General features: G+C 45.0%; 1 protein-coding gene across 1 annotated transcript; it reads right to left on the bottom strand.

The window, feature by feature from the left end:
- Positions 1–23,922: 23,922 nt before the first annotated feature.
- TWIST2 (twist family bHLH transcription factor 2) lies at positions 23,923–107,390 on the bottom strand. The gene is made up of 2 exons (XM_024194083.2): positions 106,646–107,390; positions 23,923–24,647 (listed from the first exon to the last, which is right to left on the bottom strand). Exon 1 carries the CDS (start codon positions 107,164–107,166, stop codon positions 106,684–106,686), a length of 483 nt encoding a protein of 160 aa, XP_024049851.1. The 5' UTR covers positions 107,167–107,390; the 3' UTR covers positions 23,923–24,647; positions 106,646–106,683.
- Between the last annotated feature and the right edge of the window lie 16,288 nt (positions 107,391–123,678).

Here is a 123,678-nt window from a genome sequence, read left to right as displayed (position 1 = left end):
GGTGTTCTCACAGTGTTACCTATGCAGGCTTCTCAGCTGCCCTTGCTAGCAGTTGGGTTCTAGACCGTAGTGAAAAAACATGTGAGCAGTCATAGGCGCCGACTCCGTGGGTGCTCCGGGACTAGAGCACCCACGGAAAAAAAGTAGTGGGTGCTCAGCACTCACCGGCAGCCCTGCAGATCAGTGCTCCCCCTCTCCCCCAGTGCCTCCTGCCTGCTGATCAGCTCCTCCCTCTCCTTCCCAGCACCTCCTGCACACCGCGGATCAGTTGTTCAGTGGTGTAAAGGAGGCGCTGGGGCTGGGAGGGAGAGGAATGGGGACAGAAAGAGATGATGTGGAGGTGGGAGTTTGGGAAAAGGAGTGGAGTGGGGGTGGGGCCTGGGGAGGAGCGGGGATCGAGCCCCCCCCCCGGGATCTGAGTAAGTCGGCACCTATGTGAGCAGTGAGAGGTTTTAGTGTCAGGGAAATGGGGCTTTTTCAATGTGAGCCAAGAGAACCCGACAGAACTGCCCCGTCCAGGGCCGGCTCCAGGCACCAGCTTGCCAAGGGGCGGCACGTCCAGCAATTCGGCGGACGGTCCCTCACTCCGACTCGGAGCGAAGGACCTTCCACCGAATTGCCGCCGGCGATCGCGGCTTTTTTTGTTTTGTTTTGTTTTGTGCCGCTTGGGGCGGCAAAAACCCTGGAGCCGGCCCTGGCCCCGTCCAATGCTGCAGCCTCACCCAAAATAGCATGCTTTCAGTCTCGGGCATGAAAGAAAGCTTGGTCTGTAACCACACAGAACCCCCCCTCTCCCCCGTGGCCATCTCACTGCCCACCCACCTATTCCTGACACCTCCCTGGTTGCAACTGCCCTGTGTTTGGTTAAAAGGTCATGTTAGGGCATGTGAACAAGGAAAGGAAACTCGCTTTCGGGCAGGGGGGAGAGCTGGTTTACAAAATGGCGAAGACCTTTCACCCTCAAATTAGAGATGTTCACATCCATTGTAAGGTGGAAGTTTTTGAAAAACTGCGACCAGTCCTACTGCTGGGTGCTGCATATCTGCCACACTCCATCCAATCTGTCCCTGAAATCTAGGGCTTCACATCCGTACCGGATCTTCGTGTCTTTCTATACCTGTAGCTGCCACTGCTCTAGTCACTTCCAGACTGCTAGGAGATTTTCAGACACACAGGGAATGGTCTCTACATTCCCTGCTAAGTGAACTGGTATATTGCACTCCTCATCCGTCTATATATACTTCTGCTCACCTCTGAAGCATGTGGGGAGTGAAAAATAAACACTTTACAAAGAGATAAGAGCCATATGTTCATCCCATCCTTAAGGAGGCATCTGTTTCTCAAGGCACAACTTTGATTCAGCTGGGATGTGATCCAAAGCCCACTGAGGTCAATGAAAGACTTGTATGGATAATCACAATTAATAATACCTAGCTCTTTTTTTAAATCAGTAGATCTCAAAGTGCTTTACAAAGGAGGTCAGTATCATTATCCACATTTTACAGATGGGGAAACTGAGGCATGGGGAGGGGAAGTGACTTGCCCAAGAGGCCAGTGGCAGAGCCAGAAATAGAATCCATGACTTCTGAGTCCCAGTCCAGTGCTCTAGTCCACCTCCATAGCTCTTATCCAGTGACCAGACCCTTAGTTATTGCAGTACCTCATTCATGGCTGCAATCAGGTAGCTCAACTTCGTCATGAGAAATTTCACCTGCAAATAATAACAACAGCTGTTAGTGCAAAAACGGAGGGTGGCATTTGAAAATCTAGGAACTAATGAAGAGGGAAAGAAATCTTGGTCTCAGTTCAGGAAAACATCTCAATTCAGGTCAGCACATGAGCACGTGCTTAATTGTAAGCATCTGCTTAGAGATCAGCATGTGCTTAAATGTTAACCTGAACAGGGACAGAGTTAAGCGTGTGATGAAGTGCTTTCCTGAATCAGGGCCTTTATTTTCAAGCTTCTAAAGGGGTTTGGCAAACAATGAAGAAAGAGAAATGAAGCCATAGAGTAGTTGGCAATAACTTTTTAATTGTGAGGCCTGTTCGTTGTATAGGTCAAAGACATATGGGAAAAATGCAATACATTCATATTCAATGTGTAGCATTTGGAAATATTTACTTTGAAACAGAAAGACTGGTCATCAATGAGGCTAAGTAATTCTCTGGTGCAATGGGCTGTATATTGTGAAAAAACGGTTTATACACCATTCCAGCTCACTAATGGGCTACAACTTTCTGATTGTGGGAGGTAATGCAGGGTGCAATAATAACACATTAAGAAACTCATTCCCAAATCAACTAATCTCTTGAGGCCTGACTCACGGGGCGGCTCTATGTTTTTTGCCACCCCAAGCACGGCAGTCAGGCGACTTTCGGTGGCGCGCCTGCGGGCGGTCCGCTGGTCATGCCGATTCGGCGGCATGCCTGCGGGAGGTCCACCGGTGCCGCGCCTTCGGCATCCCCGCCGCCGAATTGCCGCTGAAACCGTGGGACTGGCGGACCTCCTGCAGGCATGCTGCCGAAGGCAGCCTGACTGCCGCCCTCACAGGGACCGGCAGGCCGCCCCCCGCAGCTTGCCGGCCCAGGCACACGCTTGCTGTGCTGGTGTCTGGAGCCGTCGCCGCTGACTCAACACCCCTTGTGTTGTCAGTCTTCCCTCATGTGAATACTCCCATCAGTTGCCACGGGACTAACCCCTGAGTGAGAGTTTGCATGATTGGGCCTTCAGACTCGAGGTCTCACTCTACTTCCTACTGGATGTTTGCCCATGTGGTGCCTACCTTCTGGCGGCCAGGCCACCTGAGCAGACACCTTGTTGGCAAACTCTCCCCTCAGCTCATGCACAGGCACAGGCAGTGGCTGTAGTACTGCCGTGTGTTCCCTCTGTACCTTCTCTCAGCTAATTCAAACCAGGGCCCATGTGACCTGCTCTCCTAGAGCTAAGAAGCTGCCTCCCCTGGCAGAGCCAGAGCTGTGTTAAGCTCCTCTCAGCTGGAAGTCACTCTCTTCATATCCTGCGGGCTCCGTTACAAAGCCAGAACAAAAAAGCCTTGGCAAAATAGCTTGGGAGAAGGAAAAAAAGGGGTGGGCAGGTGGTGTGCGTGGGAAGTGCCGGAGGTCAGAATTAAGGCATAGCTGTCTGAGCTGGATGCCGTGAGCTTGAACAGTGCCTGGCTTTAGTCATCCTTCCACTCTTCTGAGAACCAAAATAGTCACCCTCTTCAGAGAGAAATGATGAGTCAGGGTGGATTCCCCTTAAAGGCTGGTATATTCAAAGGAGTCGGTACCTAACTGCCACCATCAGTGTGCGGCACCTAATTCCTTCAGACCCCACTGAGTATGGCTTGGATTGGGATTTTGAATGCACAAAGGATATCCTAGCCTCAGTACTGACTATTCCCCTGTTCATCATTTGGCTCAGTTTCAGATTTGGACTGGAATAGGAGAGGAGGAAGCATGTGCTCTTTCATAGTAAATATCAGCAGGGGCTGACCCCACGTCCTCCACGCTAGCTGACCCTGGAGTGACTGGGCCCTGCAGAATATTTATTTTTAGAATGATGGGCTGTAAATCATTGGTGTTAGCTGCTTTTTGGTGTTTGCATGTGCTTCCAGCAGAGGAATAAGGCTCTGGCAGCTGAGAACTGGCCTGAACCACTGACCAAAACTTATAACTGAACATAGCCTAAGGTTAAAAAAAGATTGGTTAACTTTTCAAAGAATATTTCTCTGCTCAGAAACCAGGAAACACTGACAATCCTGGGAGAGCAGTACGTTCCTGTGAGGTTTCCAGCCCAAAAAACCTTGGATAGTTATACAAGGGTGAGCTTCTTAACCTTTTGAGCTTAGTTTAGCATGACACCAAGATCTGAGTTTGAGCCTGTGTCACTGCATAGGCCTTGTGTACCTGTAGGGGAGCAGTCCCACTAGTGATCTGATGGGAGGTGCCTTAGTGTAGACAAGGCTCTGGTGGCTCCTGGCATTTCTATCACTTTTATTAATGAAATTGGTTGGAGGAAGGAAGGAGTCTCAACCTCATAATGGATGAAACTGGGTACAGAGAATGACTCACACAACCCCTAACCACTGTCTGTCTCCATGTCACTTTCTAGCTTGCTTCCTCTTGTCTCTGCTGTTCCTGTTAGATATGTGCAGTTGAACTGGTGGTAGCATTGGCGGGGAATTTTCTGTGCAATTCCCTAGTGGAGACCAGAAGAGAAGGGAACAGAATATGATTGTATAGCGCATGCTACACAAAGCTCTTGTGTTTGTCCCTGGTATGCAGTCATTCAAACTGTGTAACAGAGAATAAAAGCAAAGTCCCAGCATTACTAATATGAGTGTGACATTGCCTCAGATAATTTTTAATACATTTATTCCTGTGTGGAGTTTATATTTAGATACAAGTTGACTTTGATGTGTTGGTTATTACACAGAGAGGATTTCGATTCACACTGGCAATACCTTACCTAAGAGTAAAAAAGTAAAGGCCAGTAAAAGAAGATGGGCAACATAAGGTACAATTTGTAGGCCACCATCAAAGGTAAGTCTTGTCCTAAACAATGCCACTTCCTAAGACTGGTTAATTGGTAATGTGATGTGCCAGGCATTCCCTGTCCCTGCCAGACCCTGTTACCTCAACACACTCTGTCTTCAGAAGCATCCCTTTAAGAAAAGAAGGGCAGTGAGTTTGGACTTCCAGAGGTTGCCTAGAAAGGCCTCCCAAGGTCAGGAAGACTTAGCCCTCCAGAGGCTAGAAGGGGTGGGAGCAGGTAGAGGCCAATCGGGGCTCAGTAGGCCAGATGATAAGGGCTGTCTGCTTCTATCGGGGGGCAGTTCTGGGTGAAGCCAAGGGTTGGATGGAAGGATCCTCCCTCTACCTTTGGCCAAGAAGCCAAGCCTGGTGAAAGCGTAATTCTGACTGCACTTTATCTTTACGTCAGTGAGAACCTTTGGATTTTTTGTGTGGAATCTGAGGCCCCGGCAGGCCATCCCAAGTTAGACATTAATTGGACTACTGAAATTAGGCAAGATCACTTGGCCAGTGACATGACGGGTATATTTCTATTTCCTGCCTCGTTAGAGTTATTATTATTAGAATTATTTGAATGTTGTAGATTTAGCCTGGGATTTTCAGAAGAGCCCAAAGGACTTTGTTAAAAAGTAATTTGGATTAGAAATGCTCTCTCTGGAGTACTTTTTAAAGGTAATGTTTGGGTTACTTGCTTTTGAAGATGGAGGGCTAATAAAAACAGCTAAAATTGGGCCTACAATGAGCAGGCATGGGGAAGTGGTATGCTCCCAACTTTATACCTGGGCCTCATTTTTCACCTGCATTACTATACTAGTGGTTTCAAAACTACAAATGTCAAGCAGAAGATGCATGCCCTGCTCCAGTGCTCTTAAGTGGAACTTGGTGGTGTGGTTAGATGTTGATAGATGTTTGGCTGCATGTGTTCCCTTTTTGTGCCGCCCCATCCCTGCACAGACAGCTGGCACGGCAGACCTTGAGTGAACTGCCCAATGACCACAGGATTTGTTAAGGGACGCAGGCACCCAGCCAGGCTAATTGTTGACAAAGCACAGTACTAGTATCCCACGGACTCTATCGGACCACTAATATACATGTATGCCCATAACAATGGACCAGCTCAGTGAACGGTGGGACTTTCCATTCCTCCCTAGGCCAGACAAAGAGACTCTCTCTGAGATACATCTTTATAGCCCGATACAAACAAGTGAGTACTGCCCCTCTGCCCTAGTTAGTTACTGCCCCGTGACATGGCTAGTTATTACCCCTCACCTTGTACATGTTGGTTCGATTAAAAATTTTTATTATGTACTGTCATCCTAACCTTATCTTTTAGGAGGGGTCAATGTGTTCCTGTTATTCTTGGGGAATGTTTTTGTATCATCCTTGATATTGGGATGTTCTGGGACTACTTGATATCGGGATGTGTTTGCATGAGTACTCTGTGACTAGCACTTCTTAGGAATGTGTATTTCTGCAATATCAGCCCTGTTCTTGCCAGATTCTGTGAGCAGGTCCTGCCTTATATCAGGCCTCTGGTATAAGGGTGTATGTCTCAGGCTCTCTTCCTACTACAGAGAGCTGTGCCATGGCACTTATGTTCACTAGGGACTAAGTTGGAACTACAAAATTCATTTCCATTTGTGACCTAAGGCAGGGTTTGAACTCAGACCTCCAGTGCACTAAGCACCTTGAAGAATCAGGTTTTTCAGGGGAGACCAAGGGAATTTGACTTTGAGTAGGATTTGAGCACCTAACTCCCTTAAACTGCTTTGGCAATCCCAACCTAAATTGCCTAACCCAACATCTGGGGAAGGCTAATTTCTTTTCCCAGGTCAAATGGCCTTTGAAATTTCCTTTTAAACAGCAGGGGGCGCTGCTACCAAAGTGCCCACTGTGAATTGCTTGCCTGGAACATTTGAAAAGGTGGAATGCGAGAGTCCAGAAAAAGGGCTAATGCTGTGGAAATGCAGAATTACAGCCACCGCGTGTCCTGCTTCCCAGAGCGAATGTTTAGCAGTAGGCTTCTTTTCTGTCCTGGAATCACTCTTTCCCAGGGAGAATCACAGAGGCATTCAGAAGCTGCACAAAATCTTAGTGGGTTTGGTTTTCAGGGATTTCTCGATAGCTCGAACTCTTGGGTTCAGATGAGTGAAACTAGTGAAAATGAAACGAATCTTTTGCATTTTACCTTGTTTCTCACAGAAACATACCAATTCTAATAGCACCAATTTTGCTACTCTCTGCAATTATGTTATAGGAACAGCTGAGGGAGAGAATAAAAGTGGACAGCCAGGAATCTCTGGGTTACTGAGTTCCAGCTGGTTCAGTTTAAAATCGTTGCAGCATTTGAGGGTGGGAGATCATATTGTATTTGTATTTAAAACCTTTGCCACCGTTATTTTTACAGAGTTCCTCATTGACACTTTGTAAATTAAGTGCAGGAGCCGGGCACTGACAAGAGCTACAAAAATACTCTAGGATTAATAAAGAAGGAATGACCTGATGGTTTTAGTGAATGAAATATCCCTTGTGTTAACGCAAAGGAAAAACTAGTGGTACAAAATGAAAATTTATGTGACAGCTTCTTTGAGGGGAAGGACAGGGGGAGGTGTTGGATTTGTTTAAAAGTGAAATCATCAAGCTGGGGCCTAACCTCTGATCTCTCCTGACCTTGGTACTAATGAAGGGAAAAGGCCTGGTCATATAAACATGTCACAGCATGAGGCTTGGTAAGGTGAGAGCTGATTACAGCACAGCAAAGGAATACCAGGGCGGAGTTGAGAACAGTAACAGCTCCCAGTGAGGGCTGAGTGACTGCTTGGGGATCAGATTCCCCAAATTGTTCCTGGGTTGCTTTATCCCTAGCAGAACCTGAGGAGCCCAGTGGAGGGAATGCAATCAATAGCCTGCTTTCTCCTGTCAGTCATGTCAGCCTTGGTTGATGGAGGTTTTGCTTTTAAAATTCGGAGTCTCTGCCCCTACTCCCCCTATCCACCCAGAGATGCAGTGGTGACAGGCAGGTGCAAAATGCCCCAAACTGTCACATAGCTGAAATGCAAGTGGCGTGGCCCATTCAGTCATTTCCCCTTGTTCCACAACAGATGGCAGCAGAGAGCTCCCCCCTCCCCCCCCAAACAAAGCCCCGGGCCATCTGGAGTTCTCAGGCAGCTCTGGGCCACTCTTCTCCCTATTCACCAACAGGTGTCAACAGTGAGTTCCCAACTCTCTCGGTGTTCAGGCCACAGGGCTTATGTAGTCATACAACCCCCGCCCCAAAGACAAACATATAGAACATATAGTATTCATAAATAACGATAGAGCAAGCCCATGTCCAAAACAGAGCCTCTATGCAAATACCTTCCTAGCTGTGCAAACCTGACTGGCATGTGCCACTTTGAAAATCTGGGCCACGTATGGACTAGAGTGAAATCCCTGTTCCATGGAAGTCAATGGCCAAACTCCATGTTGGGAACAGAGCACGTCTGAAAATCTGGCCCCACATTTGTGAAATCTATTGTCATTTTTTTACAGTATCAAAGACCCATCTGTTGGGGAACAGGGGGAAATGACTGAATGGGCCAGGCCTCATTTGCATTTCAGCTATGTGACAGTTTGGGGCATTTTGGTTAACATATAGATAAATTCTGAGTTTGGGAGCAATAAAATGCTATTGACCCTGTTGGGAAATGAAGGGGTGAGAGATTTATACCAAATATGTCTGAGGTGAGGGGTCTGAAGTCTGGTACAATTGGATTAAGGGTGACTGGGCATTCCTAAAAAAGGAGAGGGAATGAAGGAGGTTCCTGCTTTGTTAGCAGTGCCTCGCTGGTGGTAAGGGCTCTGTTAAGGGCTCTGGATATTATGGATTCTTCTCTAAAGAGCTGAGCTGAGATTACTCTGAAAATGTGGACTGGGTTGAGCTCATGTGGTTGTGAGACACAGGATGGCACAGAGCTAAGGTGGTTAGGGCTGAAGCTGCAGAGAGAGCAGTAGCTTACCTGAGGGACAGGCTAGCCCTACCCCGCAATCAAAGCTGACATCACTTCAGCTGGCTCAGGTGGGTAGAGCCCCTGGAGCAGCCCAGGCAGCCCTGACCTGCCAGAATCAGTGGGCTCCACCAATCCAGGGCAACAAACTGTGAGTGGGGAACTGGGGAGGAGGGAAGTTGCTAGAATGATTCAGCTGCTCACCACAGCCAGAGGAGGATTGAGGTTGAGGCTATTGCGAAGACACCCTGTGGGGATGGGAGTCGCACCTCGTATTGCTAATTTATTAATTGCTGACTTTCCCAAGTTTAGTCTGCTCTCCCCCACCCAGGAAAGTTCACTTTGTTGTAACCCCTGGTCTCAGTGCTTGTGAGTGGGGAAATATTGCCTATCAGTGGTGCCCACGGTCGTATATATAGTTTTCAGGGCAGGGAGACTCAAGTGAGTGTTGTTTAAGTTTTGAGACAGAATCCTTAGAAAATTCAGTCCGGCCCTTTTGCTGCCAACAACACCTGGTGGAAGGGTTACAGATACAGGGGGTTACTTCAAGGAGAGGCTGGCTGGCAGGAAAGAGTACAACAACTTCAAATAGTGGTAGGATGACCAGACAGCAAATGTGAAAAATAGGGACGGGGGTGGGGGGTAATATGAGCCTATATAAGAAAAAGACCCACAAATCGGGACTGTCCCTATAAAATCGGGACATCTGGTCACCCTAGATAGCAGCCCATCTACCAAATTGTGGAAAGGGTGCAACAAGAGAATGGGAGAGCAACTAGCCTCGATGAGGATGGCTCAACCCCCCCACAGTGCTCACCAAACTGGTGTTAGGCAACAGGTCCCAAACTCAGAGTCTGAGGGACTTCTGGCAGGTTAAAAGGACTCTCTCTGGCCAGGGGTCAGTGAGCTGTTGGGGGAAATAGGCTGAAACCCACCACGGTGTCAGAAGGAGCTAGGTTTTCATAGGCTCCCTTCACAGGCAGGGTAAGTCTCCTGTATGATAGACATGCATTTAGACTGTTTATTGGGTTAAAATTCTTTTTCTCTTATGTTTTGCCTTGTTCCTACTGTTAAGATTAAACAATCCTTGGGTTTAAGAAGGCTGTCTGGTCTCTGTATCCATCACTGGTCACAGGCTCCCAGTGGTAAGAACCGCGAATACCCAGGGGGACTTGCTGTTGATCCACAGGGTGCTGTAGCCCAGGGTCCAGTGTAAGGGTGGGAGAATCATGGGAGTCCACCTTGGCAGAGGGAAGGACATAAGGACATAAGGGAAGGACATGTGAGGGGGTCATTTAGAGAGAGCAGAGGGGGTCAGAGCAGCAGCCAGGCTGCAACTGTGACAGGGCCCCTGAAAGTGTGAGCCAATATTAATACATGTTCTCAAGACTCTTTTAAAAATGTATTACGCCCTCAGCTGAACCACTTCTTTGCGGCATTTGCAACAAAACCCAGAGTCTAAGCAATATTTTTGTTAGGATAATCTGAGGTTATTGTTATTACCCACAGGTAAGGGCTATTTAAAAAAATATGAGTGCCCATACTCCACTGGTGTAAATCAGTGTTGCTCTGTTGAAGTCAATGGAACAATGCTAATTTACCCCAGCAGAGAATTTGGCCTGTGATTTTTATAACCTGACAGTAACTTTTTAGTTAAATGGGTCTGACGATATTACTTGTCTGTTTAGTTTCGTTTACCCTCCCTTCTGGCTTGGATGTTTTTTTCTTGCTCTACACTCCTTATTTTGCTTTATGCGCAAAAGACACATGTTTCTGTTTCATGGCAAAACCAGTTAGCACTCAGCCACCACCTAATTAGTGGTACTTCATATTAAAGTAGGCAGTGGAAGAGTTATGCGAGAGAGGTGAATGCCATCTAGTTATATTACTAATGGGTAGGATCCTTGCTCAGTTTGCCAAGGGTCCCCTCCATGGCACCATTTCCTCTAGCCTGGGAGCCAATGCAGAATGTGTTGCCACGTTGCCAGAAGCCCTGGGAGGGGCAGAGACTGAGTAGGTCAATGACAAGAATGGCTGGGGGGGTAATGCAGTCCTGCCCAGGGGTCCTGGAGGTCAGAAAATCCAGTGGACCCACACTGCCAGGGATCTGGAGGGGGAACCTGCCAGGAACCAGAGCAGCTGTGAGGGCCTCCATGCAGCTAGCTCTGTGCCTCCTGTGGACCCCCCAGGCTCTGCAAGGATATTGAGGCATGGCCTATGGTCTATTCCTCCAAAGGGACAACCCTCCCATCCCCATAGGATGACGAGGGTGTAACTCTATTGGGAGAACCTTATGTAGGTTGCACCCCCCCTCTCACGGGAAGGGCAATATTTGAGGGTTCCATGTTCTGGGCCTACTTGTGCAATATTTATTGCCCAGATGCAGTAACAACAAAGAGCTCTGATGTGAAATCTATTGATTTTTTTTTGCTTTGCCGAGGTGCTTGTCTGTGTAGTTTCTGAACAGCTCACCACACACCAATCAGACAGGGAGTATTACCCCCATTGTGCAGATGGGCAAGTGAGGCCTACATTTCAGTGGGAATTAGGTACTTAAATACCTTTGAGGATCTGGGGCAGAGAAATGGGACTGAAAGTCAATGGGACTTGGACAGCTAAGTCTCTGAGGCTCCTATGAAAACATCAGCCTAGGTAACTGGCCAAAGGTCACACAAGAAGTAGAATCTGAGGTGGAATTTCTGAGTCTGGCTGAGCTGGGCCTAAGGGAGTTGGGCTTATGGTCAATATCAATGAGAGCTCCTCACAGAATGAGGTTATAACACGGGCCTTACAAAAGGCAGCTTCCTTGCTGTTCTTACAGTGGAGAACAGGAAGGTGAGGCCTGTCTGAGTGAGCCAAACCTGGATAGTCAGATGGGAGCACTAGCTGATAGTTCATGAAAAATGGTTCCCCAACCACTTCCCCCGACATAATTTATCATCCCCTATACAAAACAAACAGATTGGAATGAAATGAATATTCCTTTATGGCTGAGATGACCAAGACTCAGGCCAGGCACCCAAGGTTCTAGAAAAGCAGATCGACCCATTATTATAAAAAGCAGGGGAAAAGACCTTCCCAGAGAGTACATGAGAGAGAGGTCTTGCAGGAGAAATCCCTGAAATGTTCCTGGATCAGGAGGATGCAGAAATTCTTCAGTCTGAAATTCATTTGAAGCTTCGTGGTTATTTATTGTCTTTTGTGGCAGGAGGGGAGATGAAAGCCAATTTCTCTCCCCTCCCTTGTTGCCAAGACACAGCATTCCAGCTCTGGTTCCCAAATCCTTTAAGCATCTTTGCGGCATCCAACTCAGTGGTCTTGGATGACGCAGAAAACAGCCCACCAGGCAGACTTCCTGTTCGCCTGTGTATTGGGAACCCGTTGGAGCATGCCATCCATCTCCAGCAGATGCTAACAAGCCCGAAGGAGCCTCTCAGCACAAAATGCATCCATTCTCCACAGGAGCACTGTCACTGGGGCTGCACGACTTCATTACTGCAGTAGGATTTCAACAGTGCCCCTGTCTATGTGCAGGGCAAAAGCAGAAGCTGGGCTCATTCAGTGACTGAGTTGGAGGTGCTGCAGGCATGAGTGCGACTGGAGCTAGTATACAGAAACTGTGAGGAGTTTTGATCTAGGAGAGGGAATGAAGGAATGGGAAAGGGAAAAATTATGAACAGAAACAAATGGGGAGATTGGAAGCCTCACTTTCAGTACATGCAATTGCAAAAGGATGACTCTGGGCTAGCGCTGAGCAAGGGGTGGGGTCTAAGCCCCCTCATCCTAGGAACAGGCCAGGGAGAGGCTGTAACTAGACACACCACTGAATCCCAATTCTCTCCCTGATTCCTGCTGACCTATACCAACAGCACATCAGAGTATGTGCCCGTGCTAGCTTGCCTGCACTGGCCAGTGAGTATGGGAATGTGGAGCCAAGGCTCTGCCCATTTGCCAACCCTCTCCACACACTCCCTGCCCACCTCTTCCTTGTGTGGGAGTGTGGTTCAAGTCACAACCTAGCCCTATGTCCTGCCACTGCCTGGATCTGAAAGGATGCATGGCAAGAGAAGGCTGTTAGAGAGAATATGGGGCACCAGGAATTTCATTCTTATCTGGAGGCCACGTTTTAAACTGGACAGATTCTTCAAATAACTAAGCAAACAAATCGAAGATATCACAAACTGCAAGTTACCAATGAACCCCCCATTGCTTCTGTTGTTGGGAGAGCCAATGCAAGATCAGCAGCCTCTGAAACATAAAGATTTAGTACCTCACTTATTTAGTGAGCCTTTTGAGTATCAGGGCCTAAATATAGATTTAAAAGTCTAACATTTTTTAAAATGTTGGCCATGTTACTGTCTTAGAGAAATAAATCATTTTCCGGCAAATGCTTCATGCAGAAAGATATTTGTTTTGTTTTGAGTGTTGGCAAATTCACAGCCTTTGGCGTTAGCAGGCATTTCCCACTCATGATAACTGGCACTTGAGTAGGAAAAGACAAAAATGAAAGTATATAATATATTTAAGGATATACTCTACAACTGAGTCAGTCTATGAGGTCTCTACTGGAACAGGATTCACACTTTAAAGGTGAACAGCGAAGGAAACCCCAAAATTGAGCCAAGCAAGGATGTATGGACAGAATGCTCCTGCTAACTTGCCTCCGATGAGTATTCAACACAGGAATCATAGAATCATAGAATATCAGGGTTGGAAGGGACCTCAGGAGGTCATCTAGTCCAACCCCCTGCTCAAAGCAGGACCAATTCCCAACTAAATCATCCCAGCCAGGGCTTTGTCAAGCCTGACCTTAAAAATCTCTAAGGAAGGAGATTCCACCACCTCCCTAGGTAACCTATTCCAGTGTTTCACCACCCTCCTAGTGAAAAAGTTTTTCCTAATATCCAACCTAAACCTTGAGACCATTACTCCTTCTTCTGTCATCTGCTACCACTGAGAACAGTATAGATCCATTCTCTTTGGAACCCCCTTTCAGGTAGTTGAAAGCAGCTATCAAATCCCCCCTCATTCTTCTCTTCTGGAGACTAAACAATCCTAGTTCCCTCAGCCTCTCCTCATAAGTCATGTGTTCCAGCCTCCTAAACATTTTTGTTGCCCTCCACTGGACTCTTTCCAATTTTTCCACATCCTTCTTGTAGTATGGGGCCCAAAACTGGACACAGTACTCCAGATGAGGCCTCACCAATGTCGAATAGAGGGCAATGATCACATCCCTCGATCTGCTGGCAATGCCCCTACTTATACAGCCAAAATGCTGTTAGCCGTCTTGGCAACAAGGGCACACTGTCGACTCATATCCAGTTTCTCATCCACTGTAACCCCTAGGTGCTTTTCTGCAGAACTGCTGCCTAGCCATTCGGTCCCTAGTCTGTAGCAGTGCATCTGTATAATCTTTTAGACAATTTACAAATCCCATGAAGACTTCTGTCCAGTTCTTGGTTCATTTTTGTCACCCCTTACTACATAAATCTGGGACATCTCAGATACCACATGTTGTACTGTCTCGCTAGGGAATTGTGACTATCACCTCCACTAAATCTGAGCACCTCATGACCATGAATGGATTTTAGCCTCACAACTGAGGTATTCTCCCCATGTTCAGACAGAACAGTGTGGAACAAGATACATTAAGTGACTTTCCCACCATCACACGTGGAATCTGTGGCTGAGCCAGGAGCAGAACAGAGATCTTTTAAACCCTAGTTAATGCCCCAACCACAGGAGCATCTTTCCACTCTAATGACACCAGAGACCCCATGAAAGTCTCAGTGGCTGACATTTTCAATGGTACCTAAGACCTTTGAGTTTTCAGTGGGAGTTGGGCTCCTAGAGGGGTAACTAGTGATGTTCCCCAAGGGTCAGTCCTAGGACCAATCCTATTCAATTTATTCATAAATGATTTGGAGAAAGGGGTAAAAAGTGAGGTGGCAAAGTTTGCAGATGATACTAAACTGCTCAAGATAGTTAAGACCAAAGCAGACTGTGAAGAACTTCAAAAAGATCTCACAAAACTAAGTGATTGGGCAACAAAATGGCAAATGAAATTTAACGTGGATAAATGTAAAGTAATGCACATTGGGAAAAATAACCCCAACTATACATACAATATGATGGGGGCTAATTTAGCTACAACTAATCAGGAAAAAGATCTGGAGTCATCGTGGATAGTTCTCTGAAGACGTCCACGCAGTGTGCAGCGACAGTCAAAAAAGCAAACGATGTTAGAAATCATTAAAAAGGGGATAGAGAATAAGATGGAGAATATCTTATTGCCCTTGTATAAATCCATGGTACGCCCACATCTTGAATACTGCGTACAGATGTGGTCTCCTCATCTCAAAAAAGATATACTGGCATTAGAAAAGGTTCAGAGAAGGGCAACTAAAATGATTAGGGGTTTGAAATGGGTCCCATATGAGGAGAGATTAAAGAGGCTAGGATTTTTCAGCTTGGAAAAGAGGAGACTAAGGGGGGATATGATAAAGGTCTATAAAATCATGAGTGGAGTGGAGAAAGTGAATAAGGAAAAGTTTATTTACTTGTTCCCATAATATAAGAACTAGGGGCCACCAAATGAAATTAATGGGCAGCAGGTTTAAAACAAATAAAAGGAAGTTCTTCACACAGCGCACAGTCAACTTGTGGAACTCCTTGCCTGAGGAGTTGTGACGACTGGGACTATAACAGGGTTTAAAAGAGAACTGGATAAATTCATAGAGGTTAAATCCATTAGTGGCTATTAGCCAGGATGGGTAAGGAATGGTGTCCCTAGCCTCTGTTTGTCAGAGGGTGGTGATGGACGGCAGGAGAGAGATCACTTGATCATTACCTGTTAGGTTCACTCCCTCTGGGGCACTTGGCATTGGCCACTGTCGGTAGACAGGATACTGGGCTGGATGGACCTTTGGTCTGACCCAGTACGGCCATTCTTATGTTCCTAAATCCAGGTAGTCTCTAGAAATCACAGCTTTTATTCTTAAATGGCACAATTTTCAAAGACAAAACACCCCAACTCCCATTTACGCACTAAAATATTTAGCCAGGTTTTCAACAGAGCTCAGCACGTTGGGTACATAGCGGAAGCTCTTGGGTGCTGAGTTTTTTTGAGAGTCTGACTCCAAATGTGGGTGCTTATTAGTTGAAATCTGGTCTCACCCAGAGTAAGAACTTTAAAAAGCTCATCTCTGCTCTGGATCTTTTGCCACAGAAACCAAAGCTGAACGGATAGATCTGTATTTAAATATGAATCGAGCACCTATCTTACTCTTAACTGCATCATTTTCTTTCAAGGTTTACCTTGAAACTGGCAACATACTTGCACATATTTAAAGTGACAGGAGAGTCCTGGAAAAAGATTTAGAAGGCACTTTCACTTCAAGGCTCTGAAATACTACAGGAAATCATAAAAAGGCTTAGTGCACTTTACTATATTCAAAACAAATTCTGAGACTACGAGACTGAGGCTGAAAGGGCATTGAAATCACAGTGTAAAGACATGGCTGAAACCCTGCCTAAGCTGGAATGATTGCATTCGAATTCTGAACAAACAGTTCTCCTTTCACTCGACTTACAAAACAGTTGTCTCCTGTGCTATAACGTGGGAGAAATTATTACTGATGAGAGATTACATGGCAGCTCTTACCACCTTGTGGGGACTGCATATGTAAATAATGAAGTGTACTGGTCTGGAATAGAGTCTTCTGATAGTTTCACAGCTCACTGCCCTTAACCTTTCCTCTGGCTTATTATACCTCCTGGTAGAATTTCTCATTTCAGGCACTCGCTGAAAGAATCAGAACAGTTTTAAACTAGGTTTATCTGAACATTGTGCAGCAGGAGGTCAGTTAGCATTGTAGGGGTTGATTCTCCACTGAAAATCATGGGTATGCATCACTGCTTACGTTGGCCAATCCCGTGGAGCCCGATCTGGAGTCACTGAAGTCAATGGCAACACTTCCTTGGGGTGTGCCACTCTGTAAAATTCATGACCAAAAACGTAAATTGCTGCTCTTGTTTGACATTTTGAAGAGCAGTTGCCAAAGTTCAAGGAACCTAGGCCCAAATTTTCAAAACTGGACACTACGTTTGGGGGCCCTGATTTGGGAGATACCCATAGGAGAGAATGTAGGTAGGCCCGGGTGAGCAGAAAAACCTCTGGCACAGATTACTTGCTACTGTGTGGTGGCTCACCACTGTAGACCGGTGTATTGCAGGAAAAGGGCAGGGAGAGGGTGAACGTTGGCTCCCTCCACTCCCCAGGATGACCTGTTAAGCATCACACATCTCACTTGACACTCATGCAGTTGGCAGGTCTGTCATATTCGCCTGCTTCTCAGGGAAAATGTCTGATATTTTTAAGACATTGGGAGAGCTCCTCCGTAATACAATGCCCTATAGCCTAGGGGAGTATTCAAGCCAGAAGGCTAAGCACTCTAGTCCCAGCTTCTATGTTGATTGCTGTTAATGCATCTATCCACAATGCTTATTAAGTAAGGCCTTCTCTCTTATTTTAGAGTAGGCATTCACCTGCAGCTACAACAACTGAGAAGTTGCAGGTCATGTTAAGCAGCACTATGACTAGAACCCCAGCCTCTAACATGGCAGAGACAAGCCTTGGCCTTGCTTTGTCAGGTTGTTCTGAAGAAGGCATGTACCAAAGTATGTGCTTGGCTGAGTTATCTGTAACCACTCGACCACACTCTGCTTTCAGGGCCAGGAATTCTGAAACACAACATTCCAGTGTTGGCTCACCAGTTGCTGTGTAACCCACTGGCAAGTTGTATGTCATTGTAATCCCTCTGGGGGTTGTCTGAATCCCAGCTCCTGGAGCTCCCGTCTGAGAATGTAGGGAGCCTTACCAAAAGGACTCCAATTAAGATGGCTGCCAAAGTGTCTGACTTCATTCCCAGCATGCTTGGAATCAGGGTTGGTGACAGAAGGAATTAGAAAACCCTGCTGGGGCTGATAAGGAATCTTCTTCATGGTGTGAGCTGTCCACTGGACCAATAAGACAGGGCTGTGCAGAACCCCTTCCTACTAGGGGACAGCCTGACTACACAAAGGAGAGAGAGTTTTGCTTTGGTTTTGGTTTGGAAGCTGGGAGAGAGACAGCGTGGCATGTGGCATCCCAACTATGCGCCTACTGCCCCCAAAGGGAGTTCTCTGAGACTCTAACTCCAGCATTGTAGTGACCAGTAGCCAGAGAAGGAGAGAGCCCACCTAGCACTGGCTACCAAGAGCCAGCCAACACCCCAGGAAGATTCCAGACCAGGAAACCCAAGAGCCTGGCTGGAGTCAGAAGAGGACTCCGGCCTGAAGAGAAAATAAGGTAGCTTTTGGTTAAGCCAGTTGATGCCACACTGCTGCAACACTCTGTCTCAGGACATGCCACCTCAACAGTGCCATCCACCTCAGGAAGGCAGCTGGGGTAGGAGGAGTTTGAGCATGTTAAGAGGTGGGAATTAATTCATTTATAGATATTGGTTAAATATTAATTAACTGTAGCCCGTTATTTCCCCAGATCCTATGTTCTTGTTCCCAGTAAAGTCACTCCCTCTGTTGTCCTGTTATTTTATTCCTTTGCTGGGGTTCGTTTTGTTGTCCCCCGTGTACTGGGCTTTACACTCCTTGCCAGCTTGTAGTATTCTCATTGATTTCTCAAGGCCACAACCCCTGCGTATCTGGCACAGTGGGAAGATGCTTTGTGCGGAGGCACCAGGTGCCAAGTAAAAAGTACTCAGGACCTGCTGTATGCAAGGAGAGAGGAGAGGCACTCCAAAGACTGGTGATTGCAGGCATCTGGGAGAGAAAAGGGAAAAGGCTAAACCAACACCTTGGGGGAAGGGCTGCACTATTTCCCTCTATGGGCTGTCTCACAGAATAGATAACATCCCATTTATGCCGCTGGTTGCTACTGTATTATTCGTAGGACTGGGGTCGAGTGTGTGCCGGGTTGCTACTGTTGCTGAGGTGGAAGAGGTCTCTCGTGGACTCTGGAGGCAGTGGGTTCAGAGCCTGCTCATGAGTTCCATGGGGTGACTGAGCATATGCCTGTGATTCCCTCTTAAGTAAGCATGTGGTTACAATGACTACCTGAAAGAACAGGAATTCAAGCTTTCTATGTTTTTTTAATCAAAACTGCAATGTGATTTAAAGAATGAGCTGAGATTTCAAGTCAACTGCCAGGCTTCTTACCTGAGAGCTGGGTGCAATGTTTCTGCTCAGCAGTGAGTGATACCACACCTACGTTCCCCCGCTCTGCTTGCTGATTTAAGACTAGATTAAGCCTTTATGTCCAGCCCTGAGCAAGGGCCAGTATGTAGCTGCACAGCAGAATACACCTTAATTTTCTCCTTTTTGTTGGGTTTTAATTTCAATGAGCTTTCAATTCATCCAAGGCTTCAAGTTAATGGGAGTTTTACCCTTAGGACCCGATCATGCAACTGGCTGCCTGCAGGGGTGCCTCTTCACCTGCATGCAGTCCTGTTGAAATCAGTGCAGCTCAACCTGTCCCCAGTTTCCGGATGAGGGCTTTAGATTGTAAGCTGTTCAGACCAGACGCTTCATCTTCCCCTGTGCCTTTGAAGTGATTAGTACGTTGTTGGTGCTATATAAATAATGCTAACCATTTGTTATAAACAGCAAATTGACTATTTCTATTCATGGTCAAATATTAATGGGGATTGATTTTCCAGAAATGTCACTTGAGTGGTCCCAGCAGAGCAAGGGCTAGACATTGATAAGTGTCTCTGAGCAATTGTGAGCACTCCCTTCCTACCTCCTTCATGCAGTCAAAACTCAGGCTGGGAGTGGGTTAGGAGATTTTGCTTTTGAGAAAAAGTCTGTTAGGTTTTATTTTATTTTATTTTTTTTGGTTTGGATCTGAGAACTTGAGTCTGAAAACTCTTTTTTCCCGTTGGAAAAATCAGGCTTTGGTTGGCCTTTGCCTGAGTAAGGTTTGAGAAAAAACTCAGTAAATCTTTGTTGAAAGGCGGCTTTTGAATAAAGGTTACTTGGCAGTTTTGTAGGCTCGCAGCTCATTACAGTGTGTGTTGAATGTTTTCTGTAGTCTTGCATTTGTGTGTGACCAGTTTGGCTATAATATTTAGACAGTCCCTGGATGTGTGTGTGTGGTGGCTTGAAGAACTTACTATTGTGAAAAAGGATGGTCGTGTGGCTTAGCCCTAATGCAGTGCATTATGGGATGTGGATTTTACTCCATGTTCTGCTATAGATTTTGTCTTGAGCAAGTCACTTAGGCCGAGATCCTCAAAGGTATTTAGGATTCTAGCTTTCACTGATTTCAATGGGAATTAGGTGCCTAAATGCTTTCAAAGATCTAGGTCTCAATCTCTCTCTCTCTGCCCTGTTTTCTATCGCACAGGGGTGTTTGTGATTGGAGCAGGGACTGTGGCAGTGAGCACCATAAACAAATTATAAATAAAAATGAACACACAATATGTGAGTGGTTAGTTATAGCGCATTAGGACAAAGCTGCATTGTTGGTTCATTATTTCACCTTGACTGTTGCTTCTGCTTACTTGTATTTAATTGATACATGGTGCTGACTGAATAGCTACAATTCATAATGAACAATTTCTTAGACAAATGTAGCCCTTTTTCTCTGTTAATCAAAATAACTGTCTTTTGACAGTTAATTTTCAAATGTATTTGCTATTCAGAGTTGTTTTACGTGAACAAATTTCAGTTCACAAACTGGCAGTATTTCTTGGGATGTTTGATATTCACGACTCAATATTGGGGATCTGTGATTGGTGACTTAAATCACATGGCATTCTTCTGTTTTCTCATTGGATAACCAAACCATTAGTTTCAGGCAGAAAAAGGTCTTTATAATTTTGTTTAATCATTATATTGATTTAGTTTCATGATTAAATCAATATTGGCTATGGGCCCCAAATTTGCCTTCTATGAATATTCACGTGAATAAACCTTTGCTTGACCAAAAATTCATGAAAAGTCCATACCGATGGGCATTTGTGAGTATTTATTTTCACTATTTGCCCAGCTCTAGTTACAATAGATTTTTTAAATTGGTATGTCCTACAAAAAGAGAGAGCTTTAATCCGTCATTCGGTGTACTTGAGCACATCACTGTGAAACGAGGAGTCCAGAGCATCAGAAAAAAATAGCAAAACATGTTGATGATTTGATTTTAAAAATCTTTTCCCACTGCAGAATATAGAACTTTTCATTCCACTGGGTTCCATGAGCTATGGATTGGGCACTTGTGCCCCTTGGTAACATTAGCTAAGGTAACATTAGATGGCAGCCTTAGCAGAGACGGTAGGTTTGAGGCCATGATTCAGTGAAGCATTTAAGCACGGGGTTAATAACTACAGTGTGTGCTTAAATCTCACTGAAGTCAAGCCTGTGCTTGAGTGTTTGGCTGACTAATGGCCTGGATGTGCACAGAGAATGAATTACCCTCTTACTCCGAGCTGTGTTCCCTGTAGCTCAGTGTTGGCACTTCTGAAAATCAGGCTAACATTTTGCTTCATTGAGATTTGGACTCAACTTATCTTTGAGCATCATTAAAGGAGCTGCGAAAGGAAGGGTGAGTGTTGCATGGATTGTGAGAAATCTAAGACCAGACACCCACTGTGAAAATCTACCCACTGCACTGTTGCGTGACCTATGTTAAATATACCTTATTGAATGGTACCAGAACCCAGACGGAGATGTCAATTACCTTTTGAGGCAATAAAGACTTTTAATTGTTTGGTTTGTTTTATTCCATGCAACTGGAAACATTTGGGATTACAGTTTTAAAACCTACCAAGCAAATAATGCATTTGATGCACATATGTATGTTCTCTGTCCAGTGTGTTGAAACACTTCTCTCTGAAGCAAGTTTACATGGACTCATTTTATTTCTGGTTGAAATAACTGTAAACCATCACAGAATTATTTTTCCATAGTAAAACGTCCTTTTCTATCTTTTTTGGACATGTCGTATTTGTCTGTTTCCAACACAATCTTTCTTATGAGGCTATCTTTTCTCTCTTTGCAAAGATGAATTGATACTGCGATCACTGAGTACTGAGTACATTGTCTTTGTTAGAGACCCTCCATTTAATCAATCTAAAATAATTTTTCTCAGGCACCTGTGTTCTCTGAATATTTCAATCCCGATGTTCTCAAATAGGCACGATCAACTGGGGGTGTTGTTAGTCTAGCACCGAGAGGGCATAAGAACAGTCAATTTTGATGATTAATCCCTTTTTTCAAATCCAAGGTAAGTGTTTCTTAAAGGCGTTCCTATTAAGAATGATTTCTTCTTATGGCCTGGAATTTGGAACCTCTGCTTCATAATCTGTAGCACCAACAGGTTTGACAGAAAGCCTCTGAATGATGCTAAAAGGAAGGTCAGTCTCTGGTAAAGTAGCCCTACCTATGGTCTATTGTTTATTATTTTGGTGCTAAGGTGAATTGTAAGACAGAGTGGATAAGCAATGCTGACAAGTACACCTTTTCCAATCCACACAGCTTCAGTTCCACAAGGTTCTAGCTAACAGTCTTTAGCTAAATAGGAGCATTGAGAGGAAGAATGGTCCAGTGGTTAGGGCACTAATCTAGAAGTTGGAAGACCTGTAGTCAAGTCGCTGCTCTGCCACAGACTTCCTGTGGAACATTGGGCAAGTCATTTAGCCTTCCTGTGCCTCAGTTTCCTATCTATAAAATGGGATAACAGCACTTCCCTACCTTGCAGGGGGTTGCATTCAAAGATTGTGAGATGCTGAGATACTATAATGATGTGAGTCCTATAAGTAGATAACACGAATTGGGCTAGAAAGGTCTCTGTCCTGGGTATAGAGTATATGTGGATGGATGAATGATGATTCCAAAGCCAAACTAGGTGACTTTATTGTAATTTTCCTACATACCTTTTTATTTTAAATATAGGCGTTCAGTAGAGCTGTTTGAAATTTGATGGAAAAATACCTTTTTGATCAAAGCAAAAAAAATTGAGAAAATATTATTTTGCTCAGAATGTTTGAATTTTTAACAAAAAAAATGGAAATGAAAAATGTTGAATATTTTAATGAAATTCAATGTGTTTTGATGGAGAAAAAACACTTTCTCTCCCATTTTTATCATTTGCTGTAGAGAGAAAAAAGTCAAAAAGTGAAAGGAAGTGAGTTTTTTTTCACCCCACTGAAATTAAACAAAACTTTTCAGAGAATTTTGAAAAATTAAAACAAAAAATCATGGGAAATTCCAGACAAAACATTGAATATTCTTTGGGGTTTTTTTGTGAAATATACTTTTTTTTTTTAGCAGTCCTAACATGTAGTAGTAACAAGGACCAACATGATAGAACATGGTATGCATTCTGTTGTTCCATCTAACAACAGAGGCTAAGAGTACTTTGGATTTATTGGAACTGCCTGTTTCCTTCACTGGGTCATACTAGACATCCCATTAAAGTTAATGGGACTACCCAGTCTTTGCAGGACTGGGACCTGGGTCTCTGTACAGTAATTTAGGGTCACACTATTGCTTTTGCAAAAGCCACTAACCACTGTGAGCTGATACTGAATTGGAAAATGTGTGACAGACTTGGTGAACCAAGCCTCCCTCTGAGCAGCTTAGCTTTGGCAACATCCTGCTATCCAACGTTCATTGGCAAAACACCACTACTGCCTTAGCCTTCCCAAACACACACAGTTCATGAAGACTTCAGAGGTTTGGTAGATAATCCACTGCTTTGGCAGTTAACAGACCTAGTTTATCTACTGATATGTTTTGTGACCCAGGGCAATTCACTTCTCTCTATGTTCTGTTGTAAGCTCTTTGGGGCAGGGACTTTTGCCCACTATTTACAGCCCCTAGCTGACAGAATCCTCTAGGTACTACCATTATATAGATCGTACATAATAAAAGAAGTGCTCATTTTTAGAGAAAGCAATTCAGAAATAGATACACGGTTAAGTGGCATTATATTTTATTTAATAAAGACTTTGACTTTAATAAAAGTTGCACCAAAGGTATGATTTAAAATCAGTTTAGTTAAACTAGTGCAAACCCCTCGGACGACACTCTAAAACTGATTCAAATTTGGCTTATATCCATTTGAAATAAATTAAACATAGAGGTTTGCGCTGGTTTAGTTGATTCCAGGGTCAGAAGGCACCATTAGATAATCTAATCTGACCTGCATAACACAAGCCATAGAATTTTACCCTATTACCGCTGTAGTAAGCCCTATAACCTGTGAAACTGATTTTAGTTACTGGTGTGTCCGTTTAAATGTAGACATGGTGAAAAGAACAAATAAAGAACTTAGTGTCATTTTTGCTTAAGTGTTGGATGGTGAAATCACAAAGTAAATCAAATACCTCCAGTAGCTGCAGGACAACTTTATTTTTAGTGGCAAGAGAAGCAGTATACACAGCCACATTGCAGTCTCGTAGCTTGTTAAAAATATCTCAATAAATAAAACAAATAAGCAACATATACACTGGAACAGAAAATGAAACATTAACAAAGGGTTTAGCTGTACCAAATCATGGAGCAATTGGAAGAGGTGATGAGTGTGTGGAGAGCAGAATCTGTAATCCAGACTTTACTTGAAACAAATCATGCAGGATTTGGGGAGGCCATGATGTTTTTTTTCTGAGCGCCTTGATCCAGTTTTGATGTTACTGTACAAGAAATCATTTTGAGTTAAAAATATACATTAAAAAAACAAAAAGAATACAGCAAAGGGAAGATAAAATCCAACCCGAAAGATTTCTCATAAATGTATTCCTGAATTAAGAAGTTCAGAAAAAAATAAAATAAAACCAAACACACCCACAAACAAAACCCCAATGACACTACACAATCAACATGGTTTTCTTTTTCTTTTCTTTTCTTTTCTTTCCTTTTCGGGTCAGTCTCTTGGGGAGAAATGTTGCAAAATTTCAGCCCATTCCCTTCGGTGCTGTTTTTCCACTCAGTCTAAGTGCTCTGCAAAAGTTCAGAGCTAGGGAGGTCTAGAGGTGTCTTTTGGACCAGTTTACTTGAGGTTGTTAAGGTTTCAGAAGCTACAAACTTGGATACATCCCAATTCCTCTTCAGTCTCAGACACAGGACAGTCTAGAATAAAAGAGAGGGGGGAAAAAACATGTCATACTGGACATCTTCCTATGCATGTTCTCTGATAAGCCCTTTTCTCTTACAAATCAAGGCAATGATTCAGGACAACATATGCCTAAATCTATTCTTGTTCAGCCTAAAATGACACACACCCAATGTTTACTCCCCACCCCACCAGCAGTCTTTTAGGCCTCCATCCATTTTAAAAACAAGTCCACTGATTTCTATATAGGCTTAAAGTTAAGCATGTGTTACAGTGCTAGCCTGAACAGAGCTGCTTTTATGAATCAAGATTCATACCTACACACGCACCCATAGAGGCATGGAAAGCCTTCCAGATGAGAGAGACTTCCTGACAGCCAGGGAGGGGAACTTTAGGATTAGTTCAGAATTATTTAGCTTAGTGAGGACACAAACAAGAGCTAACATAGTAGAAATAGATGCAGTGATGAATGGCGTAGAGAATGTCATTCAGATGCTCCTGTTTACCTTCTCTCATAACACAACACCCGGCGCCACCTAGAGACATGAAATGACAATACATCTTAAAACTACTGAAAGGAAAAATGTTGGCAGGACTAATCAGTGGAACTCCCTGTCACAGGAGATTTTGAAGGCCAAGAGTTTAGCAGGAGTGAAAAAGAAGGTTAGATGTTTCCATGAATGATGATATCATGCTATGCTCAGTTGTGCTAATTAGGGTGCATTTTATGCTGGATATAAACTTGCCATAGAATCAGAGAAGATTAGGGCTAGAAGAGACTTCAGGAGGTCATCTAGTCCAATCCCCTGCTCAAAGCAGGACCAACCCCAACTAAATCATCCCAGCCAGGACTTGATCAAGCTGGGCCTTAAAAACCTCTAAGGATGGAGATTCCACCACCTCCTTAGGTAACCCATTCCAGTGCTTCACCACCCTTCTACTGAAATAGTGTTTCCTAATATCCAACCTAGACCTCCCCCACTGCAACTTGAGACCATTGCTCCTTGTTCTGTCATCTGCCACCACCGAGAACAGCCCAGCTCGTCCTCTTTGGAACCCCCCTTCAGGTAGTTGAAGGCTGCTATCAAATCCCCCCTCACTCTTCTCTTCTGCAAACTAAATAACCCCAGTTCCCTCAGCCTCTCTTCCTAAGTCATGTGCCCCAGCCCCCTAATCATTTTCGTTGCCCTCCGCTGGATTCTCTCCAATTTGTCCACCTCCTTTCTGTAGTGGGGGGGGCCCAAAACTGGATGCAGTACTCCAGATGTGGCCTCACCAGTGCCGAATAGAGGGGAATAATCACTTCCCTCAATCTGTTGGCAATGCTCCTACTAATGCAGCCCAATATGTTGTTAGGCTTCTTGTCAACAAGGGCACACTGTTGACTCATATCCAGCTTCTCGTCCACTGTAATCCCCAGCTCCTTTTCTGCAGAAATGCCACTTAGCCAGTCGGTCCCCAGCCTGTAGCAGTGCATGCGATTTTTCTGTCCTAAGTGCAGGACTCTGCACTTGTCCTTATTGAACCTTATCAGATTTCTTTTAGCTCAATCCTCCAATTTGTCTAGGTCACTGTGGACCCTATTCTATCCTCCAGCATATCTACCTCTCCCCCAGCTTAGTGTCATCCGCGAACTTGCTGAGGGTGCAATCCATCCCATCATCCAGATCACTAATGAAGATGTTGAACAAAACCGGCCCCACGACCTACCCCTGGGGCTTGATACCAGCTGCCAGCTAGACATCGAGCCGCTGATCACTACCCATTGAGCCCGATGATTTAGCCAGCTTTCTATCCACCTTATAGTCCATTCATCCAGCCCATACTTTTTTAACTTGCTGGCAAGAATACTGTGGGAGACCATATTAAAAGCTTTGCTAAAGTCAAGATATATCACGTCCACCACTTTCCCCATATCCAAAGAGCCATATCCACTATCTCATCATAGAAGGCAATCAGTTTGGTCAGGCATGACTTGCACTTGGTGAATCCATGTTGACTGTTCCTGATCTCCTTCTTCTCCTCCAAGTGCTTCAAAATGGATTCCTTGAGGACCTGCTCCATGATTTTTCCAGGGGCTGAGATGAGGCTGTAGTTCCCCGGATTCTCCTTCTTCTCTTTTTTAAAGATGGGCACTATATTTGCCTTTTTCCAATCATCCAGGACCTCCTGTGATCACCATAAGTTTTCAAAGATAATGGCCTATGGCTCTGCAATCACATCACCCAACTCCCTCAGATGCATTAGATCTGGACCCATGGACTTGTGCATGTCCAGCTTTTCTAAATAGTCCTTAACCTGTTCTTTCACCACTGAGGGCTGCTCTCCTCCTCCCCATACTGTGCTGCCCAGTGCAGCAGTCTGGGAGCTGACCTTGTCTGCGAAGACCAAGGCAAAAAAAGCATTGAGTACTTCAGCTTTTTCCACATCATCTGTCACTAGGTTGCCTCCCCCATTCAGTAAGGGTCCCACACTTTCCCTGACCACCTTGTTGCTAACATAGCTGTAGAAACCCTTCTTGTTACCCTTCATGTCCCTTGGTAGCTGCAGCTCCAATTGTGCTTTGGCCTTCCTGATTACACCTCTGCATGCTCGAGCAATATTTTTATACTCCTCCCTAGTCATCTGCCCAAGTTTCCACTTCTTGTAAGCTTCCTTTTTGTGTTTAAGCTCACCAAAGATTTCTCTGTTAAGCCAAGCTGGTTGCCTGCCATATTTGGTATTCTTTTTGCACATCGGGACGGTTTGTTCCTGAGCCCTCAATAAGGCTTCTTTAAAATACAGCCAGCTCTTCTGGACTCCTTTCCCCCTCATATTAGCCTCCCAGGGGATCCTGCCCATCAGGTCTCTGAGGGAGTCAAAGTCTGCTTTTCTGAAGTCCAGGGTCCGTATTCTGCTGCTCTTCTTTCTTCCTTTTGTCAGGACCCTGAACTCGACCATCTCATGGTCACTGCTGCACAGGTTGACACTCATTTCTACTTCCCCTACCAATTCTTCCCTGTTTGTGAGCAGCAGGTCAAGAGGAGCACAGCCCCTAGTTGGTTCCTCCAGCACTTGCACCAGGAAGTTGTCCCCAACACTCTCCAAAAACTTCCTGGATTGTCTGGGCACTGCTGTATTGCTCTCCCAGCAGATGTCAGGGTGATTGAAGCCCCCCATGAGAACCAGGGCCTGCGATCTAGCAACTTCTGCTAGTTGGCATCTTCAAGTCATAAACCATGGGTTTAGAAACACTAAGGCTCAGATCCACAGTTATTTAGGCTCTAACTTCCACTGAAATCAATGGAGGTTAGGTGCCTAAATAGCTTGGAGGATCTGTGCCTAACTACCCAAAGTTAGGAGGACAATTCCTGCTTATATATGCTATCCTGGGGGGTTAGCACTTGACTGTGAAGAAGCATCTGGCATTGGCCAGTGTTGGAGACTACTGTACAGATGGACCCCAGGAATGGTCCAGTCTGGCAAGTCCTATGTTCTTTCACCCTCACCTTTACACCTTGCTCTAGGCTGCTGTGATGGGGAGTACAAGCCCTGTGCTGGAAAGGAGGGGGTTAATGAGGTACTTTGGGTCCAGGCACCCCACCCTGGTTGGAGGAGGCGCTCCTAAGGAGACCAGGCCAGCTCAGTAGTAGGTGGCCTGGGGAAGTGAATCCATCTACGCTTGTAGCTCTATGGAGGCAGCACTGCCTGGGACCTCTGCCTATTGTGACTCTGCCAGACCCACTTGAGAAAAGGGACTCAGACGGTCTGAGATTGAGCTTTGATTTATATTCTTTCATGTCTGTACTTTGCCCGTTGGGAGAAGGGGGCTGGGAAGTAGCAATTCAGGGAAGCAGCAGTACAGAAACCTTGGGTGCAGACCTTAGCTGCCTGCCCCAGGGCTGTGAATTGGAACCCCGTGGAGAGGGTGGGTCTGGGCTCCACGACCAACCCCTAGGGCAGGCAGAGGGCAATGAGTGTACCCTGACATATGAGAATCGAGATGGGCAACAAGGCCCTGAGACTAGGGGAGTAGGGCCCTCACGACATAGACTCAGGGGAAACTTGGAGAACTCTTGACAGATCCACAACCAGAATCCTTTGCATATCCTGAGTGGAGCAAGGCACGATATGACTCAGGTTTTTGTTTGCTTTTGGGGCAATGGGAGGGTTGGGGAGGGTGGAGGTGTTGAGCTTCTGGAACTAGTGTCCCTTCTGAGTGACTAGAGGCAGACTCACCCTAAGGCCCTGTCCAGACATAAGGGAGTGCCCTTCTTAAGTGCTTTCCACAGTCACTAGTTAGAGCCCGGGCCGTGATGTGCCATGGCTGTTTACAGCATATCACTGCTGGCATCTGGATCGAAGGACCATTTAGCCAGCCCTGGGAAGATCCCTCCCACCAGAGGGGTGGCAGAGGAAGCATGGCTGGAGGGGAAAGGAAGCGTGGGTGGGTTTCCCTACTACCCACTAATTGCTGACTGCTGTATCCGCCTCTTGATATGCAAGAGGACCTGCCTAGCACACAGCCAGCCCAGGATCAGGGCAGCACAAAGAGCACTCTTACTCTGACCCATGCTGTGTGCTCCTCAGGCATAGCTGAGGATCTGAGCTTGGCAATGCAGTAACTTACAAGCCGGGCTAGTGTTATGCTCACAGAACACTGGGGCATTTCATCAATTCCCTAAGAAAAGTGCTATGGAATTTTATCATCTGCTAAGAGAAGGACAGAGGGGATCTCAGGGCAGTGCCCATGATAATTGCAGCACTCTTTGTAAGTACCTTACTGTGCAACAGAACCAGCTCTAGGTACGAGCTAGGGCTGTGCAAAAGATTTACACCAAAATCTGAAAACCTCCATGGCTGGGGGTGTTGACATGAATCTGAAGCTCCAAGCCCCCCTCTGGAGGTTATGAACCCATGACAACCAAGCCATCTGACTTGGGTTAACTAAAAACCCCGTGAATCCTAATTGACGAGCTCCTCTGAGCTGTCGTGTGACCCCAAGTTGTGGTGCAGAACTGAACCCCTCCAGCCTTCTGGCCCAGAAGCAAGATTTCTGCTACCTGAACATCCGTGACACCAACGTGCACCTGGTAGCATTTATTCCCAGCACTTTTAACTCAGCCCAAACCCTTTAATTCCTTAGAAACCTTTTCCAAACAAAGAACTACCCAGGATAGTTTTGCCTGAGAAAGAGACTCAGTGACCCACTGCATATAATTCAATACCTATTTTAATTACATGTTTAAAGTGTGTGTCATGTTATGTATTGCATTATGAAACCAAGCCAATGGTGTCTGTGTGTCAGTGTTACACATTGAGTACCTGGCACATCTTTTTTTTTTTTTGCTATGTGGGCTAGTGAAGGAATACTGTACAAAGGCAAAATGCCTTCACTTTATCTTGTGCTGATGGTTGCATATTTGGAATGTTAAATTACAGATGGAATTTGCCCTGTCCCCATTCCCTCATCAGCCTGGAGAATTCAAAGTACCAGAAACCCTGCACGGAACCTGTTAATCAAATAACATGTGAAGATCTGATGCTCTGCTCAGGTGAGCTTGCCTATTTTATGTTACATTTTAAAGCAAAATAATGTAAAACTGCCATTGACTTCCATGAGAGTGAGGGTGGGCCAATGCCGAGCACCCCCTTTCAGTGACTACCTGTTCTCCCTGTATGATGAAGCTGACCCTGTTGCAAATACACACATTTACACCCCACCCCTGGGGGGCAGTAGTCTGGGTGCAGGCCTCAGGCTTCCATGCATTTAAAAAACAAGTCCACTGATTTTTATGCCACAGTAGGCTGCACAGCTTAAATCTAGTCTGTAGTTCTACAGCCTCTCCAGGGCATATGGTATGATGGCAGTGAAAGGGTTAAATCCAGAGATGGAAGCAACACCCTCATCATGCAGCCTGTGCAGTCCCGGGTCTGGGTCCGTGCATCACTTTCCTGGATCCTAGGGAAGCCTCAGGGCTACCATCCTTCAAAGCCAATCAGTATCTCCCATTAGGTGCTGGACTGGCTGTGTTGTTTAACCTTCGCCATTCCAGCCAGTCAGCAAATTTCAGGTAGATGTCCCTGGGAGAATCCAAAGAGCCAGGGCTCTAGGGCCTTTTAAAACATACAGATAAGCTCATCATTTCAATCCAGCTGTAGCACTTCAGCCTAGCTCCACGGCTCCATCCAACCCACAATGTCTCCGAAACACCCTTTAGGCTCAAGCGCCACACAGGTTAAATCTCACCAAGGGGTACTGAGCTCATCTTGCTTAAGCACGACTGGGTCACGCCGCAGGACAACAGATGCCAGCAGACGCCTTCCTGCGCAGGAAGAATAATGAACATGCTGCTGTTCATTTGCCCAGCCCAGCTCAGACTAACGAGGCAAGCCCTGTAAGCCACGACTGCCCAGGGGATGCCCCGCGTAATTTTTTGGCTTTTCATGGAAGACACTGTATCTCCCCTCCGAGGGCTGACTCAGCTCACATATCAAAAATGATATATATTTATTTCCTCTCTCTAAGGAAAGCTTCCATTTAGCCTTTTAAAAAAGTTATTAATTATCTAATTACACCCACATTCTGCAGAAGAGTTCAGGACTTGACTGACTGCCCAGGGCCACTTAGAAAAGCTTACATGTTGGGCGTGCACTGACAGAAGTGGCTTGTATGTGTGGGGGTGTGTGCTGGCGGATGACAGACAAGGCTTTCCTTTGCACTTGTGCGCTACAGCCCTGTTGTTTGGGTGTGTGTGTGCGGGGGGAATAACGAAGCAGAGGAAGGAGAAAGACACCACGGGATAGTCCCTTGCTTGGGGTGGAGCAAATGTTAAATGCTGCACTTCCTTAAATCCCTGTGTCATGTGTCCAGGGAAAATGCTATGGTAGTACTCCTAGCTTTTATGCAGCACTTAGCATCAGTAGGTCTCAAAGGGCTTTACAAAGGAGGTCTGTATCATTAACCTCATTTTATACATGGGGAAACTGAGGCATGGGGCGGGGACGATGGCAGGGAGCCCAAGATCAGCTATATACTGGGTGTAGAGATGAAAGTGGTTCAAGCTGATATTGGGGAGGTATAGGCAGCCGTACTCTGCTTTCCTGCACAGCACCTGGTGTAGGAGTGGCTGGAGGTGTGGCCAGAATGCTCTCTATTCCAGCTAGTTTGGGCAGTTAAATTTAGCAAGATAGAGGCCATGGGGCTACTCTAAATTACACTAGGAATTTAAGTCCCCAGCAAGCCCAGCATTAGGTGGGTGTAGAGCCACCACTGTCCCTGGTGTGCCTCCTGCATGGTGTAGCACAGAATCTGGCCTTAGAGGTTTGGATAAACCTGGGGAATGGAAGTGAACTGGAACCTGGGGAGTCCTGGGATCTCAGCTGGCTGTCCAGAATTACAGCACTTTGCATCAGTAGATCTTATAGCACTTTAATTAAACATTAATGAACTAAGCCTCCCAATACACCACTCAGGTAGGTAAGCATTAGACTTGTCTCCCATGTAGGGAAACTGAGGCACGAGGACTGGTGGGGGGAAATGGGCATGTCACAAGCTACTTTGAAGGTGGATTTTGGGGGGCATTGTGCCTCACTCGCTGGCCCTTCACAGACTGGGAATGGGGGGTTGGGCCCACCGTTCCCTTCCCTCAACAATGATGGAGGAGAGAGTGCACCCCCCTTCAGGAGGTGGCTGGAGTGCATTGGGAGAACAGAAGTGTGGCAAGGAGGTTGAGGAGAAGGGGTTAGGACCAAGGGGATAGAGCAAGGGACTGGGACTTAGGATACATGGGTTTAATTCCAGGCTGGGCCACTGGCCTGCTGTGTCACCTGGGACAAGTCACTTCCCCTCCCTGTGCCTCAGTCTCCCCATCTGTAAAATGGGGATCATGATGCTGACCTCCTTTGTAAAACACTTTGAGAGAGCTATGGAGGAAAAGTGCTCTGTAAGAGCTAGGGATTATTACCATGCATCAGACTGGATGATACAACTATATAGTATGTCAAAAAGCAGAACCCCCCAGGCCCACTTTGTTTGAATCTGAGTACTGGGGTGCCACCCCTGCCGTAACCCGGTATCGACTTTTTAATTTACAAGATCTTTCCTTTGACAGTATGACTTCCAATTGGAAAAGGTGCAGAGAAGGGCTACTGGGATGCTCTGAGGAATGGAGAACCTACCTTATGAGAGGAGACTCAAAGAGCTTGGCTTGTTTACTCTAACCAAAAGAAGGCTGAGGGGGGAGATATGATTGCTCTCTATAAATACATCAGAGGGATAAATACCAGGGAGGGAGAGGAGTTATTTAAGTTAAGGGCCAGTATGGACACAAGAACAAATGGATATACACTGGCCATCAACAAGCTTAGGTTTGAAATTAGATGAAGGTTTCTAACCATCAGAGGAGTGAAGTTCTGGAACAGACTTCCAAGGGGGGAGCAGTGGGTGCAAAAAAAAACCCTAACTGGCTTTAAGACTGAGCTTGATAAGTTTATGGAGGGGATGGGATGATAAGATTGCCTACAATAGCATGTGGCCCATCTGCAACTGCTATTAGCAAATATCTCCATCGGCCAGTGATGGGACACTAGATGGGGAGGGCTCCGAGTTACTACAGAGAATTCTTCCCAGGTATCTGGCTGGTGGGCCTCACCCACATGCTCAGGCTCTAACTGATCACCATATTTGGTGTTGGGAAGGAATTCCCCCCAGATCAGATTGGCGGAAATGCTGTGGATTTTTGCCTTCCTCTTCAGCATGGGGCACGGGTTCCTTGCTGGTTTTAACTAGAATAAATGGTGGAACTTTAAACTATGATTTGAGGACTTCAGTAAACTCAGCCAGAGGTGAGGGGCCTATCACAGGAGTGGTTGGGTGAGGTGCTGTGGCCTGCAATGTGCAGGAGATCAGACTAGATGATCATGATGGTCCCATCTTGCCTTACAGTGTGCAAGACTGAGTGCAGGGAGACTGGCCTACCTGGCAAACAGCAGCTAGGCTGGGCCCTAGGTGTAGGATTTGGTTTCACAGGGCACGGAGTGCTTTGGAAAGGGATGAGAGAGAAACTGGACTGATAACGCAGTGACTGTGTGGGCAGATGTGGCAGCTGCTATGCACTTAGCCATGGCTCGCGCACAGGCTATGATCGGAACCATCTTTGTCTGGATCCCAGGAATAGCCCCTGCTCTTTTCAATACGTGCTATGAGACCCAGACTTTCACCTGGGGTCAGGTGAACAGCACCTCTGAGAGATCGCATCTCCCCTCAGCTCTGCATTGGAGTGGCTGCCTTTTTGAGTGTGCCGGGGGGAACCTGACCACACAGTCTTCTGGCCCGTGGATACTAATAGAGTGACTGTGGCCCATATCCTCCTTAAAGTGCTGTGCAAACAGGACTCCCTGGGGCCCTACCCCCATGGGAGTGAGGCACCTAAATACCTTTGAGGCTCTGGGCCTGTGACACTGCAGATTACATGGTATGGGTGAGAGGACTTCAAAGCAAAGCCAGGCAGTGCTGGGCACAACCAAACAAACATGGGCCTCACCATAAGGCCAGGATTCACTGCTGGCATAAGTAAAAGCAGCTTAATTGAGGAAGTGGAGCTGTACCCTTACACCAGGGTGGAGCAGACTGCTGTGCGGAACTACTAGTTTTCACTCTGGTTCCAGCTAGCCTTCCTCACTGTGGTGTCTGAACAACTCCCAGTGGACATCATTCTCACCTCAGTGAGGTAGTGAATATTGTCTCCCATTTACAGATGGGGGGGACGGAAGTGTAGGGTAGATTAAGTGACTGGCCCAAGGTCCCACAAAAAGTCTGTGAGGGAACCAGGAATTGAATATGTGGCTTTCAAATCCCATTCCAGTGCCTTTATATTCGTGAACCCATCCTTTACTTATATAGCTCCATAGGTCCTTGGGAATCCAAGCCAGGGTGGAAACGTACATAAAACAAGGGCATTCAGCCCTCTGAGTACAATTACAAAGTTGCTACTGAAAGCAACTGTGGCTACTTCCACCTTGAACCTGCTTTTTAAATTGAAATGATACCTGCTCCCCCCATGGAATCTGATTTGCCTTTTCACTAGCATTTCAACAGAAAAATGTTAAAAAAATGTGATTTCCACCCCCCATCCCTCCCACAGCCCCTTGTTTGTTGTTGGGGCGGAAATGTTTTCCACAAGGAGCACCTGGTCAGGATTAGCTACCTATTAATGCTTGCCTTGAAACTTTCCTGGGGGTCTAATTTCAAAGGAATAGGGCAAAACCAGTGTGTCGTTCAGAAGAGAGTGCATTTTCCCATGCCTCCAGTGTTACTTTTATGTCTCAAATAAATAAATAACAAAATAGCCCTACTCTCAGGTGCCTGTATCTTCTCTTATATCCTAGTCTAAAATGTCATTTTATCTGATGGGTTGGTGATGCTTCCAGAAACAATGATCAGCACCACAAGGAAGCAGGTCTGACTGGCAGCAATAGACCCATATGTTAACTGCAATTGTTGTCTCTTTATTCAGAAGTACCTGCAATGTTTTGGTACTGTGTGATATTTTGTTTGTTTGCATGGGTAAAAACTCTAGGCAGTATCTAAATGTAAGAAAATAAATCAGTCAGAAGAGGGGAGCGAGATATACTAGGGATATTCTCAGCTTCCAAACGAAGTGCACCACAATTGACAAAAAAGCATTTGTCTGTGATACATTACATGATGCAGCTATGCATTCAAGATATATTTAGTAAGGCCATCAGCAATAGCGCCACTTAGGGACTTCCAAGAATATTACAGTACCCAACTCACTAGAGGAAAAGGCAGTGATAAAGCTTTCATAGAATCATAGAATCATAGAATATCAGGGTTGGAAGGGACCTCAGGAGGTCATCTAGCCCAACCCCCTGCTCAAAGCAGGACCAATTCCCAACTAAATCATCCCAGCCAGGGCTTTGTCAAGCCGGGCCTTAAAAACCTCCAAGGAAGGAGACTCCACCACCTCCCTAGGTAACGCATTCCAGTGCTTCACCACCCTCCTAGTGAAATAGTGTTTCCTAATATCCAACCTAGACCTCCCCCACTGCAACTTGAGACCATTGCTCCTTGTTCTGTCATCTGCTACCATTGAGAACAGCCAAGTTCCATCCTCTTTGGAACCCCCCTTCAGGTAGTTGAAGGCTGCTATCAAATCCCCCCTCATTCTTCTCTTCTGGAGACTAAACAGTCCCAGTTCCCTCAGCCTCTCCTCATAAGTCATGCGCTCCAGACCCCTAATCATTTTTGTTGCCCTCCACTGGACTCTTTCCAATTTTTCCACATCCTTCTTGTAGTGTGGGGCCCAAAACTGGACACAGTACTCCAGATGAGGCCTCACCAATGTCGAATAAAGGGGAACGATCACGTCCCTCGATCTGCTGGCAGTGCCCCTACTTATACAGCCCAAAATGCCGTTAGCCTTCTTGGCAACAAGAGCACACTGTTGACTCATATCCAGCTTCTCGTCCACTGTGACCCCTAGGTCCTTTTCTGCAGAACTGCTACCTAGCCATTCGGTCCCTAGTCTGTAGCTGTGCATGGGATTCTTCCGTCCTAAGTGCAGGACTCTGCACTTGTCCTTGTTGAACCTCATCAGGTTTCTTTTGGCCCAATCCTCTAATTTGTGTAGGTCCCTCTGTATCCGATCCCTACCCTCTAGTGTATCTACCACGCCTCCTAGTTTAGTGTCATCGGCAAACTTGCTGAGAGTGCAGTCCACACCATCCTCCAGATCATTAATAAAGATATTAAACAAAACCGGCCCCAGGACCGACCCTTGGGGCACACCGCTTGAAACTGGCTGCTAACTAGACATGGAGCCATTGATCACTACCCGTTGAGCCCGACGATCTAGCCAGCTTTCTATCCACCTTACAGTCCATTCATCCAGCCCATACTTCTTTAACTTGGCAGCAAGAATACTGTGGGAGAACGTATCAAAAGCTTTGCTGAAGTCAAGGAATAACACATCCACTGCTTTCCCCTCATCCACAGAGCCAGTTATCTCATCATAGAAGGCAATTAGGTTAGTCAAGCACGACTTCCCCTTGGTGAATCCATGCTGACTGTTCCTGATCACTTTCCTCTCCTCTAAGTGTTTCATAATTGATTCCTTGAGGACCTGGTCCATGATTTTTCCAGGGACTGAGGTGAGGCTGACTGGCCTGTAGTTCCCCGGATCCTCCTCCTTCCCTTTTTTAAAGATGGGCACTACATTAGCCTTTTTCCAGTCATCCGGGACCTCCCCTGATCGCCATGAGTTTTCAAAAATAATGGCTAATGGCTCTGCAATCTCATCCGCCAACTCCTTTAGCACCCTCGGATGCAGCGCATCCGGCCCCATGGACTTGTGCACGTCCAGTTTTTCTAAGTAGTCCCGAACCACTTCTTTCTCCACAGAGGGCTGGTCACCTTCTCCCCATATTGTGCTGCCCAGTGCAGTAGTCTGGGAGCTGACCTTGTTTGTGAAGACAGAGGCAAAAAAATCATTGAGTACATTAGCTTTTTCCACATCCTCGGTCACTAGGTTGCCTCCCTCATTCAGTAAGGGGCCCACACTTTCATTGACTTTCTTCTTGTTGCTAACATACCTGAAGAAACCCTTCTTGTTACTCTTAACATCTCTTGCTAGCTGCAACTCCAAGTGTGATTTGGCCTTCCTGATTTCACTCCTGCATGCCTGAGCAATATTTTTATACTCCTCCCTGGTCATTTGTCCAATTTTCCACTTCTTGTAAGCTTCTTTTTTGCGTTTAAGATCAGCAAGGATTTCACTGTTTAGCCAAGCTGGTCGCCTGCCATATTTACTATTCTTTCTACACATCGGGATGGTTTGTTCCTACAACCTCAATAAAGATTCTTTAAAATACAGCCAGCTCTCCTGGACCCCTTTGCCCTTCATGTTATTCTCCCAGGGGATCCTGCCCATCTGTTCCCTGAGGGAGTCAAAGTCTGCTTTTCTGAAGTCCAGGGTCCGTATTTGTGATAATGCTGTTCTTTTCTGTTGTACTGTTAGATGCTGAACTTTTTTGAGAAGCTGGTCATCAGTATCAAAATGGGAACTGCTGAATGCTGAGCTATTTTGAAAATCTGGTGCGTGGAGACTGGGCTGGGGGGTAGGGAAGGAGACAGGACTAGGAGAAAGACAGGCTGGAGGGAATGTGTAAAAGAAGTCAGGCTTAGGGGAAACAGGGGGGAGGGATAGCTTGGTGGTTTGAGCATTGGCCTGCTAAACCCAGGGTTGTGAGTTCAATCCTTGAGGGGGCCACTTAGGGATCTGGGGCAAAATTGGTACTTGATCCTGCTAGTAAAGGCAGGGGGCTGGACTCAATGACCTTTCAAGGTCCCTTCCACTCCTAGGAGATAGGATATCTCCATTATTTAAAGAACTGTGGCTATTAGAGAACACTGCCCTCAAGACCTGGAATGGAACCAAGATTTCTGAGGGTATGTCTACACTACGAGAGTAGTTCGATTTTAGTTAAATCGAATATGTGCAATCGATATTAGAAAGTCGAACGTGTGTGTCTACACTAAGGACAGTAATTCGACTTTGTCAGTCCACACTACCAGGGAAAGCGTCGACATTGGAAGCAGTGCACTGTGGGCAGCTATCCCACAGTTCCCGCAGTCCCCGCTGCCCAGTGGAATTCTGGGTCGAGCCCCCAATGGCTTCTGGGTAAAAAATTGTGGCGAGGGTGCTTTTGGGTAACTGTCGTCATCCGTCAGTCACTACCGCCCTGCCTCCCTCCCTGAAAGCGCCGGCGGGAAATCAGTTCGCGCACTTTTTGATCAGTGACAGCGCGGACGCCACAGCACTGCGATCATGGATCCCGCTGCGACCATCGCTGCAGTTGTGGCCGTTCTCAACGCCTCGCACCTTATCATACACCTTTCCCAGAGGCAGATGCAGAGAAATCAGGCGAGGAGGCTACGGCAGCGGAGTGAGGGCCTGAAGTCGGAGAGTAGCACAGAGCTGTCAGAAACCACGACACCCAGCGCCGAGGACATCACGTTTGCAATGGGGCATGTGGATTTTGTTGAACGGCGATTCTGGGCCCGGGAAACAAGCACGGACTGGTGGGACCGCATAGTGCTTCAGGTCTGGGATGAATCCCAGTGGCTGCGAAACTTTCGCATGCGGAAGGGGACTTTCCTGGAACTTTGTGAGTTGCTGTCCCCTGCCCTGAAGCGCAAGGACACCCGCATGCGAGCAGCCCTGACTGTCCAGAAGCGAGTGGCCATAGCCCTCTGGAAGCTTGCAACGCCGGACAGCTACCGGTCAGTCGCGAACCACTTTGGCGTGGGCAAATCTACCGTGGGGGTTGTTGTCATGCAAGTAGCCAAGGCAATCGTCAAGGTACTGCTGTCAAAGGTAGTGACCCTGGGAAACGCGCAGGCCATCATAGATGGCTTCGCTGCGATGGGATTCCCAAACTGCGGTGGGGCTATAGATGGGACTCACATCCCTATCCTGGGACCGGGCCACCAGGCCAGCCAGTACATCAATAGAAAGGGGTACTTTTCAATGGTGCTGCAAGCACTGGTGGACCATCGGGGACGGTTTACAAACATCTACGTCGGATGGCCGGGCAAGGTTCATGACGCTCGCGTGTTCAGGAACTCTGGTCTGTTTAGACGGCTGCAGGAAGGTATTTACTTCCCGGACCACAAGATAACTGTTGGGGATGTGGAGATGCCTACAGTGATCCTCGGGGACCCAGCCTACCCGCTAATGCCCTGGCTCATGAAGCCCTATACTGGCGCCCTGGACACAGAAAAAGAACTGTTCAACTACCGGCTGAGCAAGTGCAGAATGGTAGTGGAGTGTGCTTTTGGCCGTCTCAAGGGGAGATGGAGAAGCTTACTCACTCGCTGTGATCTCAGCGAAACCAATATCCCCATCGTTATTGCAGCTTGCTGTGTGCTCCACAATCTGTGTGAGAGCAAGGGGGAGACCTTTATGGCGGGGTGGGAGGTTGAGGCAAATAGCCTGGCTGCTGATTACGCCCAGCCAGACAGCCGGGCGATTAGAAGAGCCCAGCGGGACGCGCTGTGCATCCGGGAGGCTTTGAAAGCCAGTTTCAAGGCTGAGCAGGGTACCCATTGACTTTTAAGTTTGTGGACACAGAAGCTGAACTTGCCCCCGTTTCTTTACCCAGTTGCCGTCGACTATCCTCTCCAATTACATACCCCCTTCACCCCCTTCCCAAAAAATAAAATCTGTTCTGTTTTGTTCATGGACACCGTTGTCTTTATTACTGTTTTCACGGGAATGTTTTAAACCTGGGACGCAGACTGTGGCGGGGAGCGGGTTTAGGGTTGTGATGCAAATGATGCTTCTAAACTCCAGGAATGACAGGCTCCGCGATGGTGGACTGGTTGTTTCAACGGAGCCTGCCAGCCCTCCTGGCCGGGACTGCGTGTATGTGTCGGCTATGTGACTGTCTTGCAGGGGGAGGAGGGTTACAGATCCCCTGCTGCGCGGCTCTGTGATCCAGGGTAAGGACCGCTGCATAAGATCTGTAACTGCCCTCCCCCGCCACCAAGTCACAGAGCAACACCACCGCCCCCACCACACAGAACATGAAAACCACCTCCCAGACTGACCAGGATAACTAGTCACTGCACTGTATATGTGCCCTGCTGCTGCACCTGCCCCCTGCTAAAGGTGACTGTCCTGTCCAATGACCAAGGCCCTTCCCCCCCCTCCAGACAGACTCCCCTCCAAAAGAAGAGGATGGAAACAGAAATGAACAGAAACGTATTCTTTATTAACAACCGCACATGGAACGGGGGGGTGAAACTTGGACGGGGTCTTGTGTGAGGCGGGTAGGAAAGGACTTTTCAAATTTTGGGGAATGAGAGCCTTCTAGTGGTAGAGCAGTCCGCAGGGGTGGAGTGAAATTTTTCCCGGCCCCTTCCACCCCTCCGTGTTTGGACTTTGGGTGAGGGGGGTATGGGACTTGGTGGCGGGGCAGGGCAGTTACAGAGAGACTGCAGCGGGGCTCTCTCCTCCTGCCTCCGGTCCTGCAGAACATCCACAAGGCGGCGGAGCGTGTCCGTTTGCTCCCTCATTAGTCCAAGCAGCGTTTGAGTAGCCTGCCTGTCCTCCTGTCGCCACCTCTCCTCCCGTTCAATGTTTGCCCGGTGCATTTGGGACAAGTTCTCCCTCCACTGTGTCTGCTGGGCTGCCTGTGCTCGGGAGCATTCCATTAGTTCAGCAAACATGTCTTCCCGTGTCCTCTTCTTCCTCCTCCTAATGTGCGCTAGCCTCTGGGCAGATGTGGCTGTGGGAATTGGAAAAAGGGAGTGAATTCCTGAGACAGAGCAATGTATCTGTGAACAGAGAACATAGTCTTTCTCTGTGAACAAGACCATGCAGAGCACCTATCACACGCGCACTGAGGACAAGGTCGAATTTTCGGCCCTCGCCTACAGTGCCTGCGGTCTTGCTGTGGCGAGCTGAGGAGCAGGGCAGGACACCGGACTTTGTCTAGATGGCAAACATGGTAAGCCGTAGACTTGTGGCCGCTTAAAACTTTAAGAGTGGCACTGGCCTCCTTTCACATAGAAAGCAATGCGAGTCTCTGCTGGCAGCAATCCTGCAAGCATGAACTCTGGCCCTGTCCCAGCCCCTCGCGGCTGTAAACCGCGTGGCTGTAAACCGGCGGTTGCAGTTCTGTAAAGGGACGGGCAAGCAGTCCCAATACTAACTTTCCCCTACCTAATTCACAGCAGGGAGTCATGCCTGACATCACCCTCCTGAAGGTCTCCGAGAGCCAGAAGGAGAAGATGCTCCGGGACAGCCTGCAGAAACCGGGGCCATTTGCTGCACTGCTGTGCAAGGCCATGATCCCGGAGTACCTGCTGGCGTTGTGGCAGGGAAACGTGTCCTACCACGGGGGGCCTAATAAGCTGTCCCTGCCCAGGAACCTGCTGATGAGGCTTGAAAAACACCTGCAGGAGGTGTATGAGGAGTTCTCCCCGGAGGATGTCGCCTCGATCCCCGGTTACATTGACCAGTTCTTGGCTTAGGTGCCCTTGGAGGGACAAATGACTGCAGGGTTTTGGGCACTATAATCATGAAGCGGACATTGTGAGATTTTTTTAAAATGGTTCGGACTATATATTGAGGCGCCCAAAGACGGAGTAATCATGATACACTTTGCACTGATTCCCCTTTTGTTTGACTTTCCTGTTTACATGTTTTTAAGCACTTTACCCACTGTTAATATTTTCAATCTTCCTGTTTTGTTGCAAATAAATGTTTACATGTTTTAAAGCACTTTAGCTACTGTTAATATTTTAAATATGCCAGTTATGTTGTAAATAAATGTTTGGATATTTAAAACACTTACTGCTTGATCCTTCCCCTGAATCTGTGTCTGGGGTAACGGCTGGGGAGGGTTGGTAGGGGATCTCTGTCAGGGTGATGAAGAGCTCCTGGCTGTCGGGCAAATCAGCGTTGTAAGCGCTGTCTACTGCCTCGTCCTCCTCATCTCCTTCCTCCTCTTCCCCGTCCGCTGAGGAACCGGCCGCGGACAATATCCCATCCTCAGAGTCCACGGTCAGGGGTGGGGTAGTGGTGGCGGCCGCACCTAGGATGGAATGCAGTGCCTCGTAGAAACGGGATGTGTGAGGCTGGGATCCGGAGCGTCCGTTTGCCTCTTTGGTCTTCTGGTAGCCTTGTCTCAGCTCCTTGATTTTCACGCGGCACTGCGTTGCATCCCGGCTGTAGCCTCTCTCTGCCATGGCTTTAGAGATCTTCTCATAGATCTTTGCATTCCGTCTTTTGGAGCGCAGCTCGGAAAGCACGGACTCATCTCCCCACACAGCGATGAGATCCAAGACTTCCCGATCCGTCCATGCTGGGGCCCTCTTTCTATTGGATTGCACGGCCATCTCTGCTGGAGAGCTCTGCATCGTTGCCACTGCTGCCACTGCTGCTGAGCTCGCCACGGTGTCCAAACAGAAACTGCGCTTCAAACTGCCCAGACAGGAAAAGGAATTCAAATTTTCCCGGGGTGTGGCTGGTCAGAGCATCCGAGCTCGGACTGCTGTCCAGAGCGTCAACAGAGTGGTGCACTGTGGGATAGCTCCCGGAGCTATTACCGTCGATTTCCATCCACACCTAGCCTAATTCGATATGGCCATTTCGAATTTAGCGCTACTCCTCTCGTTGTGGAGGATTACAGAAATCGATTTAAGGAGGGCTCTATGTCGAACTAAATGGCTTCGTGGTGTGGACGGGTGCAGGGTTAATTCGATATAACGGCGCTAAATTCGACATAAAAGCCTAGTGTAGACCAGGCCTGAGTCTCACCATTCCTCAGCTGTCAGTAATGATGTCTGAAATCCACTGGCAAAGTGTGTCTCATGCCCCTACAGTGGCTGGTCCATATAACAATAATAATACCTAGCTCTTATATAGTGCTTTTCATTCATAGACCTCAAACCGCTTTATAAAGGAGGTCAGTTTCATTATATAGAGGATGACAACCTATTACTGCTGTCAGTTACTTAATTGGTTCAAGGGGCAGAGGCCTGTGCTGGGATCTAAAGAGTCCAACCCTGCTGATGACCCATGTGGGTGTTAATGTGATTCCACATGAGGGAATTTCTGTATTTTCAGTTCGCTTTTTAAATTACCTAGGAAATTATACACAAAAAATACATTAAAAGAACATTAGGGAGGTTGCAAAATTAAGCACTCAAAAGTTAGGAAATGCCAGAATTTTTGCTTGTGACCTTAATTGAGCCCCTTTGTGGGTCTGCGGTTTGATACAATCTTTCGTTACATGATCACATGCTATTTTTTTCTCCATTGGACTCCTGTCTCATTCGGTGCACAGGATGGACCTGCTCAGTGGGTGAATTGGGGTTTTGTAATGCAGGAGACTGTTGTTTGTCAGCCCTCAGCCTCGTGTGTTGCCTTAGTTGGAAGGTGTGCAGTAGGGGGAGGGGGATTACAGGAAAAGGAAGAATGGTCTTGTGGTTGAGGCGATTGAAAGCTGCCCTGGAGAACTGGATTCTATCTCTGCCACTGAGTTGCTGTGTGTGGCTGGGTAAGTTGCTTAAACCAAATTTTTAACATGTGGCCACTAACTGTGTTTCTCATTTTCTGAGTATCCAACTTCAGACCCTGGGGGCTTATTTGCAGATGTGCTGAGCACTCACAGCTACAAGTGAAGTCAATGGGAGCTGTGAATTGGACACACAAATTGCTTTATAATGCTAAGTGTTCTGAAAAAACAGGTCCTAAGTGTCTCAAATCGGCATCCAAAATTAGTGGATACTTTTGACCTTAATCTCTCTGGGTCTGTCTACACTGCAATTAAAAAGTCATGGCTGGCCTCTGCCAGCTGACTCGAGCTCATGGGACCTGAGGCTTGACTCGAGCTCATGGGGCTGTTTCATTGCACTGTAGACTTCTGGGCTTGGGCTGGAGCCTGGGCTCTAGAACCCTGTGAAGTGGGAGAGTCCTAGACAAAGGCAGTGACTCTGTGGGTGCTCTGGGGCTGGAGCACCCATGGAAAAAAAAATAGTGGGTGCTCAGCGCCCACCAGCCAACCACCGATCAGCTGTTCGTCAGCAGGCAGGAGCTGCTGGGGGGAGGGGTGAAGCGGGGCTGGGCCAGGAAGTGGTGAATTGAGGGGGAGCCTTGGGGAAAGGGGAGGAGTGGGCGTGGAGCACCAAAGGGAAAAATGAAAGTCAGCGCCTGTGATCCCAGAGCTCAGACTTCAGCCTGAGACCAGAAATCTACACTGCAATGAAACAGCCCCGCAGCCCAAGTCACATGAGCCTGAGTCAGCTGGCATGGGCCAGCTGCGGGTTTTTAATTGCAGTGTAGACATACCTCAGTTCCCCATCTGTAAAATGGGGATAATATTAGCCCCTCATCTCTCAGCGGTGTTGTGATATAAATTCATTCATGCTTGTGAAGCACTCGGATACTACAGTGAGGAGCATAGAAAAGCGCATAAGGAGAGTAATAATTCTGTCTTCAGAGCAGGGTTTGAATAGTATTCAGTAAATAAGCCTAGGGCGGAACACTGAGCAATGAGGATAAAACACAATATTGAATGGCTGCTCATTCCCTGACCACTGTCTGTCATGGGCACTGAAACAGGCAGGGGTCTTGTGGGAAAACAGTATGTGATCATGTAATTAAAGACTGCCTCATACTGCATACACACTAGGGGGCTGAGTTAAGGATGTGCAAGCCACCTTAATCCTGGCATTTCCTTCCCTTTTTGCCCTCAACACTTTTTAACAGTTTTTGTGTGTAGCAGAACTATAGGCCGGTATAATCTGTGAAACGCTATAGGACCAAATCGTCAACTGGTGTAAATCGGCATAGTCTCATTGAATTGGTTTACATCAGCCAAGATTCAGAGTCTTGAGTGTTTTCAGAGTTTTCTATAGGACTTTGTTTAATTTCTATAGACTCCTACTGGCTTCATCAAGTTATACCAACTTTTCTGTGGTGTCTCCCACACCTTTCACTTACTCGCGCAAGGCGCTGCTACACATTTATGATCCTTTTACCCAGGAGGGACTGAGGAAGGCACTCTTCAAAGCCTGTCAATGGATTCAGCTGGTGGTTGCTTTTGAGGTACTCATCTGCTCCCTTCCTGACTGCATCGCTTACACAGCTTCCCTAACTCCTGCTGGCCCTGGGGAAACCAACAGACCCTGATCTCATGTGTGGCAGTGTGGAGTAATAAGAGCCCACTTCAGCTGCCTACTGTTTCAGTGTAGCTCTCTGAAATGGCAGTATAAGTGTGTATTGCCTTTAGAAACTCAGCACAGCTTGCTGCTTACCAAGCTCATTGTAAACCAATCCATTCAGCTATTTTTCTTATGGTTTTCTGCTGCTGCCGCCGCCGATAGAATATCAGGGTTGGAAGGGACCTCATCTAGTCCAACCCCCTGCTCAAAGCAGGAACAATCCCCAGACAGATTTTTGCCCCAGATCCCTAAATGGCCCCGTCAAGGATTGAACTCACAACGCTGGGTTTAGCAGGCTAATGCTCGAACCACTGAGCTCTCCTCCCTAATCGCTGTGGTATCTGAGTGCCTTCCATATCAAATCAATAGCAATAGCAAAGTCCTAATGGACGGCTTGGAATCACTGGCAAATCTTCCTTTTCAGGGTCAAAATTTTGCTTGTGGTAGAATCATAGAATATCAGGGTTGGAAGGGATCTCAGGAGGTTATGTAGTCCAACCCCCTGCTCAAAGCAGGACTAATCCCCAACTAAATCATCCCAGCCAGGGCTTTGTCAAGCCTGATCTTAAAAACCTCTAAGGAAGAAGATTCCACCACCTCCCTAGGTAACCTATTCCAGTGCTTCACCACCCTCCTAGTGAAAAAGCTTTTCCTAATATCCAACCTAAACCTCCCCCACTGCAACTTGAGACCATTATTCCTTGTTCTGTCATCTGCTACCACTGAGAACAGTCCAGATCTATCCTCTTTGGAACCCCCTTTCAGGTAGATGAAAGCAGCCATCAAATCCCCCCTCATTCTTCTCTTCTGCAGGCTAAATAATCCCAGTTCCCTCAGCCTCTCCTCATAAGTCATGTGCTCCAGCCCCCAGTCATTGTTGTTGCCCTCCACTGGACTCTTTCCAATTTTTCCACATCCCTTCTTGTAGTGTGTCGCCCAAAACTGGACACAATACTCCAGATAAGGCCTCATCAATGCTGAATAGAGGGTAATGATCGCATCCCTTGATCTGCTGGCAATGCTCCTATTTACACAGCCCAAAATGCTGTTAGCCTTCTTGGCAACATGTTGACTCATATCCAGCTTCTCGACCACTGTAACCCCTAGGTCCTTTTCTGCAGAACTGCTGCCTAGCCATTCGGTCCCTAGTCTGTAGCAGTACATGGGATTCTTCTGTCCTAAGTGCAGGACTCTGCACTTGTCCTTGTTGAACCTCATCAGATTTCTTTTAGCCCAATCCTCTAATTTGTCTAGGTCCCTCTGTATGCTATCCCTACACTCCAGCGTATCTACCACTCCTCCCAGTTTAGTGTCATCTGCAAACTTGTTGAGGGTGCAATCCATGCCATCCTCCAGATCATTAATGAAGATACTGAACAAAACTGGCCACAGGACCGACCCTTAGGGCTCTCCATTTGATACCAGCTGCCAACCAGACATGGAATCATTGATCACTACCCGTTGAGCTCGATGATCTAGCCAGCTTTCTATCCACCTTATAGTCCATTCCTCCAGCCCATACTTCTTTAACTTGCTGGCAAGAATACTTTGGGAGACCGTATCAAAAGCTTTGCTAAAGTCAAGGAATAACATGTCCACTGTTTTCCCCTCATCCACAGAGCCAGTTATCTCATCATAGAAGGCAATTAGGTTAGTCTGGCATGACTTCCCCTTGGTGAATCCATGTTGACTGTTCCTGATCACTTTCCTCTCCTCTAAGTGCTTCAAAATTGATTCCTTGAGGACCTGTTCCATGATTTTTCCAGGGACTGAGGTGAGGCTGACTGGCCTGTAGTTCCCCGGATCCTCCTCCTTCCCTTTTTTAAAGATGGGCACTACATTAGCCTTTTTCCAGACATCCGGGACCTCCCCCGATTGCCATGAGTTTTCAAAGATAATGGCCAATGGCTTTGCAATCACATCCACCAACTCGTTTAGCACCCTCGGATGCAGCGCATCCGGCCCCATGGACTTGTGCTCATCCAGCTTTCCTAAATAGTCTTGAACCAATTCTTTCTCCACAGAAGGCTGGTCAACTCTTCCCCATACGGTGCTGCCCAGTGCAGTAGTCTGGGAGCTGACCTTGTTCTTGAAGACAGAGGCAAAAAAATCATTGAGTACATTAGCTTTTTCCACATCCTCTGTCCCTAGGTTGCCTCCCCCATTCAGTAAGGGGCCCACACTTTCCCTGACCACCTTCTTGTTGCTAACATACCTGTAGAAACCCTTCTTGTTACTCTTAAAATCCCTTGCTAGTTGCAACTCCAATTGTGATTTGGCCTTCCTGATTTCACTCCTGCATGCCTGAGCAATATTTTTATACTCCTCTCTGGTCATTTGTCCAAGCTTCCACTTCTTGTAAGCTTCTTTTTCGCGTTTAAGATCAGCAAGGATTTCACTGTTAAGCTAAGCTGGTCGCCTGCCCTATTTACTATTCTTTCTACACATTGTGATGGTTTGTTCCTACAACCTCAATAAAGATTCTTTAAAATACAGACAGCTCTCCTGGACTCCTTTCCCCCTCATGTTATTCTCCCAGGGGATCCTGCCCATCTGTTCCCTGAGGGAGTCAAAGTCTGATTTTCTGAAGTCCACGGTCCATATTCTGCTGCTCTCCTTTCTTCCTTGTGTCAGGATCCAGAACTCGACCATCTCATGGTCACTGTCTCCCAGATTCCCATCCACTTTTGCTTCCCCTACTAATTCTTCCCTGTTTGTGAGTAGCAGGTCAAGAAGAGTTCTGCCCCTAGTTGGTTCCTCCAGCACTTGCACCAGGAAATTGCCCCCTACACTTTCCAAAAACTTCCTGGATTATCTGTTTACTGCTGTGTTGCTCGCCAGCAGATATCGGGGTGATTGAAGTCTCCCATGAGAACCAGGGCCTATGATCTAGTAACTTCTGCTAGTTGCCTGAAGAAAGCCTCGTCCACCTCATCCCCCTGGTCTGGTGGTCTATAGCAGACTCCCACCACGACATCACCCTTGTTGCTCACACTTCTAAACTTAATCCAGAGACACTCAGGTTTTTCTGCAGTTTCATACTGGAGCTCTGAGCAGTCATACTGCTCTCTTACATACAATGCAACTTCCCCACCTTTTCTGCCCTGCCTGTCCTTCCTGAACAGTTTATATCCATCCATGACAGTACTCCAGTCATGTGAGTTATCCCACCAAGTCTGTTATTCCAATCACATCATAATTCCTTGACTGTGCCAGGACTTCCAGTTCTCCCTGCTTGTTTCCCAGGCTTCTTGCATTTGTGTATAGGCACTTAAGATGACTTGCTGATTGTCCTGCGTTCTCAGTATGAGGCAGGAGTCCTCCCCTCTTGTGTTCTCCTGCTTCTGCTTCCTCCCGGTATCCCACTTCCCCACTTACTTCAGGGCTTTGGTCTCCTTCCCTCGGTGACCCTAGTTTAAAGCCCTCTTCACTAGGTTAGCCAGCCTGCTTGCGAAGATGCTCTTCCATCTCTTTGTTAGGTGGAGCCCGTCTCTGCCTAGCAATCCTTCTTCTTTGAAAACCATCCTGTGGTCAAAGAATCCAAAGCCTTCTCTCTGACACCACCTGCGTAGCCATTCGTTGACTTCCACGATTCAACGCTCTCTACCCGGGCCTTTTCCTTCCACAGGGAGGATGGACGAGAACACCACTTGCGCCTCAAACTCCCAGAGCCACGTAGTCTGCAGTGATCTGTTCAAGGTCATTCTTGGCAGTATCATTGGTGCCCACGTGGAGAAGCAGGAAGGGGTAGCGAGCCGAGGGCTTGATGAGTCTCGGCAGTCTCTCCATCACATCATAAATCCTAGCTCCTGGCAAGCAGCACACTTCTCGACAAATCAGTGCAGCAGGATCAGGCCTTTACTGATGTAAGCAGAGTCAGAATGAGTTCTCCCCTGACATCTGCCTAGCATGAAGGGACTGCTTGCCCAAATGGTCACTTTGGCTGCTGTGGGATCCCCAGTCTCTTTGTTATTGGGGCAGGAGTAGTAAAGTGTTGTTATCCTGGTTATATGAATCAAGGACAGTAGAACTGTACTTGGCATTTTATGACAGAGGGACTCGCCCTCACCTAAGTAGCACTCACTAGGCAAGGGACGTGGGTTGCAAACACCACTGGCTTGAGAGAGGCTGGGGATAGGTATTTGTGCCCAGAAGTGTGGAACCGAAACACCACTTTTACCCTGCCTCTCTCCAGTGTGCAATAACAGAGCTAATTTTGACTCCATTAGGAGTCTTGTTATGTGCTGTAGAGCTGAAATCACTGATACCTGGGTCTAAGCATTAGACCTACTTTGGGCTAGTGGAGCACTGTTGGGTTGCTGGACTTAAGACCCTGAGGGGAAAAGGACACTGACAAACTTACTTGGGGGTGGGTCTTTTGCTCGTGATTTGTGTTATGAATCCTGTTTGTGGTGTTTCCCTCCTTTATTAAAAGGCTTTTGCTACACTCAGACTCTGTGCTTGCGAGAGGGGAAGTATGGCCTCATAGAGGCGCCCAGGGGGGTGGTATGTAATTGTCCCAGGTCACTGGGTGGGGACTCGAACCGGTTTTGCATTGTAACTGAACCCCTAGATACTGAACCTGGCCCTTGTTGCTGCCAACTCTGATGGGCAGGAGGGTTACACTGAGATGTAACTTGGTTGCATGGGACTAGATTTGTGGCAGAGCCCTGAGCGCAGGGCAATTCATAGCTTTGCCAGGAGAGAATTGTACTTCCTTGCTCCAGGCAGAAGGAGTGGTAATTTACTGGTCTCTATCAGCAGTAAATTATTGTGTGCAGTATTGTTGTAGCCATGTCAGTCCTGGGATATTAGAGAGACAAGGTGGGAGAGGTAACGTCTTGTATTGGATCAAGTTCTGTTGGTGCGAGAGACAAGCTTTCGAGCCATGCAGAGTTCTTCTTCAGGTAGGGGGAAGTGCTCTGAGCATCACAGAGCCTTTCCCAGACCTGACAACCCCTCCCCCTGCCCCCTGTGTAGCCTGAGCTAAACAGGCAGGCTCTGGAACTGTGTGCTGTAATAGACTCATCTCCCCTGTGGAAGGAGGCCTCAGAACACCCTGAGCCATGGGTTGCAGTGTTACCCTTGTTCCCATTCTACCAGTTTGAGAAGATAGCAGATATGCAGCTCCCACTTACTCCTGTGTTCCTGGATCTGAGCTCTGGGTAGCCCCCGAGGGAAACTTATTCCCCCTTACTTACACTTGTGTGGCACTGTGCAGTCCAGGGAACACTCTAGCTTTTGACTTGCATACAGCCTCCCAAAGGCCCTGATCCTGCCAGGGCCGGCTCCAGGCACCAGACGAGAAAGCACGTTGTAAGGGGCGGCACGTTGTAAGGGGCGGCATTCCAGCCAATCTTGGGGTGGCACATTCTGGCTGCCCTGCCGTGGTTTTTTTTTTTTTTTTTTTTCTTTGGCAGCCCGGTCCACTCCCCACGCTCTGCCAGTCCCAGCCCAGCCCTGTAGGGTAACGGACCCCGGCCCGGGGGGGCAGGAACTAGCGATCCCTGCCGCTCACCATGCCATCTCCCTGGGACGCACCACTCCCCGCTGCCTGCACCGGCCTCTGCCTCCCGCGCCGCTCTGAGCCCAGCCCGGCCAAGCTGCCTTTAAAGGAGCGGCTGAGCCAGCACCTCCTGCAGCCCCCGGGAGAGGCACCCCAAGGCCGGAGGGGGGAGCCCCTCTTAGGGTGACCAGATGTCCCAATTTTATAGGGACAGTACCGATTTTGGGGTCTTTTTTCTTATATAGGATCCTATTAGCCCCAACCCCCATCCCGATTTTTCACACTTGCTGTCTGGTCACCCTAGCCCCTCTCACCCGGCTGCGAGTGGGCTGCAGTCCCTGGCTGCCCACGGGCGGAGGGAGCAGGCGGGCGCCCCCCCTCCCCCTCCCGCGCGCCCCCTCGCCCCCCCCCCCCCCCCCCCCGCGGGCGCCCCTTTTTTTTTGGCTTGGGGCGGCAAAAAAGCTAGAGCCGGCCCTGGATCCTGCAAAGAGACAGCACCCATGGGTCCGTGGTTGTGAGCTAGCCTTCTCCCCCTTCCTCAGTCAGCGCTATAACTTTTGTTTTTCTAGTGGGGGTGGCTCTCGGGTCTCATGCTGCCAAAGTGACAGCCCCTGGGAGAGGAGGAGCAACGGGCAACAAACTGGGGCACTTCTGCTGTGTATTTCTCCGAACCAGCTGCTCACAACTGCAGCAGATGTTATTGATTTTTGCAGCCACCGAGAAGTTTATAGCCTGTTTCCTCCCCCTGCCCTTAATCTTGGGGAAGTAAAATACTATGCAGGTCAAAGGCAGAAAACCCCTATGCTTCACCATTGGTAAGAGAAGCCAGAGAGGAGTTCCCATTCTGTCCAGCGGCAGCCCGGTGACTGGGAGCAATGGAAATCGGAGCATTTACCTTTGAGGCTATTCCGAAGGGATGTGGTTTCTGACCAAACATCCTTCATTGCCAGACTGCGTTTGACTTAAAACAATAACAGAGTTCCCATTACACAATCGCAGAGTGTATTTCGAACCGAACCCCATCTGCTGCTGTCTGTATGAGCAGGGGTCACAGAAATCCACAGGTGCAGAAAGTCTATGGTTCCTCAAGGTGTTGCTGCAGGTTTTGCTGCATCCTGCAGAATCTAAGCTGCTGTTTTGTGTTTCCCTCCTTTGTACGTTTCCCTTCTCAGTCTGCCTCTGCTCTCGGAGTCTCCTGATGCTATTCATTTGAATGGTATCTTTACTTCAAAGCTAATTTTTGACTAACTCTGGGGCTTGGAACTGTGAGCTGTATTTTCAGCCGCTCGTCTAACTTTCGAGTGACAGCGTTGCCTGCTGATTAGATAGGATTTGGCATCACACAAAAGCACCACCCAAAAAACCCAACAACCAATACTGTTCATATGAATGTTTTCCGTTTGCCCTAAAACCATCTTCCTCCCCCTGAAACAAAACACACGTGGAAGAAATTAATATTAAAAAATAAAGGGCAAGGGGGAAAGAGAGAGCCACAGAATCAAATCAAAAAGATCAGAATCAAATCTCCCCAGTCCACAGTGAAAATCCATAAATAAAAGGGAAACAAAAATCCCAAAGGGAGAAAAGCAGGAGAACCCCAAGACAACAAGGTGTTCAGATTATCCTTATAATTATCATCATAATCCCTAGAGGGTCCCATCATGCCAGTTGCTATAGAAACAGGATTTCCCAAGGCCCTACCCCCATGCTATGTCCCTAGTGTGGGATTTGCTGAGGGCTCTTCCCCTGCAGTAGCATGAGCTCCATTTCGCCACCCAGGAAAAGCAGCAGGGCCACTTCCACTCATGAGCAGCAAGGGGCCACCCAGTACTTGCTTCACTGCTGTGGTGTGACTGTTCGAATGGGTCATGCCTGCTGCACTCTTCTCTGCTAGACACACTCCAGTGCAGTGGGTTCTTAGTGAAATGAATGAGGAAGTCCAGTTGTGTCTCAGGCTCTCGGCAGACTCAGGCAGGCAGCACTGCAGCAGCTATGCTCAGGTAACATTTTCAGGCTTTAACTATGAGAGCTAGAGACTTAGGCCCAGATTCTCAAAGGTATTTAGGAGCCTAGCTGTCAATAGAGAAGTTATTTACTCTTTTCCACAATACTAAAATGAAATGAACAGGCAGCAGGTTTAATACAAACAAGAGGAAATACTTTTTTCACACAATGTACATTAACCTGTGGAACTTATTGCCATGGGATGTTGTGAAGGCCAAAAGTATAACTGGGTTTAAAAGAACTATGTAAGTTCATCGAGGATAGGTCCATCAGTGGCTATTAGCCAAGGTGGTCAGGGATGCAACCCCATGTCCCTAAACCTCTGACTGACAGAAACAAGGAGAGGAAGACAGGGGTAGCTCTCTCCAAAATTGCTGTGTTTTGTACACTCCCCCTGTAGCAGTGGCCACTGCTGGAGACAGGATACTGGGCTAGCTGGATCATGGGTCTAACCCAGTGTTTCCATTGGAATTAGGAACCTAAATACCTTTGAAGATTTGGCCCTTACTATTTTTAAAAAGCTGGGACTGTGATCTAGCCGCGTGACTCTGGAAGTCTTGGGCCCTAGGCACAGTCTGATAGAACCTATCCCTTAATCTATTCCTGCTCCCAGGTGCTGTTGTCTCCCGCAGAGCACAATGTGGGGGCGTGAGAAGGGCCAGTGGCTCTCCCCATCCTGCAATAGGGTGGAGAAGAGCATTGCTGCCGGAGAAGAGGGGGCAGCTCAGGGCACAAGAGAGCACCAGGTCCAGGAACCATTAGGAATATAAGAGCAAAGTCCCATGGCACTAACTTCAGACCATTACAGAACTAATGTCCCACCTGCTAGGGACCAGACTGAGATGATGCGTGACTGGGGGATGCTCCCCAGCCTCACAGGGCACCTATGGCTGCTGTTCTGTGCTGCATTGGCCCAGACCCCAAGCTAGCATACTGCCCACCTCACAGCCAGCCAGCGGAGACTCCGTCTGCTCCCTCCTGCTGCCTGCATGGATACTGGACATGCAGCCCACACTCCTCCCCACGCCTGGACTGCATGGCTGTCTGGAGGCTGGGGCCATCTTGTCTCTATGGCCTGGCTGCCCAGACTCAGTCAGAATGGAGATCTAAGGGGTGAGGGCAAAATCCTCCCTTCAGATCTACATGGAAATAACTCAGCTTTTGTTAACTGGTCTCGTCACCTGTGCCTGTATAACCCATGTGCGTTACATGTGTCCGATCCACAGGGGATATACAGCCGTCACCTCTGGACTGGGACTCTTCAGCTCAAGCTGTAGCGACTCTAGCTTGACAAATTGGAGGATTGGGCCAAAAGAAATCTGAGGCTCAACAAGGACAAGTGCAGAGTCCTGCACTTAGGACGGAAGAATCCCATGCACTGCTACAGACTGGGGACCGACTGGCTAAGCGGCAGTTCTGCAGAAAAGGACCTGGGGATTACAGTGGATGAGAAGCTGGATATGAGTGAGCAGTGTGCCCTTGTTGCCAAGAAGCCTAATGGCATATTCGGCTGTATTAGTAGGAGCATTGCCAGCAGATCGAGGCAAGTGATTATTCCCCTCTATTCGGCACTGGTGAGGCCACATCTGGAGTATTGTGTCCAGTTTTGGGCCCCTCAATACAGAAAGGATGTGGACAAATTGGAGAGAGTCCAGCGGAGGGCAATGAAAATGATTAGGGGGCTGGAGCACATGACTTATGAGGAGAGGCTGAGGGAACTGGGTTTATTTAGTCTGCAGAAGAGAAGAGTGAGGGGGGATTTGATAGCTGCTTTCAACTACCTGAAAGGGGGTTCCAAAGAAGATGGAGCTAGACTGTTCTCAGTGGTGGCAGATGACAGAACAGGAAGCAATGGTCTCAAGTTGCAATGGGGGAGGTCTAGGTTGGATATCAGGAAACACTATTTCACTAGGAGGGTGGTGAAGCACTGGAATGGGTTACCTAGGGAGGTGGTGGAATCTCCATCCTTGGAGGTTTTTAAGGCCTGGCTTGACAAGCCCTGGCTGGGATGATTTAGTTGGGGTTGGTCCAGCTTTGAGCAGGGGCTTGGACTAGGTGACCTCCTGAGGGCTCTTCCAACCCTAATCTTCTATGATTCTGTGATCTCTGGTGGTCTCCAGTTCCTTCCCTGCTGGTGGACAGCACGTAAGTGTGTAGGTGGGGGTGGGGATGATTCAAGTGATTGGGTGCCTCAGATAGCCTGGATGAGCTTTCTATGGCTAACCCAGAGGTTATTTGTCCCACAGCTCTCACATTGGCTTTTTAGTTGTAGCTGCACATGCTTGTACCTCTGGAAATCCCTGGTTCAGTCCTTGGTGTGGTGGCCACGATGGTGGTCAGCGAACCCGGCTGCTGTGGCGATGGTTGCTTTAGCTAGGCATATTGTACGGAGCTGTAACAATCGCAGCCGCAGGGTTGCACAACAGTTTCCATCCTACCTCCGTGCTTTCATCTGCTTATCGTCGCTTGGTGAGACATGCTATCTTTGGGCTGGAATTTTCCATGCCTGAAGGTGATTTGGTTTTGTTTTTAAAGTCTGAGCAAAAACGGTCCAGCTGTTTTTGAGCACGAGGGGAGTGGAAAGCACACTTTATCCTCAAACGTTCCTTCCAACCATGTTTTGAACATCCTTAGGGCTGCCATGGCTGGGAACTGAAAGCTGTAATCGGGTAAGGAAATATCCCGCACGGAAGCGCAGGGTCTGACCTAGTACGGGAGAAAATTGATTTTGTTTTGACCTACTTATGAACCTTCCACAGTCCTGCTTCTGAGCAGGCCCGGTAGCTCTTTTTCATTAAGACTTTGAAGTGTGCACCCAAGGAAGGCAGCATGTGGCACTATTTTGGCTTGTGCTGTATCTGGGCTGGCACTGCCATAGCCAGTCAAACACTGCTGCTGTGACATAGAAGGGCCATCGGAGGCTAGGGGAATGGGTTTCTAGATGCCCTGTAAGGTGAGTCGGGAGCTGAGGAAGAGTTTCTGTGGGCACCTGCTAAAATGAGCCAGAGTGGGACTCACTCCTATGTCCTTTAGGACATGCTGGGTGAGGCTGGCTGGGGATGCATTGCAGGCGTGTACTAATTTCTGTAACATGGGATTAGGAAAAGTGCGTACAGCCCCCATGGTTCTGGAAGCTGGGAAGGGATGAAGGAGGAAGTGTACAGGAGAAAGCCCTGTTCTAATGAAGTGTATGTCTACTCTGCAGCTGGGAGCAAGTCTCCCATCCTGGCTGCTGCTAGGAGGGCTCAAGATGGCATGCTATTGTTTGCAGGATAGCCTGAGTCTCTCTACCGAGGCTTTGAGGCTCATTTCCAGCTGCATTCCCTAAGACCCCCCACAACTGGGGATGCCCGTCCTGCCTTCCTCAGCCGCAGAGCACCTCACGTTTTCAGAGAAGAGAATCTCCCTGGTGGAGCTCCTTAAGATCCCAGGTCAGTGAAGTTCTTACGTACATACCTAACGTGCATAAAGTTAGGCAGGTGCTTAGGTGCCTTGCTGAATCCAGGCTTAAATCTGCCGCAGAGGGCTCCCTCCTTTAGCCTTTTTAAAGGGTGTGTGAGTGCTGTTCTGGTGGTGTTGAGGCAAACAGATCTGGACTGGAATCTCATGCTACTTGCTGGGTTTGGGGTACATTCAAAGTTTCCTTGGGGGATGGGAAAAGCATTTCCCACCTACCTCTATCCAAAATGTTTGCATAGCTCCTGATACACAAACACAATATCTGTGTGTGCGCACGCTGGGATATGTACACAACACTATCTACACAGAGCACACTCCGCTTGATGTCTCAGGATTTGCTGGCTGCCTGCCTCATGCTTTCAGAGTTCATTTAAACAATCATGCCGGGGTTGTGTTCAGGTTAGCCTCGAAGAGCAGAGTTTCTTAATTCTCATGAAAGAGTCAAGGTAGGTAGTATATAACAAATCCATGTGTGCAGACAACAAACACACTTACTGTATAAATCACATGTGCATCTGAGATCTAGAACCATTTGTACTTCTGCTCCCACACCACTAGTCTCTACGGAAAATTCCCATATCTCATAGCAGTAGCACCTCTTTAACCCCACTACGGGCCAGCCACTAGAGGGCAATATCACACTGGCATGCACACAGAAAAGGCAGTATGTTATAGTAAGAGAAAACGAATGAGGAACAAATTTAGGGTAGCCATATGCATTTAACACCTGGAGCATTTCAGAAAGGGAATGTCTACTGCTTGTTGGTAGCACTCTAGGTTACACACAGCATGAAGGGGGAATGAGAGAATGATGAGGAGCAAAAAATGGATATCTAACTTGTGTCCTTGCACATGTATATTTTGCAGGCAAACAGATAATTTTATGTATAGGCAACCTGACTGTTGTTATTCACATTACAGTTATACCAATGGCCCCACCACTCTAGGCACTGTGCAGACATATAGTGAGAGACAGTCCCTACCCCAAAAAGCTTACGGTCTGGACAGACAAAGGTGAAAGGGGCAACTGAGACACATGGGGAAGCCAGAAACAGAATCCAGGTCTTCTGATTTGTAGGTAGTTCCCTGTTCACTGGACCAAGAAGAGGTCATAATACCTAGCTTCTATATAGCATTTTCATCAATAGATCTCAAAGCACTTTACAAAGGAGGTCAGTATCATTATCTCCATTTTACAGATGGGGAAACTGAGGCACTGGGTGATGAAGTGACTTGCCCATGGTCACCTAGCAAACCAATAGCAGAGATGGGCATAGACCCTAGGTCTACTGAATGGTGGCCCAGTGCTCTTTCCACTAGGTTACACTGCCTCCCTGTATATACTGTGTGTGTGTGTGTGTGTGTGTGTGTGTACACACACACACACACACACACAATTATCCAATTTTCATGCCCATTTTGCCTTACTCATTTGCCAAGTGCGCATTATGTTTCAGGCACAATTTGGGCACCTGCTTATTTAAAAATGTGGTCCTAGCTGTACAGAAAGTAGCTGAGCAGCAGCTCCGAAAGCAGAGCCACTTTCTCTACACTTGCATAAATGCCCAGCGTTTGCCTGCGAGGTTCAGGCATGAGGAAGCAAGTGGAGAAAGGAATTCAGATAATCATAAAAATGAGGAAAAAAAAGAGACCAAATCAGATCCAATGCCGTGAGTGAGGATAGACTGAAAACAGATACCCCTTGCTCATGTTTTTCTGCTTCCACTGGTATGAACTCTTATCGACCGTCCACTACTGAAGTCTTGCAGATGAAAAAAAGCAAGCCACAATTATGTGCCTCTTACAGCTGGGAAACCATTAAATAACATATCCCTTCCAGCCTCTGATTCCTGAACAACGATCCCTTTGCACTATCACCAAACTCTCCCCTGCTCCCTTGGTTTTCTCCAAACATTCTTTGCAGACAAGAATAAATCCTATAATCTTAATTTACCTCAGGCATTTCAGATCTTGGAGGATTTATCTGCCCCCGTTCAGGAGTAATGGAAAATCTCCTCAGCGTGTGTCATCAGGCTCTCCTGCAGGCTGCGCTCCCATTAATGGCACCGGATAATGTACGACTCAGGGGCAGCTTACCGCAAGGGAGAGAACAGTCTACTCCCCCTTCACTAGATGTAAACTCCATGGTCCTTGCCCCCGCCCCATACCTGCTTCCGCTCCTGTTCACTGTCAAGAAAAGCTGATTTAAGTTAAATGCTGCCCACTGGGGTGGGATGTGGGCTCACCCAGGTCTAACTGCCCAGGAAAAATAGCAATAACAAATATCCCTTTTTAAAACCCCAACTCCTTTGCCCATGGAAAAATCATGATTCCTCCTCAGCCTTGTGGCAGTACTTACTATGGGAGAAACAACCCCAGCCAGAAAGGACACTTTGAGCCAATTTTGTTTCTGCTGGGTCCTTTATCAATGAGCATTTCCACTCCCCCTCATCCAGGGTCTGTCTCACCTGCCCTTCTTTTCCTGCCTTTCCCCCATTCCTTTATCTTCTTTCCCTCTTTGATTTGGTTGGTCTGGTTTACCTTTGCAGCCAGGCCCCTTTCACACCCCTCTTGTAGTGGAAAGTGGGCACAGATGACATGGAGACTCACTTTAAGGTTCCTTCATGGAGCAGAGTAAATGGGATCTTAGTGTTAATAGGAATCAAGGCCTGTGAATCCTAAGTATTTGATGTATACATATGGATGGCATGCCTCAGTCTGTGGCAGCAAAGCACAACTTAGCGGTGGCCGCATTATTGGCATGGTTTTGCTGTTAGAGTGGTAGGCAGGTCGGCCCTAACAAATCCTGAAAGGACAGGTGGTGAAGCCCTGCTTAAGGCTGTCTGAAGTACCATGGGGCCAGGCAAGTTCACACCACACCTTACCAAAGGATGTGTCTTTGTGATGGCCCCTATCTTGGCTGACACACCAGGGACCACCAGAGCTGACAAAGCACAAGCTGCTACTGCTTGAGTTAAAGCACAATAACACACTCACAACTGCAGATTGGGCATAGAGGGTAGCAAACACTCACCGATGGATTACACCTTAATGATACAAGTGAAACCTCCAGTTTTCACTGAAGGTAATGGAAGACTCTCTGGCATAGGCGCCGATTCTGTGAGTGCTCTGGGGCTGGAGCACCCACGGGGAAAAATTAGCAGGAGCTCCGCACCCACCAGCAGCCAAGCTCCCCCCGCCCCTGCCCCGCCTCTTCTCCGCCTCCTCCTCCCCTCCCGAGTGCGCCGGGTCCCCGCTACTCCTCCTCCCTCCCAGTGCTTCCTACCCCCCCAACAGCTGTTTGGCAGCATTTAGGACTTCTGGGAGGGAGGGAGGGAGGGAGGGGGAGGAGCGGGGACGCCGTGTGCTCAGGGGAGGAGGTGGAGAAAAGGTGAGGTGGGGAAGGGGTGGAATGGGGGCGGGGCGAGGGCAGTGCAGGGGCAGGAAGAGGTGGGAAGAGGCAGGGCAGAGCCGGGGGCAGGGAGGGGTCGAGCACCCACTGGGCTGAGGGGAAGTCGGACCCTATGCTCTCTGGGATCCAGCCGTTATTTTTTTGTGGGAGGTGGGCGGGGAATTTCCCATGACACTCTGTAGCAGTCTTCATTCAGAGCAGGGAGCTGCCATCATCATAGTTGGAGGTGCCATTGTAACCCACACTCCTCCTGGGTGTGGTGATGTGTCCCATCTAGTGGCACTGAGACCACTTAGAGAGAGAAAATGAGTCTGCTCTACAGCCTTAGCTAAGCACAGCGTGGCTTTTAGCGCATGTGGTAGAGGCTCATGCACTAAGCTCCAAAGGTCCCCGGTTCGATCCCGCATACCTGTATGAATTTCCAAATACTGCCCAATCAAATGAGATTCTTTATCACCTCTGCACATAGAGTAGTTTTTGTTTTGCAATCTGAAGTTTCACACCCCCTCTCCTGCAAATCCCAGGCTGTGGATTTACATGCACATTTTAGGCCCTGCTCCTGCAAATATTTACACACATGGTCAACTCCATGCATGTCAGGAATCCCACTCAAGTCAATGGTCTGCTGACAGTGCAAAAGTCAAGCACATGTTTAAGTGACTGAATGATCAGGGCTCTAAAAATTGCAAAATGCATGGAAGCCAAAAGAGCAAGTCTCCCCTATGTTAAAAGCTGACACCAAATAGAGGGACAGCTCCTCACCTGATGCCTGGTCAGCATGGCTGTGGAGAGCTCTGCTGATCTCCACTGAGGATGAAGTAATTTCTGTGAGTCTGATGGAGGTCTTTGGATATTCTTGAGAGAGGGGACTTACCCTTGTGGCTCATAATAAAGTTCTGAAAAGCCATTTATTTAGCCTTTAGTTTGGACCACACTGAACCAAATATCAAGAGATTTCCCTTCTCACACTCCCTTGCCCCACTCTACTTCAAATTAAACAAGCTGAACACTGTCCTACACTAGCTATGTACTCAGTCTACTTTTCAACCATTCCCAGAGGTGGGCCTTTAATAGGTCTGCTCCAGGGCACTGCCTGGCCTCATGGGTATAAGTGTGACAAAGTCTTTTGCTTTAATGGAAAAAGAAATGAATAGAGGATTCTTCACCCCCCCTCCCCCTTCTCTGCTTGCATGGGACAGGGGGTTTGTTGCAGGCAAAGGGAAGACTTTTTAGTGGGAGCCCCTTGTTAAAATATTGGCAACACATCACTGAAAGCAAGGCTAGAAATTGCCAAAAGGCGGAAACTGCTAATGAGAAGTTGGAGCAGGAAAAAGCAGGGCCGTTTCCGAACTCTAGAGGACCATCTGAATTTGCTCCCCAGCTGTACCCACCCACCTTGTTCTTGAGCAGCATTCCTAAGAATCAAAACTCAAAGAGCAACACCCAAGTCTTCTGGCAACAGAAACTGCTTACGATGCTAGAGGCCATGGACAGCAAGTATACAGCGACTCCCTGATGCACACAAGATTGGAATAAGAGCAACGCAGAGTTGAGAAAGGGACAGACATTACTGTTTAATGTCATTTGCAGCAAATCATACTATATATGCAGCTGCAGCTCATCCATGCAATTGGATTTCTTTCTTTCTTTCTTTCTTTTTTTTTGGTGGAGTCTCTTTTTTATGGACATGTTTCTTTAAAAACAAACAGACAAACCCAACATGTCCATGGCTTTGTGACACTTTATGCAGAAGGGTGAATAAGGGTATGTACGGGTGGGGAAGATGGAAAATAAGATTGTAATTATGAGTAGCTCCAGGAAAGTGTGTAAATCAGAGCAGTAAGACTGATAGGGAAAGGTGGGTGAGCAAGAAAGAGGATGGAATATATATATATACACATACATACACACACAGAGTCATATTCATGCATAGTTAAGGAATGACACCGACATTAACAAAGTATTTGCCAAACATGAGCTCAGTCATTTTGCTTGTAGGTTGCATCCATGCCTCCCTCCCTGTCCTTTTCTTTATCTGATTTTCTTTATTTTTCACGACTCCTGCTTCAGTGTAGGATCAGGGCAGTAGACCGAAAGCAATCTGGGGCAGGCACCTGCCTTATTTTCTGCCTGAAGTGCACCCACCACATTTTGTGAACTTAAAATCATTATCAATAATTGTAATTCATGGCAATGTGACATCTAAAATTAGATGAGGAAAGCTAGCGTTGTCACATGTGGCTCAACAATGGATTGAGCCGTGCTATGTGAAATGTTTATGATGAAATCTATGTGCAATACATCTAGTTCAGTCATAGAGTCGAAATGCCAACTAAGTTGTCTCAAAAGACCATAAGAGTGGCCACCTTGAGTCAGACCAATTGACCAATCCTGTCTCAGTGGCCAGTGCCAGATGCTTTAGAGGGAATGAACAGAACAGGGCAATTATCGAGTGATCCGTCCCCCGTGATCTGCTGGCAGTCAGAGATTTAGGGACACCCAGAGCACGGGGTTGTGTCCATGACCATCTCGGCTAATAGCCATTGACGGACCCATCCTCTATCAACTTATCTCATTCTTTTTTTAACCCAGTTATACATATCCTCTGGCAACGAGTCCCAAAGTGCTTCTTTTTGTTTGTTTCAAACCTGCTGCTTATTAATTTCATTGGGTGACACCCTGATTCTTATATTATGTGATGGGGTAAATAATACTTCCTTATGCACTTTCTCAACACCATTCATGACTTTATAGACCTCTATCATACACCCCTTAATCATCTGTTTTCTAAGATGAACAGCCCAAGTCTTTTTAATCTCTCCTGATATGGAAGCTATTCCATACCCCTAATCATTTTTATTGCCCTCCTCTGAACTTTTTCCAGTTCTAATATATCTTTTTTCAGATGGGGCATCTAGAACTACACACAGTATTCAAGGTGTGGGTGAACCACAGATTTATATAGTGACATCATGACACTTTCTGTCATCTATCCCTTTCCTAATGGTGCCTAACATTCTGTTCGCTGTTTTGACTGGCACTGCTCACTGAGTGGATGTTTTCAGAGAACTTCCATGATGACTCCACAGTCTCTTTCTTGAGTAGTAACAGTTAATTTAGACCCCATAATTTTGTATGTATAGTTGGGATTATGTTTTCCAATGTGCATTATCATCTATCTACCAACTCAGAATTTCATTCGTCATTTTGTTGCCCAGTCACCAGTTTAGTGAGATCCCTTTGTAACTCTTCACACTCATCTTTGGACTTAACTATCTTAAGTAATTTTCCATTGTTGTATGCAGTGTTGTTGTAGTTGTGTTGGTCCCAAAGTTCACAATCACCGATATCCAGTGGCTATAGTGTACTTGGACTTTCAGAAAGCCTTTGACAAAGTTCCACACCAAACGCTCTTAAGCAAAGTAAGCTGCCCTGGGATAAGAGGGAAGGTTCTCTCATGGCTCAGTAACTGGTTAAAAGACAGGAAACAGAGGGTAGGAATAAAAGGCCCATTTTCACAATGGAGAGAGGTAATTAGTGGGGTCCCCCAAGGATCTGTACTGGGACCGGTACTGTCCAACGTATTCATAAAAGATCTAGAAAAGTGGGTAAAAGAGGTGGGCAAAATTTGAAGATGATACAAAATTACTCAAGAGACAATGTGGGTGAGCTAATATCTTTTATTGGACTAACTTCTGTTGGTGAGAGAGGAGGTGAAAGCACGATTTGCCCCAAAGATTACTGATAGGGGCTCTAATAAAGAGCAGAGTGCCACCTGTCATGCCCCACGAGCTCTGCACACTTTCATAGATTTCAAGGCCAGAAGGAACCACTGTGATAATCTAGTCTGCCCTCCTGTATAACACAGGCCAGAGGACTTGCCCCAAATATTTCCTAAAGCAGATCTTTTAGAAACTACACCACAATGGTGAAATCTTAATATGCAGAACCAGGGGATTAGCCATGGGCCAGAAAGGCACATTGGACCAGAACTTTGTGTCTTATAATGGGCAGAACCAAACCAGTAGAACAGAAACTCTCAAAGCTGGGAATTTGCAATCCAGATCCAACTCCAGATCCAGGCTTTTCCAAATGTCTGGGTATTCAGATTTGGCCATTTATTGAGGTAGATTGAGATTTGGAATGTGGTTTTGGTCTGGGGCCATCTCTGCAGGGAAGAACGCAACCTAGATTTGTGAAATTAACAGGTACTCTGGTGCCAATGACAGCAATACAAATGGTTTGTGTGTCTATACCATTTCCGAGTGACACAGAGTATATGGTAAGTTTGAGCCATCTCTTATTCGCCTAGTAAGGGTGAAGACTTTGCAGGGAAACGTCCTGCTGGGATAGACTGTTTCTCTGAGAAAAGGACTGCAGATGTTTTTCGGGAAGATCTTATATTGTTTGACCACCTCGACCAAAAATTACTGTTCCCTGTCTGTGTTTCCCACTCGTCAGCATTTATTCAGCCTGTATCTGTGGCATTGCAGAGAGGGTAGTGAAAGAAGCAGTGTTGGCTGGTGGGTTGGGTACTGGAGTGGGAATCAGGAGACTTGGGTTCTATACTGACCTTGGACAAATCATTTCACAGCTCTTTTTCCCCTCCTGCTCTCTGTTTAGATTGTAAGCTCTTCTGGGCAGGGACTGGCTCTCGCCCTGTGTATGTCCAGTGCTTAGCACAATGGGGTGCCAGTCTTGGTGTTACCAAAATATAAGTAACAAATCACCTTAATTTAGTTTACAGATGAACCTAAAAACTCACCATGCTGTATGCCTCGGTGGCTGTCACTAATACGAGAGGTGATGACTAGCACAACTACTTTTAACACCGAGGGCATGTCTACACATGCAGCGCATCTGGTGAAACTGCTCTAGGCCCCGACGGGAGAGAGCTACCCCACCGGCATAATAAAACCACCTCTGTGAGTGGCAGAAGCTATGACGGCAGGAGAAACTAAAGTTAAATCTAGCTCCTGGTTTACAGAAGGGGACACCCATTAAAAAGCAGTGACAGTAGGTGGGGAATTTGTGGTGTTTCACGCCTTCCCATCACTTTTCCACAGGTAAATTTTCCTATGAACTCTGGGTACCATCTTACAGCTGACATTATTGCCGACCAAAGAGCAGCCGAAACACCTGTATGCCAGAGGTGCACAGCTCAATATATGCTGCTGATCAATCTTCAGACTACACCACAATCCATCTGCTTGACTTAAGAATGTGGGGAGGACTCATCAGAGTGAGACACAGCATCATAATGTTAATCATTTTGTTCCTTTCTCTTCATCTCCTCTCCGCAAATTATGGCAGTTTTTATCTCCTTAAGTCTGTGCGATGGTAAGAGTGGGGCCTGCTGTTGAAGAAAAGGGATTGCCACCTGTGCCTAGTCATTTTTTGGGCTAACTTATTTGAGGCACCAAACATACAACTCACTCTTTGTTTCTTTTAGGTCCCAGACAGATTAGTAGATTATTCAGATATTTCAGTGGTATCCAAGTAGGTCCAGTATTTCAGCCATTTCTAATAAGAACTAAACTGCATCTCATCCCACACAGAAAGTGGGATATTAGGAAACACTATTTGGATATTAGGAAACACTATTTCACTAGGAGGGTGGTGAAGCACTGGAATGGGTTACCTAGGGAGGTGGTGGAATCTCCATCCTTAGAGGTTTTTAAGGCCCGACTTGACAAAGCCTTGGCTGGGATGATTTAGTTGGGGTTGGTCCTGCTTTGAGCAGGGGATTGGACTAGATGACCTCCTGAGGACTCTTCCAACCCTAGTGTTCTATGATTCTATGCCAAAACTGAATATCTGAGAAAATAACAGACAGAGCACAATGCCTTTTACATCTGTATGATGGAGTGAGGCTGTTGTAGAACTAAGAGTGAGGGAAAGAGTGCTGATTGGCCAGATGGGCTGTCAATCACCCTGAAATGCCTTGCCTTCTAGTGTGGAAAGGGAGTTGCAGGAAGAAGTTTCAGCTGGTGAAAACTGGGCCTGTTGGAGTTATGGTATGTAAAATGTTTCCTTTTTAAATTATTATGTCTTGCTGTTGCACTCTGGCCCCTGTGGCATATGTATATGGGACTGTATTTATTTGGGTTAATTAGGGTAGTGCATAACCAACAAATCATATTGTTGTTCTCCTCCTCCTCCCTCAAACCCACAGCCACTGCTGTATGGTTTTGACCTTAAATTGTTGTCAGGTCAGGTTTCGCCTGTATGCTAATGGAGGCAAGGGCCATGTCTACCACTTGGCTTTTGGGAGGTACCCAGCACATATTATTTAGGCTCTCAAAAAGATGTGATTATATCAAGAATAATCTGTGAAAACCCACTTGAGCTGCAAATCAGCCTTGAGATCAGGATTTCTCACATTTATTTATTTGTGCGTCAGCAGCTTCCAAAAGTCCCATAAAGAATCCCATTGAAGCCAGTAGTAGCAGTAGTAATAATAACATTATCCAGCTCTTATACAGGGCTTTCCATCAATAGATCTTAAAGCACTTTACAAAGGATCTCAATCCTATCCCCATTGTCCAGATGAGGAAACTGAGGTACATAAAAGTGAAAGGACTTGTCTAAATTACCAGGTCCAGATAACTGACATCTGAGAGTGTAAAAAGAGCTGGATGAGTCGCTTGCTCAACCGTTAATGTTGACTTTCAATAAGTCTTAGAGCAAAGACTGGAAGAAAAGTTAATATTCTACCAATTTTTTAAAAGGGTAAATGGGATGACCTGACTAATTATAGGCCTGTCAGTCTGACATCAATCCCAAGCAAGATGATGGAGTGGCTCAGATGGGACTCGATTAATAAAGAACTAAAGGAGGATATACATGGGTTTATGGAAAATAGTTTGACATGATCTATCTTGATATTTTTTTATTAGATTACACGTTTGGTTGATAAAGGTAACATTATTGATTAAATAGATGTAGACTACTCTGAGTGTTTGCCTTGATAGCACACAACACTTTGATTACTAAATGAGAACGATATCAAATGAACATGGCACACCTTAAATGGACTGAAAACTGGCTAACTGATCGGTCTCAAAAATGTAACTGTAAATGGAGAATCATCATCAGGCAGGTTTCTTTCCATTGAGGTTCCGCAGGGATCTATCTGTTTTTGATCCTACTCTATTTAAGATCTTAAACAATAACCAGGAAGAAAACATAAAATCATCTGTGATAAAGATTGTAGATGATGCAAAAATTGGGGGAGCGGTAAATAATGAAGAGTACGGGTCACTGATTCACAGTGATCTAGATCATTTGGTAAGTTGGGCACAAGCAAACAATATTAATAATTGTTAATATGGCTAAATGTATACACGTGGGAACAAAGAATGTAGGCTGTACTTAGAGGATGGGGGACTCTATCCTGGGAAGCAGTGACTCCAAGAAAGATTTGGGGGGGAAGGTGACTAATCAGCTGAACATAAGCTCCCTATGTGATGGCCAAAGGAACTAGTGAGATCCCAGGATGCATAAACAAGGGAATATTGAGTAAGAGAAGAGAGGTTAATTTACCTCTGTATTTGGCATTGGTGTGACCACGGTTGGAATATTGTGTCCAGTTCTGGTGCCCACAATTTAAGACAGATATTAAGAAATTGGAGAGGGCCATGAGAGTGATTAAAGGATTAGCAAACACGCCTTATAGTGATAAAGTCAAGGAGCTCAATCTATTTGGCTTAACAAAGAGAAGGTTAAGAGGTGACTTGTTTAGTCTATAAGTACCATGGTAAACAAGCAGAGAAAGGGCTAACCCAGGACCATGGCTGGAGGTTGAAGCTAGGCAAATTCAGATCGGAAATAAGGTGTACATTTTTAATGGTGAAAGTAATTATCCACTGGAAGATCGTGGATTCTCCATCATTGAAAATTTTTAAATGAAGATTGGATGTTTTTCTAAAACATCTGCTCTAGGAATTATTGTGGGAAAGGTCTCTGGCCTGTGCTATACAGTAGATCGGACTAGATGATCACAGTGGTCCCTTCCTGCCTTAGTATCTATGGATAAGGTCACCCAGCAGGCCAATAGCAAAGCCAAGAATGGAGCCCACAACTTCTGACTCCTAGTGCAGTGTGCTATACACTAGGCCGTACTGCCTCCCATTAGGTGCAATAGTTCATGCTAATGGAGCTTGAGGCAGGATTTGGGCCTAATTTAATAACAAGTAACAGTGTGAAAGAACTTATTTAAGTCAGATGCTAGAGATAATATTATTCATGAGCCCATCTGATTCCTCATAGAAAGGTAGCTTTTCTGTGGTACAGTTCGACTGCTATAATTAATATAGTCAAGCGGAGGGGAAGGATAAATGAAAGACAGCAATCGTCTCTAATAAGTAGTTATACAAGGTTTTGCTTAACATAAAGGGCCAAATTCTCAGTTGGGGTAAATTATCATAGTTCCAGTGACTTAAATGGAGCTTCTTCTTTTTTACACAACTGGGAATTTTATCCCAAATTGTTCTTAAAAATAAAGAATTTACATTATTTTTCCTTCCTCTAAGAGGGTTAAAGAGGACCATGATACTAAGGCTAACTGGTTAAAGGGATGCTATCAGATGGAAAACCCTATTTTATCTCCTTATCAGCGTTACTAGTAACAACTCAGATGATAGAAGAGAATCTTTACAATCTAATTTGTTCCTTGTTCTTTTGGCCCTTCTCTCTGCAGGGGCCATGAGAATTAAACTAGCTAGCTTTCACTCTTGTTTGTAGTCCATTTCTAGCGTACATTTCACTTTCAGGTTCTTATGTACTAACACAGTCCTGCAATGTTTGGGTTGCAGTCAAGGCAGGGGAATGTTTAATTATTGGAAACACTACTGTTCAGGCCAAATTTAACGCCTTCCACATCTTGCCCATCAACTTGTATCACAAAGGACAATATTAAGGCATCCATTCTGACTAACAGTCCAAATTTTGATCTGGACACACTGCTGGACAGGAAAAGGCCATTTGGCCTAATAGACTTCTTCCCTTTTAAGATCTCTCATTGCCCTTTTCCTTCAGTGTTAGTGTATCTTTCATCTCTGTCTCCCCACACCTGCTTTAAAAAGGGCTAGCTGTCTCTGAAACTCATCTAAAATCAATTGCTTTCTCAGCTTATTCTCTGGGCTGTCTAGTATGTGAATGAAATATATTGTTCTGCTTTCTCTGTTGTATTCTAACGTTCTAGTTGGCAACAGAGTGAGAAGCAACATACATTGTGAAGACTCTCTGCTTGTCAACTCTTGTGAGTTTCATAATAATTGGTGTTTTTCTTAAAGCCTCAGCTGCTGGAGTCATGTGAATCACACCCTTGAATTTTAAAAAAAGTAAGTTTCTAGCTTTCATGGTTGAAGAGAATAGCATGAAAGTGTGACCCCCATGGATTCTACAGGCACAAAAACTGAAAGAAAATGAAAAGGGCCCAACATTTTTTTGCTTGGTTTTTAAATTTCATGATTTTAAGACAACCAAGATTTAAAAAAAAAATGGGACTGGCAATCCTGGATCTCTGCAGCTCTAAAAGACTCTACTCTAATATTCCACTAACCATTGGTGTGTGCACCGTGAATTAGAAAGGGACAGCACGTACTGCAGTTGTCTATTTGATTTTGTATTCACTGTGCATTTCATGCCTCCACACTGAAGGTTATCACAATCAGCCCTTGTAAAGAGTGGTTTTGGCCCTGATTTTCTTCTGCCCTATCTGTTAGGTAATCATTTACATCTTGGCAAAGTGGGTGGGTAGAAAATGATACCATATCAGCCTGGTAGCTACATCCAATCATTTTTCACAAGGTCCTGGCAGCGGAGGACCAAGATGTTCTTCAGTGCTTAGTTCACATCACCATGTTCTCCTGTGAGCTACCAGCAAGTACAAATGAAAATGGTGGGTCTCTTGCACCTGTGTTCTCCTTCCCTCTGGTACAACGTACACATTTTGCGAAGTTGTTCTCCTCAATAAAGAGGTGGCTTTGTTTTAATTAGCATCCCCCCACTCACTACTGCTATAATGCAAAGACACTTACAAAGAAGGTGACTTATGTTGTCCAGGTATCCTGTCAATGAACCTCTGAACGATTCCCAGAGGGGCGCGCTCAGCTTTTCCGACAGCACTTTCTATTTCCTTCCCTCTCCAAATTATCTATGTGATGATCCACATGTTCAGAAGCTACAAAGTGTGCGGGGTCTGTGTGGCAATCTCCTTGCTCAACCAATTTGGAAAGCATGACTCGCTGACTACTGCAGCTTATAAACATGGGGCCATCTAGGGATATGTCACATTCTCTCTGTGGCACCATGGATGGTGCTATGTATTTGTTGTTTCATCGATGTTGAATTCGTGTCTACAAGCTCTTTATGGGCCTCATTCTCATATACACTAAAGCCCCTTTAAGGGGCCTTCAAGTGGGTATTTATCTCTAGTCTTAGACCCTTTTGCACTGCCAGAGAGTGGTGTGAAGGGCCTTTAATGCAAATGAGAATCAAGTCTTTTAATTTCCAATGGCATCGCTTCACAGTAGATGGGGCTGCACTTTATTTATATATAAAATGGGAGGATGTATGATTTTGAAGAGCCATTCTGATCCATTGCAGAAAACAGGGGAGGGATGGGGAAAGCAATTTTTACAGGAAGAAAACGGTTATAAAAAGCAGTTCTCCCCAGGAAATGCCGAAATCTTACCAGTGTAAAGTCCCTAAAAGACCTGAGGTCTAATTCTCATTACATTAAGGCCCCTTTAAACTGCAAGAGCAGAGTAAAGAGAACTTCATGTAAATGAGAATTGGACCCCTGATCTTTTGCTCAGAGGTCTGCATGTCTCCATACCTCTGTTTTCTGGCAGAGACGGGAACCTTGCCCCCTTCGTCAAATTCATGAGTAATAGCAAAGAGAGAAGTGGTAGCTTGGCCCAGCTCCTCTTTACATGAGGCAACATTTTAAGAATGTGGCCTTTCTTGACCACACCCTGCTCCATTATATCAGAAATTTGACTTGTTAGGCCTAATCCAATGTGTGTGTTACCACAGAGCTCTGAGTAACTCTGGTGATTCAGTGGAGATGTTACTCATGTTGGAACTTCAGAACCTCCCACCCAACCCCTCGCTGGTGTCAATTGGCACAGCTCCGGTGGAGTCAATGGTCCAGATCCCAAGTGCTGTAAATCTGCATAGCTCCAACGGAACTAGTACAATGTACACCCCTTTAGAATCTGGCCTGCCATTTTTCTATCAATAATGGCCAATTCAGCATTGCTGCAGTAGGATCCACAGGGCTGTATTGTGTTACCCTTGGGCATAATGAAAATACCTTACACACCGAGTCATCCCATCAACGGGATGAGCTGTGGAGCAAGTTACTACTCAGTGTAAGGATAAGACAATCTGGCTCATGAGTAACTGCCCGATTCCCTTGAATTACCTCCAAATCTTCATGTACTGTTTGTCCAATGTGGCTCTCTTTAAAATTCATATTGTGCGATCAAAGAAGTTTTTATACACTATGCAAATCGTGGTAGTGACTGCCTGGTTAAAGAATACTTTAGAGACAGTTATAGTCAAACGACCTGAGACTAGAAAACCAATGTGGACTTTTTACAGAGTATTTAGAATTTGGATTCATAGATCTTAAGGGCTGGTCTTCACTATAGGGAGACTGATGCTGCTGCAATCGATGCAGCAGGGGTCAATTTAGCGGGTCTAGTGAAGACCCGCTAAATTGATGGCAGAGCGCTTTCCGGTCGACCCCGGGTACTCCACCTCTCTGAGATGAGTAAGGGAAGTCGAACAGAGAGCGTCTCCCATCGATGCAACATAGTGAAGACCCTGGGGTAAGTCGACCTAAGCTATGTTGACTCCGGCTATGTTATTCGTGTAGCTGGAATAGTGTAACTTAGGTCGACTTACCCCAGTAGTGTAGGCAAGCCCTAAGGCCAGAAAAGACCGTTATGATCGAGTCTGACGTCCTGCATAACGCAGACCAAAGATCCTGTTACATATATTCCATACGTGTATATCTGTTACATATCTTAGGCAACAGAGTACAAGATTATATTATTCATTATGTGTATCACACAAATACATAGACTGAGATTAGGGCCCTGTTGTACTAGGCACTGTGCATATATATATATATATATATATATATATATATATATATAACAGGAGGCAGTCCCTGCCCCCAAGAGCTCACAGTCTAAATAGATAAGATGTACTGAAGAAGGCAGGGGATACAGGGGTGAAAGGACTTGTGAAAAGTCACCCAGCAGGTCAGTAACTGAGCCAGTAATTATGTCTAGAGTTCACAAGTCTCAGGCCAGTGTCCTAGCATTATACTACACTGTTACCCAATTTGTTTTGATAATTCAGCCTTTCCTAATTTTGGCTCTGATCCTACCAAAAGTTATGCATGCATGAACTTAAGCACATGCTTGACTCATTCCTATCCAGTTAAGCACTTAAACACATGATTAATATGCCTCAAAGATGTGCTTTGCTGAATAAGGAGGGACTGCTGAAAGGGAGCTTAGAAGTCCAGCTTGATGTAACATATGTGCGATAAGTTTGTGAAAGCTCTGGAAAATTGGTTTCCATGGTCTTTTCCAGGCTGTCACACTGTAAAAGCCAGATATAGATTTTCTTGCCTCTGGTCTTTAGATTTTTTTGTACTGAATGAGTTAAATCTACACTTTGAACCAAATTACTATTGGGATGACTAAATTCAACACCAGCTGGTTTGTCTTGTTTAGGATTGCCATCTGCAAGCTAGACATGTTTGAACCTTTGAGTCTGAACCCTGCTATGCTCCCACTGAGCTATTTGTCTGTATTGCTGTCAACTCTCAAGTATCCCATACCTCTTCTACCCCCTTTTTTTTTTTTTTTTTTTTTTTTTTTTCTCTCTTTTTTTTTCTCTCCCTTTTCTTCTCCCCCCTTTTTTTTTTTTTTGCTCCTTCTGTCCGAATCTCTATTCTGATCCATGCAATTATTCAGCTGACTTACAAGTACTTTCGGATGTTCTCAGACCATGTTCTTGGTTAATATCCTCCTAAACTTGTGCTCTTGCTGATCCGGGACTCCACTCAAATTACCGCTTGTGTGGTTCCCAGTCCTACCTGCCTGCCTGCCTTTCTGAGAGATGCTGAACAGCCTCTACCCTGGACACAGCCTGCTCATTTTACATGCAGTTTACACCTGTAAAATATAAATGTAAACCACTTATATATACACTGCCATTCCCCCAAGTTAAAAAAGTCACAACATTAAAATGTTTGGGTGCATACATCACATATATGCTTGTGTGATGTATGGATATAATGTGTACACAATTACATATGTTTGTCTACAGCTATAGACATATGCTTAGCCATACGTAGCATATAAAATACACATAGCGGATGTAATTAAAAAGTTTTCCTCTATTCTTTTACATTGTTACCAGGTCCGATCAGGTATTCCAGTTCTAGTTGTCGGAACTGGTAATATTTTATGTAGCACTAAAAAATAAAAGAAAACTTTCCAGTTGCCCCTCTGTGAGTGTGCATGTAGGCAAATATCTGTACAGATGTACATGCATACACGTAAGTATATGTATATGTCTGTGAGAGTGCATACACACATACAGTAACTCCTCACTTAACGTTGTAGTTATGTTCCTGAAAAATGCGAGTTTAAGCGAAACGATGTTTCATAGACAAAAGACTATATATTTTTATATATACACACACACACACACACACACACACACAGAGTATAAGTTTTAAACAAGCAATTTAATACTGGTACACAGTGATGATGATTGTGAAGCTTGGTTGAGGTGGAGGAGTCAGAGGGTGGGATATTTCCCAGGGAATGCCTTACTGCTAAATGATGAACTAGCAATTGGCTGGGCCATCAAGGGTTAACTCTCACACTCTATAAGGCAGCAGGAATGGAGGGAGGGGAGACAGCATCCCAGACAGAGACACACACCGTGTGTGAGAGAGAGAGATGCGCATTCCCCCTTTAAGTACGCTGACCCTACTCTTAAGTACACTGGCTTGTTAATTAGATCAGCTGGCTGAGACTGCAGCTGCTGCCAGCAAGCTCCCTCCATCCTGAGCTCTGTCCTGTGTCCCCCCTGCTCTATGGAAGATGGGATAAGTGGGGTGCAGGAGCAGAGAGGAGGGGGACACCCTGACAGCCCCCCTCTCCCTCCCCTCCCCCCCACAGCAAGCAGGAGTCTCAGGGAGCAACTCCAAGGCAGAGGGCAGGAGCAGCGCATGGCAGTGGGGGGAGGGACAGCTGAACTGCCGGCAATTGATAACCTGCTGGGCAGCTGCTGCACAGGGAACTTAGGGGAGCGGGGAGCTGATAGGGGGGCTGCCGGTCCACCCTGGTTCCAAGCCTCCACCAGCTAGCTGCAATGGGCTGCTCTTCCTGCAAGCAGTGGACAAAGCAGGAGGCTGCCAAACGATGTTAGAAGGGAGCATTGCACAACTTTAAATGAGCATGTGCCCTAATTGATCAGCAACATAACAACGTGAACTGGGACGACTTTAAGTGAGGAGTTACTGTATCGCCATATATGTAATATAGCATGTGTCTGTATACGTGTACCTGTCTACCAGACATTCAGCTGCTTGGGAACAGACTGTAACGATAACAGGCAGGTCTAGTGATGCGATCTAGGTATAAGCAGTAAAAAGTTTATTATGCTGCTGCTTCACACCTGGATGGAAGCGATTTACTCACTGCCCATTATCACCTTAAAGAGAGAGTTTCCACCTAGTAGTGATGAGAAGTCCTCTAACTTCCTTTAACATGGCATACACCTTAGATTCATTTAATGCTCAAATGACACCCACATGTTAAGCTCTCCACCAGCCCGTGCTCTCCGGGGTGTCCACAGCTCAGATGAAATGGGAATAAAACAGTGGTTTTACAAAGTGCTGCTGCTAGTTCTTTTGACTCAGATATGTAAAAACTCCATGAAAAATAGGAACCCTCCTGTCTCATATACTGAACTGTAGGTGGAGAGTGTTCAGGAGTGGAGACGTGCAAAGGTGTCCGTAAGTCACATTTATTTCCCTCTCCCCTGCTCCAGTGGCTGTCCTGGTGCCAATCTAGTCCCTGGCTCAATGGTAGAGCCAGGACTAGGGGTCCTGAATCAGAGCCCACAGCACCATCTTGGATCACTGTACGAGACAATGGATCCTCTGGTGGCTGGATGTGCTGGTGCTATGGCAGGTCTGCAGCAGGGACAGATGCAAAACTGCCCCCAGGGCACTAGAAGTTGGGGGCTCTATGGGTTATAGTGGATAACCTTTGCTGCACACGCAGCTGCATGGATATAGCTGACTCTTTAGGTATGTGTGTAAATCCTCAGTGTCTAACCTGTGGCCCCTAGATCATGTTCCTTCAGGGTAACCCCAACAAGAAGAAAATGTGTGTTTGATTATGGATTGAAAACGTCCTCCCCAGGTTGTGCCTTGTGATGTTTAAACCGAAGTGTTTAATCAGCCTCATAACTAAGCGGCCGACTAGTGCTGCCTTCTCAACTGCCTCCCACTACTACCCCTGTGGCTCAGGCTCTGGAGTGAGCCAGGACTCCTGCGCAGAGCAGCTGCTGTTCCTTTCCTGCTGCAGCTGCTCAGTAGCTCGCCTACTGGTCACCTGCTGCATTGCAGGGAAGGGAGAGGAAAGTACTTCTGGGGGCTGCATTGCTGCCAGGCTGTGGGAGCCACGGGAAAGCAGGATCTAAGCTTGATGGACAAGGCACTTAGCAAAGAACAGCTCCTCCCTCCCATACAGTCACCCCTGGAAGCACAGGAGAATGGAAGAAGCAGAGAAGCTGAAAACCAGGCAGGGCTCCCTTGTTCTTTGCCCAGCCCATCATTTTTGATGCAGGTTACAGCAGCCTGGAGGTTGCTCTAGCCTGCTTCCGCTGGCTATGGTCTTCCTGGGGAGAGAAGCACAGCGCACTGCAGTCCTTCTGTCTCCCTGTCCTACCAGGTCCCCTGCTCTACATCCAGCAGGGGCTGTGCAGGCAGTTACTGCTCCCTTTGCACCACCTGACTGTAGTTCACAGTGTTGATTGTGGCTCCCTGACCATGGCCACCCTCTGGACAGAGAAGTTCAGAGACCACTGCTCTAGATCAAGTCTCGCTCTCGATAGCAGTGGGAGTAAGGATGGCAGGTTTCAGCTCTAAAGCTCTGGCTTCAGTAAGGCATTCCTTATGTGTTAAGTTTATTCTAAGTCAGTAGTTGAAAACTTTCTATTAATGTTATTCCAACAGAAAATGACTTTTTCAATGCCAATTTATGCAAAAAGTTTTCATTTTTGTCAAAACCTGAAATTTTTTGTGTGTTTGAAAAATGAAAACCAACGTTGTCCTGTTTTAAACCTGAAATCTTTGGTGAGGAAAGAAATCATTTCCTGAACAGCTCATTCAGTTATTTGCACATGTGGTTAGCTGCACTTGAAAAGCTCCAGTAAGGGCTTGTCTACATGGGAACCCTCAGGAAAATTAATCCTAATTAACTAAAGGTGTGAATTTAAAGTGGATTAATTAAACTGTATTGTATCTATGTGTGCACTCTTATTCACAATTAAAGTGGTCTTAATTTTGTTTAGTTTAAATCACTTTCAAAATGAATTAAAGTAAACTGAACGGAGGCCTCCTTAATTCTGAATAAAAGAATCCACATGGGGATTTTATGGGGTTTAACGAATCCACTTTAAAAGTTAACTTTGCCGAGTGGGCCATGTAGACAAGCTGTGCTTCCAGGGACTGTTCCACATAACAGCTCTCCATGATAACAAATTATATTGGCCCTTTTAGGAACCTTCCTTTCAAACAGCCTCAAAGTACAAGTGAGTCTTTAGTGCAGTCTGACTAACAGGAAAATGGGGTGAGGCACAGGGACTGATTCTTGAAGAAAAGGCTCTTACCTCAAAGGTGGAGAAATCAGCAAAGAAAGGGTAGGCAAGTTAGCTAGCAGGTGACAAAGATGCCAGACATTCAGCTAGGAATGATAAAGACCCTTAACCAAAGCACAGTGATTGGCTGGAGCTTAAGTGGGTTTTAGCCCACGAAAGCTTATGCCCAAATAAATTTGTTAGTCTCTAACTCCTTGTTGTTTTTGAAATATATTTGGAGTTTCAATCTACTTGAACTGCAGAAGAACCCCCCTTTCACCCATAGGAACTCACAGAAAGTTCATAGAACTCAGCTCCCGCCACACAAATGACAATGTTCGTGCATTCTCCCATGCCATGCTCAGCGTCAAGACAGGTGATCTGCAAGAGCTGGTGAGGATTTCAGATCACACTCTTCCTCCAGGCGTGTGTGTGTGTGTGTGTGTGTGTGTGTGTGTGTGTGTGTGTATTTGCATGCACAAACCCAGTCTACAGCCATTTAATCCCTATACAGCCCGCAGAACAAAGCAGGTTGTGGCTTTGTTGGTGTTTTTTTTTTCAGTTGACAGCACAAAGTGGGCCTTTAGAAAGTCATATCAGGAGGTCACACAGCTGAAATAATAACCAATGAATTTTTAAAAAATGGGAATTTTGATTATTAAATGGTCTTTTCCCCTGTTTGGTGTGCTGAGAGGAGGGGGGAAAGCTCAGATGGGACACTGAGGGGTGTTTCCAAAAACTAGAGCAACTGCCCTTCTTCTTTCTATAAGGAACAGTCCTGCTCTTAAGCTAAAGTCCACGGAGGGCAGCCTCAGAACTCAGTTGTAGCGGGAACTGTTGCAGAACAGGGAAGTTAGTTGAGGGACTCTCTTGGCACTTGGCAAAATCATTGGCCACAATCATTCTTCTTTTGGACTCAAAGCTGTCTCTCTGCTTGGCTCCCACCACTTTGTCTTACTGTTTTATCCTACTGGATGCTCTTATATGCAGGCACTGCAGCTCAAACAGGAGGGACATAACTGGGTCAGATCCTCAGCTCCTGTAAATCAGCATGGCTCCACTGATGCTAGCTTACACCGTGTGGGACTTTGCTCGTTGACTCCAGGGGCACTGTGCCGATCTACTGGGGGTCCGGCTACATATGTTTATTGATCATATCGCCATACGGGCAAATTCGGTCTCCTCCTCCATGGATGTGAAGGCTCCCTGGGCAGCCTGGTTAAAGATCTGTCTCTAGGGTGACCAGACAGCCTATATAAGAAAAAGACCCAAAAATCGGGACTGTCCCTATAAAATCGGGACATCTGGTCACCCTATCTGTCTCTGAAGCTGCACCAGAATAAGAGACCTGAGGAGCAGTGTCTTCAACAGTACATCAGGTGGGAGCTCTGTTCCTTTCCAGGGAAGCCTCAGGAAAGTTCATACAGCCATTCTTGCAGAGATGCTTTGACATGGCTGGGGGAGGGGAAGGGGACTTGCAGAGGAAGTGGCTGTCCGTGCAGCCATGCTCCCAGGGATCTGGAGAGGGCAGAAGGCCACAGAGTGGGTGCAGAAGCAAAGAGATTTGGCAGGTTGGTTCATTTCACAAAGGGAGGCCCCTACCCACATGACTGAGCAAGCCAAGCAGAACTCCTGTGGGTCCTCCTGAACATGGGGGTGATCCGGTGTGTAGATAAAAATCTCATCTGCTTGTTGCAATAAAAGCGATAGGCTAGGGGTTACAGTCTGAAATAAACTCACGTGCAGAGGTTTGCAGCAGAGTAAAGTTTCAAAGCTCCATAGTGGAGATGCCCAAGAAACACACCTGCCATACCGAATGTGTCCATGGACCTCCCACGCTCAGCAAGCAATATGACCTGGCTCTTCAGGCCTGTTCTGTGAGATGAGGCATCATGGCCTCAGTAGGAATAGGTTAGGAGCGCTAAAATTTTCATCTCTCCCATGAGCTGTTGTAAAACCCACTAGGAAATCTACTGACTAGTCTGGAATCTGAAAAAAAGGCTGCTTAATATACCTTAGAGCTTGGGGGGAAAGGAAGAACCCTGACTTGGGAGACCCAGATTCAAATCCTCCTTCTGCTTCTTGTAACCTTGGTCTGCCTTTGCCTCATTTCCCCCTCTATAAAATGGGGTTAATAGCACAGTTCTACCATAAGGGGGTGCTGTGAAAACAAATGCATCAAAGATGGCGAGGTGCACAGATCTTACAGTTATTTGTCTTCTCTTGTGGGCAAATGCCATCTGTGTCCAGAACGCATGCACTGAGCTGGAATTTGTCTTGTTGAGCCCACAGAGACCCAGCCAGAAAAACTCAGATTGTCACACAAAAAAACACCTCAATTGCGAGCCTGTGGAGGGGAATTAATAAGGTGTTCAAAAAACCTCAGCCACCGGATGGGATTTAGTCAGAAAAGCTTAACAACTGCTAGGAAACAATTGGGTACATATGAGCCAGTTCAAAACCAAGTCTGATCTTCTCCCAACAGTCAAATTCAACCTTGTTTAAAGGGAACATTTTGGTAAAGCCTTTTTTTTTGGGGGGGGGGGGGTTACAGATAATATTAGAAGCTGAAATGGTAAAACATGGTGATTAAAGTTGGTGTTGAATATCTTCAGTCAGACCAGAAGTACTAAGTGTCTGAAATTTTGGGAGAGCCTCTTTGAGCCCTATTGTACCCTAAGAAGCCTTGGATCTGCATCTGGGCTGGTATTTTTTCCAGGGGTACAGGAGTTAGGAACCCAAGGGAGTTGGATACCTTCACAAATACTTGCCCTGGACTTCAGTGGCCCCTCTTTGAACTGGACCTCCCAACTTCGTAGGTTTGCCGTCACTTCTAACTGTATATCAGAAACCATAGTAATTATAAATACAAATCAGAACAGAAAAAAATTATGTTCCATTGAGCATTGGTGGAACTATTTCATCAGGAAGCTAGCGGCATGTATGTGAGGCTGCTCCACTGTGGGGATCAGGTGCACGGTGCTATATGGAAATAGTTTTAACTTGGTTCCAATCACTCACTTGTTTTTTCCTTCTATGGACTTTTTCTTTCATCTGTTCTCATAAACAACTTTTTTGCCCTATGGATGTGTGAGATACGTCCTCCACAGGGCTGCCCACTCAAAGGATGCAGCGGTGTGTGAAATATTCACAGTGCAATATGAACCTTCCCAAAACTCCCTGGGTGCCAGATTTTGTAACAAACTTAAAACGCGGACTAACTTTGTTGAAGTCCACAAAGCTAGTGAGGCTGGACTGAGCTAGCCGGGTTGATACGGGGATTCTGAGAGAAAAGCTGGTGAAACTTGGTTTCAACAAAACTCTGTTTTGAGTTCGGAGGTGTTTGTGTCCTTACATTCGCTCCTAGTCTGCAGTGATTTTTCTGGAACACTCTGTATGTCCCTCTCCTTCTCTCTCACTCTACTCGTGTGTATCTCCTGGTGCGCATGCATGTTGGTTTTTGGAAACCTCTCATTTCCAGTTGTATTGCAGAGCTAGATGGGCAGGATTTCTGGACTTAGTCTCTGTTGCATTCGATGGCTATCCAGCTTCCTTCTCCTTGGCCTGCTTGGAGGCTGCCCAGAATGCTCATTGACATTTACAATTTGTTTGCACATACTTGACCAAAGCTTTTTTTTTTTTTTTTTAATTGAACTCCATCTGGAGAGGACAGGGAAAGCTGCATAGTTTGGTTTCCTTAGAAATGTCAGTCTACAGTCTTACTGTGATAAACCCTCCAAGAACTCCCCTTGGGGAACCCACCCTATCTTTGAGGCTTTGCACTGCAGACACTCCAGTACTTCCAACCAGAGGTACTGGAACTAGGAGTGCTGGGGGTGCTGCCACACCCCTTGGCTTGAAGTGGTTTCCATTATATCCAGGGTTTACAGTTTGGTTCATTGGCTCTCAGCACCCCCACTATACAAATTGTTTCAGCACCGCTGCTTCCAGCTGAGCAGGACTGGATGGGACTCTGCTCAGAGACTGTCAAAGCTCCCCCTTAACTGGTCAGCAGGTTCACTGTGAAGCAACACAAACCATTCTCCCAAGGGCAGGAGAGACCAGGATCAGAACCTGGCAGTATAGAGAGGGCTATGCCCATGACCTTGTTGCAAGGCTCTATCATCTTGGTTTTTAAACTACACTTCCAAGTCACACCATATATTATCATGTTTGTCTATATCTTGATGTACCGTGTGCGCCATGTAAAGAGTTGGAATTAAAACGTGCAAATATACTTTGTGTCTCTTTGTGTGTATTATAACCGCAGCATTGGTGATAATTATCTTTGAGGTTGTCTAAAAACATCTCCATTACGGCTCCTTATTTTCAGTTCCTTATAACTGTCCATAACTTGCACCACTCAGTATGAAATGTTCTATGCCTGAACTCTGCCCAAGGTGTTATATTTTTGGAAAGATTGAATGAAAATAGCTCAGCTACTTTAGGATTTGGGGCGGGGGGAATAAACAACCTAATGCATAACCCATTAAAAATAATCTTGCCAATAGAAAAGCTCTACAGCCAGAGGAGCTGGGAGCAGAAGGCTGAAATGCTGATAGGCAGATAGTCCTCACTGAGGAGAAATGCCTTTGATGGTTCTTGTTACAATTGGCTTTGATTTGGCTGATGTAGGAGACTTTGAAAAATCATACTGAACGCACAGGAGTGTGGGCCGGATCTCAGCGGGTGAAAGTGGATGTTGCTGCACTGAAGTCAAAGGAGTAATGCAGATTTACACCAATTGAGGATCTGACTTTATATTTAGCCATAAATATATAACTTGTTTTGTCAAACAAAAATTCCCCAAATTTTTGGTTTTCAAAACCAGTTTTCAGTACAATTTTTCAAACACCAAAAATTTTTTAACAAAGCCTGACATTTTTAACCAGAAATCCCAATCTTTTTCACTTTCCATTTTTTGGTTTATCATGGCAAAAATAGAACATTTCAACCCCAATGAAGATTTTGTCATGAACATTTTTGCTTTGGTTGAAAAACCATTTTTTGTTGGAAACATATTGGTGAAAATATTATAGCGAGCGCCACTTTGTAAGCTGACGGTCCCCATCTAGGAGATGTAGATGAAGACAGATCATATGCATTTTTGGTCCTTACATCCTCCTCCTCCGATTTTAATCGCGTGTCTCTTGCTCACATTATGCCTCAACTCAGCTCTAGTCCATATGAACAAGGATTTTGCTGGGTGTGTGTCAATGAAATATTTATAGTATCACTAATTGCTTTTTTCAAAGAGCTCCCTCTTTTCAAAAGCACGAGGGTCTGCTGGAGAAATTTACATACTACCCCAAAGTAGTCGGTATAGACTGGGATTTTTAAAGGTGTCTATGGGAGTGAGGTGCCCAAATCCAATTGGCTTCCAATGATTTTCAGTGGGAGTCAGATGTCTAATTCCCTGAGGCATCTTTGCAAATCCCAGCCATGATGTCTGGTATGGATTCTGTAGAAAGCCTCATCTTTCCCAAGAGCCCATCATACATTAGGATGAATGCAGTGTCCCACTTCTGTTATGTGTATTCTGTCTCCTGTAAATACCAGGTGTGAAGTAAGGAGGGCCAATGCCAAGAGACAGTTTTAATAATAGACCTCCAGATCATTCTCCCTTGTTCTCCCCTCACATTGTCCCAGTAAAGAATGACCTGCTGTGTCATTATTTAGTCAGTGTTTTCAGTGCTTTCAATTTTATCACAAGCCTCACATTTAGTGTTTTTCTTCAAGCCCCAGGTCCTGGAATCAGGTGATGATGTGAGAATTTGAGCTTTCTTTTTAAAAACGTTTCTGCCCCTTATGATGGTTCAGAAAAGCTTGAAAATATGAACTCTAAAGATTTCAGCACCAGAAGGCAAAATAAAAAGAACCCCAAATGTATGATTAAAAAAAAAATCTCATGACAATCTGGAGCCTGATTCATGAATTTTCAATGCTTGGGATTGACAATAGTGCATATGTAACTGGTAGAGCTTATGGCATGGGGTGTTAAAAGTTTAAGAAACCGGACAAGACTGAGACTGTTGTAAGACATGATATTTAAAAAAAAAAAAAATCTGAGCAGGCAGTGAACTGTGCATTCAAAGATGTCCATACAATAATGGTTACCTCAAAAGTACTTGTAAATTCTGCATTTATTTGGGCACAAAACCTTACAGTTGTCTCTTTTGCATATTCAACTGCCTGTTTGCCAGCACAAATTGAGGCTCTAATAGCCATAATTTTGCCAGCCAGTTTACAAAACGTGGCCCAAGATGCATTTTGCTAGAAGCCAGAGTTATTATTTAAACTAACTGATTAGGGTACTATTGAAGCAACTGTTCAGCCTCAGATCTCAGCTGCATATTTGTGTTTCACTCATAACAATCAAGTATCAGGGGGTAGCCGTGTTAGTCTGTATCTACAAAAACATCAAGGAGTCTGGTGGCACTTTAAAGACTAACAGATTTATTTGGGCATAAGCTTTCGTGGGTAAAAACCTCATCTGAAGAAGTGAGGTTTTTACCCACGAAAGCTTATGCCCAAATAAATCTGTTAGTCCTTAAGGTGCCACCAGACTCCTTGATGTTTTTGTACTCATAACAATGAATTATTACTCTTACTTTCAGCCCCGATTCAGCTAGGTAGTTAAGCACTTGTGTAACTGCAAGCACGTGAAAAGTCCCATTCATTTGACTAGGCTTGTAGCATGATGAGTGGAACTGGAGAAAGAGTATCAGGTTTCATAGGGGACCTAGACTGATGTGACACCACGGGGTGGGGTGAGGGGGGGTTCTGGAATGTAAACTGGGGCTAAGGCATTATTGGACAAACACAGGCCTCTTACCATGCAACACTGGCTGCTATGCATGGTGAATAAAGAGCGCTTTCCTACAACTCTACCTGTTTGCTCCATCACATATTGTCAGTGAAATGGGTCTCATATTTAAATGTAAGCTAAAATAAATATTTGATCTCTACCTAAATATTCTCACAGAGTATACATATTGTGACCTGAAATCTGGTCAGTTTAACTGGTTTAAATATATATGCAATCGCATATTTTACGCAATGTAATGGTGGAATATATTTGGCCAATTTTAAGGGAACTAGACATTTTCTTAACACACTGATCTGAATGCCAAAGCATCAGAAATTTAAAGCCCATCTAACTCTTTGGGACACTTTACACAGGCTTTTTAGTGAAATTCTGCTTCAGTGTGAGACCTCAGATGGCTCTGGGTTGTGCCCTGAGATCTGCAGATGCTGACCTTCGTATAAACTCCCACTCCTTGACTCAAATCCCCGGGAAGCCAGTTCTTCTGTTGCTACATCCCCGGCACTTTGAAGAGAGACAGATTGCACAAACTCTGTCTTGAAATCAAGGTTTGTATATTTCAAATGTCTTCATAATTTGAAGTGGCTTTAATAGCAAAGATGAGTGACAGCCAGAATATGCAAGCTGGTGTGTATCTTTAACATAGAGACATATATTCACCCAAAATGCGTGTTGAGCCTAGCTCATGTGCATATTGCAAAGTTAGTTCATACATTGACACTGTACATGTATGTCATGCGTGTTAGCAATGACACGGACGCTTTTCCTGAGTTACGCCATTTATTCAGGATTCGCTTTCAGCCTTGTGCTTCCAGTGTGTACTGAACACATAACTGAAGTGAATTAGTAAATTACTTGGGACTACATGTACCATTTGGTTATAGTTCATAATGGAGGGAGCAGGTATGGAATTGCGGATCCTGGGTGCAGTGAGTCACTCCTCCATTTTGTAGTGGGTACGTGTGTAAAAGTGGCAGAGCTGTAGCCCCCTTCCGAACCTTTCGGATCTGCCCTGCACTCCCACGATAGTAAGGGCAGAGGATTCTCTGTGCTCTGCCATGCACAGGGGCTGCAATGATGCCTGGCTCTTACATGGTCTCCGTATGCAGCGCCCTTGTGCATGTGCACAAGGGCCACTTTGCTAATGTTTACTGGTTTGAAGATGCAAAGTACTATGTGTAAGTGTTGCCAAGGCTGGGCCTATGCACTAGCATAGCAAGCAGCAGCTGGGTCCCCACTTGATGGAGACTCTGATCTGGTTTGTGTCTGATTCAGTGGTTAATGAAACAGACACTATCAGCACATCAAGGAATTCCCCCCTCAGTGTGTAACTCTGCAACGTGCCCAAGGGTTTGTTAAATGGAAACCACACCTCCAGAGCCGGACCCCTTGCCAGTGAGACTTCTGCTATCGACTCCAGTGGGAGCAGGCCCAGGCCCATCTTTGCTTTTGTCATTACACTGTAAATGACAAACACTTTGCCCCATGCAATCCATCTTCCTGTTTGTTTGGAAAGCCGTTGCTCATGCTGTTTGTTGTACTGAGCTCATTGGATCGGTTCCCAGAGATCAGTACAGCCTACAATCCTCATTTTCTTTGCTATCTGCTTTGTTAATTTGTGTGTCTGTCTTTTGCCTTTCATGTTTGCTTGTTTTTTTCTCTTCTCTAGGTCACCCCTTTTGGGTCGTTTTTTTACTAGCTGCTCGGCAGTGTTTTCAGATTCTTGCTTTTCGGATTCAAACCTTTGTTTTAGGAGCTAGAATACAAAAAGTAAATGGCTTTGAAACCTTCATTCAGCATTTGCTGCCCAAGTAAGTTTCTAAACCAGCAATAACTCTTATTAGAGTGACTCACATTGAGCTGTTTAACCTCGTTGTCCGCTTTTATCTCTCTCCAAATTTGAAATGAACATCTGTAATTTAGATTTATGAAATGAAAAGCTGTTAAATGCATCTAAACAGATGCAGCTATATTAGTTGGAGACTAAAATACATGCAGAGAGCAATTGTTTATTTGGAGCCAGAGGGTCAAATCCTGACCAGCTTTAAAAAGCAACTTAAAACATTAGACCAATGTAAGTTTGGCACCCAAAAAGCATAGCTAGTAGGGGGAAAGGATGGTCTTCTGGGTCAGACCTAGGCGAGCTGGGTTCAGCTCTGTACAGACGTTCTGTGTGACCTTGTCACTTAATCTCCCTGTGTTTGTCCTTGCCCCAAAGATCTTACAAACTGGACAGCCAAAAGATGGGACAAAGGAAGTGTTATCATTCCTCTTTTACAGATAGGGAAGCTGAGGCATAGAGGTTAAATGTCTTGAGCAATGTCTTGTTTGACATCCAAGCCAGGAGACTTTTCAGAGCAATGCCTTACACACAATATTAGCCTTCTTCAGATAACTGTACCAACTACAGCGCTAGGTGGAAGCTGGTCCTGACCAGAAAGCAGCGGTGTGGAGTGTGCAGCACTACAGTTCGAAGTAACCACCAGGTCACCAGGATGGGAAAAGCAGAAGAGGGATGATATGTACAAAGCAGTAGAACATTGGACACAAGCCTGCATGCTACAGCTGATAACAGCTGGATGGCAAGAGCAAAGCCAGCAGGAAATCCCTAAGTGGCCCTCAGGGGAATCGAACAAACACACAGCAGATGCAGCATTGCCTAGCAGCCTGAGCATCATAGCCGAGGCATGACAGTAGGCGCCATAGCTTTTTTTCTGACTGCCATCTTCCAAGGTGCTCCCTCATTTTTCAAGCCATGTAGTGCTCTGGGTCTAGTGCCAAACTGATGTGAGTGAATTGCCTTCCCTGGTAGTTTGGCCAGCTAGCCACGTTCGTTCATTTGAGCCAATGACACGCTTGGCAATTTATGCCTGTCGCCTTACCCCACTTTTCCATTCCAGGGGCCTGTTTTGAAAAGCTGCCTACTGAAGTGCAGTTCTACTCTGAACAGTGCCTCTATTGTGCAGATCCAAGCACCTCTCAGTGATCTCACAAGAACCGTGCTTGGACGGTCAAAACATTTGAAAGTGGGTTTTCAACTAAACACCATTTTTCATTTTCTTCCAAATTGTGTGATTTTTTTCAACTGAAAAATGAAGTACATTTTTGAAATGTTCATTTTGTATTGGAAGAAGAAATGTTTCCATAATTTTTGAATAAAATGAAAAAAAAATTCATTTCTTTTAAAAGATTGCTCAGAAAATACTTCCCATTTCTCCAACAGTTGTACTGAGTTTACAGTTGTGAGGGTAATTTCTCTGTTTGCCAGCCCTGCACACTTTATATGGACTCAGATTCAAGCTGGGTTCTTCCCGCCTCACCCATCACCCGTAATCAAGACTCTGCAGACCATCAAGATGGCCGTGGCTGGAGATGGGACATTGGATGGGAAGGGCTGGCTCTCCGAGGTGGCACTGAGCATTTTCCCTCTTAGGTGCTTGGCTGGCTGTTTCTTGCTCACATGCGCGGGGTGTAACTGATCAGCATATGTGGGGTTGAGAAGGAATTTTCCCAGGTCAGATTGGCAGTGACCTTGGGGATTTTTCACCTTCATCTGCAGTGTGGGGGTGGGGGTCACTTAACCATTGTGGGGCCTCGAGCACTGGTGTACCTTGATCCCCCCCCCGTTCTCCGTCTGTGGCACATCATAGTCTAGTCTCCTGAGGGGAGGACTGTAATATTTTGGCCTCATTACGGTTGTTGGGTTCAGGGGCAGGTGCTGGGTGGCCTGTGCTATACAGGAGGTCAGATTAGATGATCTAGTGGTCTCTTCTGGCCTGAAACTCTATGAAATGCTCAGTCTAGATTCCACAGCCACTCTCGTACAGATAGAAGTGAGGGCACAATTTGAAGGCAATAAGGGCTTCAGAGATTTACCCAGAGGAGAATTTGGCTTTTAGATTGTTACAACAGGTGATGAGATGTGAGAGGAAAAGAACCCAGCTTGACTCTCAGCCCAGATTGAATTTGCTGGGCTGACAGCACTGGTTGGACAAAGCATTTTTTTCCTTGTGGAAAATGATGACAAAATGAAAATTAATTTTGGCAAGAAATTCAAGATGGAAAAATTCCAGCAGGAAATCAGACATTTTGATTCTGAAATGTTGCTGCAGTGTCTTATGGGAGTTGTATTTTTGGGTGCCTCGTGGCCCATTTCTCCTCTATGAGCGGGGCTGCCTGGCCAGAATACATCTCCAATGATGCACCATAATGTCCTCTCTTGGTGAGCTGCCCTACTGCATCATGGGAGTGATGTGGCTGCAGCATTTCCAAATTGAAATCATCTGTTTTTCAGCCAAAATTCAGTTTTCAGGTGCTCAGTTTTTCAATGAAAAGTTGGTTTTCTGAGGACAGTGGAACATTTTAATTTAGTCAAAAACCCAACTTTCTATTTAAAAACAGTTTTGGTGGTAAAAAAAAAAAATTTGACTCATCCTGCTGACAGGTTGTAGATACCCTGAGAGGCCTGAAGCCCTAGAGAGTTGGGAGCTCGCTATTGACACCTGTTGGTGAACAGAGAAAAGCAGCCCATAGCTGCTTGAGAACTCTGCATGGGCAGGGGATTTAGTGGGCAGGGAGCTCTCTGCTGCCATCTGTTGGTGAGCCAGAGTAAATGACTGAATAGGCCAAGCCTTGTTTGCATTTCAGTGACATGACAGTTTGGGGCATTTTGATTAAAATATGGTGAAGTTTTGAGTTTGGGGGCACTAAAATGCAGTTGACCCTGTTGAGAAATGAAGGGATAAGAGATCTACAAAAATGTGTCTTTGGTCACCCTGACTGAGCCTGCTTTCGGGCACAGTTGGGTCAGAGAGCCAGGCTACTTGAGAATCCTAAATGTGACTGATCTCTCTGTGGAGCTGAGACTGCTACAAAACAGTGGGTGGTGCAGAGGTGAGGTAGCTTCAAAGTGACAAATGGTGCTGAGCTGAGGTGACTTGGACTTCAGCTGCAGAGAGGGCATCTGCTTCTGTACTCTGGAATTAAAGCTGTAATCACCAAAGCTGGGTCTTGTGGTGGAGTTCTGGACCAGCCAGCATCCTTCGACCCCACAAACTCTGGGCGACAAAAGGTGAGTGGGGAGGAATGAAGGGGCTAGAATACATCAGCCACTTATAATTGCCAGAGGATGATTGAGGCTGGGACTCCTGGGGGGTGGGGGGAGAGAGAAGTCTTATCTAGTATTATTAGTTTATTAATTGCTGGCTTTGCCAAGTTTATTCTGTTGCCCCTCTCCCAAATCAAGTTCTGTTTTAATCCCCTGAGCTCACTGCATGTGAGTAGGGAAGCATTGTCTGTCAAGGACCTGCGAGGAGCATACACAGCTTCCCAGGTTTCTGGGTGGAGTCTCAAGCGGTGGTGTTTAAGTCTTTAGAAGGAGCCCCTAGAAAATTGATGACACTAGACAGAAGGGTTACATGTGAAGTGAGCATGTTAAGACAGACAAAATATGGCACCATTCAAAGGGGGTTGTATTTTCAGAGCAGAAGCACATTTCAGCATCTATCATTCATACGCACAAGTCTCAGGACTGCGATAAGAATAGGGTGACCAGATAGCAACTGTGAAAAAACAGGACAGGGGGTGGGGTAATAGGTGTCTATATAGGAAAAAGTCCCCAAAACGGGACTGTCCCTATAAAAACGGGATATTTGGTCACCCTAGATAGGAATGGATGCCATGAGAGGATGCACTGCACTTTGTGGTATGCACCATTACAACTTTACATGTAAGGGGCACAGAAAGAAGTGGTTTCCTTCTTTTTTGCTTAAAAGGAATAAGGATCTGTCATCTAGGGTGGAAGAAACTGAGACTAATCTCAGGAGCAAACTACGGAGCTAAAATTCTTTCACCAGGCTCCGGGTTATTAATATCCAGCTGTACTATAAAGGAGCCTGAGACCCGTGTAGGCTCTTGTGAGGTGTTCACTATGAGAGCATAGCTTATTTCTTGTGGTCATCTGATCTGCTTAGTTACTACAGCACATCACAAGAGCAGATGTTCACAAACAAGATATATTGCTTATGTATAACCTGAATTTGTAACTTGTATTTCATTTTTTAATAACTGACCCTTTAGATACTTTTACCTTAGTCATGTGACATGACTTGAAACCATTTTTTGTAACCCTATGTTAGTGTACTGGCATGCTTCAAAATTAGGGCACACTTTTCTTATTAGATTCTTGTTAGTCCCGTAGGGCCCAATGCTCATCTTACTTCTGCCAGGTTTACACTGGTTTGGCGTTCGGTGGAATTACTTCTGTTGTACACTGGTGTAAATTAGACCAGGAGGGCAGGCTGTAAGAATTTGTCTCAATTAAGCACCTGCGCTGATTGTGATCAGAGGAAATTGTTGGGAAGGTTTACTTCTATTTGCTATCCAAGCACAGAGGAGGAGAGTCTGTTATTTTCCATTATACGCAGAATCCCATGTCTTCTATGATTTTGTGGCTGTGGCATTTGCAATAGAATTCATGCCTTGCCGTAGAATTGTGCTACTAAATCTATGTTTTAATTTAAAAGGCAAACAAACAAATATTGTTTCTAGCCCTTCTGGCTTGCAAAGAAAACGTTTCAGACTTGAATTGTTGTAGTGCTGCCTTCCTGAGTAACAGGCAGCTTCTAATTGTATCTCTGAGAAGTATAAACTTCCCCCACTCATCTTAATTCCACCACCCCAAAATAAAGAGCACAGGAGGCTACTGGTGCAGGATGTAGGCACCTGGTTGCAGAATTTAGGTTCAGCTTGCTGTGCAGTAAAGGAGGTCTTGATATCAGAGCTAAGCAATGTATTTCTGGTGGGGGTAACAAATGCTTTCTTGGTATACTTGCAACAAATGTGTCCTTTGCCTGGGCAATAATAAAGTCTGTGCCATCCATTCGGACAATGCACTCTGCCCTCTAGTGCTAGGTGTGGCATAAAGTAGGCAGCGAAAGCTGAGACAGCATGAAAGTGGAGCCACCAGGACAGACCCTGTGTACTCTCTGCTATTGTGTTCTGTATTCTCTTTAAGGACGTGCTGTTGCTGGGATATTTGGCCACCTTTAAATGGTGAGCATGGGAGGCTGTAGAATATTAACCTGCTGGAAAATGAAGAAATATTGTTTAATTATATTTGTGCATCAGGGGGAGGATAGTCAAGAAAACCCCTTTCAGACTGTCAGAGAGGAGATCAAGTTACCACTTATCCTATAAACAGACCTGTCCTGTTCCCACTGGCATTCAGAAGATAAAACACCATCCTAGACAGAGCTGATCAACAAATTTACATTGATAGGTTTATTTTGAGGAAAATTGATTTTTCAACAATTGGTTGAATTTTTTCCCCCCCTTTTCAACGAAGCACTAAACTGGACAATATTCCAGCGGAAGGAAAGGGAGCGAGAAACAAAGTGAAAATGGATGTTTTTTTTTCCTGAAAAATGTTTCAATTTTCAGTTTTTGTTTTGTCCAAAAAATGAGAAAATGTGAACAAAACAAAACAAAATTTTTTTCCTTTCATTCAAAATTGTTCGCAGAAAATAAATAGCATTTTCCAACCAGCTCTACTAACTATTGTCTGGAACCGACACTAATATTTCAAGAGAGACACAACGTGGAGGAGATCATATCTTTTATAGGACCAACTTCTGTTGGTGAAAGAGACATGCCTTTGAGCTATCCAGAGCTTTTCAGTCTTGAAAGCTTGAGAGCTTGTCTCTTTCATCAACAGAAGTTAGTTCAATAAAAGATAGGATCTCACCCACCTTGTCTCTCTAGGATCCTGGCACCGACATGGCTACAACAACACTGCAAACAGCGAACGTTTTAGGAGTTCTCTCTTGCTCTGCTCCTCCACTGAACCCAATCCAGCGGAATTCCGCTAGGCGTCCTTCTGCTTGACAGGTCTTTCTCCTTAGCTGTGCATTTTGAATTTTGATTTCTTCCCTAATAGTTTTAACATTTTTATAAGCCACCAAAAATGGTTCAGTAGAAGCAGTGAAATAAATGGCCAAAATCTCTTCTGATATAAATTGATGAAGCATTACTGAAGTCAGTGGAACTGCATTCTTTTCCTTCAGGGCGAATTTGGGCCCAGAAGGTATGCTGTAGACTCTTTGCCTGAGGGGTTGCTGTAAGAGTGTGGGAATTCCAGGTAGGGCATGTTCTAACAATTGGGAGACCTTGTTACAAGAACAAATGGGGCTGCTGTTATTTCTGTATGCTAGTTGGATGCTTAAAAAGGCACTGCGATTCAGCGCAATGTATATTACTTTCCCCCCTCGGCCATATTAGAAACCAGACCTAAAATGTCTGAGATTGGGGGGGATGTCTAAGAAGTCACCGATCATTTTCTTCTGAGCTCATTGTATAAAGTATTAATGCTCATATAGCTGTTAGGGTGTGACTGTTTCTTTAAGGTCACTCCAAGAGGGAGGACTAGTACAAGCAATGTGGCAGTTATGGCACCTTCTACTTGCTTTTAACATGCATCTCAATGGTCACACGACTTGCTAGTGAAGGAGGAACAGCTGTCCAGGCATTTGCAGTGAGATTTTTACACTTTTCTTGTTGTCAACTAGGTATTCCCCCTCCCCCCCCTTTTTTTCAATGTAAGTGTTTTCTGATTGGGATTCAAGGGATGGTCCCCTCTTTCCCATCTGATTCAGCTTCCATTGGGAGCCAGGCAGGCTAATTTGCTTTGCACGGTGGGAGCTTCACCGCGAAGTCGGAAAAGTGCCTTGTAGTGAATTCCAGTCACTACACAGCCCCTTTTTCTAGGTCAGCACAAGCATTGTTGAGATTAGATGGAGTTTTTGTTCTCATATTAAGACAGAGTTTAAAGGCTCCCTATAGTTTTTGGTGCCCAATTCCCACATCAATGAAAAATGGGTGTGCAAATCCCTTAGGTACCTTTCACAGTCTAAATAATTTAGGACCCTAAGTGTGACAGGTTTACACTTGTTTCCCATTCCTTAGATGGGTTCCGTCTGTGGTGTGCTCTAGATACAAGTGCTTAGTGCAGTGTATGCAAGAGGTGAGCTAGATAGAAAAGGAGAGCGCCCTTTGAGGCACCCCCTCACACACCTCTGCTGGCCAGCTCTCGCATTGTACTAAGTGCTGTAAAGCACCAACAGGCTGCGCTGTGGCAGGTGCTCTATCAGCAGCTGGATGTCAGGATGCTTCAGTGAAATAAAATTTTCTCTGCAGTGTTTTATGAGACTCTCAGACCAACCCCAGATAGGGATTGCGCAGCAGAAACAGGGTAAGTGACTTGTCCAAAGACAAGCAGCAAGTGAGTGGCAAACCTGGGACTAGAACCTAGCGGTTTTGACTGCTGTTCCCCATTACACACCACCACTTCTCACTTCACTATAACTGGGCTTGGCAGAATTTTGACAGGTAATATCAATGTTTCTTTTTAAAAGTAATTAATCATTGGAACAGTTTACCAAGGGCCATGGTGGATTCTCCATTACTGACCATTTCTAAATCAAGATTGGATGCTTTTCTAACAAATCTGCTCTAGGAATTATTGTGGGGCAGGTCTCTTGCCTGTGCTATACAGGGGGGCAGACTAGATGATCACAATGGTTCCTTCTGGCCTTGGAATCTATGAGCTATAACCTACAAACCAAGCTGGTGTGGGCTTGAGAGGGGGAGAATGATCTTTACATTTCCCGCCCCCCTATTCTCACTAAGGAAGCCATGAAGTTTAACCAGGAGAGTGAAAATCCAAGCAACAGGACCTTAGTTGTGATGTCCTTTTGCTACTGATTGACATCAGACTTCTTGGATCTCAATAAGCCCAGCTAGAAAAATCAGTTAGGGAACAATACTTCATTAAAAAAGCACATCTGAGCTAAGGGACCTTGGGGTTACAAATTGCAAGTTGTTATTAATAACAATAATAGATGGTTTACATAGTGCTGCAGACAGAGAAAAGCAGACTTTTGAGGGCATGTGAATAAGGTGTAGTGTAAGAAATGGTAGATTTGGGGATATTAGATAGAATGTAAGAGATTGCAGTTATTTATACTAGGGCAGCTCCCAGAGGGAGTGCTAGGTGCTGTACAAACATGTGTGAAGATAGAATCTCTCCCCAGAAGATCTTACAAGCTTATGTTTGGTGGCTGTCAAACAGAATGTATTGGAATGGCACATCTGAAATAACTGCAAAGCCAATGGTTCTGAAATCTTTCAGCAGTGTATGCCATTGTTCAACGTGCCTGGAATAAGAGGTAAAAGGGGAACCTAAAAGGGCAGACTGATCAGTTGAGTGGTGGTGAAAAGAGTTTTACTAGGGGGAAATAGGTCTTCTCGCTAAAAAAGGAGGTTTTAATCAGATTTAATTAAAACTACATCTCATAAATCAGTTTTCTGTGTAGTGGAGGATAAAATGGAAGAATTTGAAAAGATATGGAATCCATTTGGGTAGATACAACTGTATGACAGCTGAGTTGTGCTGTGGGTGAGTTTAAAATATTGGGAAATAGGCACACAATATACAACAGCACACACAAAGGGAGGGAGCCAGCATGGACAGGGAATTACTAATTACTTTGTATATATACCATCGGTTATACTTAATTTAAAATATGGAGCAAATGATTCATGAAGTTTTAAACTATAATAAACACTGTTCAGTACTGATATTTGAAAACAATCAAGCAAATGCCAATAAAAGAAAAATAAATTAAAGCATTGTATTTTTAAAAATGCAGGCAATATTTCAGTTCTTATATAGTTTACAGTGAAGTGTTAAATAGGTAAAATTTTCAAAAATGCCTTAGTCCCATTGTCAAAAGGAACTTAAGAGTCTAGGGGTTATATTTCAATAGCACCTAAGGGACTTAAGCACTCTTGAATATTTTACTCTGTCTCATTGAAAGTCAATGGGTCTTGGGTGCTTAAGTACCTAAGTACTTGTGAGTTCAATCCTTGAGGGGGCCATTTAGGGATCTGGGGCAAAAATCTCTCTGGGGATTGGTCCTGCTTTGAGCAGGGGGCTGGACTAGATGACCTCCTGAGGTCCCTTCCAACCCTGATATTCTGTGATTCGAAGCCACTTTTGAAAATGGAACTTACACATCTAATTCAATTTTAAAAATCCAATGTTATTTATCCTCTGTGCATAGTTCAGGTAAATACTTAAACCTAACAGAGTGGGCATCTATTTGCATTTATCCTATTGGACAAAATGCTTGCTTTGCGACGTTCTCTGTTATGATGTTTGCATTCTTTTGCCTCAGTGCAGGATGGTGTGTGGGTGTCAGAGCATTCAGGTGCCCTCCCAGTACATCAGGCTGTTGCATTGCTCGGAACAAATCTGGGGCCCTTTCAAAATACTGCCTTGTGCAATGAGTTTTCTTATAAGGGTGACTGATCATGAGGAAGATATCCCTAGAACTCACTTTCACTTGTGACCTAAACTGGAGCTTGAGCCCAGGTCACTACAGTTCAAAGACCAGTGTTTTGAACTGCAGCACCACCTAGCCCTCCCTCAGTCAAAGCGTAAGTGTAGTTTAATTTCTCCTCTTCTTGAAATGCGGTCACACACAGGTACTACAGATCCTTTGAAAAATGAAACATTTTGGACATGTGAAAGTTCAATGCATGATAGAAGCCCTTGTATTATTTAGTGTCAGTAGTAATAATAATAGAATCTTAGATTTAAATAGCCCTTTTCATTGCAAAGGATGTGAAAACTGCAAAATATTCATAAAACCCCACTGAGAAAGTTGGGAGCTCTGAGTGCAGACAGACTGCAGTATTGTTACTCTAAAAGGTAGAGGGATTGTTACTCTAAAAATATGGTACTCTAAAAAAATAGAGGGATTAAGATGAACTGATGGTATGAGATGTTTCCTTACCTAATCAGACAAAACAATATAAATGGTCATCTTAAAAGCTGACACCTCAAATCTCCAGTAACAGTGTTTAATGTGATGTATGGTGTATTGAATTTGATCTATTTTTATACTATATTTTTGTTTTATGTACTGGAATCTTTTTGAGATTTTTTTTCTTTATGGTGGTATATGTGGGCATCATAAATACCATGGCGGCTGCTACAGCATATGACCAAAATTTTAGTTGGGTAGAAATATTATTTCATTGGTCTGATCTTCATAAGTTGTTTGCATAAGTAGTCTCCTGTGTGTGTGGCATGCTGACAAATTGTTAGGTTAAATCTGTATTGGAAGAAGTTCAGCTCTGCAGTGTGTTTGGCAGGGAGAGGATGAGAGGTTTGCAAGAACTCGCAAGTCCAGTGAAATGAACAGAAATACATGCAATGACTTCCGTAGTTTTTCAGACTAGGTCCATAATGAATGTGTCATGGTAGGGGTGTGTGTGTGTGTGTGTGTGTGTGTGTGTGTGTAAGAGTGAGAGGGGGTTAACACTGTTCTAACATGCTGAAGCCTGGTGTACTCACATTTTTTGTACGGATATAACAATATCATCTAGGAGTGTAATTTTCTTTTTTGCCCACCACAATAGTTATACTGGTACAATCCCAAGTGTGGTCACAGTCATCATTCCATTACCGGTACAATGCACATTGATATGTCTTATATACAGGGATAAGCTATACAGGTATAAGGCACCTTTATACTGTATAACTGTGTCCCCACTGGGGTGGTTTGTACTGCTTTAACTGTATCGTTACAGTGTTACAATATTTGAGTGTAGAAAAGACCCAAGTGTGTACCTCCTATGCTGCCACTAAGTATGCCTTGATGATCATTATTATTTCTATTGTGTCAGCACCTAGGGGGCGCCAGTCACAGACCATGTCCCCACTCTGGTAACCACCATACAAACATGAATCTGATCCCCCAACACTGATCTTGTCACGCCCTATCAAATCAGAGTCTCTCGTCAAGTGGCAGCATTTATTCTAGAAAATCATTGCACCCCCAGAAACAAACAGGCTTCCCTGTGGCATGACCGTTCTCATGTCACTGGAGTGAGTGGGACTGTCTGACCTGAGCCTGACGGGGTCTGCAGCCATGGCTGCTGCAGTATAAATATTAGGTAATAATAATGGCCCCGATTCGGGAAAGCACTTAGGCATGTACATGAGCGACCTCACTGAATAAGGATGCTTTTCTGAATCTGGCCCAATGTTTCATTGGGATCTCAAAGGGGTATACCATACAATACAGCAGCACAGAGAACCAGCAGTGAAATGCTTAATGGCCAGGTATTAAAAGATATTTAGACACCTACTGGGATTTTTAAAAATGCATAGGCAAGTTAGGTGCCTAATTGCCATAGATTTCAATAGGAGTTAGTTGTCTAATTAATTTAGGCACTATTGACATTCCCACCAGCTGTCTCTCTTCACCTTTAGGCACCTAAACACTTTTAAAAATCTGACCCTAAATTATTAGTAGATAGGTGGCAGCTTCTGAATTGAAACTTTTCTTTCGGGTTCATGCCTGAGTTCAGGATTCATTATCAAAACCGCCGCTTGCTTTGCTGATAGTTTTACAGCCAGTCAGGTACAACGGATCCTAAAGAATGCCACAATCCCTGGAGAAATAATTTGCTGTTGAGATTCAATCTTGATGTAATTATTTCACAATCTGAATTAGTGCATTGGATTTAAAACAGAATGAATGTTCTAGAAGAAGAGCTGGGATCCAGTAACAACATTTCAGGTGCTAGTCTTTATATCGTCATAAATGTGGTGAATCGTTTGGAGCCTGATTCTGCCTCTCTTACTCAGGTTAGGTAGTGTCTTGTACCTTGAATAACCCTGCTGCTTTTAATGAGGCTGCTTGAGGATGAAGGTTTGAGGAAGAATGGCAGAATGTGGCCCTTAATGTTTAGAGAGCTTAAAGACTAGTTGACGCCTGACGGTGAACATTAGCTTTAGAGAGAAGTCTGCTTAGCTGTCATTCTATTTTCTTATAGTCTTTTCCCCCTTTTTTTATTGCCAGAAGAGGATTTTTGTTTTAAGAGCTTATTTTGCCCTTCAAACTCAGTATATCACATCACAATTGGTTGCTGTAGAGAAGGTTATGATGTCACAAACCAAAGTGCATGACCAGTAGGTAAGGAGAAGGCAGCAGGAGTTGATTCATTGTTAAGTGACAAAGATTTGTAATATCACTAGCACAGGGATCGGCAACCTTTCAGAAGTGGTGTGCCGAGTCTTCATTTATTCACTGTAATTTAAGGTTTTGCTTGCCAGTAATACATTTTACATTTACAGAGGCTGGTGGACGGAACCCCAGACCAGCAGCAGGCTGAGTGGGGCCAGCGACCAGTACCCCAGGCCAGCAGCAGAGCCCCCAGGGCCGGCGGCCGGGACCCCAGGCCGGCAGCAGAGTGCCACTGAAAATCAACTCGCGTGTCGCCTTTGGCACTCGTGCCATAGGTTTCTGACCGCTGTACTAGCATCACAAATGAGAGGCAGACATTTGTGTTTCAAGGGGCAAGTCACAGATATGTTTACTAGTATATCTATCATAAGATTTTCTACAGCACTGATCACCAAAGGATCTAAACAATTCCTGCACTGTACATGCCACAATACAGTTATTATCCGAGCTGTTACATAGATTCAAATGAAGAGTTGTTCCATTTCAGTTGGCACACAAACAGCAGGCATATTGGGAACAGGGACATTATTGACTTAGTACACAATTGTTAAGAGTTGATGCAAAGGATAGCGATGTTATGTGATATCTACATGCCCCTAGGAAGGCTTGTGTTTGTAGTACTATATATACAGCTGCATAGTTGAATACGTTTTTCTTAAGTCTGTCTCATGAGTCTGCTAAGACCATGCTTTCTTTTTTAATTGATCATGATATTTTCTAACCTGATCTGTGATTTTTTTTTAACTATTCCATAGTTCTCCTCTATTACTTATGCATATCTTTGGTGTAGGAATTTGTTTTGTGGTCCGTAATACAGCAATACATTTCCTAGCTGCCATTTATACCTTGAATAAAGGTCATTCTCGGGAGGTGTGTGGGGTGTATGTGAAGGGGATGGGAGTGAAAGAGAGAGAAGACTGCCTCCCAGAATGTGGTTCTACTGTGTTTTTAGTCAACAGGCTGTTGGAGTCTCTTGTGAGCTGTGATTAGAGTGTTGGGCTCTGAAGCCAGACAAAGGAAAAGTCGTGTGTGTGTGTGTGTGTGTGTGTGTGTGTGTGCGCGTGTGCTGAATGATTGGCCTACTGTCCAGCACAGTTTGGGAGTGTTTGAGTACATTTTGGTCCCAATCCTGCCAGCTAGTGCATGTGGGCAGAGCCCTGCTGAAGTCAGCACGGCTCTGCATCGGAGCGGTGGTCCAGCCCCAGGGATTAGCTTGCCAGACTCAGATACTGGTGATGTCTGGTGTGTAAAAAGCAACATGCAATCCCTTTCCATTGGTGGGATGTGTATCTGGATGAGGAGAACCCAGGGAGTCCCCTGTGGTAGTGTGAAACGTCTCCTTTCCATTTCTCTTAATTAAATTCCCTCACTCTCCAGAATTTTCCATGACGGGTCAGCTGACTTGTAACAGGGGTGCTGTTAAAGACTTGATCCCTCTGTCTGTCCTGGCTATGCAATTAGGTTTGTTTGTATTTTAAACACAAACATATGATTTTTAAAGTATATCCAAACAGCTTAAAGCAAAAGAATGATCACATAAATTACAGCATACAGAATTTTGGTGGTCAGATTGATCAGAAACTTAATTTCACATTTTAGAGCACATGTTTGGCAGGTCTTGTATCTTTTAAGGAAATGCTAAACTTTTTCTTGGGGGTGGTGGTTATCAAGACAAAATTATCTTATTAAGAATTCAATTAAAGCTTGCACAGGCTCACTGGAACTAGTCCAGTAAATGTAAATCAAACTGAACTAGCAGACATCTGCCCCCTTTTTATTTTCCAAGCTGCAGTTTAAAGGCAGAGAAGAGAAGAACATGGAGGTGGGGCTGTTGCTCATTTCTAGTTGTATGTATGCAGAAGCAGCCAATGGGCAATTTTCTTTTTGTTTTCTGATCACTTCTGTGTGCCCCACAGAACCAGATCGGCATAGCCGCTGCCTTTACATAACTTGTTGAGTTAAATGCGTTTGATATCAGGGTGCCTCTGGCATTGAAACTTACAAAATTAAAACAGAACATGCAAAAAGTCCCCCCGTAGAAGCAGAAATGCAACTCTAAATTGTAGACTTATGTTTTCATGTTTACAAAATAGCTCCGCAAAAGGAAGAACTCCAGTAACTTTTTCTTTTGAGAGCAACAGAACTGCAGTCAAACTACCTGCTGCCCTTTCCTTTCCACAGACTCTCAGTGAGACTATATAACAGGGACATTGCAACTTGTTTTGATCTAGCATCTTTTCTACAAATAACACAGACATTTTCTATCGAACGCTTTACCGAACATGGTACGAATGCTCTGCTTCCTCTAGGCTGTGCGAAAGAAGGAAACCTACTGTGACGTTGCTGTGTTGAAAAACATACGTTGTCCTTTGCGGAGTTGATTTGCAACAGCATTACAATAGATACAGTCTGGCCTCTTGACTGGACTAGATGAAAATTATTAAACAAAAAAGTCCTTGCTCTCAGAAGCATATCTCCAAAGTTTAAAAATATAGGCTCTGACTTCTAAAGGAAAGTCAATGGTAGTTGGGCCTATAGTTCCCTTCAGCTCCTTTGAAAATCCCAGGTATATATCTATAAGTAACACTTACCAGCAATATTGTTATTATGATTGTTTCATATTTGCACTGCAGTATTGCCAAGAAGCCCCAATCAGGGATTAGAGTCCCATTTTACTAGGCACTGTACATGTATTTGAATCCATTGCCGCACAGGATATAACAACACTTCTTTTCGGCTCTAACCTCACTTACATGGATGCAAATCCACATTTCAAAGGATTGATCTGGCTTTTCCCAGTGTCAATGTGATCAGGAATAGGCTCTATTTACAAGGCAAAATGTTAGAGTCGGCAGACTCTAAGCTGGTGATTTGCATGGAAGTTCAAGTGGCTTGCACTATTTTCCAAAAGAAAGCCCGGGTCTAATATAAAGGCGGAGAGACGTACATTGAAGAGCCATTTTAATTCCTCCCCACTAAAAGTGAAGATCATGGGCCAAGGGCTACTCTCTTGAATCCATGCAACCCCGTTGACACCAGCTGGGTTATATGTGTGTGTAATCAAGAGCACAATTTGACCCATACATTTTCCATCTACATAAAAGGCTCAGCAAGGGCTCTGCCTTGCAGTATTCAAAGTCAAGCTCCCACAAAAGTCAAATAAAGGACAGGATTCGGCGCAGAGCCGCAGATAAATTGATGTCTGAGAGTTGAGCAAATGTGTTGCAAATGAAGGCTCTAATCCTGCAGTTGTAACTGCTCAGGGAGTTCCTTGTGGAACCTAATTGAAGCCTGATTGCAGGATTGGGGCCATCATCAGAATAAAGTGAGAAGCAGAGAATATGTCACCATGAAAATGGAAAAGCCCCATTAGTATCTAATGCAGTAAAGAATCATAAAATTCGGCTGCCTAAGGTTGGCTCCCTGATTTGTTCATTAGAGCTTTCAAAAATCCTGACTGACCTGTTTATGATCATTTTATCCAATATGTTTGATAGGGTTTTGGGGGGAAACTTGAGGGTACATGTGTGGGGGTGTGGGAATCTCAGGGATTTATTGACTACCTGAGTTAATTCATTATTTGTAGGTATTAGTTTTCACTGCTGAGTGGTCATCACCTTCAGCTGTAAATCCAATTCATTGTTGGGGGGTCTAGAGTTTTTTTGGGTGGACTTTTTTACTATTTGAATCTAGCATGATAATAATTAATGACTATGATGACGTTTGTCAGCTGGAGAACATCCCAGTATTCCTCACTTCTAAATTTCCTTAAGAAGTAAATCATAAGTGTTGGCATATAGTACTCTCCAGTCACTTAGAGTAATCCGTTGAGATGTTCAGCTAGATTCTCAACTGGTGTTTATCGATTATGTCGATTTACACCAGCTGAGAATCTGGCCTGCTATTCTGGGGTTTTCTTTCTAACAGCACAGTTGGTTTTTTACGATTAAATTGCATTCTGCTTTTACTTGGTGCCTACTCAGAAAGCTAAAAAAGAATCTATGCTTTCACCAAAAGGCAACTTAATTCCCTGCTCGTGTGCATTGATGTATTTTTACTCTGGAGTTCTGTAGTGTTTTCTGACCTGTTCCCCGACTCATCAAAATAGTCCTTCTGCTTGAACTGAGACATACAAACTTTAGATTTGGAGATTTCAAAGCCACGCAGAAATGCATCGCAGAACTACAGCTATAAACGTAACTTTATTGCTAAAAGAAAAGTGACACAATATGTCACCAAAAGAGATTTCAGCTGCAGTTATAGAATCCATTCTTGCCCCATTGCATAGAAGATGGTGCAATGACCAACAAGCATGTTTTACTGTTTCATCTATTGCTATATGTATGAAATAAGCCTAACAAAAGCTAAAGGAAGGAAGATATAGAAAAAGAATATGAGGACGATCCGCAGTTCCTTGTTGCAATCTGCACATTTATATTTTTAACAAATAGAAGTCTGTATTCTCTAAATTTGAAGCTATTCAGTGCAGATGACCACCAAATTAGGTCTACTTAGCTAAAGTGTATACATTTATATTTTTCCTTAATGATCCTTCCTTGTGTCTCCTTCATGACAGGACTTTCAAAGCAGAATTGACTTCAGTAGGTTGAATAACAAAACGTTTGTCATTGTTCTAAAGTGTCCTTCTGTTTCAGGCCAAAATGTCTCTCTATCGTGCACAGACTTGATATTTTCTAACTTCATATGATCAAGAAATGTACATCTGGGATTCTGAAGCATGAATCATGGACGATAGAAAATTATCTTTCATGTATGTGCAAATGCATGTATGAATGTGTGTATGAATATGTATAATGTGGGTGTGAATGTATGTATAATACATAGTACATTGGCTTCTTACACCATTTCATGCTTTCTTCAGTATTTTTTCTTGTGTCTTTATTTGGGTGGTTTGTCTCCCATTAGCTTTGGCTGGTTGACTGCTATGTATTTGGTTGATACTGTGTAGCAGATTTATTCTTTCCCAAGAAAAGACACAAATGTAAACAGACCATCTAGAATGCATTTTGCAGGGCTTTTAAATATACCAGCATGTAAAAACTAAACCTATTAATGTAAATACCAACTTTAAAAACTTTCCTGTCAAATAAGTATGTTTACATTTTTAGTGGTGCATTTAAAAAAAATTGGGCTTTTGAAAAAAAAAGATTTAGTTATAGTATCATGATACAACCAGTTAACAACAGTTAACCAGCTCTACACTTTGAGTGGTTTCCAGAAGAAATTGTTTTGTTTCTATAAGGACAAAACAAAATAGAGATGCTAACCAATCTACTCACTTTTTCCATTGAAGAAACTCCTAAAGTCATAGTCAAATCTTAAGGAACAATCACCAGGATGTTATAAAATACACCCATTTACTAAAACCTTCTTCCAAAATGAACAAGGTTGGCAAATGCTTTCATAATATAAGGATCAATTCATGTAGCATATACAGCCTTTTATAAAAATATAATCCTGCCACAGTCCTTACTGGTAACTCAAATGTAAAAAGTAATGCTGACAAACAGATCTTACTAACATGCTGGTGTAGAACTATATCATCATCATTGGCTGGTGCTTGCAAGGTTACACTGCTTTAGTTCTGGCTTTTATTCTTGTCCTACCGACACCTCTGATTAGGTACTATATTTCCACGCTTCTTACCAAAAGAAATAATGGAAAAGAATCTTTTTTCTGAAACTGTCTACTGTTTGGAACATCTCAGACATTCTAGCTTCCAAAAAAATAATGGAGTGGGGTGAGGTGAGGTATGCAGGTGCTAGGTAGTAAACAGCTGGAGTGCTGGTGTGTGTGTGTGTGTGTGTGTGTGTGTTGCCTGCATTTGTATGTTTGTTTAAACATCCTATAGCTTGATATGCTAATTGAAGTGAAAAGTTGTGTCTGTTTCATGTGAAATTACAGGAGTATGTTTTCTTTAATTACATGGAACAGACCAGAAAAATCTCTGATTGCTGGATAAGTCAGCAATGGTCACCTACCTACTGGCATTCTCAAATGCCAGGTGGCATTTCCCCAGTTCCCAGGGCTCTGATTTTCTAATAAAAAAGAGCCTCTGATTTTTCTGTGGAACAAGCTCTTTAGCTTCTTCAAAGATAAATCATTTCTTGCCTGTTTCTTTTCAAAACCCAGGCTAAAGCAAAGAAATTTGGATAATATAATTAGTAACAAGTGCCTGATCCTTCTTTCTGTCTCATAGTGACATTCCTCAGAGTTGCAGAATTCCTACAAAATACAGGATCAGGCCCCAAATTTGTTTAGCCATTTCCTATGTTTTTTTCTTCCACCCAAACAACGTAGCAAACGTTCTTTTTGTGCATCAAAGTTTCCTCTGATGGATAAATGCACACAGGATTCCATGCTAAAAGGATAAGCCACACTTGCAAATTTCACCAAGTTTCTGGAAGCGCTTGTAGTGCTGGATGGCAGAAACAATTGTTTCTGCCCATAAATGATTGACCCAGACACTTGCCACACTGCTCTTTGGCAATAATGTTTTCAACAGTGCCACCACAAAAAAACGTTTTTTTAAAATGGAAGGTTTTGGTTTATTTACTATGAAAGGAAATAATTGTTAAGTCATGTAAGGAAAAATAAGAAACAAATAGACCACTTCCAACATTTGCTAGGAGGCCAAGTTACAGAAAAGATACCGTATACCAGTTCAGCATGAACCAGATGAATACGTACTGTATACGCTTAAATGTGTTCTTCAAAGGTCTATTTGGATACAAATAATTTTCAACTCTAGATTTAGCTATTTCATTGTTATTAATGAAATTCTGAACTTCGCTGTCTAATTCCTCCATATAGGGACTATTTCCTAGTGTTCACATTCAGTATCTTTCTCATCAGACTAATCTGAACTCTAATTCTGTTGACACTGCACTTGAAACATTGTTGTTGTTTTTTAAGAAAAAAGTTGAAATACCATTATCTGCTCCTAATGTACAGAGGGAAGGATATACAGTAGATAACAGATTAAAATAAATTGACTAATGACAGCAAATAATTTAGGAAACAACAGAATAAATGCATTGTTCCATTGTAGAGGTTTAGTATTCAGCCAATCTAAACTCCTGAAGAAATATGTGTTTGAGACATTTTACATCTGTTTTTGACAAAGACAACAGAAGATTCCCATAAAGGAGGTTCCCCCCCCCCCCCCCCCCCCCCCCGCTTCTTATTGCCTTAGCCTTTTTTAAACCATATTAACAGAGGGAAAGGCAATGAATTTTATAAACCGAAGTTTAGAGTTTGTTTGAAAAAGCTACTTTGTTCAGTTGTTTGCAGCTGAAGCTACAGCAAAGCCACATATGTATCAGACCAGACCTGTCTTTTTTCTGGCCATGATAACAAAAGTAGTTAACTTTAAAGATTTAAATTGCCTGTTAGTGTGGGATGGATAGACTTTTTAGAATAATGAAACTAACTTCTTTCTAGGTTTTCATGAAGGGGTGATAGAAACTCTATTGAAGATATTAAAATACAGAGTATTTCAAACACAAATGAATCATGAAGTTGTTAAAATGCTGTATAAAATGTTTAAAATCTACATTTTACTCCTTTGCCTATTATTGCCTAAATATTGCCTATTTCAGATTAAATGTTGCCAATTGCATCAAGTTTCTTGTCTGTGTCCTAGTTATTGATAAAACAAATATGGATTTGTATAAAAAAAATTCTGGCTAATGGACCAACCTGGGCTTTCTTTATTCTTTTAAGGAGTTGATGTCATCTGGATAATTAACCAATTTCATTTACACTGCTGCATGTTGTACTACAAAATGTGAGTGTCCCCTTACTTTCATTTCCTTGTTTACTGATAAATATTTGTAATTGTATGATTATCTTATCTGTCTTTTGGTCTGTATTTTATCTTTGGATGTTCTGTACGAGGCATGCAAACAATAGGAATAGATGTAAACTCTGAAATACTGCATGATTTATAGATGACTGAGAGGTGTTTCTTAATTAATGTAAAGTTATGACATCATTTAGAATAATTTAGGGGGTTTGCCTAAGCACACCTCCTCTCCCCCTTCTGCCCTCCGGACTCCCCCACCCCTCAAAAACTCCAACACAATTAAAAAGGAAAGATAAGAGGAAGCTGTTTTCTGGTAATGGAAACTGATGAGGACGAGTTCAGTGCCCCGAGTAAATAAGAAACGATGTTCAAGTCCATAAGAATTTGATACCAGCCTTAACTTTACTCTAGGGAAGAGAAACCGACTATGAACTTGACAGTGGGTTTGTTCTATCTTTGTTTGCAAGGGGGGGAAGGGAAGTGGACACAGCACAGACAAACAAGTACAGAGCATCTGCTGATCATACAAAAATGTTACTAAGATCAGAGCAGAAATTATTCTTCACAGGATCAGCTGACCCCCCCCCCCCTTCCCAAAATGGCAAAATTGCAAAAACACTTAAAGCCTATTTTGTAGGTGCTGGTTCTTTTAGAGCACAGACATACACCAAATCCAATAAGCAGCTGTTTAGGTCTTGTCAGTGTGTTTTACTGGCTGTCTTTTTCCTCTCTTTTGAAATTCTTCTCTAAGAAAAGTACTCTTGCAAATTTCACACCATTCGCCATTCAACGTTACAGCTCCCCTCTTGGTAGCAAATCGTTTAAAAGACAGCAGCAGTGTATAAACACATTGATTTTAAATCTGAACATATCAAATGTTTTACTTACTAGAAGTTTCTCTTATTTTTAGATTGGGGTGAGTGGAAGGGGGAACAAATGTAATCTTGATCTTTAATCTAGTTGTTTGTGGCCTACACAAGAGAATAATTGAGACATTGTGATGGAGAGAAATGTTTTCTCCCCTGTCTAGATTATCATCTGAATCCTTTCTGTCTTACTTCTGGACGGCTGCTGGATTTTCAAGGGGCTATAACATTTTGGGTTCCCCATTTAAAACAAGCTTAATATTTACGTTATAGCATAGACCACGTGAAGCTTCATCACTAAAACAAGGAGACCTGTGGCAGAATTCAATAAGATGCAGTTAGAAGTAAAAAGAAAGAACCAGGTACCTACCCCTTTGGCAGTTGTATTTGCTTTTGCCCAGGTACTGGCTAGTGGGAGGCAGACATGGACCAAGCTCCTTCCATCCTCCACACTGAAAAGGCATAACTAAGCCGCTCATGGGCCACATAGCTGCAGCTTGTCATCTTATTGTCCATCTCGTCGCTCTGTAGGACCTGGTAGAGGAAGTCTATGTACCTGGCTGCGAGTTTGAGAGTCTGGATTTTACTGAGTTTGTCAGAGGGCAATGTAGGGATGATTTTCCTCAGGGCTGCGAAGGCTTCATTGAGGGACTGAGTCCTCTGCCTCTCTCTGACATTGGCCAAGATCCTCTGGCTTTGGAGTTCTTCATAAGATTGGGAGCTGGGACTGGACTTTTTCCCCCTCTTGCCTGGGTTGGGACTGCCATCTTCACTGGATTTCTTACTGTATCTCCTCTTCCTGCCAAATCTCTTTGGCTGCCTTTCCAGCTCCTCTTCACTGGTCCCCAAGCTATCCACAGGGGAAACAGGAGAACTGGAACTTTCTTCCATTCTTTCTGCAAGAAGGGGAGGGGAAGAGACTTTTCCCCCCTCCTGATGTGGTGTGAGTGTGTCTTAAATGTGTTTTAAATTCCTGAGACAGATCCTTTGGAAAAAAACAGGAGTTTTTTGCTGACCAAACGTTTTCCAGGTTGCTTGAAGGGCTCTTATTTCAAGGACGGGGTTGTGCAAAAACTGAGGTCTTGGAGAGAGGAAGTTATTCTAACTTTTTTGGAAACTTTAGCTGGGCTCGGTTGCTAAATAGTTGTCAGAAGTGAGGGAGGTGCAGGGCTCCTTTCTGATTGGACAGCCAGGCCAGTGGGAGGACAGCTTTTCTCCTGCTAAACTTTCACAGTTTTATGTTACACTTAACTAAAATCTTGGGAATGCACCTCCAATAAAAGACAGTTTGCAACCACCGCTCCTCTCTCCCCCTTTCGATATATATTTGCAGCTGTGGGACGCCCTCACGTGCTAATTCAGTGGGGGTTATTTTGTTTGTAAACTTTGCAAAGTGCCTAGGTTCTAAACAGGCATGCAACGCTGTGTCATTAAAGTATCCAGTGCAGCCCCCACTGATAATGCATTAGGACAATGTCACTGCTTATTTTCAACCTGAAAGACAAAACTTCAGGCTGCATCACCAGGCTATAGGTTCTGCAAGAGATTATGACACAAGCATTTTATTGGTACCTGGAATGAGTCTTGCAAATGGGCTCTGCTTAAATACTCATGTCAACCCTCTGATCTAAAATTTAATGAGGGAGGAATAACAGACAGACACCCCCTTACATCTCCCTCCCTAGCTGTTTGAGTGCACACAGTAATGACAATCTTGCTAATAAGGTTTACACCACTTTGCTCAGTTTAACAGCTTCTCTGTCTTCTTATAATACACAAAACACCTAATTTTTTCAGCCTTTAGGACATTCATTCTGCCACTTCTTTCACAGTAGCTTAGGGAAGTAGCTCATACCTTTGTGCTGTGCTGGGCTGATGGGAAGAAATCATTGGCTAAGTCCCAAAGTTTCAACTGTGATCAAAGTGATGAAAGTCAATTATTTTATTTTAATGCAAAATGAGAGCAACTCCTGCAATTTACAACACAATGATCTAAACTGATCAGGATTATTAGTAGTAATATTTATTATTTTTACAGAACCAAAAGGAGCTAAATACATCGTTGCCAGCTATAATATATAGCACAATGTGGAACCAAAGTATTGAATTTTGAAAGAAGCAATGAGTATTTTGAAAGGGTGCTGGGTGCATTTTATATGGGTGTATCAATATCCTATTTGATTTTTTTTAAATAGATAGTATGCACATTGTTTGTTAAAAGGATGGGTGCAGATTTCATTTGCACTGCCCTCTCTCCCACCTTACAAACAGGAGGGATCTCCCTAGGCGACAGAAACATAATGGAGAGAGGATATGTTTTAAAACTCAGAGCTTGAACTAGAAGGATTTCTGTCAAGGGGAGTTATAGATCTCTAAAATAATAGTGCAGATTGAATGACTGGAAACAAATTCGGTTTCCCCTCATGTTTCCCCATACAAGTCAAGTCCCATAACCAGAAACTCCATCTGGAAAAGCAAAAGCCAGAAGCAGAGTCCATCTTTGGGTGCAGGGTTAGCTGAGGGGTGAAAATGAAGGGGGTTACAGAGGGATGAGGAGGAACAATGGGGGTGGGTCTGTAGAGAGGGATGGGGATCTTTGGGTGCAGCATGGGGTTAATTTTAGGAGGTGGAAAGAGCAGTGGGGTAATGCCAGGGTAATGGGGCAGTAATAGGGATAATTACAGAGAGCTGGGGATCAGATGCCAGGTATTTATAGGGGATGAACAATGGGGTGGTGATGGGGGAACGGGGTCCCAGGTATTCACTGGGAGATGGGGAGACCCAGGGACTCAACTTTCCCCTTTGGGCCAGGGGACAACAGCACCTTTGTCCCCACCTGGCTTGTGGCTGCTGGGGAGCGCAGGGGGAAGTGCCCAGTGCCAGAGTGCTGGCTGCTTGGCTCCCCCCACCCCCGCCAGGCAGGAGGCTGCTGCAGAGTAGGCCCCGGCTGCCAGAGTTGTGCTGAGGCAGCCCAGGATCAGCATCCTCTCCCCTCCCGCGCACAGCCAGCAAGAAGGGGCATCTGCGGGGGAGGGAGAGGCAGAGGCTGGGAGGAAATGGCAGGAAAAGCTGGGGAGGCAGAAGCCAGAGAGTGGATGGAGAAGGGAGCCTGGGAAGCAGGGGATGGAGCAGGGAGTCTGGGGGTGCAGATGCTGGAGGGGGGGGGCAGAGGCTGGGGGAGGAAATGGCAGGAGAAGCCTGGGGGGGCAGAGGTTGGGGAGATGGAGAATGGAGTTGGGGGGCACAGATTGAGTGATGAGGGGGCTGCTTGAGAGGACTATTTGGGGACCAGGAGGAGGCAGGGAATGTGGGGGTTGAGTCTCAGGCGGAGGTGCCAGAGGGTGAGGGGTCACAGCATGGAGTAAAGTTCAGGGGACATAGGTACAGGGGGGACAAAGGAGGAGCAGGGGACAGAGAGAAGTACAGGGAGAAGCAGAGACCGGTGGGGCTGAGTGGTGAGACAGGGAGGCAGGGGGTGTGGAGAAGATCTCAGGAGCAGGAGCTCTCTCTTGGCTAGATATGAGAGATGGAGGTGACACACTCCCAGACAAACCCATCACAACCTGAACTATGGCTCACTGAAAGAGCAGGCGATGCCTTGTGGAAAACTCTGCGGAGTGCTCCCTGGAGAGACAGTGCTGGTTAGTTACCGTATCAGGTTGGCATTTCGCCCTGTGTCCTGCTTCTGTTATTAATATCCATGGTGCTGCCATGAAAACAGGAGCCTTGATATCTGCTCCTCCAGTTTTTTCCTCTCTTGAAACCATGGTGCTCGGTTTGTGACTTAAAAAGGACAGTAGTTGCCATAATGATTATGATGCATGAAACTGATGAGAAAGGGCCCAGTCCTGCTCTCAGTACAGTAGCATAAATCTGGAGTATCCCTGTTAGGTTCACTGGAGAAAATCCCGAGTAAAATGAGAACAGGATTTGGCCCTGTGACTTCAGTTGGAGAATAAATAGCAGGAACAGATGAATTCTTGAGCAGCAAAGATCATGTTTTCAGTTATAATAATTTAAAAGAAAAGGAAAGAAAAAAAAAACCCAGGAAAAAATTATATCAGAAGAATTGTTTCTGAACAAATTTCTTTGCAGAGTTTTCCAGTGAGCATCAACACTTATTAATGGAAAAATAATGTCTGGTTTGATTGGAAAGCGCTTTGCTGGGTGAAGGAATGCCTGGAACTCACTTGACTAGCGGTAGGTAATGTTTATAGTGGAAAGACTTCCCCAGGGAAAGCCTGTGTTTGTTTTCCAAAGGAAAGGTTTTCAGGTGCAGCACAGAAGTCCGAGAGCCATGGCAGTTTTGCAAATAGACTTTTAATCCAGTTGAAAACCCTGTGGAGTCAAATGTGAGGGATGCCTCCTACTGTAGGTTGAATTCTAAGGCCAGGTTTGCAAAAGAGTTCAGGGCCTGGCTGTAAAGGCTCAGCATCTGCAGCTGGGGCCAGATTTTCACAAGGGCTCAGCACCCAATATACCCCACTTTGCTGAGCTCTTTTGAAAATCTGGCCTCACTTGCTAAATTCCATGGGAGAGCCAGAGCAGATGGTGACTCTTAACACTGTGCAGATCTGGAGAAGAATTTTGCCCTTCGTTAAGGACAAATGGAACATACAGTGAGAAGTTAATAGTGATGAATTTTGGTGTGGTAGTTTATAGTTACTGTGCCATTCTGGTGCCATTGGAGGTAACTCCATTGAAGCCTTTGTAGAATGTATGCTCTAGTTCAGTCACAAGTTACTGGCCTCAATGGAGGAATCACTGGGTGAATTTCCATGGCTTACATTATGCAGGTGGGTGAACTGCATGGTCATAATTGTTGAAGCTACGAAGTCAACGGAGATACTCCAATGTGAAACCAGCCTGACAGAGACCAGAAACACTCCCATAAATTGTATTCATTATGTAGCTAATGAGTTTAGAAATCTTATAATCTCAGTGTTTGGGGTGATTTCGAAGTATAAACAGAATCATAATGCACAGAGTGACCCAGAGAAACCAGCAATGAAAATTCCAAGGAAAAGTCTCTTTGTCTAACCTCTAAGAGCAAGATTAGATCAGAGTGACCAGGTTAGCAATGAAGGGACCTGGTTCTTCCATTTCTTATGCTGGATTTGCAGTGGTATAACCCTGTTAACTTCAGTGGAGCTATTCCTGGTGTGCAAGGTTGGTCACTAAAACCAATTCAATTGTGACAGTGATGTGATTAGATTGGTGTGGACCAAATGTGTTGTCAGAATACGTAGACACATCACTGAAAGTCCTGCAAGGACTGGTGGGAGAGGAAAGCCTGATTGTGATTTGGAATAATACACAGGCGTGAGAGGAGGCATATGGCCAACCTGGATTATGGTTGGAGTCTACAAGAATAAGAGGGCATGCGATCCTGCTTGCTGCCCTCCCAGAGCAGGTGGGTGAGGAGGCATGGCAAGTGGACAGATATTTATAATCCACTTTCTTCTGTCTTCTTGCAACAATTGCTGATAGATGGCCGTGTTTTGACACCTTTCCTCATGCTGAGTAGTATCTTACTTCCCTGATTGAAATGGGACTACCTGGAGGTACTGCTCATTGTCATGAATAAGGATGGTAGAAGCTGGCGGCAAACAACTGTGTTTTCATACCAGGTGCCAAATCTGCAAGGCAGCATTGTCTAGTGCGTAGGGCACTGGACTGGGAGTCAGGGGATCAATTTCTATTCCCGGGTCTGCCACTTGCCATTTATCTGCCTGCTGTGTGAGGTCTCTGGAGCGGGGACTTTCTCGCTATGTGAATGCACAATGCCTCACTAGCACAATGGGGCCATGATCTCACTTGGAGCCCGGAGACACTAATGTAATATAAATAACCAATAACAAATCCTGCTTGCCTTACTCATGCAAGGGACTGTTTGCCTGAAAAACATAGGCAGGATCTGACCCATAATGGATGTTATTTTAAAAAACTTGGACCAGCATAGCGCATATCCTCTAAGTTATCTACCTAATTTCCTTTTGAAGCTCTTCATTTTCATGGCAGTCTTCGTTAGAGGAGATTTATGGTATAACAAGGCTGTATTGTAACTACCAACAGTGTAAACACACCCAGCTCTGATCAGACTCACTGGGAAGACTCAGTGTATATGTATACACTTTACAGCCATAGAGCCCCCTAGCAGTGCTTAGTGCCAGAGTTAACTACAGTGTTGACAATACTGTGGATACCTTCCCTTAGAACAGACTGAATGTTCAGGCAACTGGTCCCCTGGTACTGGTGAAATGTAATCTGGTCCCTCAATAATAGGGATAGGTATATATAAGGTATGCAATATTTTTCTTCTGTATGGCTTACAATCAGCAGTGTTAGATGTCCCAGTCTAGGTTGGTGAGCCACTTGATTGCATCTAGTGACATGGAGTGGATGGCAGAGATACCACTGGGATATGATCGTATGGGACATTGCTGGATGTTTGTTTCTGCAGTTAAAAGATCACTGGGTTTGGTCCCCTTTGAAGAAGGGCTGGGGACCGACTGGCTAAGCAGCAGTTCTGCAGAAAAGGACCTGGCGATTACAGTGGACAAGAAGCTGGATATGAGTCAGCAGTGTGCCCTTGTTGCCAAGAAGGCTAATGGCATTTTGGGCTGTATAAGTAGGAGCATTGCCAGCAGATTGAGGGACGTGATCATTCCCCTCTATTCGGTATTGGTGAGGCCTCATCTGGAGTACTGTGTCCAGTTTTGGGCCCCACACTACAAGAAGAATGTGGAAAAAATTGGAAAGAGTCCAGCAGAGGGCAACAAAAATGATTAGGGGGCTGAAGCACATAACTTATGAGGAGAGGCTGAGGGAACTGGGATTATTTAGTCTGCAGAAGAGAAGAGTGAGGGGAGATTTGATAGCAGCCTTCAACTACCTGAAGGGAGGTTCCAAAGAGGATGGAGCTCGGCTGTTCTCAGTGGTGGCAGATGACAGAACAAGAAGCAATGGTCTCAAGTTGCAGTGGGAGAGGTTTAGGTTGGATATTAGGAAAAACGTTTTCACTAGGAGGGTGGTGAAGCACTGGAATGGGTTACCTAGGGAGGTGGTGGAATCTTCTTCCTTAGAGGTTTTTAAGGTCAGGCTTGACAAAGCCCTGGCTGGGATGATTTAGTTGGGGATTGGTCCTGCTTTGAGCAGGGGATTGGACTAGATGACCTCCTGAGGTCTCTTCCAACCCTGATATTCTATGATTCTAAGAAGGAGATGGTGCATCTGCCATGTGAGATGCAGATGTGGTTTAAAGTGGCCCATATTTTCCATGGGAGTGAAAAGCCACTGGCAGAGTATGTAATCGGATCACTTGATACAGATATACCCTTGTGGCCCTGCTACTGAAAACTCCTTGTAAAACATCATGGTAAAGTATTATTAGTATTTAAGGCATGATGAGAGCAAGCTATGAAATATCGACAGTGATATAAAATTAGACCGTTTTGGTGAAAGTTTAATATCCCTGCTTAAGCAATAACTATGATGTCGGTACCACTCCACCATAATTAACAGGATTTTAAAAAACATTTGATGCAAACAATTAGCATCATCTTTGTATTGAACAGGTTGCAGTGTCAGTGATTATTCACTGTAGTAACTCACTGCAGTGGATACAGACTAACATGGCTACCCCTCTGATACAATTCACTGCAGTGTTTCTAAAGTCTGCAACCTATAGTCTCATACACCCCATACTAAGGTGTTTTCCAATGTCTTCCACTTCCAGTTCTTCTTCCTTTTGTCTCAGCTAGAGACTAAGGCCTCAATCCTGCCAACAATGCACGTGGTTAACGTTACTACCGTAAACCCTATAAACCAAAATCCTGCCTCGCCTTGGAAAAGTATGGAATTGTGGCAACACTAGACATGGGCATTGCAAAGTACGGCAACATGCCGGATGTGCTCATTTGCATGCTAGCTCCTATGTATTTTATGAGAACAAATCAAAACTATCACAGGTGCTCAATTGCTCTGTAATGGCAAGTCCAAAGTTGGTTTCGTTCCCTTGGGCTCCGGGAGAGCTGGAGAGTGACGTGAGAGCTCTCTATTGCTTGCTTAAGAACCACTAACCCTGTTGCTGTAGTTTTTTGTGAATTTTTTTGCACTTTTACTTTACAAGACCGGCATGTTCTATAGTCTTGGCTGATTGATTTGGTTTGATTCTTATCTGTATTTCAGTTGTACCCAAAGGTTTCACTCAGACTAGGCATTGTACAAACACCTAGCAAAGCATGGTCCCTGCCCTGAACAGTTTATAGTCCAAGACAAGATACAGTGTGTGTGTGTAATGCACAATAGCAGGCAGTGGGTAGGGAGGACAGTACTACAGTAATAAGATAATTCTCACAGGTGAGCGTTTCAAAGTAAACATCATAGTTTTCTACAGGAGTGTCTGTTTCTGACAGGTGTTTTCCCTGCCAATTCTCTGCTGCTGCTGCTGTGGAGTCTGTGTTTGGCTTGATTGCTGCTCTCCGGTCTCCCAGCCTTGGGTGTAAAGATTCTGGAAGGTAAAACAGAGAAATAATCATTACAAGAGAATCATAGAAATTAAACATGGAAACGGCGCATTAGATCCTCCAATCCATCTCCCTGCTAGTGCAGAATTGTTCCTTGTAAATACATATTGTAGTGCCCTGGTTTTAAACCTTTTTTCATTTGCAGACCCCTAAAAAATTTCGACTGGAGGTGCGGACCTCTTTGGAAATTCAAACTTCAGTCCGCAGGCCTCTGCCATAGAAGTCTTAGACTGAAAACTGACTGAACAGAATTCAACTATCCATGTTGCACATGCTTGGCACAGCATTTGATGCAGCATGGGAAAGGGCGCTAAACTCGGGCTTCTATGGTAATGCCAACACTTCTGGGTTTTGACCTGCAGGTGGGGATATTCACATACTTTTGACTGAGCAGAAAAACAAAATGCCTTGTCTGGGATCTGAAACTTTATTTTCATTGTCACCTTTCGCGAACCCCGTAGACATAGTCTGCAGATCCCCAGGGGTCCGCAGATGACCGGTTGAAAACCACTGTGCTAGTGCAAAGTCCTAAGTGAAGGGGTGTCTATCACATTCCTAAGGAGAATATTCTACAGTTTAATTATACATCTCATTATCAAGAAGATTTGTCTGATACCCTAAGAAAGGGAGCATTTAGGCTATGTCTTCACTACCCGCCGGATCGGCGGGCAGCAATCGATCCAGCGGGGATCGATTTATCGCATCTAGTCTAGACACGATAGATCGACCCCCAAGCGCTCTCCCATTGACTCCTGTACTCCAGCGCCGTGAGATGCGCAAGCAGAGTCGACGGGGGAGTGGCAGCAGTCAACTCACCGCAGTGAAGACACCACGGTAAGTCAATCTCAGTACGTCGACTTCAGCTACGTTATTCACGTAGCTGAAGTTGCGTAACTTAGCTCGATCCCACTCCCCCCCCCCAGGCAGGGCCGGCTTTAGGCCGATTCCCCCGCACCCCTTAACTTAGGCGCCTTTTTAATTTTTACTTACCCGGGTCTTCTGTGGCATTTCGGCGGCGGGTCCTTCACTCGCTCCGGGTCTTTGGCGGCACTGAAAGATCCGCCCCCGAAGTGCCACCGAAGACCTGGAGTGAGTGAAGGACGTGCCGCCGAAGACCCGGAGTGCCACCGGGTGAGTCATCCCTGCCGGGGCCCTGTCGAAACTATTTGAATCGGGCCCCGCACTTCCTAAAGCCGGCCCTGCCCCCCAGTGTAGACCAGGGCTAAGTTTCATCCCATTACTCCTGTTCTTATCCCCATAAGTCCTGATTATACCTGTCTCCTAGTTATAACTCTGTATATTGCTTGATGAATTCTCTGCCCTCTCTTTGTTTGGCTCATTCCCATATGAGATTATGAGAGGTATCTTCCCACCTTGCGGATATTTACAGGAGCTCTGCTAACCCAGAATGCAAACCCTTTACTTACAAAACTTCACAGGAGTGGCTACTGATTCTCCAACCTGATATTAGCAGCTGGTGACTTTTTAAAAACAGACCCTTTGTTTTTGTTCAGACAGATTTATTCTTCATGATCCAGCTTTACCCAAAATCTTGATAGAGCAAGTAATCTGCTGAGGATATTTTTCCCAGAATACATTATTTTTAAAAGGAAAGATTTAATGAACCATAAATCTGACTTCAAATCCGTCCTAAAGATACTATGATACCCACAAGAAGTGACCCAAACCAAATGTTAGCAAATGGATACATTCTTCCAAGGCACTCTTCCTCTTGATTCCTAAGACACACCTTCTCTGTTTCTCTCTTTTTGATTATAAAATCTTTGGGGCAGTGACTGCCTTCCCTTATTTACCTTGTACGATGGATGCTGAACATATTGTTGCCAATGTAAATAGTGATAAGTGTAAATTGTAAATAACATTCTTAAAAGAGTACAATCGAATTAAATGGGTAACATATTGTATGTATAATGGCTTCACGAAATCAGGCCCCAATTCAGTAAAGCACATATGCATGTGCTTAAAGTGAAATATGTCTCATTGACTTCAGTAGGATTTAAGCAGGTGTTTGAAGTTAAGCACATGCTCAAGTGCTGTACTAAATCAGGGTCCAAATACATGATCCAAAGCTCACTGAAGTTGGTGGAAAGACCCAGGTTGATTTCAATGGGCTTTGGATCAGGCCTTAGCCTATCAATCTACTGGACAAAGGCCAGATCGTCAGTTGGCATGAATTATCATAGCTCAGTTGTTAATGGAGCTATTACAATTTACTCCAGCTGCAGATTTGCCTCTAGATCTTTAGGCCCTAGTTCAAGCCTCGCTGTCTGAAATCCATATAATTCCCTATACCAGTAACATTGGGAAGACCGTTTCTCTCTACCACGTGGGGATGCAGTGTGTCACTTTGACTCTGGAATCATGCTTTTTAATGGTTGTGGAAAACAAAAAGTATAACCAGTATTTGGGGGACAAAAAGTAGAAATGATCACAATTCCAAAAATAACAGTTCTATTAGAGATCATTTACCTTAGCCTACTATGAGCTGCAGATCAAAACTGAATGCCTCCCTGAAAATCCACAGGGAAGACAACTTTTATCCTCTTTTTCTGGCATGCAGAATATTAATTATGGCTGCAACATTGAGAGTACAGTAGCTAAAAACTTGGCTGGAAAAAATGAAAATATTATTTCATGAGCTGAAAAAGCAAAGTATGCAAAGTATTTAGTTTTCCTTGATTTTTTTTCTGATTAAAATGGGTGTGTGGGGGGGGGATACTGTGTGGTGAAAGGCTGGCTTACATCAATTTTTGGATTGAAACAATAAGTAAACCTCATTATTTAGTGCAAGTATATATAACTAGGAGCAATGGGGAGCACTGAGCCATTAAACTGAGTATCCTGCCGCTGGCCGTGGGCAATACTTGCTACTTCAGAAGAAGGAGAACATCCCTCCACAATAGGGTGACCACCTTTTCAAAAGGCAAAAGCAGGACACATGCAGAAACCCTGCCCCCTCTGTGGCCCCATCCCCTGGTCCTCTTCCCCCTGATGCCGGAAGCTGGAGCCAGGCAGAGGTAAGAGCTGCCCAGGGAGCTCGGGGCACTGTGGGGAGCCCCTGACCCTCTACCTGCCCTGGGTGGAGGGCCAGGATACCCGAGAGCAGCCTCCAGCCCCTGTCGCCACCCCCAGGTGCACTGTTCAGGGCAGGTGGAGGATCTAGGGCTCCTCACAGCAACCCAGGTTGCCTGGGTGGCTCTTACTACTGCCTGGCTCCAGCTTCTGGGTCTGGCCTGTCCAGGGGGCGGGGCCTCAGGGGGAAAAGGATCAGGGGGCGGTGCCTCATGGCGTGGGGGTCGGGCTAAGACCCACCTCAATCCCCACAGCCACTGGGAAGAGGCTGGCACCACCCCGAGCCTTTGGCAGGTGGGGAGCGGCGCCACAGGGAATCCAGGACAAATGCTGTCCTGGAGGCATTCAGCCCAGGACTGGAACTTGAACTCTGCATTTCAGGACTGTCCTGTCCAATTTGGGAGGGGTGGTCACCCTACTCCACAAAGATCTTAGAACGTGCTCTTGAGACTAAACTTCTGTTGACTTTAATGGTACAAGAGCGTGTAAACACCTAGATTTGGATTAAATCAGCCTTTTGATCACACATTATAATAAGGGTTCTGTGATTACAGGGTAGTTACGATGCAATTACATTGGTAACTCCTTTTGATATCTGTAATCACCACTAATTCATGAAACTTCAAAGTTCACTGGGAATAATTAGTGTGAATACAATTTAGTTAATGCTAACAGTATTAAGGATTAAGTAAAGCAGCAAAAGGACAGGAAGTAAATGAGTCTTGTAGTCAGCCTTCTGGTTATGTGAATTAGTAGCAATTACATACTGAAAAGTAAAGCCCTGTTGCCATGCATCTTCCTGAAGTAGTGTTGAAACTGGTTTAATTGCTAGTGTAGGCAAAACTACGTTCACATTGCAGTAGCCATAAAAGTGTGATCATGCTTTTTTAGATGGTGTCAAAACCAGTTGTGCCAACACTAGCAATTAAACCAGTTTCAAGACCACTTCAGGAAGATGCATGTCATCAACAACAGGTCAGTTTCCTACTGTTTGTGGTGCCTTGAGATCGTGACTGAGGGAAATGACCTGAAATATTAATGTGTGATGTAAACAAAGGCAGGGTCAGAAGAGGCTTAATTTAATTCCTTTTAGTTTTTAGACTACACTGGTTTTTAGAGTAGATGGAAGAACCTAAGAGTAGAATCTGGTTCACAGTGTCAGTATGTGTTGTAAATAGCACTAGCAAAAAGAGCTCAACAATAATTTCACTAATGCTAGTTTCAATTTTTTTGCATTTAAAGATGTCAGAATTCAGATTATAAATGGGACAATTTTGGACAACAATGTTCCCCATTTTTCAGTCAACTAGAGCTGTAATGACACCAGCAGCATCTTTCTCTCCTCTTCCCACAGAACTTAATTCTCTAACCAGTTCTCTCATGGTTTAATCCTCACTTGAGGCCGCATATCACGTTCCATTATTCTTCTAGCTGACAAAGTCTGCACCGCTCATTAGGGTTACTCATTCATTGATTGGTCAGATGGGTCCCTACTAAGTGACAAGTCATTTATCCCATTTCCCTGGGATCGACAGTGCTGCCTCCAGAGTGTGCCCAAGTCCCACTGGCTGGTGTAGTAAGAGACCATGAATGGAATCTTAGTTTCCTGCACAGAATTTAAGAGCACTGCCTACCTGATAGATCACTGCACTAACTCAAGAGATTGGCTTACATCTCCGTGTGATTTGCCTCACTATTCAGAGACACGTAACAGAAAAAACCTCAAGGCCATGAAGAACCAAGTTACAGCTGTTACTCTGTACTTTTGCAAGGCTTCATAGCTCAGTGGAAAAAACACATTATCATTTGTCTTCTCTTAACTAGGTGCATTACAGTGAAGGAAACACTATCTTCAAAAGCATGCATTTGGGGAGATTCTCATGCTCACCCTTCCTTCCTCATTCATCTCTTTAACGTATTTTCTTTATTTAAAAAATACTTTCCCATTCTATTTTTATCTTCTTTCCTGCATTTCTCTGTGCTCGCTGCACAGCTTTAAGTGTTAGTGCCATCACCAGCTCTTGTGGAATAAAACAGTATCCTGGACTCAAACCTTGTTAGTTAAGTTCGGGCGAAAGTGCTGATTTTTAAATACAGTATTTTTGTTTTAAGGTACAATCATTTGATATATGTAAGGTTTTGTGTTTGTTTTTTTAAGTCTATATTCTTTGGGGCTGATACAAGGCCCACTGAAATCAGTGGAAAGATACCTGTTTATTCCGTAGATACTGGTTCAAGTCTTTATTGATTTAGCATCTCAATGGAATTTTAAAACCAAATAATTTGGGGTTTACCTTTTCAAATAGTGTAATCTGATGATGAATCTGTGGCCCTCAACTGCAAAGGAAAATCAGTGGGTAGGTACCCCAGGGCCATAGCAACAAAGAACGTGGCCCCCTCCGAACGGTGGCCCCCTCCGAACATATGTTCGGGCGGGGCCCCTTACAATGCAGAAACTGGAATGCGGTATTTATTTTGCCACTTTTAGGGGCCCCCTTCCTTGCGGGGCCCCCTCCGGTCGGAGGGTACGGAGGGCGCTCGCTACGCCTCTGAGGTACCCTTCTTTTGCTGCTTTGTGATGTATAAGGGGGCCTGACTGGGGTTCTGCTCCTGAAAGTCCTATGGATGACTGGAAAATTTATGACTAGAGCTGGTCAAAAAATTTCCATCACTATTGTTTTTGATGGAAAATTGGATTTTCAACTAAACAATTTTTGTCATGAAAAGTGCCCACTTTCCATGGAAAATTTATACTTTTTGTCCAAACCTGAGTAAGTGAAAACCATCAAGTTTTGATTTAAACTCAATTCATGGGCATTGTAGTTCAGCTGCCTCATGTCTCCATTCTCTACTACAGGCGTCTACAGACTCCTGTGATGCACCACAGCATCTCAACAAGTGGAGAGACTGTGGTGCATTATGGGAGATGTCATCCAGCAGGGAGTCCAGCAGAGTGAGGTTAATGGGGGGCATGAGGCACTCAAACCACAACTCCCAAAAGCATTTCCAAATTGAAATTTTCAGCTTTTGGCCAAAAAGGACTGAAGGTTTTTGATACTTGATTTTTTGCTGAGAAGTCAAATTTTCCATGGGGTGAAAAAAAGGAAATGTTATGATTAGCTCGATGTGTGACATCAGAGAGGCCATACCACTAAACCTAATTTTAAGAAGGGAAATTACTGTTATTCACACTGAGTAAAACGTTTTTGTTTTGTTTGTCTCTGTTAACGTCTGGGACAAGACTGGGAGCAAGCAGGGGCTAATGCCGCCATGGGCAAATGCTTTGAGTAGCTGATGAACTGCTGCTGGGCTCCTAAGTCTTCCACCCAATCAGGCGGTTTAACCAATTAGGCAGCCCACTACAGGCCAGGCCTAGCTGTGCACATTAGGTGGCCTGGAGACTGGCTCTGCTGCAGGCCCTGATTCCTGACAAGTTTGCCTTTGAAGAATTGATATAAAATTCTTCTGTTGGGTCGGGTTTGGCCCCTGCTCTGTGGAAAGGGCAGGGGGCTCAGCCCTGGAAGTCCCTGGATCCCCTAAGACCTGCCTGAGCCAGGGTGTTCTGCACAGGGTATTCTGTACTCCACGCCGGCTTCTGTTCAACACTTCCAGCTGCTGCTGGTGCTCCTCCATTAGCTGCTGCCCTCCCTTCAGATGTATGCAGGGTTCCAACCCTTGAAGGGATAAAGCTTTCAGACTTTCTCATCTTGTGCCAGGTGGCTGTGGGGAGGAGGGAGATGCTGCAGCAGCTTTACCTCATTGACCCACCTACTCCTGGCTCTGCAAAGCTGCGTACTTTGGAGCACCACAGAGTGGCTTCCCTGGGGCAGAGGATGGAGAAGCTGAAGAGTCAGCACTCTCCCCTTCTGCATATCCCCGGGCTAGACTGGCAAGCCCCAACTCCCGTTTGCTTGAAGGGATGCACATGTTGGCCAACATTTACAAACGCATGTGGGTAAGACTGGTCCAGGGGGGTTTTGTTTTCCTTAGAGACCAGGCCCCAAAGAGGCCTCGTCTGATGACTTGCACTTAAGACAAGTTCCTATCCCTTCCATTCACATGCTGCCACCAGCAGCCCGAGCTAGAAGAGGGAACATACATTGTTTCTTTCTGAAGCAGCCACTAGGCATGATGGCACAGGGACTACCCAGACCCCTCTTCTCGACTACCCCCTTTGCTTGGCTCTGGAGATTAAACAGAGGAATATGCCCAAAGAGATGGATGTAATAATATTGTTTGATGTGTATAAGGAATGTTGGTCCCGATTCTGCAAAGCACATGTTTGAGTGCTTTGTGGAATTGGGGCCTATGTGCCCTGTTAGAATCTATGTTCTTTGTTTAGCAACTTTCTCTTTTCTGGTAGAATGTGGTGTGTAATTACATGGGACCAGGTTCGGATGCCCTTATTCCTATTGAGTAATACCTTGCTCGGGAGTAGGCTCACTGAAATCAACTCACGAGGTAGTATGTGCAGCAGACATCATTTCCTGAGGATGTGGGTGTGTCTGCAGAAAGCAGAAGTCATCCTCCATTTTGGAAGATGGGTCTATGCATTGCAGGGGCAGATCAGAAAGTAGCAGGCTGCAGCTTATCACAGCTTTAGTTTCTGTATTATGCAATGCTTGAACAGGAACTATATCCTCATTAAATACAAGCACTCATTGCTTTAATGCAAAGAATAACACAGGTAGTGTTCACCATGAGTAAAGGTGGCAGAATCTGGTCTGTAATGGATTTGCGAGGTTTCAAATATGGGTCGTTATTACATTTTTGTGTATTTTTACTTTGAGTTCTTCTAGCTCTTCTATTTAATTGTTCAAACAGAAGGGCTGTTCTCAGCTGGGCCACATATTTTTCATATTGAATGTAGTGATTTTTTTGGGGGTGGGGAGGGGGTTTCTGCTGCTGTTTCATTTCCTTAACTTTATCTTAGATAAAAGGGAAAGAAAACGATCACTTTACTGTCAGTTTCACTGTGTTGATAAGTTTATGAATGGCATTATATGACAGGGTTGCCTGCGATAGCAGGGAAATGGCCTTGATAACCCAGTCCTATGCCTCATGCTGCTACATTCCTCTGTCAGGTGACAGAGTCTGATCGAAAGCCTAGTGAAGTCCATAGGAGTCTTTCAATTGATCTCCATGAACTTTGGATCAGGACTTTAATCTTGCACTTGCAAGGGGACACAAGGAAGGCTCTAACAGGCCTTTTTCATGTCTATGCACCGTGTTCCTAAAGGACCAATTGGTTTTTGCAATTTGCTTTTAGACCTCTGATTCCCCACATTTGTTTACTCATCTCCTTGAAGACTTAATAGTGCATCATATTTAGGCTTGGAAGGATTCAATTTTTATTGGTACATATCGGTGAACGTTGATTTTACCATACCCACACAAACTGACAACAAATATATCTATCGATGACAGCTGAAATGTACAGATAGTCAAAGAAAGCAAACTGCTACTTGAGAACTTATTGGAGTTCGATTTAAGGATTTTTACTTTGCATATTTTGATGTGATGTTGACACTTTGTGTTTTAATGGTTATGGAGCTTTAACTTTTTGAATGTCAACATCTCTAATTCAATAATTGTCTGACCCTCCCATAATTTTCACAGCTGTGAACTTTTAAATCGATAAAAATTGGAGAAAATGCTTAAAAACAAACATATATATTATCCATTAAAATTGTGTAAAAAGTGGAATTCTGCCAAACCTAATCATATCCCACTTGTATTAAATTTAATTTTTCCAGTTGCATTTCACTGGAAACAGTATTTG

The sequence above is a fragment of the Terrapene carolina genome, unplaced genomic scaffold, assembly GCF_002925995.2.
Source record: "Terrapene carolina triunguis isolate 2854851 unplaced genomic scaffold, T_m_triunguis-2.0 Scaffold173, whole genome shotgun sequence".
Lineage (NCBI taxonomy): Eukaryota > Metazoa > Chordata > Testudines > Emydidae > Terrapene > Terrapene triunguis.
This window is presented reverse-complemented; position numbering and strand designations above follow the sequence as displayed.

Excerpts from the sequence above, each read along its gene's own strand:
- TWIST2 (XM_024194083.2), bottom strand. The coding sequence starts at position 107,166 with ATGGAAGAAAGTTCCAGTTCTCCTGTTTCCCCTGTGGATAGCTTGGGG.